Source organism: Lontra canadensis, unplaced genomic scaffold (genome assembly GCF_010015895.1).
Source record: "Lontra canadensis isolate GAN:19392208 unplaced genomic scaffold, GSC_riverotter_1.0 scaffold35, whole genome shotgun sequence".
Taxonomy (NCBI): Eukaryota; Metazoa; Chordata; class Mammalia; order Carnivora; family Mustelidae; genus Lontra; species Lontra canadensis.
In genome coordinates, this window is record NW_022631029.1 from 9,596,872 (window position 1) to 9,720,858 (window position 123,987).

The following is a 123,987-nucleotide window of genomic DNA, read 5'->3' on the forward strand; positions in this document are numbered from 1 at the left end:
CCTCTGAGAGGCCCCAGCTGCTCCTGCCCCGAGCCCACCGTTATGGACACTTAGGCTGTTCAGACTGTGGGCAGTCAGTCCCCTGGGCTCCTCCCAACCAGCCCCAGAATTCAGCAAGCCCTACGGCCTCTTTGGTCACTCTCAACTTGGGCCCTCAGGAACCTCTCCTTGTTGCTCAGAATTGGCATATGGCCGAACAAGCCCCTAGAAGAATGGGAAGAACCAGCTGTGGCAAAGTGAACTTCCCCAGAGACCATTCTCTCCAGGGGAGCCCCGGGTCCTCTGAGTCCAGTCCTCCTGTAGCCACTTGGGCTGGCGGCTGCTGTGAGTCCATCTTCTCCATTGTGAGCCCATCAGCGTGGGCATGAGACTAGGCAGTTAGAACAGAGGCTGCTTGGCTCATGGATTCGACCCAGTGTTCTGCCACAGCACGCCGCTGCAAGCAGCAGGCTCGGGCCCAAAGGCCCTGGCCCAAAGGCCCGCAGATGGGGATCAGAGTGCAGTTTAACACAGGGCAATACCTATCCGAGGACTGTGCTACCCCACCTGCCCCCCAGCCCCGGCCCCATCCTGGCCCTCCTCCCTGTAGCGTCCCCTCCCTCACCTCCCTCTGTTGGGCTTCAGGACACACTCAGTCCCTGGAAGTACAACCTGCTGTCCCATCAGAACTGGTCCCTCCAAAGCCGTCATCATGTTGTCATTGCACCTCCTCACCAACTGCTGTCTGCTGTCCCCACCGTCATTGTTCCTCTGTCACTCACCACAGAGGACAGGCCTCTGTGTCTTCATTAAGGAGACCAGACATGGGGTCCACAGCCTCAGTGGCTGGTGGGCATCAGCACCAGGTGCTCAACCACAAAGGCCATGGAGATTTCCGGCTGAAGATGCCTCCCCAGCCTCAAGGCAGCGTGTCCCTGAAACATGCAGCCCCTTGGACCCTGCCCCTGTTACAGAGGCCTCTGGGGCCAAAATCCACTGTGCCTTTTCTTCCCCTGAGATGTGGAGCCATCTGACAGCTAGCCGAGAGCATAGACGGGCTCAGAACTCAAATGGGTGCTGGGGGCAGAGCTGGGCCCTATGCCAGCTGGACACAGAAGAGCATCAGGCGTCAGACCAGGCTGCGGCAGGAAGCTGGGCACGCCCACCCCCAGGTGTGGGAAGGAAAGGGGCTGAGCCCCCCTCGGGCACACCCATCCACAACGCCAGCGCTTCGAGGCAGCAACTGAGACATCCACCTAGTAGGAGCACACAGGCCAGAGCGACGACTCCCGTAGCCTCTGCCAGGATCCTCCAGGGCAGGAGTGGCACGCACTTGTCACCATTCTCTTGTCATCGGGATCCTGAGTCCCACAAGGACTCCACCTCTCTCACTCGTGGTCATCTCTCTTTGCCAGCCACTTTCAGCCCAGACAAGCTTGCCCTCAGGGCTATCGGCTGTGCAGCGGGGACCTCAGGCCAGCCCTGGACCTCTGTTAACAGGACAGAGAGAGGAATGGCCAGGCCACAGCAGGGGTTGCCCCCTCCTCCTAGGCTGAGTCACTCCAGCTTCGATTTTCCACCAGCCCCGGCGCACCTGGGCCACGCAGCTCCCAGACATCAGGCTGCAGGGTGAACTGGATGGCTTCTCAGTCGCATGGATGGGCTCAGGCAGGCGTGCTTTGTAAAGCCCTGCAGCCTCTCCAGCTTTCTTCCCCCAGAGCCTCCCTGCCCGCAGCTTACTTCAGGCTCTTGGGTGAACTTCTGCAACCCCGCAGTTCTTCTAGGGCCTTGATGTGCACAGAGAGCTTGGGCTGTCAGCACCCTTTTGGGGAAGCTACCCAGACCCACCTCCAAGCTTCTTAATTTCTAAGATTCGGTGGCTCTTTTCAGTGCTGAGGACTCAGGAGCTCCTGCCCCATCTTGCAGAGAGCCTGTGGGAGAATGGGCCTGTCCTGTTCTTCAGGAGCCTTGGGCTCCCTGAGGAGGACTTCTGGTAGAATCCACCTGGTGCTGTTCATCAGATTCAGAATTCTTTCCTCCTTTTAGGCAACAGCTGAGTGCCCATCCTCCCCGTCACTGCCTCGCCCCTCCTGCCACCAGCCGTCCACCATCCCACGGGACTGTGCAGTCCTGAGAACTGAATCTGTTCAGACGGTGGAGTTCTGCCTTGTGTTCTGCTGCAGGCCCCCACTCCAGTTCCAGACCAGTGGGGAGGAAGAGGAAGGACATCACCACTTTATCTCAGGAGGGGCCGGGCCCCTCCTGACCACATCCTTCTTGAAGGCTGGATTCCAGCTTCTTCCCTTCCAGAGCCTCTCAGGCCCTAGCTTTCCCTGCTCAGTACCTGGAGCAAGGAGAGCCCAGACCCCAGACTCCTGAGGCCCAGTTTAGCTACAACTGCCTGAGTACAAAGCCAGCAGCCAGGTGCGCAGGTTCTGAGCTGCTGCCCGGCCCGACAGCCCAAAAGGGAGATTATGCTTCCGGGCTCCGCTGGAGTAGAGGCACATTTCTTGGTGGTGGTATCGGGTCTCCAGGAGGAGCTGGCTAACAGGATTCACATGTCCTCTGCTGCTCTGCTCTGGTAGAGGGCCCCTCGGAGCCTGAGGTCTAGCCATTCCTCATTTCATCTCCTTCCTGCAAAGTTAGTCATCCCAGCCATGGCTGGGGGTCGGGGAGCAAGTATTCTGGCACTGAACGCCTTCCTTAGCACAGGTGGACACTCTTTGTTTCCCTTTGTCCAAGGCCACTCTACCTTGCGTCTGTGGCATGTGGGTGCCAGGAACGGGATCTTTCTCTAAGGCCTCAAAGCACCATTGGTTCCACAGTCCTTCCCCTTCTTAGGGAAGCCACCGGTCCAGCCAGACCTGAGCTACAACTCTTGGGCTGTATACTCTTTCCTCCAGCAGGCACACTGAACACCGGTCCCTGCCTGAAAAGCCCTGGTGCTTTCCAAACCCAGTCAGTGGGCAGAGCTTGCTTGCTACCACAGGCCCTCTGGGACCCAGCCCCTGCCCAGCCCCCCAGCCGGGCACTAGCTCTAGGAGGAAGCGGTGTCTGCCTCCTGCCCTCGGTGCTCCCTGGTTTTCCCACTGGGCCAGAGCAGTCAGAGAGCCCTGACATGGCTCTGGGGAGGAGCTCTGTGGCTGCCCTCTTCTACATTCTGTCTCCTCAGCCCATTCCACTCCGCTCTGCTCATTTCTTCTGTTCTCTATCCTCTTCCTGGCAAGTCCCACAGGCTGCAGACATTCATTCCTTGCTATCCTCTCAGCTTGCCTCCCCCTAAGTATTCTTCAGATGCCCACTCCCTCTGGTGCCATCCTCGTAAGCAGCTTCTGTCCCTCTCCTCTGGGCCACAGCATCTCACTTGGCCAGCTTTTGGGGGGGCTGGCGTGTCACTCCTACACGTGCTGAGTACATAGTGCACACCTGGAGAAGCCAGAGGCCATAGAATGGGCTTCTCCCCGAGGATGGCTCAAGAAGTAACCTCCCTTCCTGCCATCTGTTTCCACCCTTCAGCGGTGCCAGCAGCCCCCAGCAGCTGGAGCCTGGATAGTGGAGCCCAAGAGGCCCAGCCCTTCCTGTCTGCCCACATGGGGCACATCCTGGCCCCCCCAGTGCCTCCCCGAAGCCTGCTGCATGGTAAGAAGACCTCCAGCGGGTCCCCCAGATAGTCCCTGGTTTCAGACTCTACTCAGGGGCAAGGACAGCAGCCCTCCAAACTAAGAAGCTGGCCCATTCTCTGGGCTAACTCAGCCAAGGAAAAACCATCCCCACCACGGGAAGGATCCTGCTGGGCTTTGGGGTCTGTGAGGTTTCCAAGTACAGCAGGTGAGCTCAGTCAGGCCTTCCCAGCCAGGGGGGCCGAAGACAATGGAACCGACTGTGCCAAGCCTGCTACCCACCAGCTTGCCGGAGGGCTGCCAGTTGGCGGCGGCCTGTCATCCTGTGGGCTCTGATGTACTCGACCTTCTTGACTTTGTGTGGCACAGGTGTCTTTTACTCCAGCAGCCTGTTTTGAAGAACTCCAGTGAAAAGAGAGGTTTTCCTGTGGCCTTCAACACTGAGAGGTCCCCAGGAGCCTCTTCCCACGGCTGCCCAGTTGGCCCAGCAAGATGTGCCCACACAGCCCCAGAGGGGTCCCAGCTGAGGCTCTGGTTCTATTCCCTTTGCAGGTCATTACTCCCTACACTTTGACGCCTTCCACCACCCCCTGGGTGACACCCCCCCGGCCCTGCCTGCCCGGACTCTGCGCAAGGTAATGTACTGAAGCAACAGTCCCAGCGGGGGTGGGGGTGGTGAGCAGAACCTTCTGGTCTGCTCTGGAATCAGCTCTATGAAATGAGCCACAGCCCTTCCTGCTCCCTCCCGGAGTGCCCAGCCCGATGGAAGTTAGGGGTGCCCAGGGCCACGCTTGAGATGCAGATTACTGATGTGTCCTGGAACCAGTGTGAGGGGGCCAGGGAGGTCAGGGGGACGGCAACACGTGGTGCCCAGGGTGCACGGGCAAGGGGCAGTGAGGGGCTGGGGGGCTCCTGCTGGTGTTACCAGGTAACGGCACACAATTCAAGAAGGCAAGAAATACTCCCATGGTAGATGGTAGATTATTTTAAACTGGAGTCCAGTCAAAAGCAAGAGGCAGGAGGCAGCAAAGTCTCATGAAAATCACTCGTTTTTCTGCACATTGGAAAAGATGGACTCAGTCACAGGTTTTAGCAGCAGAGCCCATTCATCTGGCCCATGGTCCTGGGGGTTCTTTCTGTTCTGCCCACTGGCCTGCTGACCCAGCCTCTCTGTCAGCACCCCAGAGCCACAGGGTACAAGTGCCTAGTGCTCAGGGCAGAGCCATTTCTGCCCACAGAGATGGTGCTGATTCTGGGGCTCCCCTGGCTTGCTGGGAGGTGGCTGCCGAAGAGACCAGTGGGCAGCCAATGAGTACAAGCACCTGGCCCTTTCTCCACGCAGCAAGCCGCCAGCCCGTCCGCAGGAGAAGTTCTAACATGCCCACCCTTTGCTTTGCAGTCTCCTCTCCACCCTATCCCGGCCTCCCCCACGAGCCCCCAGTCGGGTCTGGATGGCAGCAACTCTACCCTGTCCGGCAGCGCCAGCAGCGGCGTGTCCTCCCTGAGCGAGAGTAACTTTGGGCACTCCTCGGAGGCCCCACCTCGGACCGACACCATGGACTCCATGCCGAGCCAGGCCTGGAACGCCGACGAAGATCTCGAGCCACCCTACCTCCCTGTCCACTACAGCCTCTCCGAGTCCGCAGTCCTGGACTCCATCAAGGCCCAGCCATGCCGAAGCCACTCAGCCCCCGGGTGCGTCGTCCCTCAGGACCCCATGGACCCACCCGCGCTGCCACCCAAGCCCTACCACAGCCGCCTGCCAGCCCTGGAGCACGAGGAGGGCGTGCTGCTTCGCGAAGACGCTGACCGGCCCCGGGGCCTGCACCGCAAGGCCTCGCTGCCCCCTGGGAGCGCCAAGGAAGAGCAGGCCCGTCTGGCCTGGGAGCACAGCCGCGGGGAACAGTGAGGGGCAGGGAGGCGGTGGGGACACCGCCCCGCAGTGAGCAGCTTGCCCAGCCACTCCAGGTCTGAGAAGCAAGTCCCCCCTACCCCAGGGAGCCGAGAGGCCCGGCACTCAGGAGAGAGCCACCCCGAGTCTACGTTCTACTGCCGTGAACTCGTGTGTTGCCATGTACAGAGGCCACAGCAGCATGAAGGGTTGTGGCTTCTCTTTTGAGTTCATTTTCTACGTTTCCATTTCTATGGGTTTTCCTTTCTTTCCTTTGTGCAGTAGATGCTTTCTTCCTCCTGCAGTTCCAGACCACGTGGAGCTATACGGAGATATTGCACAGACAGAATTGCTTTGCAGCTTTGCAGGGCCCCAGGGTCAGAGCCCAGGCCCTCCCTCCAGGGCAGAGAGGCACAGAGAATGGAAATTGCACTAGGGACTTCTTCCGCTGCTGCATGGACAGAAGAGCTCATGGTTGTATTCAGGGATTGCAAGGACCACGTGGACTACACGTCACAGGTGGACAAGGGAGCTACAAGCCGTTTTGCACAAAAGCCTACCCACCCGCCCACTCTTCCATCCAGGAGTGTGCACCTGAGGGGCTGCTTGGGCCAACCTGCCAGCTCAGGCATGTGACCTGGCCTAAGGCATGCCCAGGGCACACTGCCAGGCTTCCGTGGGCCAGCCCTGCCTTCCACTCTACCTTGGATTTTTCCCTCCATCGCTTTTATTTCTGACCATTTGCTCACTTCCACTCTCAATACACCTCATGCCCTGCAGGAGCCCCCCTGCTGGTGAATGTATCTGCAGAAGTTATCTCCCACCCTCTTGGGGGTATGGAGCCAGAGGAACTGCCCTAGGCACCTTCCTCCCCGGGGTCCAGGAGGCCAAGTGTTGAGAGAAGAGCTGGCATGGGAGTGAGGCTGGGGTGTGGCAGGGGCCGGAAATCCTCTGAGCTTTCAGAAGTGGCCAGAATGCCTGTCGTCCAGCTCCTGAATCAGGGATTTTCAGCACTACCTCTGAGCAGTGGGGCTGGCTGCCCAGCCAGGCTTCCAGCCCTGAGGACTCGCGGTCAGGTTCAGCAAGCTCCTGGGTAAAGAGGGTGGGAGGGAGCTCCCCCTTTTGGAAGCAGAGAGCCAAGCAGGTTGAATTATCCTCTTCCAAGTGGCCAAGTGCAGTTGTTGTATCAGCCCCTGCCCCTTGTCCCACCGCGCCTCCCTCCCCCACCCCCAACATACTCCAGGCCCACGGGGACCACCACTCAGGGTTCGGGGCGGGCATGAGGCTACTTTCTCCAGCCTCCCCAGTCTGTTGGGCAGAGGGCAGTGGTGTCTTTATAGGAAACTCTTTCAGGTCAGGGCATTGATTTTCCTCTTGGTTCATTATTTGGGGGGATAGGGTGGGACGGGAATAGTATCTTACCAGGGTGCTTCTAAGTTACTTTAAAAAAGTCTACAGTATTTTTCTTTCATTTGCCTGAGTTCACAACTTTGATGGTCACAAGGCGGCCTTCTCCTTGTTGAGCAGGTGTGTTCTCCTGTAGTTCTCTTTCCGTGGCCAGGCCCCAGGCCCTAGACCCCCACCCCTTCCCTACAGTCCCTCTTTCCAAACACACAAGGCTGGCCAGGGTGTTCTTCTCTTGTACACGAATGCCAGCTTACTGAACAGTAATGCCAGCAAGTAACCTATTGGGAAAGATGGAGGGGCGCATTACCCTCAGGGCATCTGGGGGGTGCTTCTCACCAGTGTGGGTCCTTCCGGATACTGTAAGGATGGCTCCAAGCAGAGTGGATCAGTCATCGCAGCCCCAACCTCAGAGGGCAGGCCTGGAGCATCTGGTGTTCACAAGTGTTAGAGGGTCAGGGGCTAGCTCTGGGTGTGAGACTTCGGTGGGAGGGCAACTTTAGAGTTTAGGGCACTTCTGAACATCAATCCCTGGACAAGGCAGTCATTGCATAAGAACATCGACCTTCTCCACCTGGTGGCACAGGATGGTAGGGCGGGGAGTGTGGGTTGGTTTGGCCTTGCGTTTTCATGCAAGGTGAGGAGGTTTGTTTTCCCTTTCCATTTTCCCCAACTGGATGAAAAGGACATAATCCAAATCCCTTTTGTTGGAGAACGCCAGTCTGAGGGGAAGTGGGAGGCCAGAAATGAGAATCCTCCGAAAAGATTGTGAAACACTGATTTTCATTCTTTCAAGCTTATTTGTAAATACTTATTTGAATGCTGTGTATTTGTACAGGAATTTGAGCAAAAAATGTATAGAGTGTGATGTCCAATTGGTATTCAGCCCTATAAATGTGTTTTTAACCTCCAGCATTCTGTGCTTATTTAAAATAAGACTTCTAACCATTTCTTTTATGTATTTATGTTTAAAAAAGTGATTTAAAAATGATCTTACCTGTACCAGAAAGCAAAGTTAAAAGAAAAAAAAAATTTGTACTAGTGTCCCAAGAGGTATTTTACTGTATATATTGTGGTAGCATGTTCTAAATCCAACAAGTAATGTGAATTTTAGATGTAAATATCTGCCACTTGATTTTTTCCCCTTTCCCCACTCCCTTGACTGCTGTGATGTGAATTAAAGATGAATACCTGATACTGACCCACTGAATTCACTGAATGGGAGCAGCCCAAGTGCCCCCTCTCCAATCCTCGTCGCTGGGCTCCAAGCCCTTTAGCCCCATAGGGATCTCTCTGCCCAGAGCACAGAGCCAGCCTTTCCAAAGTCCTGCCTTGAGACAGAACCTGAATGGACGACAGGCAAAGAAGAAACCCTCTCCAGTGCCTGTCCGCTGACTGGTGGGCCCCTACCTACTCAAGAGGCGCTCCCGGCAACCAGGGATCCCCCGGAGCGTCGCCGCCAGCCGCGGCAGTCCAGCCCTTTAGCTCCCCACCAACGCGGGCCAGCTCGGATCGCATACCGACAGCGCCTAACCAGGCCAGGCGCTTTCCTGGGGCCTGGGACGGCAGCTTGGGGAGGGGGGTTGCTTCCTATGGGAAATCCTCCAGCCCAGCGTCTGTCCACCCGAGCTGGTGTCCGGTCAGCCCGAAAAAGGCGGCCTCCAGCCTAACGCGCACCTTCGGGCCTGGTCGGCAGGACTCGCGGGCGCTCCCCGAAGCCTAGGGCCCCCACTCGGGATCGTTTTTAAAAAATGGAAAGGACTGTCACCCGAAGCCTGCCCTTTGGGCAGCGATTGACGCCAGAGATGCTGGCCTGCGCCACAAGTCGGGACCCCGGAAGAAGTCCTCGGGGGCTTCTCGGGCCAGCGTAGGGCCCAGAGCAGAGGGTACTTGGGATAATTCCAGGGCGCGGACCTGCGGCCGAATCCCACTCCAGCCCGAGACTTCCGGCTTCAGGCACCGCCGCTGCCCCTACTCAAGATGGCGTCCCGGGCCGCTTCCGCCGCCCCCGCGGCCGCTTCCGGCCGAACGCCCTGGTTCAATCAGCGGCCGACAACTGTCTAGGGCTAAGGGCGGGTGACGCTACCAGCCAATAGGAAAGGGCAGCGTGGAGCCGCCGGTCTGGGCTCCCAGGCGCGTGGACCAATAGGAGCGCGGCGTGTGGGAGGGCGCGGGGGCCGCCCGCCAATGGGGAACTACGGCGCGCGGGCGGGACCTGGAGGTAGCGCCTCACGGCGGGCGCGGTTCAGTCGGGCGGCGGCGGCGGCGGCGGCGGCGGAGGAGGAGGAGGAGGTGGAGGATGTGGGCCACGCACGGGCTGGCGGTGGCGCTTGCTTTGAGCGTGTTGCCGGGCGGCCGGACGTTGCGGCCGGGCGACTGCGAAGGTGCGGCGGGGCCGGGGTCCGCGCGCCAAGGCTGGCTTGGCGGCGCTGAACACCACCGAACGGCCGAGAGGCCGGGGCTGGAACGGGAGGGGGCGGCGGCCGGTCCCAGCGGGGTCCGCCCGAGATGGAGCAGACGCCGGCCTAGGAAACAGCTCTCGGGCATAGGAAGCTAGTCCGACAAGAAAAAGTTGGGACCAGATCGTGCAGAAAACTTGGCTTGACATTGCGATAACGCCGGAGTTTTTGTCCTTTCCCATCACTGGGGCAGAGGCTCTCCCTGGCTCAGGTCCGGAGCCCCTAGTGCCAGCCTTAAGCACCGCTCCGGGTCCGGTGGGCTTGCGGAGCCGCACCTCGGGGTTCGGTGTTGTGTTTGGAAATGAGAAGCATTTGGATCGTTTTTGTCTTCGCTCTCCGGTTTGGCCTCTTATGAGGTCACAGGGAGCCCATCTCAAGGACACGTGTTCAGTCTCGGCATAAACTTTGTGGAAGGAGCAGGGAGGAGCCGTGTGTGGGTCATTTGGTGATGCTCGTTCCCCGCGTGCCCTGGGTGTACCAGGGGAACCCAGCAACCCGGAGCCGGGTTCTATCGGCCTGTGGGCACTTGAGAAACCCCGGTGATGGAAAAAACTCACCTCCGTGTCTCCTATTAAAATTGCTGACCGTGTTCCCTTCTGGTGGATTGGGATGCAACTTGGTGGTTGCTGAGCATCTCCCTTTCCCCTCTTTTCCAGTCTGTATCTCCTATCTGGGAAGATTTTATCAGGACCTCAAAGACAGAGATGTCACATTCTCACCGTCCTCTATTGAAAAAGAACTTATAAAATTCTGCCGGGAAGCAAGAGGCAAAGAGAATCGGTTGGTGAGTAGCTGGTTCCCCTCCCTGGCTGGCCCCGCCCACTTGTGCTCAGGAGGTGTGCTGTTGTGTCAGTGTGCTGGTGTGGGACTTGAGTGCTTTCATGCATTCTGGAGTTGGGCTATTTTTTATCACGTTAGTATTGACTAAGCACCTACTGTGTGCCGGGCACTGGGGGGATCAGTGGGGAGAAATGACAGTTGGGCAAATGATGCCATGGGATGAGTGTACTGGAGAAAATGACCAGGGTGCTGTGGCAGAGAGGGGAGATGTAGATGCAGGTAGAATAGTCAAGACTCTGAGGAAGAGCATCTCTGGCAGAGGGAACAGCCATTGTGAGCAGGAGAGGCCATGAGCAAGGACACAAGAAGATAACAAACTGGGCACGGGCAGGGGCTAGGGCTGAATTGAGGACAAGAGCCTTACTAATGAACTAAGGACTTTTGTAGCTTTAATTTCCCTGGCAGTCGCTGGTTTGTCTGTCTCTGTGTAAAGGTCTGAATCCTGGTGACTCATAAACTTATTTGGAGGCTGTCAACTCTGGAACTGGGCATGTATTAAGAGCCCAGGGTTTACACTGACCGAACCTGACTGCCAGTACAGGCAGGGCATGGGAGCATGAGGCCCTGCCAGAGAGAGAGGTTTTGAGCGGTCAGTGTGTTGCGGAGGAGAAGGCCCTCCGGTGGAACCGCCTGAAGGCCACTGTCCTCTCTTGCTGCAGTGCTACTACATCGGGGCCACAGATGACGCTGCCACTAAGATCATCAATGAGGTGTCCAAGCCCCTGGCTCACCACATCCCTGTGGAGAAGGTGTGTGAGAAGCTCAAGAAGAAGGACAGCCAGATCTGTGAGCTCAAGTATGGTGAGTGTGGCCAGTCCTTACTGAATCAGCACAGAGCCTTCATGCTCAGGCTTCACGGAGCTGGCTTTCTAGCTGGCACAGGCTGGTGAGAGACAAGAGCGCGGCCAGTGAGCTGTGTAGTGGACCGGTGGTGCCAAGTGAGGGGTCGGTAGTACGGATCTGGCAGGAGAGGCCTCATGGAGGAGATGACACTCAGCAGACTTCAAAGGCGGCAGATCAGCTGAGAGGAGCTGACGGAAGAGCATTGCAGGCAGAGGACACGGTGTAGGACGGGTGGGCAGGGCACAGGGCCTCGCAGGCTGGTGAACATTTGGCTTTAGGTCTTTAATCTGAGTGAAGTTGGGAACGTGGTTTTGTTTGGTTTGGGTTTGCAGGGGCACAGAGAGGTTTTTTCCCCCCACAAGACTGATTTATTTTAGAGAAGGTGGGAGCAGGGGGAGAATCTCAAGCTGGCTCCCCGCTGAGTGTAGAGCCCTATGTGGGGCTTGGTCCCACGATCCCCGATAACATGACCTGAGCCGAAATCGAGAGATGCTCAACCAGCTGAGCCACCCAGGCCCTGGCAACACGGGTGTTTGAGCGGAGAAGGGATGTGGCCTGACCTCGGTTTAATTGGCTCATCCTGCTGAAGGCCCAGTGATCTTTATTATTTTGAAGAGAAATGCTGTGTGCAGACAGGCAGGACCAAGAGTTCTGGGCGCTGCGGCACCCCTCTTGTCGAACAGATCTCTGGTGGAAAAAAGCAGGCCAGGTCCTCAGAGTCAGGACCGGGAATAGTTATCCTTCTCTATAAAACCAACATATTTTATTGTGACTCGAGTGTCCAAGGGCCTGTGTTTGCCCACTTGTGTCAAGGATGCCTAGTCTCCTGAGAGGGACCTGGGGCAGGAGCAGTTGGCTCACAGTCTCTCTGTGCTCACAAGTCATGGGGAGTAAGCTCCTAACCAGGGCCTGTGTGGGGAAATTGGAACTAGGGGATCTGTCTGCTCGGTCACCCTGGAGCTGTCACTCTGCAGTGACTTCATCTCTACTGTGACTAGTTGTCAAGGCACTTGGGCGGGGCGGGGGGTGCGGAGCAACACCACATTTCTTCTGTAAGGTTCGTCCTATAAGGACCACGTGGCCTCTGTCCCAGTCCTGGGCAGCACTGCATGTCCGGGTGGACGCTGCCAGGGTGAAACCGGCCTTCTGGTGAAAGGGCCTCGAGCCAGTTCCCCCAGGTCGGGACGGTGAGCACGGACACGCAACTGCAGGTGTCTGAAATGTTTGTCCCCCTCCAGCCAGTAGGGCTGCTTGTTTTAAGGGCTTGGGGGGCTGTACAGGGGTGACCTTTCCTGGCACTGCGGCTGGGGGTGGGTGGGGGTATCTGCGGCCACTCCCACCAGCTCTCCCTGCTTTCTCCTCCAGACAAGCAGATCGACCTGAGCACGGTGGACCTGAAGAAGCTCCGGGTCAAAGAGCTGAAGAAGATCCTGGACGACTGGGGGGAGACGTGCAAAGGCTGCGCGGAGAAATCGGACTACATCCGGAAGATTAACGAACTGATGCCTAAATATGCCCCCAAGGCAGCCAGTTCACGGACTGATTTGTAGTCGGCCTGGTCCCTGCTGCACCTGAGGGGAAAGCAGCTCACCTGCGTCTTCCCCACAGCCTTTTTGTAATTTATTTTTTAGGCGGGCTCCTGACAATGTCAGGTGTGAAGCCTGGAGCTTTCCTGATGAAGCTGGCTCTCCAGCGCCCCCCTGGGGGGATTCACTTTGTTCTGTTGCTGGTTTACTCTAGGACTTCAAAGTGTGTCTGGGAATTTTTTTATTAAAGGAAGAAAATTTCTAGCTGTCCTCGGAGAATTAAAGTGAATCTGAAATGGGATTTCAACCCTATCGAAGATCCCACCAGTTTATGCTTTCCGGTTCACAAAGAATTGTCCGATATTGTCACATTCATCCCGCAGCAACCAGGGCTGCAGACGCCAGGGCAGGACGCTGGCTGAGGTGTCAGGGGCAGGGGGGGTGAGCCCGGGAGGAGGCTGTGCCTGATGCGCCACCCCGAGGTGACTTCAAGTGGGAGTCCCAGAAGAGGAGTCAGAAGCTGTGGGGCTTCGTGCAGAGCACAGAGGGTTGAAGCTGGTGTACAAGGGAGGGGCTTCCGTGGGGCCTTCTCAGAGGATGACCTCGGTAACTGCCAGTGTTCAGGACCCTCACGTTTCTAGACATGCTCTTGGCCTGGCTACCTCTGCCCACCACCATCCAATCCAGCTGTCTACTTGGTTTGTGGTCTGGTGCCCCAAGCTTCTGATGCCTAATTGGGGTTCTGCAAGACTTACAGGGGTTGTATATAAACCTATACAAAGTCAGTGAGAGGGTGCCTTTTGCCTTGTTGATCAAGAGAAGTCCAACCAATGAAGTCTTGTCCCCAGAGTCTGCTTTTTCAGTTCCTCTCCAGGGCTGGCTTTGGGAAACTCAGTTATCAGCATGAGCTCTGACTTGGTGGAGACCCCTCTGCTTCTTGGGTTGCCAAGACCACCTGAAGGGAAGGACTAAAGCAGTGCTTCCCCAGAAGATCTCAGATCACATCGTTTATGCTGTTAAGTTCAGTCTGCCTCCATAGGCCTTCTTAATCACCTGCTGTGGCGTCCACTAAGGAGAGCCAGCAGCAGTCCCACATTTCATCAACACCAGGTTTCTAGGAGGGAGGCAAGAAGGTTGAGCTACTTCTCGGGCCAAGACTTCCTTCTTTGGAGGAATTACGTGGGCTATTAAGATCTGACAAGTGCAGTGCCCTGAGGCCCCGCCAGGTACTGGGAAAATCCACACCTCAAGACAGAAGTCTTAGGAGGCAGACAGCCGTGGCCTACAGGCCACACTGAACGCAGGCACAGGGAAAACCACCCAACCGGTACTGCTCTAGGGCTGACCCCCAAGGCAAGCTACAAAGGGTTAACTCATTCTGGAAGTGTTCAGATCAGGCAATTGTTAACAGGTGTTTCTTATAAGAGCTTTCCCCTTGCATCTGCCTCAGCTGCTCCAGGAGCAGCTTTATTTATGACCGCGGGAGGAGAAAGAACTGGTAGGCTCTTCCCCACCCCTAAGGTTTCCTTGCAGAAGTTGGGTCAGTTCTGCGATGCGCCCAGCAGCTCTCTGGAGATGACACGTTCCCAACGGGGCTTGGGCAACTGGGCAGGATTCTCCCCGCCGCTGCACCTCACCTCTGGAGAAGAGGTCCTGGCCCTGGAGGTGGATAGAAAGGCACTAGCCAGTGAGAGGTAAGCGTGCAAGCTGTGGTAACTAATGGATTGGCCTCCGCCCTTGGCTCCGTTGGCGCTGCCCTTACAGCTCTGGAGGCCGCAGCAGAGGGTGGCCCCTTGTGGCACCAAGGAGACTATTCCCATTCGGTAAACGGCAGGTTTGCTGGCTCGGGTTTCTCTGTCTGAACCCAGACGGGCCTCGCCTTTTGCACTCATAGCCCGTGGTCGTCGCGGCCTTTCCGGGGGCTGCTGCGTGATACGTAAACGCGGAGGATGTCTGCTTTGCGGGATGTGGGTCCTGGACGGGGCCTAGGAAGAGGCGTGCTTAGGTCCTCTCGCCTGCCTATCCCCGACCACAGTCGGGAGATGCTGTGGAGATGCCGGGTTGGGGAGATGCCACGTAAAGAGGCCGCGCTGGGTCAAGACGAGGGAACCCGGCGCCCAAAGACGCTGCCACTCCCATTCCACGCAGCGTGGACCCCCGAGCCGGAAGCGGGAGGCCTAGGGCCTGCAGCCCGCCGGGGTCGGAGACAGGGCGAACCAGCCGGGTTCTCGCGAAGTCCCGGATCTCCGCGTAGCCCGGCCCCTTAGCCGCGCGGTGGCGCCAGAGCTCGCTGTCGGGCAGCTCTCGCTCGCACGCCCCGGGGTCACGTGACACGGGGCGGCGCATTCCGATGACGCCAGCCCGGCGCAGCTCCGCTCCGCCCGCTGCGGGGTCACGTGACAGTCCGGCGCAGCCTGATAACGCGACGCCCAGCCCCTGGGCTCCCCTCCCGCCCCGCCCCGCCGCCACCGCCGCCACCGCCGCGCCGAGTCCTTTTGTCCAAGATGGCGGCGCCGGGGGCGCTACCTCCTCGGCCGCCGCCGCCGCCGCTGTGAGGGGCCTGCGGGCCGCCCGCCCGCCCGCCGCGCCGGCGCCATGAAGAGGCAGAGCGAGCGAGACTCGAGCCCGAGCGGGCGCGGCTCGTCATCGTCGGCCAAGCGGCCGCGGGAGCGCGAACGGGAGGCGGAGGCGGGCGGGCGGCGGGCGGCGCACAAGGCCTCGGGCGGCGCCAAGCATCCCGTTCCAGCGAGGGCCCGAGACAAACCCCGCGGTAGCGGGGGCGGCGGGGGTGGGCATCGTGACGGCCGCGGCGCCGGGGACGCAAATCACCGTGCGAGCAGCGGCCGCTCCTCGGGCTCGGGCGCCGGCGGCGGAGGACGCGGCGGCAAGGCCTCCGGGGACCCAGGCGCTTCAGGTGCTTCACCCCGCGCGTCTCCACTGCCACCACCTCCGCCACCACCCGGGGCTGAGCCCGCGGGTCCCGGCTCTTCGGCAGCCGCGCCCGAGTACAAGACGCTACTCATCAGCAGCCTCAGCCCCGCGCTGCCCGCCGAGCACCTCGAGGACCGGCTCTTCCACCAGTTCAAGCGCTTCGGCGAGATCAGCCTGCGCCTGTCGCACACACCGGAGCTGGGCCGCGTGGCCTACGTGAACTTCCGGCACCCGCAGGACGCACGCGAGGCCCGCCAGCACGCCCTGGCCCGCCAGCTGCTGCTCTACGACCGGCCGCTCAAGGTGGAGCCCGTGTACCTGCGTGGCGGCGGCGGCGGCGGCGGCGGGAGCAGCAGGCGAAGCAGCAGCAGCAGCGCTGCCGCCTCCACGCCGCCCCCGGGGCCGCCCACGCCCGCCGACCCGCTAGGCTACTTACCCCTGCACGGCGGCTACCAGTACAAGCAGCGCTCGCTGTCCCCAGTAGCCGCCCCGCCGCTGCGAGAGCCCCGCGCCCGCCACGCTGCAGCAGCCTTTGCCCTGGATGCTGCCGCTGCCGCCGCAGTGGGACTATCCCGGGAGCGGGCCCTGGACTACTACGGGCTGTATGACGACCGCGGGCGCCCCTACGGCTACCCTGCTGTGTGTGAGGAGGACCTGATGCCTGAAGATGACCAGCGGGCCACGCGCAACCTCTTCATCGGGAACCTGGACCACAGCGTGTCTGAGGTGGAGTTGCGGCGGGCCTTTGAGAAGTACGGCATCATTGAGGAAGTGGTCATTAAGAGACCTGCCCGTGGCCAGGGTGGTGCGTATGCCTTCCTCAAGTTCCAGAACCTAGACATGGCCCACAGGGCTAAGGTGGCCATGTCGGGCCGGGTGATTGGCCGAAACCCCATTAAGATAGGCTATGGCAAGGCCAACCCTACCACTCGCCTCTGGGTGGGCGGCCTGGGACCTAACACCTCACTGGCCGCTCTGGCCCGGGAGTTTGACCGCTTTGGGAGCATTCGGACCATTGATCACGTCAAGGGAGATAGCTTTGCTTACATCCAGTACGAGAGCTTGGATGCAGCTCAGGCTGCCTGTGCAAAAATGAGGGGCTTTCCCTTGGGTGGTCCAGACCGGAGGCTGCGTGTGGATTTTGCCAAAGCAGAGGAGACTCGGTATCCCCAGCAGTACCAGCCCTCACCCCTCCCTGTGCATTATGAGCTGCTGCCCGACGGATATACCCGGCACCGAAACCTGGATGCAGACCTACGGGTGCGGGATAGGACCCCCCCCCACCTCCTGTACTCGGACCGAGACCGGACCTTTTTGGAAGGGGACTGGACCAGCCCTAGTAAAAGCTCTGACCGCCGGAACAGCCTGGAGGGCTACAGCCGGTCAGTGCGCAGCCGGAGTGGGGAGCGCTGGGGAGATGGGGACCGGGGCCTGCCCAAGCCCTGGGAGGAGAGGCGGAAGCGGAGGAGCCTTTCCAGTGACCGAGGGAGGACAACCCACTCCCCTTATGAGGAACGGAGCAGGACCAAGGGTGGTGGGCCGCAGGTGGACCGGGGCTCTGACCGCACTCCTGAGCGTAGCCGTAAGGAGAACCACTCCAGTGACGGGACCAAGGAGTGCAGCAGCAACTCCCTCAGCAACAGCAGACATGGGGCTGAGGAGCGCAGCCACCACCACCACCATGAGGCTCCAGACTCTTCTCATGGGAAGAAGACACGAGAGAGCGAGCGCAATCATCGGACCGCTGAGGCTGAGGCCAAGCCTCTGGAAGAGCCAAAACATGAGACCAAAAAGCTCAAGAATCTTTCCGAGTATGCCCAGACCCTGCAGCTGGGCTGGAATGGGCTCCTGGTGTTGAAAAACAGCTGCTTCCCGACATCTATGCACATCCTGGAGGGGGACCAGGGGGTCATCACTGGCCTCCTCAAAGACCACACTTCCGGGAGCAAGCTGACCCAGCTGAAGATCGCGCAGCGTCTGCGCCTGGACCAGCCCAAGCTCGATGAGGTCACGCGTCGGATCAAGCAGGGGAGCCCCAACGGCTATGCGGTGCTCCTCGCCACCCAGGCGACCCCCAGCGGGCCTGGCACGGAGGGGATGCCCGCGGTGGAGCCAGGCCTACAGAGGCGGCTTCTCAGGAACCTGGTCTCCTACTTGAAACAGAAGCAGGCGGCGGGGGTGATCAGCCTGCCGGTGGGTGGGTCCAAGGGCAGAGACAGCACGGGCATGCTCTATGCCTTCCCACCCTGCGACTTTTCACAGCAGTACCTCCAGTCAGCACTGAGGACATTGGGCAAGCTAGAAGAAGAACACATGGTGATAGTTATAGTAAGAGACACTGCCTAGCCCAGACCTATTTGCAGCTCCGCATTTGTGTCACAAAAAGCAATTATTTTAAAAATCTGATCACCACTCCCTCCCCACATCCTATCCCCTTGGTTTGAATTCTCTGCTGGGTTATTTTGGTTCATTGGATGGGGGACCAGAGTCCTGATCCCCACCAAAACTAAGTTCTTAGTTTTCGGGGGGGGGGGTTGTTTGTTTTTGTTTTGTTTTTTTTTACAGCAATGAGAAAGGGACTCCTGTCACGTTGATTTCTAGTGTACAAGATACTGTCTGCTGTGTTCTGTATTTTTTTTATTTTTTGACTAACTGTATGGAAAGTTGTCAGTAAAGCCTTTGTCAGAGGATGGATTTTTAATCCTGTTCAGAGTCCTGGTTTAATCAAGTTTTTCCTCTCTGAATGGAAGACTTTTCCCCACTGCATGCACACAAATGCCCTACGTCAGCTTTGCAGCCCAGGTATAGCCCCGAGTCCTGCTCTGTTGGTGGCTCAGTCCCTCAGCTCTTTGGGCCCAGTCAGGACTACGTTCACATTTGTTTTTAGCCTTGGCTGAGAGCAGGTTCACTTTGCCTCTGGACGCTGCCCTGCCTGCCTGAGCAGAGCCTGTGAGCCTAAGCTCTATAGCCTTTGGTGGTTTCAGAGTTTTTGTTTCCTGCGCTGTCCATTCATTTTGAGCTGTGACTGTCCCACCACGCCCAATCTTGAGGCCTTTTGCAAGCAGGTAGTGTTGAGCAGTCGTGTGGTCTTGTAGCGGGGGGGGGGGGGGGGCAGTACAGTACTGATGCCACAGGGTCACAGATCAGACTCAGGCTTCCCCTCTTGTTCAGCCTTAACATGGCTGTTGTGGCAGCGCAGGAACACCCAGCTGGAGGCAGAGCTGCCTCGGACTCCCGGAACACTGGAGGCCAGATGCGAGAACAGAGGGTGGGAAGAAGCTGCTTTTGGCTAATTTTTGAAATTTACCCAGTGTTTGTGAATTCTGGTTCTTCCTTTCTTGTTTGGGGGCTAGGCTTTTTAGGGGACACTGAACCCCTGCACTGAGGAATTTTTGCAACACTGTAAGGGAGCATAGGAGGTTAGGAAGATGCTCTTAGCTGATGTACCTATTTCCCAGGCATAAGGTGAGAGCGTGCGCCTTGGCCTCTTGCCCTGATGCTGAGGTGGGACCACTGGGAGGTGTTTCTGTGGGGAAATGAAGTCACAGGTGCCAAGGTGTTGGGGGCAGTGCTAGTCAGCGCCAATCAAGCCAAGCTGGGGAGGAATACGGAGGCATCCTCCAGCTGGGAGGGAAAGATGGCGGGAAAGAGTAAAATACGGTCATCCCTGGTCCCTAATGAGGTCAGAGGGCAAATGAAGCCAGCACCATTGGGGACCAGGGAGGGAACCCAGTCAGTCATAAACAGTTGTCACATAGAACAGAGTCCAGACACACTGTTCAGAGTGTTCGTGAGGATTGCTGTCAGAGCTGGGGGCCAACAGCAGCCTCAGTAAGAGAAATGAGGCAACTGGCCAGGAACTCCAGGTTCTGCTGGGCACACCACTCTCTGGGCCTGGTCCCCGGCCCAGCCCATGCAAAAGAACACGGGTGACAGCTGGGATGCTTTGAGAGAAACTGTCCTGAGGTAGAGGTTGAAGCTGTGTGGACTGCCTGGAGGAAACCTGCCTCTACAGGGAAAGGGGTGGCTTTTTGAGACTTTGGAGATTTAAAATCAACAGGGGAAGGTGCCTGGGGAGGTACTGCTCACTGGGCCACAGCTGGTGCTGAGAGAACAGGCACGTTCACAAGAGAAACCATGAACGAAGGAAGTGTTAAGCGCGTTTGAGTTCGTGCCTGCGCTGTGGCCACAACTGCTAGGGGTCTGAGCAAGTCCGTGGGGGACTCAGCCGAGCACAGCTCCGCCATCCCAGGGAAGCCCGTACTGCCAGAGGCTGGAGCAGGCCTCGCTCAGAGCAAACGAGGCAGGGCTGGCTTGAAGGCACGTTGCAGGGCTCCCTGCGTTCTTCGAGAAGTGCCTGGGTCCCACACAGGCAAGAGTCACCTTGCCTGTGCAGTCCAAGACTTCTCTGGGCTGTTCAGAGTGGGTGCTCAGAACCCAGAATCCTACACCGCCCAGCAACATCCCCAGATGTAAACCTGCTAGGAAACCTGGTTGGAGAAGACATTTCAAACCTTGCCTTGTCTACTCCTCAGGGATCGGTATTCTCTGGCCCCCAGAAGAATTAGTTGTGGTAAAGAACCAGGGCCCGTGTGACCTTCCTCCTGCTCCTCTTCCTTGGACCCTCTTCTCAACCACTTCCTTCTTCTGGCTCTTAAGACACAGCAGAATCTGTGAACTCTGACAGACTAGCAGGGCGGGTGGTCAAGGCTCTGATTGGTTTCCGCCTGCCCCAGAGAGAGAGCAGTTGCACTGCAGGCGTCCAGGGCTTCCAACTGGGGGTTCGGGTCCTGTCTGACGTGTCCCTTAAAGGCAAAAACACAATCTGCAGCAAATTTTGCCTCAATGTTTGCTGGTATTGTACATGTTTCTCCTAAGTCACTCCGATCTTAATTAAGCCCTGGAATAGTAAGAAAGAGGGCTGATGTCTCCTGAGCCTCTCAGGGCGTGTTGTCAAGCCAACCAGAACTCAGCTTCCCTGTCGGAGGTCCCCATCTCCACCCCAGAGACCTACTGCACTCCCAAGAGCTGCTGGTAGAGTCGAGGGAGCCCGCCAGCGGCTCAGTGGAGTTCACGACTAGAATAGTGTTCTCACTTCGTGACTTTTAACCGGCTTCCTTTTGATGCATCCAGCACCAGCAGCCCAGGCTACTCCACGCTGGGTATCGGCGGCCCATTTAAGCTGAGGCACAAAGCAGCATTAAGGGCTGAGCCCTCTGCTCTCTAAAGGACCGAGAGCTACCTGTGTGACACAAGCCCACTTCAGTATGTGACCAACTGTATGGTGCTCCGAGCCCAGCAGGGCTTTGCCAGCCCCTGGTGAGTTTCAGCCGCCTTGTCTTGCTTGTTTACTTCACAACCAGATTTGTCCCCTCTTCTCTCGCCAAAGGGAGAAAAGTCTCTAGCTATTTGATGACTACACAACAGAAACCAAGAAGCTGTTATTAGGGCAACTCAAAGGAGGAGACTATCGTCTCCTCTTCATTGTGGGAGGAAAGCAGGGCAAGGTGGGTTAAGTGAAAAGGTCAGAGCACGTGGCACTCCCCCGGCAGTACCCCAGTTCCACGACCGCAGGCTGATTTTGGAGGCCAGAGCCCAGTCTCTACGTGCAGCCTGCCTGAGCCCCCGCTGCCCCAAACTGCCCAGCAGGAAGGACAGCTCTCGTGCGCTGTTAACTCTCCCTTGAGGAAACAGTAATGATGGTCACCCAACCAACTATAGCGGTGGCCACTCCTCAGCTTTGCCAGCATGTTCCTCCACAACTCCCCAGCTCTGCCAAATCTGTACTGCAGAGCCGCCTTCTTAAGTCAGAACCCGGGACAGACAGATGTGTCCACAGGGGACCATGCCCGAACACCACCTCCACTACCCCAGCGTGCTTCTTGGGCACTGACCCGATACTCCCTCGGGGTAGGGCAGCAGACCAGGGTTAGACACTGTGACTAAGCTACTTTTCTCCCCAGAGTGCTTTATTTGGGCAGAATGAGTTCCCACCATCCTGGACTCCTCTCTCAGAAGGCCTCTTCACCAGCTGGCTAGAGCTGCAGGGAAAGGGACCACCACTCCTTGGTAAAAGAGAACAGGGAAAGGCCATAAACAAACAAAGACAGACTTGTAGTTTATTTTGTATTTTTTTTAAATAAATACACTTTACATTAAAGAAAAAGGCCTTTGATTTGTAATTTCCACATTGGGGAGAAAGGGAAGAAAAAAATTTTTGAAAAACTGAATCACAAAGAAAAAGAGAGGGAGTGAACTTATATCCTCAACTCCACAAAACCAGTATCCACAACGACCTTGCTGCCCCCAAATCGTGAAGGTGGGTGCATCTAGGCAGTTACTCAGCAAATAAGCACTGCCTTCCTCCCCACCTCCGGCATGAAGGAAAACCACTTAACCTGACAGCATGTGAGGCAACAGAACAGGTTAAAAAATCATATATTATATTTATAATAAAATATTCTTAATCCTTATCAATTTAAGAAACCACGATTTTCCTTTTCATTTAAATACGTATGTAAAAATGCCTCTATATTGTTCTTTAGACATCATTTTCTTCCATAGAAAATGAAGTGCAGGGACAAGAGACCTGGTGGATATAAGTTCACACCCTCAGTTATAAATGCCTGGTGTTTTGTTTTTTTTTGTTTTTTTTTTTCTTTTCAAATTTTATAAAAAACTATTTCTTGTTCTTTAAGTAAAGAACCTTATACAAAGAAAATATATTGTGAAATAACCCCAGAGACATGTTTTTTTTTTTTCCCTTGAGGAAAGAGCTGTCCATCCTAGGAGAAGGGGGAAGCAGAATAGGGCCTAACCCCTGTTGTCTTTTTTGTGGTTGTTATTGTTTTAGAAGGACCCTCAGATTCCAGTGAGGCTCTCTAAGCCATAATCCTCTGAATGCAGGGCATGCAGTTCCTTAAAAGCCAGCCCTGGGAGATAAAGGGAAAGGAAGGTGTTCTCAATTCATCTCAGTTTCTCGCCTGTCAAGAATGTCTTCCACATGGTGATGGCTCCTCACTCATTCAGAGATAAGATGATGTCATCTTCCAAATCAGAGTTGTCAGAGCTGTCCGCTGAAAGGTAAGAGAGAGAGACTAGATTATGCACCAGGCCTAGAGGAAGCTTTCAGGAAGGAAGCCCCTACATATATATACATTTAGACCTGAGCAAAGTTAATCAACATTTCCAGGAGAAAGAAAACACACCAATTAACTCCTTGGAGCTGGCTCTGGAGAATATACTTGTTGGCAACAGTGGCCATGCCTGGGACCTGTTGCCCCTGCACCTTTCACAGGGCCTGGATGCAATGCCCTCTGCCTTCTAGAGGTTCTTCCTAATCGGGGGGCGCTGAAGGGGCAGGGCTGAGGGAGGAACGAGTGAACCTCTGCAGCCCTTCGGCCTCACGCCCTTCACATTCTTCCGGGACGGGCGCACAGGCCAGCCTGGGCCCCGCATGCACGCATGCGCGCACACACCCCCCACCACACACACACACCCCAGGGCCACTAAAAAGGCAGGCTGAGCCCAAGCAAGAATGAGATTTCTTTTAAACTCCTCAACAACACTCTTATCAGAAGACCTCATAAAGGCAGAGGCTGTCAACCCAGGATTTATGCCTCTGAATATCATCCGTGGGGAACAAGTTCCCAAAAAGGAAGAGACCAGCGTGTGGCAGTAACAGAGGACAAGTACCTAGAAACTTGAGGCCGGAGGCCAGCAGGGAGCAGCCAGGACATCCTAGAAGGTGGCACCATGTCTCCTGCACAGGAGAAGCCCTCTGCTGGACCATCTGCCTTCTCAGGCAGTGAACAGACCACATTAAGAACACCCCTGGAAGGATCCATTGAGGAATGAAACTAGGCAAAGGAACCTTCAAAATGAGGTATACTATGTCTGGCTGATCAAAACTGGAGAGCAACATAGTTACCTAGCTCCTAAGGATGCTGGTATTTGCCAAGCGAAGATAAGGGAAAGGTCTTGGTGCCCCCTTTTGATGACAGCTCAGGAAGCTGCGAAACCATTTTAACAAGGTCTCCAAGGAAGTGCCCCCAGGCTGTGTGTGGGCCTCCCATCAGAGAGGGACACCAGTGGTTCCACAGCACTCCCCATCAGCCTCTCCGAGGCACTCGAGAATCGACTCTCAGGAAAGCTGAGGCAAGAACCACCTATGTTCCCAAGCCGCCTTTCGTTCACTATAATCCCCTTCACGAAGAAAACTGAAGTGGATAAAGGAAAATCAACGACCACATGGCTGTGATAAAGGAAAGTCTTGAACGTAAACAAAAGACAGGTCTGGAAAAAGTGCTTCTGGGTGTAAAAGGGCGCAAGCACAGCCTGACTACTGGTGAGGAGTAGGGAGAAGGAACCCCTGATGAGCTGAGCTGAACAGCGTTGTCAATGTCCTTGCTGCAAGACCACCAGAAGGAACTGCCAACAAGGAAAGGTAGGGTCTGGCCCCGCCAAAGCCAAGCCCAGCGCGGTGTCCTGGGCCGTGGCAGACCTCCAGAGACTCCCCCAGTGCTCCTGCAATCTGAGATTCACAATGCACACCACTGGCCTGAGACCTGGCCACCAGCTGTGCAGCTAAGAGTCTTAACAACTCTGCATCACACGTACAGAGTATAAATGCCGCTGGAAGAGGACAGGGACACAATCTTTACATAAGCAACTGTCGGGTGCAGTGTTTGAGAAAACTTTCAGGGCCTGGGCACAGACTCCCACTCGGTGGTCACAGGGCTCCTCTCTCTCTACCTTCCTCAGCCTTTCCGCATCCTCAAGTGTTGAAGAGACCGGATCCCAGACGCTGGTCAGGACCTCTCCTGAAAGGCCCTTTGAGGCAAAGGCAACCACCAATCCCTACAATGTTTAACCTGCTGCTCTGTAACATCCAGGCTTTGGGGACGGTAGAACTGACTGGAACAGAGAACACACAAAAGACCTCAGGGTCAAGGTGTTTTCTCTTCCTAGGGCTGGGATTCTGCATCTGCAACCAATCACTGGGTCTCTATGGGAACCGGGGCCTTGCACAGTTTACGGGGTGGCACAGAGGTGTGGTTTTCTATAGTCTCAGGGACTCTCATCACATCCTACAAGGCTCCATAAGCTCAGAAAGGTTAAGAGCTAATGGCCTAGATGATTACTGAAGCAAAATATCAGTAAACCAAGGGTACAGAGAACTTCCCTCTGCCTGCTCTGATGTAAGCTCCTGGAGGCCGCTCTCAAACAGCAGTGCAGGACACACTATTCGTGCCACCTCTGCCATCGCCACCTCAGTTCTAGAGCCCAAGCTGAAAAGTCCTCAAGTTGTCAACTATTAGGGCATTTTCACATCATAAATATTCCTACCACAATAAAGGCATATCCTCATTGCTAATGAATTATGGTTTTTCCAGTACCTCTTTGGCCTAAAAGAAGGAATTTCCTGAACAGTTAAAGGAGGCAGTGATTTTACAGGCCAAATACAAATTTAGTCGCTTGATATTCAAATTAAGAATAAAAAAGTTGGTGCTACTCTCATACCAGGCAAACCAGCACCAGTAGCTCTCCCAGCCTACCTTGCTACTTGGAAGGAAACAGAACTTGTACCCCACATGGCCCTATTTACAGATGACAAAAAGGGTCAGTAAAAACTGCCCCTTTACTCTTGATACTGTCATATGTGGCCTTGCCCTTAATCCCTCTGCCCTGGCTCTCTGACCACGGCTAGGACAAGGCAAGTCCTCCCCCACTGAATCACCTCAACCCCAAGTGTGGAAGCCGGTAAGCAGCGGATGAACAGACAGAAGGCACAGCCTGCACAGAGCTTCCTCAGTACACAACTTTGGCAAAAGGACTTATTTAAGAAAAGTCTCCCCTAAGATATCCTGCCTTCAGGACAAGGGCTACAAGCACATACACGATTTATCCCAAAGAAAATGCATTTGGGTCACTATGGAACAGAATGTTTTACACAAAGGCTTAAAGAAGTAATGTCGCCCACCCTCTGATACCACACGCATGTGCGTGCACACTCCTCCTCCTACCACCAAACACCAGTGATTATAAAAACCAAGCTCTACAATGAAGAGGCTTGGCATAAGGTGGGGCCTAGGCCAGCACAAAGAAATCCTGTAAATGAATTGCATTTAAATGTTCTTTACCAAATGTTCTATATCAATATTCTATATCAAATGTGCTGTTCAATATGGTAACCACACACGGCTACCAAATATGTCAAATGTAGACATGAAATAAGGACATGAATTTTTAATGTAAATAATAATGGCCACATGCAGTTACTGGCTACCATGTTAGGCATCATACCTGCCACAGCTGTGAGCACACTGGCCTGGTTAGCTATATGGCAGTGGCTGGGGATCACAAGGATTACTCCCCAGTTAGGTCAGCACAAGAACCAGGACCACAGCAAGCACACGTCTGTCAACAGTGACATACATCTGTGATGCTGCCAGACAGATGCTCTTGAAGTGGGCAGAATGTAACTGCAGAGCCAGAAGACTCTTAGAACTTGTAGCTGGCTTATTCAGGATTCGTTAGCACAGTCAGGAGAAAACCTGACCTCAGAAACCTGTCCTAAAGGGAAATTACTAGAAAAATTAGAGCTTGTACTTCATAATTTAGAGGAAGCAAGGATGACAAAACAAGCCAAAGAGAAACGTTTGTCACCTGGCCTTTAAGAGGCCTCAGACAAAAACACAGGAAAAGACTCCTCCACAAGAGGGCTTTTACTTTGTAACTTTAGAAAGGAGCAGGCACAGCACCCCGTAAGCAGCTGCCCATTCCAGCTCTGCCCCTCAGGAAGAACTACCTTTGGCCTTCCATTCTAAGGCTAATCCTCTAAAACAGGAGTCAACAAACTGCGGCCCACGGGCCAAACCAACCCTACGCATTCTTGTAAGTAAAGTTTTACTTCTAAGGCACAGCCATGATCACTAACTTACACCTGGTCTCTGGCTGCTTTGACATCGTAACAGTAGAGCTGAAGCGTTACAAGAGACACATATGGCCCACAAAGTGTAAAATATTTAACTGTCCAACCTTTACAGAAAAAGTTTGCCAACCTCTATTTTAAAGATGATAACAGCCTTTAACACAGTCTGGTGAGAGAGCAGAGGATCAGAGATGTGAAACTGCTTTTTCTCAAGGGGCCAGAGTGGTGAACCTACAGATATGGGGCACAGAACCCTGGTGGGGCTTGCCTGCTGGGAGGGTATAGGGAAGGGACCTTCCCCTGGGTGCCAAGGCTCAGCCTCAGGGTCGGCCCTAGACTTACTGTCCCCCAGGATCAGTTCCACTTCCTCGTCTGCATCAGAGTCTTCATCCTCCCCATCCTCTCCCTCCTCTAGAAGGTTTGCTAGCTCCTCATCAGAGGGAGAAAAGTCATTGTCCCCATCCTCCCCTGCGTTCTCGTTGTTGTCATCCTCCTCCAACTCCGCCTCCAGCAACTGGTCAGTGTCAAGCTCATCTAGGTCATCAGTGTCGTCATCATCTTCATCATCATCTTCTTCCTCCTGTTCTTCCTCTTCCTGGTAAGAGAGCATGAGGTCCATTAGGAAAAACACAGAGACCTAACCCATGTGGGCCACACGGGAAGTCTTTCCCTTCTTCCCAAAGGACTGGGGAGAACCTGTCAGTAAAGAGTGATAACCTAGGTAATCTAATGAAGATCGAGACAGACACAAGTTCCTCAAGATACTCAAAGCACATCTCAGACAAGGATTACTGGTCACGCCACAAAGGCATTACTGGTCACACAATCCTTATCCAAGAAAACACAAAATTCATTCAATATTTTAGATTCCTAAATAACTAATAAAACCAAGGGAGCTCTTCTCTCTTCTCCTTCATCAACCAAGCCAAGTGAAATCAATTGGGCCACTGGAACAAAAAAGCAATGCTTTAAAAAGACAGAGGAAGAACACAGCTGCTGAGTCAGCTCCAAAGCCCTTCAAGGTCTTGCCCTTCATCTTATAACCAAGGAAGTGAGTAAACCTCTAACAGCCCTATCATAAGTATCCAATGATCTAAATGTCCAACAAACTGTGTAATACAGAACATAACAGATATCTACAATTTCTGTTACAAGCCACACACACGAAAACACACACAAAGTATGCTAGAGAAACCGTCCTTCCCTCCATTCTTAAGAGATCTTTCCAAAATCAGGAAAACTACCAAAAAAACTAATGAAATATATTACTGGCTCTGGGTACCCTGGGCTTTGAAAGGGTACATTCTAGCCTCTGCCACAAATTTCAACTTTGCACTAGAATCCAAATTATGTTCTTTCCTGCTTGAAAGGAAATAAAGAACCCTCTATTTCGATAAGGATAACAGGTGTTCCCAAGTAAATGTGACCATCATTCACTTTTCCTTGTGCTTGAACACCACGTGTCAACCTTGCGAGTAGCAAAAGGATTCTAATTCCTGCAACAACAAAATATAAAATTCATTTAAAACATCAGCCTAATGAAAGTCAAGAAAGAACAAGCCCAACGTATACAAAAAAAAAAAGCGTAAAATAAATTTTTAAGTGTTGCTGCACGCCAATCATATAAAACCTAAAATTTTGTCCTTATTTGACCACGAGTGTTCATCAGCTATAATATAAAGTACACTCATGTTTATTAGAGTAGCCATGCCTTTATGGACTTTTGATAATTTTGGAACCAGCCTTTAGAGACTTTTTGATATGCTGTTTGACTTAAGACTTTTTAACAATTTCCAGCAGCTATATGGGAAAGACTAACCCCTTTACTCAGTAAACCTAAGACTTGTACAAATGTGTCTATGGTCTAGACCAGAGCCTGCACATGCTTGAATATGAGAACACATATAACACCTGAGACCACTGTTCTACAGCCTAGGCCACATTATCTCCTCCATACAGATGGCTACTAAGCATTCACCTACTGGAAAGGCATTAACAGTGCTTGGAGGCAGTAATGACAAACTGAGACACAGTTTGTCTTAACTCCTACAAGCTTATCAGCTCATACAAATATTGGAAAAAGGGAGAAGGGTCAAGATTCAGGAAAAAATCCAAAGTGCTTACCACATTACAATTTTTGCCTCTTTTTTCCAGGCATATTTTCATGGCCTTGACCAAAATTAGTTCTAATTCATTAATAAAGTACCACAGTTAAAAACGAGTACATTAAAGAAAAAAGTATACAAAGCCCTGTGTTTCTTAAGCCTCTATGGGACAATATAATTATTCATTTAGAATTTAAGATGACATAACTTTTTTTATTTTTAGTTTTGATCCTGAAATTAATACATAGTTACTGTTTGCACATATGGCATTATTTAAAGAATGGGACAGGAGAAAATGCCCAGGCTTTGGGATCAAACACGCCTGGGTTCGAATCCTAGCTCTGCCAATTACATGGCATGAGAACCTGTGCAATTAACATAAATTTTCAATGTCCCATAACTTTTAAAGGTCCACAGTTGAGTAGGTATATAACAGGTTACATGGTCCAAACAGACATCTCTTAGCCAACAGATTTAGGAAAACCATTCTTTTTCATTTCTAAAAACATCAAAGCCTACCGGATGCAGGAGAAATGCAAAGAAGGTCCTAAATCAAAAGCAATCCTAGAAAAATAGGTCAATCAGGGTCTGAGCTCTGAACTACAGATAACGTTCCAAATTCTTCCAGAAGACTACAAATTCAAAACCTTTACTTAATTTTGTAGTAGAAGAAACAGTTTATATATATTCGTCCTAGAAGACCATGAGCATTTATGTGACCATGACAAGGTAAGGGAAATGAGTAGGAAGGGGAGGCTCTACCTGAATCTCAAGTAAAATATATCACTCCATCATTTAAACTCTCTGGTTAATGATCAATACTGGTTTAACATGTATTTTGTTACACATGGATATGACCATAAACTTACTTTCTAAATTTTAAATCTGAAGCCTGAATCATAAAACGCGCTCACAACATCTGTCCAAAATACTGTACAATCTGGGGCGCCTGGGTGGCTCAGTTGGTTGGGCATCTGCCCTCAGCTCAGGTCATGATCTCAGGGTCCTGGGACTAAGCTCCCCATTGGGCTCCCTGCTCAGTGGGGATTCTGCTTCTCCCTCTCCCTCTATCCCTCCCTCCAGTAGTGCTCTCTCTCTCAGATTTAAAGAAAAAAAGAAAAAAAAAATACTTTAAAGAAAGAAAAAAGGAGGAGGGAGGGAGGGAAAACAAAATACTGTAGGGTCTAATTCTGTAGCTGAACTCAGAAGAGAGTCTAGGAAGTAACTTTAGGAGGATTCTTTGCTGGTTTAAGTACCTGATTGGCAACATGAACCCCTTCCTTTCATATCTAAAGATTTAAGGAGTAGTCAAACAGTGGTTTAAAAAAAAAAAAAAAAAACTAGAAATGATTACTTAATGAAAAAAAAATCTTGCTAAAATCCAGAATCACCTCCAACAACATTTAAATAAGGTTTTAGATCTAGGAATATTATGGGGTTTTAAAAAATTATCTAAGACTTTAAGGCCTTGGAAACAGAATTAGAGGAACTCAGGGTCAGGGTGTTTTGAACTTCTAATAAATTCTCCTACAGGAAGAATACCAAAACTCTTCCCAATTCCACTGCTAAGTCAATTTCATGGTTGTCCAAAGCCCCAAAGCCCTGATTTGGGGTTAACCAACCCACTCTCCTCCTATACAGACAAGTCAACTGGCATGAGCTCCCTCAGCTGCCCTCTGGTCCCATCTCCACATCTAAACCTTACTTAACCCTGGTCTGAGTAGGAAGCCAACCTTCCACTCGTGCTCTGAGCCACAGTCCTCTCCGGATATAATTACCTCAGCCACCCACCACACCTCCCACACACCCACCTTCACGCTTCTCCCCACCGGCTCCTCCTCTTCTCTGAGGAGGGCCAGGCTGCCCAAACCTAAGCACTTCCCATCCAACTCTCAGATGGCTCCACCCATTTGTACCACAGAAACTTAAAATCTCTTAATTCTAAAACTGAACTCAAAGCACCACTAAATCCAGTAACTTTTCTATACTTCTCCCAGTTACCAAGTGAAAATCTCACATATCTTTCACTTCTCCCACTCCAGTGGCTTCATAGCCAGTTCACTACTGTTTCCCACAAATGTAAGGTCCCCAGGACTCCCTCCTGTCCACTCCCATTACACTCACTGAATGCTCCCTCCTCACACACATTCTCCCTTCTCTTCCTCGTCTCCAGTCTCTCCAGCTCTCTATGGTCTTATCCATTTCCAGATCCAAAACCCCAGGAGCTCCATCAACATGGCCCATATTCCAGAAATACAGCAGAAGCACTATTTACTGATCTAATGCCAACTTCCGTGAAACTCAATTTCTTGTTAAAGAGGTGATTTAATTCAATCAGTGGCTCCTACTCAGATGTGATCATCAGAAGCACCTGGGAAAAAGTTTTCCAAAATATTCCTAAACCACACCCAGGGTCCAGGCTGACAGAACCAACCTTTCTATGAAGCTCACCCAGGTGAATTTCAGAAAGTTTGCCCAGGAACTGTGAAGGCAACCCTAATGAAGATGTCCTCTGACTAGGGCGCCTGGGTGGCTCAGTGGGTTAAAGCCTCTGCCTTCAGCTCAGGTCATGATTTCAAGGTCCTAGGATCAAGCCCCACATCGGGCTCCTCTGCGCAGCGGGGAGCCTGCTTCCCCTTCTCTTTCTCTCTGCCTGCCTCTCTGCCTACTTGTGATCTCTGTCAAATAAATAAATAAAATATTTAAAAAAAAAAAAAGAAAGATGTCCTCTGAGTACCTTCTGGTTCTAAAGTTCTCCTTTTCTGTAATATACCCTAGCCACAGACTCCCAGTGACAGAACCAAAAAGCTGATTCCAGGTACTCCACTGACCTTCTCTGCTACATCCAACTGTCTTGTTCTCTAGGACTTAAATAATTTGATTTTTTTTAATTAGTGCATTTGTTTCTAGACCATTCAAAAGTCTTCTTGAATACATGTCTCATTTTCAAGAGAAATAGCTTCTAGCTTATATTACCTTCAAAAATACAACCAACCTCTTAGAAAAACAAACCTCTGGTGATGCTTTAAGAACTGTTAATCTAATAAATAAAATCTTTAAAAAAAAAAAAAACTCTTAATCTAAAAACTATGATAGCTTTATAAAAATGTAATTAAAACCTGAGCCTAAGGGCACCTGGATGGCTCAATCAGTTGAGCGTCTGCCTTCAGCTCAGGTCATGATCCCAGGGTCCTGAGTTCAAGCCCCACACAGGGCTCCCTGCTCGGTTGGAGGGCCTGCTTCTCCCTCTTCCTCTGCCTGCTACCCCCCCTGTTTGTGCTCTCTCTCTCAATAAATATTTTAAATAAATAATAAAACCTAAGCATACTCTCTTGACAATTCATTCAACATGTCATATTTTATAAAAGGTAAACTCCTGCTTCTCCTTCTGACACTTGTTTCTGGTGTTAACAATCATTAAAAGGCTCATTTCAGAGTCATAAACACTTGTGTTTTTCTCCTCACAGAATCTAACTCAGAGATACTTTAAAAATTTACAGGGGGCGGGAAGGGAGCACCTGGATGGCTCAGTGGGTTAAGCCTCTGCCTTATATCTCAGGGTCCTGGGATCAAGCTCTGCGTCAGGCTCTCTGCTCAGCAGGGAGCCTGTTTTTCCTCTCTCTCTGCCTGCCTCTCTGCCTACTTGTGATCTCTCTCTCTCCTCTATCAAATAAATAAATAAAATCTTTTTTTTTTTAAAGTTAAAAAAAAAATTTAGGGGGGAGAAAAAGACCTTTCAGGAATCAATGTCCAGGCTTACAGCAGGTGTGTAATCAGTAAAGATTCTTACCATCCGCTTCTAGGCAGTGGAGAACACACAGGAAGCACAGCACAGTGTGTCCCAGATTCCAAAATGGAGTGAAGAAAAGAGAGCATTATTCCCTTGTTTTTGCTTTTTAAATTTAAGGTTAACTATAATTAGCTGAAATGTACTGCCTTTTCAAAATCTATGAATAATGATCAAATTAACTAATCTTTGGTTTTATAATTTTCCTACAGATACCAAAATTCCAATGGATAATATGAGCTTTGATAAGTGACTGGCTTAATCTCTGCCTTCATCAAACACCTGAAGGCTGGAGAACTAGCAACCTTAGGAACCAAATATTTATGGATGTCAAATACATCATATATATCTTCATTCGACAATATGTTGATTCCATTCATCCCTTCTTATTAATCTCCAAACTTACTGAAACATAAGGGTAAAAGACAACCATTTTTGGGGTATGTAAATTATATCTCAATAAAGCTTTCTAAATAAATATATATTTATATAGGCACTTTATACTGGACCATTTCATCAGGTGGCAGCTGACCATTCATACTTCTAATTTTATTTTGCTAAGGTGAAAAGGCAAATTCAAAGGTGTCAATCACAGGTGCTGGCATCCCTGAGCCGTATGTCATACCTGGGACATCTGAGAAGACCTGAGAGCAGACATCTAGACTAGGACAAAACTTTGAATGGCAAATGACTTATAAGAAAATTAAATCTCCAATTTTAAAATTAGGTGAAGCACACAAAGGAAAGTAAGTTAAAAATAAAATCAAGCTGGCACAGGGAAGAGAGAAATCTAATGGAGATAGTAAACATTGCAAACACTACTGCAAGGTTCCAGGAGGATGTGTGAATCAACAAAAATCAGAATATGAAGGAAATGTGCTTAGACAGGTACGGTATATCCCACTAAAACACCTCTAAATCAAAATCAAAATGCCAAGGGCTTAAGAGTAAAACCAGTTCTCTAAGGAGATCCTTTAAATATGAAATGCACCAGATAATCCCTAAGTACCGTGGTGTCAGTATGTAATGAAAAAAGCCTTGAAATCCAGAAGCAACGCTAACTTACCTACATTGCCTACAAAGACACCTAGTTCCCTCCCAGCTAGAAGCTTTTAGGCTCTTCCATGGACTGGGTCCTAGGACCACTCATTAGGGCTCTCTTGAGTCCGCGCCTCTCGACTTCAGCTGTCCATGACAAGAAAGTTTCTATTTTTCCTTCCTGCACCACAAATATAGAAGTCCTAACAAATACTATACCCACGCCCCTTTCTAATCTCTGTTTAACCTCTCCAAAAGGAAAGTTAAACAGAAGCACAGGAGAAGAATCAAGAAGTCCTTTCTCTTAAGTTGTTTCTTTACAGTTGTCTCTTGCTTCCATAGCCAGTCATGAGAAAATTCACCTCTCATCACTTCATGTCTGCAAGAAGAATGAGGCTGACCCCAAGAACAGCAGCCCTCCAGATCCCAAGGTGTCTAGGGCAATGCCAGATTCTCTTTTCCTGATCTCCTCCTCAAAGACAATGGGTACCACATGGACTGGACCACAGATCACAGTCTCAAGACTATTATTTCCACTCCCTCATAAACTGCAAGGATATAGGAGGGTAGGAATAATGGTGCTGATAAATAAACCCAATTCTTGCTTCAGATTTACATGTTACAACATGTAACATCCAAGAAGCCTAAGACAACTGATAGGTGGTAATGATCTACAAGTGACAAGGGCAGCGATGAATGAAGCCAGAGGACAAGATGGTCTGTACCACTGTAATATACTGACAAACAGTTCAACAACATCATCTTCTCTATCTGTTCAAGGATAAAGTACATCATGTTTCATGACAGCTATAGTGGAAAAGAGTGTGCATTAAGGGAGTGGAGTGACTAAGGTAACAAAAGGCCACAAGAATAAAAGAACAGACACTATTAAGAAACCAAACCAGGGCAACCACATGACATTTGGAGGATCTAATACCACTTACAAGCTCTGCTACCAAGAAACACTACCAACATGTACAAGTTAAACAGTACAGCACTCAAGAAAATATGAAGATCCATGTCACGAATAAACCAAAGATCTCAAAGAGCACCTGGGTGGCTCAGTTGGTTAAGTGTCCAACTCTTGATCTCAGCTCAGGACTTGAACTCAGGGTTGTGAGTTTAAGCCCCACACTGGGCTCCATGCTAGGTGTGGAGCCTAGTTAAAAAAAAAAATTCTCAAGTATCCTTCTGCAGAACTCTCCCTTTTACCTGTATCTCAGAACTCACATGAGCTTTAAACAATACAAGCTCCTCCCACCCATGAACCAAAGAGATCACTGAGGACCCTCTAAGCCATGCACTGGAAAGCATTAACAACCCCCTTCCACACTAGGGAACACCTAGAAACACTGGGTGAAGTGTTCTGTTGGGTTTTTTTTGGGGGGGGTGTTAAGATTTTATTTATTTATTTGACAGAGAGAATATAAGCAGGCGGAGCAGCAGGCAGAGGGAGAGGGAGAAGCAAGGTCCCCATGGAGTGGGGAGCCTAATGTGGGGCTCAATCCCAGGATGCTGCAATCATGACCTGAGCCGAAGGCAGACACTTAACTGACTGAGCCACCCAGGCGCCCCAGGTGAAGTGGTTTTGAACTCTAGAGCCTAACTGTCCTTTTGAATAAATACAGCATTCAAAAAACCATGGTACTGCTTCTGGTTTCCAGTGTGGCATGTGAGCTGAAAGTCACCACCCTTAAAACACTGAACAAACTGAAAAGTCAACAGCTCTTTTTAGATTTGACAGAGAGGTGGGGTCACTGGGACACCAGTGCCCCCCAAACTGGAGACACCAACAAGAAAATGCAGAAAATTGTAACTAGTCAGAGCATAAACCCAAAAGGATAAACCTCCATAGGTACCAGTGCCAAGGTTGGGAAACCTAAACTATGAACTCACAAATTGCTAGACACAATTCTGAGGATAAATCTTGAGAGAGACAAACTCCTTGGTGACCCAGTCATCACTTTTGTGAGTTTGACCTCTAGGAACTTTTGTGAGTTTGACCTCTAGGAACTTGACCAGGATCTCACAGTGAATATCTGAGAAAAATCCCCTTGGGCTTCCAGCAGAAGGTCGGTGGAGGGGGGATCATTTTGAAATACATTAGAGCATTCTGTTCTTCTTAACAAGGCCTCCTCTCAGGAGAAACTATTTACCCAGACCCTAACCTGCTGGGACATTATCAGAGCCTAACTGACCTGGGGGAAGGAAAACACACAACTCCAGTCCACTCTAGCCACCCTGTCCCTCTAAAAGGGGATGGAAAAAACTCAGAACCATGTGGGAAGTTCATAGTACAGAGGTACAGACTCACTAAAACACTTCCCTTCTCCCACACCTTGCCACCACATTACTAAAGGCTAACTGACAGTTCTTTTTATCCAGCACATCATATCCAGCTATCAAGAAAAAAATTACAGGGCGCCTGGGTGGCTCAGTGGGTTAAGCCACTGCCTTCAGCTCAGGTCATGATCTCGGGGTCCTGGGATCGAGTCCCGCATCGGGCTCTCTGCTCAGCAGGGAGCCTGCTTCCCTCTCTCTCTCTGCCTGCCTCTCTACTTGTGATCTCTCTCTGTCAAATAAATAAATAAAATCTTTAAAAAAAATAAAAATAAATAAAAATAAATAAAAATTACAGGTACCTGCCTGGCTTAGTCATAGGAGCACATGACTCTTGATCTCTGGGTTGTGAGTTTGAACCCCAGTCATCATACACACACTGGGTGCAGAGATTGCTTAAAAATAAAATCTTCAGGAAAAAAATTATAAGACCTACTAAAAGGGAAAAACACACAGTCTGAAGAGACAGAGCAAGCACTGGACCCAGCCCTAGATATGGCAAGAGTTATTAGACCAGGAATTTAAGACAACCATGGTCAAGACGCTAAGGGAGCTCTCTAATGAATAAACTGGACAGCATGCAAGAAGAGAAAGGCAACAGGAACAGAGACATGGAAATCTGAAGAAAGAACCAAAAAGAAATACCATCAACTAAAAACACTGTGACAGGGGTGCCTGGGTGGCTCAGTGGGTTCAAGCCTCTGCCTTCAGCTCAGGTCATGATCCCAGGGTCCTGGGATCGAGTCTCGCATCGGGCTCTCTGCTCAGCAGGGAGCCTGCTTCCCACCCGCTCCAACCCGCCGCCCCTGCCTGTCTCTCTGTGATCTCTGTCAAATAAATAAATAAAATCTTAAAAAAAAAGAAAAAACCACTGTGACAGAAATGAAGAATGGCTTTGATGGGCTTTATTAGTAGACTGTACGTAGCTAAGAAAAGAATCTCAGAGTGTGAGGATATCTCAAAAGACACCACCAGAACTGAAAAGCAGAGAGAACAAAGACTGAAAAACAGAACAAATATCCAAGAATTGTGGGATGAGTACAAAAGGTATAACACACTCATAACAGGAATTCTAGAAGGAAGAGAAAAAAAGAATGGAAGACATATTTGGGGGCAACTTGGTGGCTCAGTCAGTTAAGCCTCAGAGTCCTGATACTAGCTAGGTCATCATCTCAGGGTTGTTGGATCAAGCCTCATGTTGAGCTCCACTGGGCCATGAAGCCTGGTTAAGATTCTCTCTGTCTGGGGCACCTGGTTGGCTCAGTGGGTTAAGCCTCTGCCTTCAGCTCAGGTCATGATCTCAGGGTCCTGGGATCGAGCCCCACATCGGGCTCTCTGCTCAGCAGGGAGCCTTCTTCCCCACTCCCCGCCTGCCTGCCTCTCTGCCTACTTGTGACCTCTCTCTCTGTCAAATAAATAAAAAAATCTAAAAAAAAAAAAAAAAAAAGATTCTTTCTCCCTCTCTCTTTCCCCCGCCCTCTCTAAAAGAAGAAAAAGAAGGAGGAGGAGGAGGAGGAGAAGAAGAAGAAATATTTGAATCAATGATGACTGAAAATTTTGCCAAAATTAAAGTCAGACACCACACCACAGATCCAGGAAGCTCTAAGAACACTGAGTAAGTTAAATGCCCCCCAAAATAACCTACACATAGGTACATCATTTTCAAACTACAGAAAATCAAAGATTAAAAAAAAAATCCTTATGCAGCCAGAGGGGGAAAAGACCTTACCTACAGAGGTAAAAAAGATAAAACAAATTGTACCACACATCTCCTCAGAAACCATGCAAGCAAGGAGAGAGGGAAGTGAAATACTTAAAATGTTGAGAGACAAAAACCACCAACCTAGAATTTCATAATCTTGTCCCGTGAAAGTATCCTTCAAAAGTGGAGAAATCAACTCTTCTTCAGACAAACAAGAATTGAGGGCATTTGTTGCCAATGGACCTATCTTGCAAGAAGTGTTAAAAGAAATTCTTCAGAGGGAAGAATAATGATCAAGGTCAGAAACTCCAATCTACATAAAAGAAGAACAGTGGAGAAGGAAAAAGTAAAGGTCGAATAAACGTTTTATTTTTCTTCTTTTTTAGGAATGTATTTATTTATTTATTTATTTAGAGAGGAAAGAGCGAGTGTGGGTGTAAGCAGGAGCAGAAGGGAGGGGCAAAAGGGAAAGGGAGAAGCAGACTCCTGCTGAGCAGGGAGCCGGACTCAGGCTCAATCCCAGGACCCTAAGATCAGGACCTGAGCCAAAGGCAGATGCTTAACCAACTGAGCCACCCAGGCGCCCCTATTTTTCTTAATGGATTTTTGTACAAGATAATAATAGTTTATCCAAAATAACACCAATAACGTGTGACTATATAAGATTATGTGTGTGTGTGTGTGTATATATATATATACACACACATATATATATACACACACACATATGCTTATGTATGCTTATACATAAATATAATGAAGGACAGCAATAAAACAAGGGAAAGAAGAGAAAAATTAGGATTATTCTATATTAAGGTACTTGTACTACCGAAAGAGGGAGTGTCATCTGAAAGTAGACTTGGATTACATGTAAAGGTATATATACAGCAACCTCTAGGAGAACCACTAAAAAAAGTATAACTAATATGCCAACAAAGAAGAGAGTCGAAACTTAGAAAAATGCTCAATTAAAACCACAAAACACTTATAAAGAGTAGCAGACAAAAACAGGAACAAAAAACGAGGGCAACAAAGAGAAATCAGTTACAAGTACAGAAATGAAGCCAACTATACAAATAATCACTGGGAATGTCAATACTCCAAACACATCAATTAAAAGACATTATCCATGTGGATCAAGAAGCAAGACCCAGGGGCACTTGGGTGGCTCAGTGGGTTAAAGCCTCTGTCTTCGGCTCAGGTCATGATCTCAGGGTCCTGAGATCGAGCCCCACATCGGGCTCTCTGCTCAGCAAGGAGCCTGCTTCCTCCTCTCTCTCTCTCTGCCTGCCTCTCTGCCTACTTGTGATCTCTGTCAAATAAATAAATAAATAGTTTAAAAAAAAAAAAAAGAAAAAGAAAGGAAAAAGACCCAACCAACTACATGTTGTGCACTAGAAACCCAGTTTAAATAAAAACACACATACAGGAGCGCCTGGGTGGCTCAGAGGGTTAAGCCTCTGCCTTCGGCTCAGGTCATGATCTCAGGGTCTTGGGATCGAGCCCCACATCGGGTTCTCTGCTCAGTAGGGAGCCTGCTTCCTCCTCTCTCTGCCTGCCTCTCTGCCTACTTGTGATCTCTGTCTGTCAAATAAATAAATAAAATCTTTAAAAAAAAAAAAAAACACATACATTTCAAAAATAAATGCATGGAGAAAGAGATACCATGCTAACATGAATTTAAAAAGCCAAGATAACTATATTATTTTCAGACAAAGCACACTTCAGACCAAGGAAAGTTATCAGGAATAAAGAAGGACATTATATGATGAAAAAGGAATCAATTTTCCAAGGAAACGTAACAATCCTTAACATATACATGCCTAATACAGAGCATCAAAATACAGGAGGGGGGAAAAAAAAAAAAAAACAGGAGGCAAAAACTGACAGAACAGATGAATCCATTTACTCTAACTAGAGACTTTAATACCCCTCTATCAGAAAAGAAAAGATACAGGGGCTGCCTAAGTGGCTCAGTGGCTTAAGCATCTGACTCTTGATTTCAGCTCAGGTCATGATCTTGGGGGTCCTAGGATTGAGCCCCACATCAGGCTCCAAGCTTAGCACAGTGTCTGCTTGTCCTTCTCCCTCTGCTCCTCCCCCAAGCTTGAGCTCTTGAGCTCTCTTTCTCTCAAATAAATAAATAAAATCTTAAAAAAAAAGAGAGAGAGAGAGAGAACTGGAAAGATACAGCAGGCATAAAATCAGTAAGGAGATGGCTGAAGTGATCAAACCATCTATCTACTGAATATAATGGACATCTATTGACTACTTTGTCCAACAACTCAATACACATTCTTCTCAAACTCACATGAAATATTCACCAAGATAGACACATTCTGGGCCATGAAGCACACCTTAACAAATTTAAAATAGAAATCATATAATATTTGCTCTCAGACCACAATGGCATTAAACTAAAAATTAGTAACAGAAGTATAGTTAGCAAACCCCAAATACTTGGGAGATTAAAAAACACACTTCTGAATAGCATGAGTCAAAGAAATCTCAAAAAATGCTTTGAACTAAATGAAAATGAACACACACTTATAAAATCTGTGGGGTGCAGTGCAACTAGTGCATAGAAGGAAAATTACAGTACTGAATGCATATTATTAGACAAGAATAGCTTGTCTAAGCTAAGCTTCCACCTTAGAAAACTAGAAATAGAAGAGCAAATCAAATCCAAAGCAAGCAGAAGAGAAGAACAGAAATCAAGAGTAGATATCAATGAAATTGAAAACAGGAAATTAATAGAGAAATCAATGCAGTCAAAGCTGGTTCTTTAAAAAGATTGATAAAATTAGGGACAACTGGGGGGCTCAGGTCGTGATCCCAGGGTCCTGGGATGGAGCCCGTGTCAGGTTCCCTGCTCAGTGCAGATCCTGCTTCTCCCTCTCCCTCTGCCCCTCCCCTGCTCAAGCTCTCTGTTGCTCTCTCTCAAATAAATAAATAAAATGTTTAAAAAAAAAAAAAGACGATAAAATTGATAAGCCTCTAACCAGGCTAAGAAAAAAAGAGGACACAAATTACTAACATCAGAAATGAAAGAGAGGACACATCAGTATAGACCCCATGGACAATAAAAAGGTAAAAGAATTCTGGGGCACCTGGTAGCTCAGTCAGTTGAGCTGAGCTTGGCCTCTCAGCTCAGGTCAGGATCTCAGGGTCATGGAACCAAGCTCCACATTGGGCTCCACATTCCACTACCCTTCTCTCTGCTCGCACATGAGCACTCTCCCTCTCTCTCAAAAAAACTAATTAAGGGGCGCCTGGGTGGCTCAGTGGGTTAAGCCTCTGCCTTCGGCTCAGGTCATGACCCCAGGGTCCTGGGATCGAGCCCCGCATCGGGCTCTCTGCTCAGCGGGAGGCCTGCTTCCTCCTCTCTCTCTCTGCCTGCCTCTCTGCCTACTTATGATCTCTCTCTCTGTCAAGTAAATAAATAAAATCTTAAAAAAAAAAACCTAATTAATTAAATCTTTAATTTAAAAAATGACAAAAGAATTCTGAGGGGTGCCTCGGTGGCTCAGTAGGTTAAAGCCTCTGCCTTCGGCTCAGGTCATGGTCCCAGGGTCCTGGGATTGAGCCCCGCATTGGGCTCTCTGCTTAGCAGGGAGTCTGCTTCCCTTCCTCTCTCTCTGCCTGCCTCTCTGCCTACTTGTGATCTCTGTCAAATAAATAAATAAAATCTTTAAAAAAAAAAAAAGAATTCTATGAACAACTGTATGCCCACAAATTTGATAACCTAGATGAAACAGACCACTCCTTGAAAGACAGACACCATTTTTCAAAAAGCACAGATGATCTGAATAGGCGTTTAGCTATTAAAGAAATTTAATCAATAATTAATAACCTTCCAAAACAGAAAGCACCAGGCTCACATGGGTTCACTGATGAATTCTACTAAACATAAAAAAGTATAACAATTGTCTAAAATCTCTTCTAGAAGACAGAAGCAGATAAAATACTTTCTGATTCATCATATGAGTCCAGCATTATCCTAATACCAACCCCAAAGACATTATAGTAGTACCCCCCTCCTTATCCAACAGGGATATGTTCCAAGACACCCACCCCCAGTGGATGCCTGAAAATAAGGATAGTACCAAATCCAACATATATGTTGTTTTTGCTAAACATGCGTGCCTATGATAAAGTTTAGTTTATAAATTAGGCACAGTAAGTAATTAGTAACTTATGTGAATATGGTCTTTCAAAATCTGATTGTATTCTTGTGACGATGTGAGACGATAAAATGCCTACATGGTAAGACACAGTGAGGTGAATGAGGCACTGTGATGCAGGCTATTACTGACCTTCTGACCATACATCAGAAAGAGGGTCACCTGTTTCCAAACTGGAGTTGACTGCAGGTAACTGCAACAATGGAAAGTGAAACCACAGAAAGTGAAACTACAAATGGGGGGCTGGAAGGGAGGGAGGGAGGACTACTGCACAAGAAATGAAAACTACAGTCCAACCTCTTTCATGAACACAGATGTAAAAATCCTCAATGAAATATTAGCAAATCATATTGCACAGTGTATAGAAAGAATTATACACCACAACCAAATAGGATGTATTATAGCTACGCAAGGATGGTTCACATTTTAAAATCAATTAATGTAATTCATTACTTCAACAGGCTATAGAAAAAAGATCGCATCAACAGATTCAGAAAAAACTAACAAAACCCAACACCCATAACTGAAAACTCTGAGTAAAACTGGAATGGAGGGGAGCTTTCTTCAACCAGATAAAGGACTGTTAAGAAACCCAGCTAATATCATACTTAATGGTGAGAAACTGAGAACTTCCCTGCTAAGATCAGAATCAAGATCACTACTTTTCAACATCATACTGAAAGTCCTAGTTAATACAATAGGTAAGAAGAGTGGGGGAAAGGGTACAGACTAGGAAAGAAGAAATAAAACTGTCAATGTTTGCAGATGATAGGACTATGCAGAAAATCCCAAAGAACTGATACTGAAAACTGAATTAAACAATTACAGCAAGTGCTGCAGGACACAAAAGTAATTCACAATCTTTCCTATTTAACAGCTTTCCTGCACCCGAGCAATGAACAAGTGGAAACTAAAATTAAAAACACAGTATCACTTACATTAGCCCCACCTCTCAAAATTTAATACTTAGGTATAAATGTAACAAAATATGTAAAAGATCTGTAGGAGGAAAACTGTATTACTCTGATGAAAGAGTAATGGACAGGAAGACTCAATACTGTCAAGATGTCAGATCTTCCTAAACTGATCTATAAATAAATATAAGGCACTCCCATTCAAAATCCCAGCAGCTATGTTGCAGATATCAACAAACTGATTCAAAAGTTTATATGGGGGGCGCCTAGGTGGCTCAGTGGGTTAAGCCACTGCCTTCGGCTCAGGTCATGATCCCAGGGTCCTGGGATCGAGCCCTGCATCGGGCTCTCTGCTCAGCGGGAAGCCTGCTTCTCCCTCTCCCACTCCACCTGCTTGTGTTCCCTTTCTCACTGTGTCTCTTCTACCAAATAAATAAATAAATAATCTTTAAAAAAAAAAAAAAGTTTATATGGAGAAGAAAACAACCCAGAACAGTCAACACAATAGTGAAGGAGAACAAAGTTGGAGGACTGGCATCACACAACTTCAAAACTTACTATAAAGTGACAGTAACCGAGTCAGTGAGGTATTTTAGAATACAGACAGATCAACAGAACAGTAGAGAGCCTAGAAATAAATCCACATAAAAATAGTCATTTGAGGGTACCTGAGTGGCTCAGTCAGTCAAGCCTCCAACTCTTGATTTCAGCTCAAGTCATCTCAGGGTTGTGGGATAGAGCCCTCTATTAGGCTCTACGTGGGGCATGGAGCCTGCTTAAGATTCTCTCCCTCTCCTCCTGCCCTCCTCCACCACCCCAAATAGTCAAATGATCCTCAACAAAAGAGCAGGGGCAATACAATGGGAAAAAAGTCTTCAACAAATGGTATTTAAACTGGACTTTTTTTTTAAAGATTTTATTTATTTATTTGACAGACAGAGATCACAAGTAGGCAGAGAAGCAGGCAGAGAGACAGGGGGAGGGAGGCAGGCTCCCCGCTAAGCAGAGAGCCCGATGCGTGGCTCAATCCCAGAACTCTGGGATCATTACCTGAGCCAAAGGCAGAGGCTTTAACCCACTGAGCCACGCAGGCACCCCTAAACTGGACATTTATAAGCAAAAAAAAAGAATAAATAAATCTAGACACAGACCTTACACCCTTCAGAAAAATTAACTCCATAAGAATCACAGACCTAAGTGTGAAATGCAAAGTACAAAACTCCTAAATAACAGGAGAAAATCTAGATGACCCTGAGTTTGAAGACTTTATAGATGCAACCTCAAAGGTACAATCATGAAAGAAATAATTGATTAGCTGGACTTCATAAAGACAAAAACTTCTGCTCTGTGAAAGACACAGTCAAGAGAATGAGAAGATAAGCCACAAACTAAGAGGAAATATTTGAAAATAACATATCATATAAAATACTATTAGCCAAAGTATTCAAAGAATTCTTAAAGGTTAACAAAAACACAAGCAACCTAATTTAAAAAGAAGCCAATGGCTTTGACACCTCACCAAAGAAGACCTATAAATGGCAAATAAGCATGTGGAAAGATGCTCCACAAGATAAGCCAGCGGGGAGATGCAAATTAAAGTAACAACAGAGCCTTCCACTTAGAAAGAAGCTTCCTGAAATGGGGGAGGAGCCCAGAAGGAATGTGGAGAAAGTCTCCTTCCTTTTGGTCTTGTACCAGCCATCAGGAAGGGTGTCAACAGGTTCAGTTAAATCATTTTCAGAAAACATTTGTAGCAGGCTCATAAAACTGAAAGACCTTAGTTCTTGCCTACTCCAAAAAAATCAAATGACACATTTTGGTCATGTGTAGAGACTGTTCAACTAAAGGAATGTCTATTAATTTTTAAATTTAATTAAATAGTGATATATACTACTATATATACCTATTAGAATGTCCAAAATCCAAAACACTGACAACACCAAATGCTGGTAAGGATGTGAAACAACAAGAATTCTTATTTACTGATGGTAAAAATTCAAAACGTTATATAGCCTCTTTGGCAGAAAGCTTGTCATTTTCTTAAGAAATTGAATATAACTCATCCCATACAATCTAGCAACAGCACTCCTTAGTATTTACCCAAAGGAGTTGAAATTTATGTCCACAGAAAAGCCTATACATGGATGTTTATAGGAGCTTTATGCATAGAGAATGTGGTGTGACCCCAGTTGACAGGAAAGATCTGCTCAAAGTCAGAAGTTTAAGGAACTCCTCAGAACGGATACTGACACACCACATAGGCAAGCACCTAGAATATGACCGTAACTTAAAATCCTCTATGAAAAAGAGACTAAGATTCTGTGAGACATACTAACTACCCACAATTAATAAATGTTTAATTTCCAAAAGTGTCAAAATCTTTACTTACAAATCCATTACTGTGAAAAGAGACTACACCATAAAACTGAGAAAACGCAAACCAGACCTTTATAAAGCTTAAGCCATTTCTAGGACCCATCTCAGCAGGCTGACTTTTCGGTTTTGTACTGACCCTGAGAATATGGGGGCTCCTCATCTGAAACCACACAGGGCACTGGTCCCAAAAGTGAGTTCAAGGAAACCTCCAAAACAATTTCTGTGATTGCTAATTAATCTACAAATGGAACTCACAGGACCATCAGGTACTGGGGTTAAAGGTTTATAGTAACAAACATCCGCCTTCTCCTGAGTTTTAGTTATTTTGGTAATTTTATGGATGATACGCCTGCACAATATGCCAACAGGGAACAAAGGCTAATATTAAAAAATCTTTACAGCAAAAAAAGAAAAGCATAAGATATTGTTCTATAAAGCATTGTTCAGCAACAAGATATCGCCAAGACTACTGACCTGGTCCTCCTCTTCATCCTCATCCTCTGCCAAACGTTGCCTGCCCACTTCATACAGCCTGCACACTGTGTCCATATTCAGAGCATCCATGCTGCCTTGGTTCTGAAAGAGAATACTCAATGCATGAAGAGCAGTTAGTTTTCAGAAGGCGCACATCCACATCTCAGTTAGGACTGGCATCCATGCACCTTGACTCTTCTGATACCCAAAATTCTTGAACTAACTCTGAAAATGTTATGCCTGGGACACAGAAAGGGAAAGAAAGCAAGATGAGAAGGCTGATCCCAAAGCAAGGGATACAGGCAAAAGAGATACGACCATCCTTGGAATGAATAATCTTGCTCTGGCAAGATTCAGACTCCTCTAAGAAAGGGATGACGGTGAACCCGAGATAATAGAAAATGTGACAGACTGTCCACATTGGTTTTTTTTTTTTTTTAAGATTTTATTTATTTATTTGACAGGCAGAGATCACAAGTAGGCAGAGAGGCAGGCAAATAGAGAGAGAGGTGGAAGCAGGCTCCCTGCTGAGCAGAGAGCTCGATGCGGGGCTCGATCCAGGACCCTGGGAACATGATCTGAGCTGAAGGCAGAGGCTTTAACCCACTGAGCCACCCAGGCGCCCCAGTGTCCATGTTGTTTTATACTGGGAGTTTATTATTTCTCTTATAATACATATCTCCCCATCACATGAGTAGCCTATCAATAACTACCTTCAGAAATGCATCAACTTTAGAACGTATCTTAGATCAAAAAAAATGCCTGTTGTATGACTTGAAAATGATCCTAAAGATCAGAACAAAACAGCAGGGCTTCTGCCAGCTCCCTTTACCTCAATGACAGCAAGATAGCAGTCTTTGGTGTCTGTACACAGGTCAAAGATGTTCCGTTTCACATCAATAGTTGCTGGAAAACAGAATGTGACAAGATTCAGGACTGGACTCTTGCTATGACCTTAAAACTAGCTTTTCCTCTAAAGGAATTTCAAGGTGATTGTTCACATATATTTCCATAACTTCTCAGCCTTTCAGTGAAAAATTACAGAAAAGGGAGGATCTTAAATAAGGAAAACCAAAACAGGACAAAATGAACAATGTCTGCTCTTTCATGCATACCTATAGGTTTGTAGTCAGTTGCATTAAATGTTCGAAAGGATGATCCAAAAGGGCTTTTCATCCTCTCTTCCATTAAGTCATCTTCATCATCTGCCTGCAGCATAGCTAATGGGGAGGAAAGGGGAAAGGTAGCCAAGGAGCAAAACACTATTAGAAATCAGAAACATCCCCTATTCACAAGTGCAGAAATATTAATGGACAATCAAGACTTCAGTTTCTTTGCAGTAAATCCACTCTGCCTAGTTCATTCCTCTCAGCGCATCCTCCTTGCATACCCCAAACAGTATCCTCAACCTCTCCTCTAGCTCTTAATAAGTGTTACAGCTACAGGCTTATAATATCACAAGACCACAAAAGCAAAGATTCTTCAAGTTCATAATGATACTGGGAGGATGATGACAGAGATGGGAAATTAATGCAAGAAATTTCTTTCTATACAAGATTTACTTGTTATCTTCAAAGTCAGTGGCCTTTCACCCCAAATCAACATTATTTTCATTAACAAACTTTGTCACCATTTGTGCTCTCATTTTGTCTTTTATGTTACAACCTTCAAATGTTTTTCAATTCACATTTCAGAGACATTTCCAAACCAAAAGTATCAAATTAATGAGGGGAAAAAGGAGGAGGAAAAAGAATGTAGAAAAGTAAAAAGTTTATTACCTCCATACATCACTGTCCCCGTGTGGTTAAACACCACACGACACTGATCCAGAGCAGGAACTGTGTGTAAAAGATGGAAAGTACGAAGATCCCACTAGGAGGACAGCAGTCAAGGAAAATTATTTTATACAAAATTTCTTAAGGAACCTCACGGGAAATTCTGAAATATTAGTTTTTTCCCCTCTGTGTGAGATATGAATGTTTTGAAGGTAAGTTTTTTTTTTTAAAGAAGTAAAATAAAAATGCTTTCAAAGTAAAACAAAAGCATGTAGAATGTATATTATAGAATCATGTCCCTGAAAATCTCCTATGGTATCCTCTTATACATGAAAGCAACACGAATTCCCATCCTCTCAATAGCAACACTTCATCTTGCTCTTATGTCTAGCAATTGATTTCTGTAGTGCCAAAGGAAAATCCTCAAGACATAAAAGCCAGTTTGATACTTGAAAGAAGCACAAGGCAGGAATCTGCTCACTCTTCTCAGTACAAAGAAAAACATGCTAGTCAAAGTCATTGGTAATTATCAACCACTGGAGATTAACTAACACGTCAAAGGAGAGGCACCAAATTATTACCTGTGTGGATACTTTGACAGGATGTTGGTAGAAAGATAATTTCTGCATCAAAAACCAGCTAACAAATTGAAAATAAGACACAGGTGTAAAGGATACAATCTCAGTATTAATGATGACCTCCAGTCCATTCGGATGGAAAACGCCACTGATATTCATGTTGAACTTGTCAAACTTGTGGATGGCCTGTGCAGAGCGGACATCCCAGAGGACGCCATCATTTAAGACAAGATCATCTGTAGGATTAAAGGTGGCACAGTTCCTCTTGTAGTTGTTGGCAAGATCTGGGTTAAACAGAGTCAACAGCTTGTTGCCAGTCTGAATATCATAAATCTTTAGAGAAGAAGGGGTGGGAAGAGAAAAATCAGACCAGTCCATCCACTGATAATTCACAGAGAAGTTGTGTAAAATATCTCTCCATGTTTTCCAAATCCCACCAAAATCATGAAAGCCCTAATATTGTAAAATATCTGAAAAGTAGGAAGACTATACCAATCCAAGCAAAGTTTAAGTGCTTTGGTTCCCATTCAAGGTTTGAAAAGTCTCTTTCCCACAAGAAAATGAAAAGAGAGAATGCAATAGATACGAAAACCCTCTTCTACCCCTACCCCTTTCAATAAACAGAAAATGTTTCTACAACTGAAATGGAGAAATTCATATGGATTGACCAATAATTACTCATGGAATACTATTAAAAGGGCCACTTTTTGGAAAAAGGCATCAATGAAATACCCTTTCTCCTTAAAATCTCCCAATATTTTTAGCCCTGAAATACCAGAAGTTCCAAAGTCTATAATGTGCAACCCATGCAGAGACCAGATCTTTCCCATCAGTTTATACATATGCTGTAATATTCCCAATCTTTTAAAATAAAATCCTCCTTTAATGTAGGAACAAATAAGGAGACACCACAAGAAAACAAACAAATCGAGATCATGGGACAAGACAACTAGCCTGGTCTCTTCAAAAGTCAGTGTCATGAAAACTGGAGAAATGGTTCTTGGCTTTAAAACATTAGTGAGACATAACAACCAAATGCAATATGTGAATCTTGGCTGGATCCTGGTTCAAAAAAACAAAAAGCATTTGAAACCAAACATATCAGGAACAATGGGGAAAACTGATGAAATGGATATCAGATGATATTTGGGAATTAGTATAATTTTCTTATATTTGGTAATAGAGTGTGATTATACAGTAAAATGTCCTTATTGCTAGAATATGCATTCTGTAAGACTCAAAGATAAAACGTCATGATATCTGCAACTTACTCTCAAATGATTCAGAAACACAAACATACGTATTTAGACAGAAAATGGCAAAACATTACACTGCTGAATCTAGGTGGTAGGTATATACACTACTCTTTCAACTTTATTTCACTATTTTCAAATGAAAAGTTTGAGAGAAACCCTCCCTTCACACTCCCATATTCCCCACACCCCACTTTCCAAGCTACTATACCCCAATTCTGCTTTTCAGCAAACACACTTATAAAATTTGTCTCTACTCACTGTCTCCACTTTCCTGTTCTCACATGAACCTACTCTAATCAGACTGTCACCCTGGTGCACAGAACTAGCTCCTCATGTAGTTAACAGTAAGCTCCATATTATTCAATCAACAGTACCTCTCAATTCTCATCTTACATACCCATCAATAGTTTCTGACTCAGCTGATCAAGTATTCCTCAAAAGAATCTTCCCTCGCCTTCTGTGGCACATCTTTTTCCTAAGGTCTTCTCCCTTACTGGCCATTCCCCCTGGTATCCTTCCCAAGTCCCTCCTCATGTGGCAAATCTGAAATATTGGCACATGCCAGGACTGTCCCCACAGTTCTCTTCCCTAGCCTCCTTAATGATCTCATCCAGGTTCATGGCTCTAAAGACTACCGGCATGTAGATAACTCCTGTATTTGTATCTCCTATCCCAGAACTCTCTCCTGAACTCCCATTTTGTATAGCCAACTGCCCATTCCCAACTTGAATGTCTAATAGAATAACAAACTGCACGTGTCTAGAATCCCAGGGCCCAAATGTATCACTTCTCCTCACCTGTGCCATGACCACCTGTGCCCAGCCCTCCTGCAGCCCTCACATGTGTGCTGACACGACATCCTAACTGGAAGGCCTGCTCTTGCTTCTCTCACAGAAGCCAGAATCACACTTCAGGAACTTTACATCTAATCATGTGTCCTCTGCTCACCCTCCAGTATCTGCATCTCAGAGGAAAAGTCAGAGGTCCTAACAACACCCTGTAAGATACTACTATGATATGTGTTGCCCCCATTCCCGACACTGACCTGTTCTCCCCTCCTCTCTCTCCCACCTCCCAAGTAAGGGCTTTTCCCTTGACATTCCCTATATCTTAAAACATTTTCCTCCCAGACTGCTACATGACACCCACACTTCCTTCAAATCACCCAATTAGTGATACTGATTATCCTAGATAAAACACACAAGTCCTCCACACCACCACCGCCACTTCCTACCTCCTACCCTGCTTCTTTTGCTTGGCAGCACCGACATCTAACATACCATATATTTGCTCCTCTATTAACTGTCTCCCCGGTGAGGCTTCATAGAGGCACGGACTTACATTTCACCTAAAACTAAGTATTTGAAAGTAACTGCTATGCTAATGACATCTCTCCCGAGTTGCCAGATTAGTTCATGTTTGGTCCCATGTAGCTTAGAACTACTTTATTACACTGCTAGATTCTATTTAAAAAGAATATCACTAGGCAATTTGTTGTTGCCCTTAGGAGCCTCCTTCAGTCCAGAAGCTTTGAGTACAAACAAATGGGCATAATTAGCTTGAAAGCAGTGGATTCTTAAGTACTTACGTGGGCAATGTCTCCTTTTGTACCTATGACCCGATCCTGAGAATGCTTACTGAACTCAACATAGTGATCTTCTGTGAAGGAATGCCTATGGACAAACAACAGAAGTACCTAAGTGATGGACCCTTAGAACATACTCACTCAACTGACTGAAAATAAACATGATTCTCACCCTGCTGCCTGACCATACACATCTGAGGATTCCCAACAACCAAAGAGGAAAAATTGTACACTTAGGATTAAAAAAAAAAAAAATTTCCTCCATGTTTGACCAAGAAGATCCAAAATAATTAATTATAAGTAATTAACAGGAGTTACTTGGTTTAAAAAAAAAAATGGCTAATAGGCCACACATGTCTTTGAAACATGCCCCAGCAAAAAGTGCCACTATCATATGTGAACATGAGAAAATACACAGATGTGCCATTTTGGATTAGTGAAGGGTCAGTTGTGTGATGGGAGTGGTAAGAATACTTGTTAAGAATATCCCGGAACTAAAAAGGATACAGTCTTATTAAACATAAGTCACAGATGAGGAAGAGAGAAATTAGCATAACTCACAGCATTCATCTTTTCCCAAAAGGCTTCAAGTTGAAGAATTGGATGAAGAGAATATAAATTAGGTAAATTGCAGAACAGAAAGACTAAAGTTATAAAAGTAGTTACATACTTCATATCAAATACTGATTTCATTCCCCAAAGTGCAGACAGAGGCTGGCTCCAAGTAGCAGATGTCAGGAGTAAGGACCCATCCTAAAAGAAGGAGGAGGCCCACAGTGGGTAATCACATATTTATATAAAAGCTATTTGCCCTTAGCATTTTAAAATACAAGCTTAAAAAATATTGTCGTATCATATAGAAAATAGAAAAGCTCCAAAGAACCAAGAAATGGTTGAAGCTGCTAGAATTTAAGTATGTGCACATGCAGTGTCCTAAAAATACCTGAATTTAAGAAAATACTAAATTCTCCTGACCTAGTAACAAAAAATACAATAGTTCCAAGGGTAGGGGAAGAAAAAACTTGGAAAGATATCAAAGGTGGTTCCTCCTTTCTTAATATTTGGCCATATTCTTCAGTCTCCCCTCACCTGAAGTATCAGTCAACTGAAAACATTTGCTAGACTTTCTTAGCTTAAAACGCTTAAAATTAAAAAACAAAAAGAACAACAAAACTGAGTCTTCTTTACTCAAAAATCAGGAAAATTATCCTTGTCATCTTAATAGTCCTGACTTTTAGAAATAACAAAGGTATCAATTCCAACCACAAAATAATACTAATAAACCATGACCCACTAGAATCCTATAATGCTTTTTTCTTAAAAACTCACAGCACTTTGAAATCTATTCCTGACACAAAAGGAAAACTTCTGTGATCATAGTTGATAGACTCTGTTTCCATCTGAGGCAAATTAAAAAAAAAAAAAATTACACCCACACACACCTCCCCTTCTTAGAAGAGAATTGGTAAACTTTTACTTGAAGGTCCAAACGGTAAATACATTAGGCTTTGTAAGCCATATGGTCTGTGTCACAACTACTCAGCTCTGCCACTGTAGCACAGAAGCAGCCACAGACCATGCGGATAAGCATGGCTATGTTCCAGTAGAAGTTTATATACAAATAAACAGCCAACCCACAAGCTGATAGTTCACCAACCCATCTAAGAATAAGTGAAAACAACCTGGGGACCCTTACCCTGGAAGGTTCAAGATGTGTGATAGCCGAGTTGTGACAGTTATAGCTGGCCTCCTCCTGTCCACTAAACACATTATAGAGCTTCAACTGCCCAGTGCAGGTGCCAAGCATCAGGAACCGCTCCCGTGCTGAGAATGCACAACAAGTGAAGCCACTCTCATCCTCATTGGCTTCCCTGAACACTGAAATAGGACGGAACCTAAGCAAAAGACAATCAGAGACAAAGAATGCACAAGGACTCTGAAAAAAAAGAAAACTTTGCTAGAAGGATGAAAGAAAAAAACCCAAAGCATTTATATTTCAAACAGGTTCTTCCGAAGTATCACAGTGACCTTCAGTGGTTCATTTCCGTTTTAAGCGAGCGAAAAGGACCTCTACTCCCAAATTTAAACAGTAACAAAAATCCCCATGTTTAACACCTGCAATTCCATCATCTTTATACGAGATTTGTGAAGAATCAGAATAGGAGACAACTTGGACCCCCAAAAAAACAAGTTTGGGAGTCTAGTTAGGCACAGCATGGTGCATGGGTTCTAAAAAAAATACTAGTTGTAACAAGAACACAGAGTGTCTTAACAATATACAACAATCACACACGGACCCCATGGTTGGCAAAAGGGGGTACAGCCACATTACTCGTGTTCACACAAAGTGACAATCATTGGTATTTCAGACCAACAAATAGTCTGGCTTTCTGGATTCATCACTCTATACGGGTATCACCCACACACTTTGATTTAAATAGAAGAATCATTCCAGTTCCCAGGGAGGTGGCCTCTCCTTACCTGCTAAAGATAAGGTGCCTATCAAAGCATCCGCCATCTACCCCTCCATACTTTGGAAATGATGCCCTGCGGTTTAGCCTTGAGGTAAAGTTTATTGGCGCTTGCCGCCTCTGTTTTGGCTCAGGACACTGATGAGGAGTAAAGAGAGAGAAAGGTGGGCAGGTGGCAACTGGGTTCTTGCAGCGAGCATGCTGCTCTCTAAGATACTCTGTGATGATACTGTCCAGCGTAGGTGGGGAAGGAAGATGTCTGTCCAACTGCTTTTTTATGGCTGGGCTTTGGCTGTAGGCGCCATGGTCCGACTTCTGCCGCAACACTCTGATTTTCCTGCCATTGCAGGGTGATGGCCTCTCTCTGATAAAACTGATCCTACCAATCAAGGGGGAATTGCCTGCATAAGATGGGCCAGGCAAAGCTAGTGAACCCTGGGGGGGCCGTGGCTGAGGATGGGCAGGGGCAGGAGGGGCGGAGGCACCCACAGCGGCATGGCTGCCCAGTCGAGTTGCAATGCCATTGGCGATGCGAGGGGTTCGGGGAAGAGAGACAGGAGAAGCAGCAGCAGTGACTGGGGTGAAGGCAGATGAATGAGAGGCAGCAGTCATGGGCAAGTCAGCCTCTTTCGTCAGCACAGTTGCTGTCTCCCCAAGCCCTTTAGAAATGAGATGGTTTCGTATCAACAGAAGCAGCTCTTTCTCAGGGAAGGAAATCCTTGATTGGGCAACAACATCTGCTTTTTGCAGTCGTGCCAGAGACACGTCAGTGCCAATGAGAAGTGGCTTTCCTGACACTCGTTCAATGAGCTCAGCGGCATACTTGCAGAACTTGACATGGTCACTGCGCTTGTCCTGCAGGACAGGCTCCTTCATCAGCTGCTGGATCTGGCAGCTGCTGAAAAGAGGCAGTTTGCTGATGATCTGCCGGACAGTGCTACTGCGTGACAGGCCCACTAGGGCCTTGCAGGCCAGAGCCCTTATCTGGTCTGCATCGGTGATGGGCATCTTGATGGACAGTAAGGACAGGAGCACCTTGATGCCATTGTTGGACTGGACCACATTCCACATCTTGGCCAGGGTGTGCTCACTGCTTTTGGGAGTCTGAGGCAGCTTTCTCCGAGGAGTTCCAGAGATAAATTTGCCAATACTGGATATTCTGTTATCTGGGCCACACACACAATTGATGATAATCTGAAGTGCTGACTTCTGAATTTCAGCATCATGGATAAAGAACTCACCCTCAGCCACTCCCAAAATAATGCTGATACCTACAGAGGAGAAATGCAAAACATTTTATATTACTCCTCATAAAACTAACAGCCAACTTCAATGATTGTTCCAGAGTCAAAATGCAGACTTCTATTCATTTTGTTCCACTTAAAACTACTATACCTTTTTATTTATTAGAGAACAAGGAATTATTTGAATAAAATATAATCAATTCTATTACACTATATCTTCATGATGTAATACCTCATATGCAGTTGTTAAATAGGGGAATGATGTCAGTATTATGTGGAAGTCACCAAGGGTCATGTGCAATTTTTCCTGGTAAGGGGAGCAAAAATAGCAGGAATAAATTAAAACCTTTAGCAGAAAAGGGAAAAGCCCTCAGCCTGATTGCCACAATGGCATCAGGAACGCTTTCTGCTATATGAAGAAAGTTTAAAAAAAGTGGCTGCACACATCAGGCTTTCTCCCCCAAAGTGCTGGTGCACCCCAAAACCCACAGCCAGTCACACCACTTTGCATGCTCACCTTAGCAGGAGCTGTTACCAGTCCTGTTCTTAATAAAGTATATTTTCAAACAAAACATACTTTCCTTTTGTTCTTGTGTATGATAGCTTTTGTCCATTCTGAGTGGTTTGCCAATTACTGATTTTGTTAGAGCTTAGATTACAAATCTGCTTTAAGTTTTTTATTGTCTGCCCCAACCCATTTTTCCCATAAACTTTATTTTAACACAAGACCCTGCAGAGTACAAGGTTTTCAAGAATGACTATGTCCCATCATAGCACATGTACCATTCAGAAAATCTGAGTTCACTAACACAACTCCTTTATATAAAAGTGTGCAGAACACAACTTAGATGGGACAAGGCACCCTCCATCACTACTTTCTGTACTAATATTGCAAATTAAGTAAACAGACGTGGCCAGAATAGCAAATAAAAACAAATCCAGACAAAGCAATCACAAAAACGAAAAGGTACAACCTACCTACAGTGGAGACAGTGGAGCCAGCCTCATCCAGCACATCCACTGATTCTGCCAACTGGAGCTGGATTTTTGGCACAACAGTGAGAATAGCCAGGACATCCAAGGCAAAGCGCACAGTGTCATTCCTAGACAGGAGAAATAATTACTCAAATGGAAACTAGGATACAGCCAAAAAAAAACAACAGTTAAAAGAGAGAGAGAGACATAAAGGATCAGAACTACCTGTGTAGCTCTGTCCCTAGCCATGACATCAAGAAAGGATTTGTAAGTTACCATGATATTACTTCCAAAACAATTGGGATGGGATTTTCACCACACAAACTACTAAGATTAAAAACAAAGGATAATCCTCAATGCTGGTAAGGATGTATAAAAACAAACACTCTCGGGGCACCTGGGTGGCTCAGTGGGTTAAGCTTTCTGCCTTCGGTTCAGGTCATGATCCCAGGGCCCTGGGATCGAGCCTCACATTGGGCTCTCTGCCCAAAAGGGAGCCTGCTTCCTCCTCTCTCTCTGCCTGCCTCTCTGCCTACTTGTGATCTCTGTCAAATAAATAAATAAAATCTTTTAAAAAAAGAAAAAAAAACAACTTTTGGTGGGAACAAAAATAGGACTCTCTTTTGAGAAAATAATCTAAAAATAGGAAACAAGATTATTTAAATATGCATAAGCTTTAGCCCAGGAATTTCACCTGGAGGAATCTGTCCTAATTAAAAAGTACAAACAAGGGGCACCTGGGTGGCTCAGTGGGTTAAGCCTCTGCCTTCAGCTCAGGCCATGATGTCAGGATCCTGGGATCGAGCCCCGCATCAGGCTCTCTGCTCAGCAGGGAGCCTGCTTCCCCTCTCTCTCTCTCTCTGCCTACTTGTGATCTCTGTCAAATAAATAAAGTCTTTAAAAAATAAATAAATAAATAAATAAATGTACAAACAAGCATTTATGTGCTATGATATCCATTATCGCATCATTTAAAATAACAAAAGAAATTAGAAAATCTACAAAGACAATAGGAATACGTGTTTGTTAAATTATGTTAAAATTATGTTAAATTATGATATACTCTGCAGCTACAGACAGGTGTTTTCAAAAAACAGGTGTTTTCAAAGAACTCTAAAGGACAAAGGGAAAGGCTCAGAATACAACATTAATGAAACACAAAACATAAGATATAATTTTATGTTGGACAATACCAATTATTGGGAAAAAGGTAGAGAATGAAAACTCCCATACCCTCCTGAAAATGATATGCAACATCTACTAAATATGAAATGCAGGTGCCCTACAATCCAGATTATATACGTCATATCCTCAAAGAGACTTGAAAAAGAGGTCTGTGGTACCATTCACTTGATAGCAAAAAAAAAAAAAAAAAAAGAATTAACAAGCCCTAAACGTCTATCAATAGGATAATAAACTAGTACAGAAACACAAGAGTTCAAATAAATACCACATATAAATCTCAGAAACAGGGGCGCCTGGGTGGCTCAGTGGGTTAAAGCCTCTGCCTTCGGCTCAGGTCATGATCTCAGGGTCCTGGGATCGAGCCCAGCATCGGCTCTCTGCTCAGCACGGAGCCTGCTTCCCTTCCTCTCTCTCTCTCTCTGCCTGCCTCTCTGCCTACTTGTGATCTCTGTCAAATAAATAAATAAAATCTTTAAAAAAAAAAAAAAAAATCTCAGAAACATAAGGGTGAAAAAAGCAAGTTGCAAAAGATGCACATAGGATAATATTTATGTAAGTTAAAAACATAAAGAAGCACATTATTGTTTATATATACACATATGTATAAAATAAAACATGAAGAGAATGCACTTAGTAAGACTGGTCACTGTGGGGAGACAGGAAAAGGAACTGAGAAAGAAGAAATGCCACCACGTGCCAACCTTGAGTACTGAGTAGTCTCTGTACCTTTTTGTATTTTGAATTATTTCATAAAAAAGGTGAATTTGGTTAAATGCTATGATCTCAATTATGTATACTTACATACATTATGGAAAATAGACTGGAGAAATTAACAGCGGCTAAGAATAATTTTCTTTTCTAAGGTTCTGTATATTCTAAACAGAAACAAGTATTTATTTTTAAAAACAAACTTAGGAATGCCTGGGTGGCTCAGTCAATTAATCATCTGCCTTCAGCTCAGGTCATGATCCCAGGGTCCTGGGATCAAGTCCTGCATCAGGTTCCTTGCTTAGCAGGGAGACTGCTTCTCCCTTTGCCTCCTGCTCCCCCAGCTGTGTTTTTTTCTCTCCCTCTCTCTGGCATATAAATAAATAAAATCTTAAAAAAAAAAAAAAAAAAAAACTTTTGAAGGATATATTCCAAACATATTTATATTTTCTTAGTAATCCAAATATTGATTTACCACTCAAAAAATGTATTTATAATTTTCCTAGTTCTCTATTTAGAGCTTTTATCATTTTCAGCAAAGTTCAAGTAAATATAATAACCTACTTTAATACTCTAATAAAACAGTGGTTCACAAAAAAAAAAAAATTAAAAAAACAGTGGTTCACAAAGTGTGCTTAGGGAACCCCAGGGATCTCTGAGGCCCTTTCAAAAGGTCCTGTGATGTAAAAACTATTTTCATATTAACACTAAAATGTTATTTTCCTTTCTCACTCTCATTCTCTCACGAGTAGATACTAGAGCTTTCTAGAGGATGGGTCATGTGTGAAGTCACAAAAGAATGAATACAAAAGCAGATATGAGATATTCAGCAGACATTTAAAAACCCTGCTGAAATTATCTGGTTTTATTCTGGAAATTTTTCATAAAAAAATGCTAAATATGCAATGAGTTGAAATTAAGTAAATTCATAAATAATTTTATATTTTCTCAGTTTTATTTTCTGTTAAATGTCAACAGATTTAACACAAAGTTCTTTGAGGTTCTCAATAATTTTTAATACAGTAAAGATGTCCTGAGACCAAAAAGTTTGAAAATGGCTCCTCTACTGAGACCAAAAAGTTTGAAAATGGCTGCTCTAAAATATCTCCCTAGATTTAATATCCTGACATTTCTCAAACAAGCCATATGCACTCTAAATAAGCCCGTCTTGGCTTTAATGGCAATGGCTAGATAGAGAAAAAAGGTAAAGAACCACTCTTTGTAAACTTTGTTGCTATGCTGTCTCCAGAATCTATCATTTCCAAAATACAATTTTCATTCTTGTACATCATCCTCAAATAGAACCCACCCAACCTCTTGATTCTATCAACTGTCCTTTTCTGAGCCTCATCCTGCTCTGCCTTAACAGCTCTTAACTGAATTGTGAAAATCATAACAAAAGCACAAAATAGGTATTTTTTCCTATTTAAAAAAACAGCTTTATTGAGCTATAATTCACATACTACACAATTCACCTATTTAAAGTGTACGATGTGATGGTCTTTAGGATATTCACAGAACAAAATACAGTTTTATGTGAGAGGAAGATAAACATCACATGCGGCTGTTAAGCAGTAGAGAGCTATTTAAAGTCTAAATACCAAAAAATATTGGACTGTAGTCTCAAGACAGGACTTCAACCCCACCTCTGCAGCTATGTAACTCATACAACTTCTGAGAGTACAGATGTTGATCCCTGCCTATTATGTAGTATTCATCATCAACCATAAACAAGTACTCTATAAATTAAAAATATTATGCTCCTGGGTCACCTGGGTGGCTTAGTCAGTTAAGCGTCTGCCTTCTGCTCAGGTCATGATCCCAGGATCCTGGGGTCAAGCTCCGCACTGGGCTCTCTCTCCCAGATCGAGCCTGCTACTCCCTCTCCCCACCCCCCACTTGTGTTCACTGCTCTCTCTCTCTCTCTCTCTCTCGAATAAATGAAATCTTAAAAAACAAAAGAAAAAAAAATCCTTCTTAATCTAGTTTCTCAGATTCATGCCCAAACTTTCAATTCAGTTCAACAAATGCTTGCTAAGCATATGCTATATACAAACCAACATCAACTTTACCAAAAAGCAAAATCTAATTTCATTTAAAACAGTTCTCTGATCCCACCTTGCATAATAGGTCTTCCAATTACAGGCAATAGAAATAAGCTGCAACAAGAGTTGAACACAAGAAAGCTTGAGGAAGACTTCAGCTGGTTCCCAATACAGTTGCGCTGGGCCATACTCTATCAAAAATTCCATCATTTCCACAATCTGTTCATGAGTATATGAACACGCCTGTAAGGAGAGATACATATTATTAAAGAACTCTATCACCTGCCTGCTTCTTCTCCATCACAGCTCAATGGCCAACAGGTTTTAATAAAGCTAAGTAATAATAGCTTTCAAATTCCACAATTGAGTCAACAACCCACATGTGAAATAATGAACATACATGTAACCTTTTATTTATAATCATACTTATAATACATTTTGCCCAAAATAGGTAAAAGAACGTTTGATTTGTTGGTGTACATGTTTCACAGCTAAAGAAAGAAGCATCACATAAAACTGTTTTCTTTTCAATTTGTGATTTTTAAAATCACAATGGAGTATAGATATTAATCTACACTCCAAAACACAGGAAGTAAGTTCAAACATGATAGAGAAGTGGAGTAACAGATGTATCCTTTCAGAAAAAAAATTCCACATAGGAGGAGGTAAAATATCTAGTACTTTTCATAAAAGAAAACCCTTTTATACATACTCCACTTCATCTTTTAGTTCTAATACCCCAGAGAAGTAGCAACTTACAACAGGGAGCAGAACAAGTCTCTGGTACACCCATTTTCAGGTATTCTGCCTCCGCACAGGGCAAGTATAATCAAACACTGGACATCCACATTGGACACTGGACATACCACTGATCGAACAAGTTTCAGGCCTAAGAAACTTAGCTATGGAGAGCTAACAACTTTCCCTTTTGAGACAAGGTCCTCTCACCTTGTATGGGGGTTGAGGATGGACAAGAATGCCACCCTCAGTCCTCTGAAGTGACTGCTTCACTTGTTCCAATTTAATGGCCAGGTGGGCCTCAAAGTACTTGCGCAAGGCCATGCAGGTGTGTTTCCCAGTTTGGCGGCTGGCAAATATTTCATCATCGCTCAGAAGTGCACCCTGGTCTTCCAAATTTAGAATCTCCAAAGTACTGATCTATTAAGAAAGAGATAAAATGGGGCAAAAGGGAAGCAAGGGAAAAACAAAAAGAGAAAAGTAAAAGGAAGAAAAAGATTACAGTAAACATTTATGCTCAACAACACTGACCAGTATCGAAGCTTATCTGTCTATACAACATGCTAAGAGTAGCCATATAAAAGCAAACCAGTTATTGGAAATAAATAATTACTGAAATAATACACAGCTTGGGACGCATGGGCCGCTCAGTTGGTTAAGCATCTGACTCTTAGTTTCAGCTCAGGTCATAATCTCTTGAGTCGGGAGACTGAGCCCCATGTTGGGCTCTGTGCTCAGCAGAGTCCTGTTGGGAGTCTCTCTCTCTCCCTCTGTCCCTCCCCCTACTGCGCACACACACACACACACACACACACACTCTCTCTCTCTAAATTAAATAAATAAATAAATCTTGAAAGAAAGAAAGAGAGAGCGAGAAAGAAAGATTACATAGTTTTTAAACATGTTGAAAGACATTCAGTCACAAAACCGTTGATTTTAGGAAGATCAAGATTATCAACACAACTCCCCTATGAGAGAGATTACTATATTCAAAACAAGTCTACAAAGGCACAGAGTTCTCTAACCACTTAAGAGGAAGAGAAACTTGTGAAAACAGGGAGAAAAAAACCTTCATTCACAAAGAATAACAGGGATGCCTGGGTGGCTCAGACGGTTAAGCATCTGCTTTCGGCTCAGGTCATAATCTCAGGGTCCTGGGATCAAGTCCCACATCCGGCTCCTTGCTCAGCAACAAAGCCTGCTTCTCCCTCTGCCTGCTGCTCCCCCTGCTTCTGCTCTCTCTCCCTCTCTCTCTGACAAATAAATAAATAAAATCTTAAAAAACAAACAAACAAACAATGACAGCAAAATTCCTCCAGTCAGAAGCTTCCTCTCAGGGTACCTGGCTGGCTCAGTTGGTGGAGCATATGATCAAGTCCCACAATGTGTACAGAGATTACTTACAAATGAAATCTTTTAAAAAAGAGAGAAGGAAAAAAAGCTTCCTCCCACGACACTACTGAAAGGCAGCAAAGAGAAGCAGGACCCCTATTCCTCACAAGCAGAAGCCACTGAGAACCTCACCAAATTCACCAGACGACGAAGACCATCATAGCGGTCAAAGAGCTCCAACACAGCCCGGAAGGAGAAGCAAATTGAGAAAAACATGGTAGCGTGGCAGCACCCTGAGGCATGAGAACATTCCATTAACCATAGGGTATAGTTCACCACATCAGACAGAACATTGTGGGGATGCATACAAACCTGCAAAAAAAATAAATCATAATTTTTTAAAAATTTCAGGTAAAGAAACCTTCAAAGGGCATAAAATATTCACCAGTATAACTAGGTATCTTTGCAGAATTCAACGATCATTACTGATTAGGTCATTCTGAGTTTAAAGCTTAAATTTTAACAAATGAAATTCTGTAACAATCTATTCCAAACCTGAAAACCTAAACTTAGATACATACTCAAATCTGAGCTATATTTACTGAGTGCCAAATTCTGCAAATATTTACATCCTTTAATGCTCTCAGTGCTTGGTTCCATAGGTATTAAGTTCTCCCCCTTAAAAGATGAGAAAGAGGAACACCTGGGTGGCTCAGTCAGTTAAGCGTCCAACTCTTGATTTCAGCTTAGGTCATGATCTCAGGGTCCTGGGACTGAGCCCCGCAGCAGGCTCCAAGCTCACCAGGAAGTCTGCTTGAGGATTCTCTCTCCCTTTACCTCAGTCCCTCCTCCCCCTCGCATATATTCTCTAATATAAATGGATAACTCTTTAAAAAAATAAAAACAAAATAAAATTTACTCCAACTACTCATTTCCTTCTTACCCAAAAGTCATTCAGTGAATGAACTAGAGTGTCTCCCCACCCAATTCCATTCCCATACTCTAAATGCACTGGACTTACTCTTTCCATGGCATCTTGGTTGTAGGACAGGTAATACAAGCACATGGATACACCAGTTGCAGCCATAGAAGGACGAGGAATTTCCAGTAATTTCTGTACTCCACCATGTGCAACAAATTCTGTGGCAAACTTGTTGTGGAGCAGGAGAGATGCAAGGTGCTAAGCAAAAAGGACACATGTCATTGTGAAACGATCTAAAATAATCACAAAATCTCTTCAAAAACATTAAATCAAGCTGCTAAATAAAAGGAATCCTCTGAAGTAGACAACCACTCCCTCAAAACAGAAGTAAAACTAGTACTGCTTAAGGGAAACAAAAAACCCAAAGAACTCTTAAGATTTCTTAACATTCCCTTCTAATACCAAAAGTTTTTATAAAGGTGAAAAATAAGAAATGAAAAATACTGCTATAAATAATAACATAATTCCATTACCACTTTATTAGTACATAGCTTCCCTAAAGAATTTTTAACCTTTCTATTCAATTCTTTTGAACATAATCAGCTCTATGTTCTAGTTTTGGCTAAGTCACTGACTCATCATCTAATATAATGACAAACTTTGCCTTCTTTTATACTGATCCCTAAATATGTATGACTCCATCTTCAGCAAATTACCAAAACTAGTAAATTTTTGAACTTTATCAGAAGACACCTTAAATTGACCTTTAAAAGTTTGTTGTCTTTAGGGATGTCTGGATGGCTCAGTAGGTTAAGGGTCAACTCTTGATTTTGGCTCAGGTCATGATCTCAGGCTCTCATGGGATGGAGCCCCCATGTCTTGCTCCCTGCTCAGCAGGGAGTTTCCTTTCTCCCTCTCTCTGCCCCTCCCCCTGCTTGCCCTCTCTTGCACTCTCGTTGTTTCTCTCTCTCAAATAAACAAATCTTAAAAAAAAAAAAAAGTTTGTTATCTTTAAAGCTTTGTTAACTTCCCGTTTAAGTCCCACTAGCCTCCCCAGGTGGACCTGATCTTCTGGATGGCCCTGATCTTCTGGGCAATTTGAAAGGCAGGAAGTACAAATGTGAGCAGCAAGGCTATATTTGATGACTCTGAACCCAGTCTAATGTGGACAGAGCCTCAGAAGAACTAGAGCTCCCCCTCCTGTTTCTCTTACCAAGGTGTCTTCTGGGTGGTGACAAAAGCACAAAGTATAGACAACACAGAGTTGTCTAGTTGTACAGAAGTACAACTAGACAAGTATGGAATTTGATACAAACCTTGCCAAGGTCAATGGCAAAAACAAAAGGCATGTACCTTCTTCAGAAGTTTTCTCAACACCCATACTCAGACTAATCCTTATATGTAATTTCAAATCCCTTCCCTCTTTACTCTTGTCTGTTACACAAGTCAATCCCCCAAGAAGTAGCTAAACCACATATGGTTTCCCTCCAACCCTTAGGCCACTGCATGTAGTTTTTCACATGTCACTACCATTAAGTGGCAGTTCCACTGCCAGGATAGGCAAGTGGGAAAACAGAGTAAGCAGGTTCAACCTTTACCAATACAAAGCCTATGACCTAGATCACTTCACTAGTGTAAGCAAAGATTCTATTTTCTTTCATTATGTTGTATCTCCATTTAAGAGCGGGTTCTTCAAATTACTATTTTAATGCATTTTGTTTCTACTACTTCAGCACCTGTCCCTCTTTGTATACAACTGAGTCTTCCTTTTGAATAAGAGTACACATCTTTCTACATTATTTTTTTAAGATTTTATTTATTTACTTACTTATTTGAGAAAAAGAGTGTCCAAGCAGGGAGAGGAGTGGGAGCAGGGGGAGAGAATCTCCAACAGATGATACACTGAGCATAGAACCAACACAAGGCTGGATCTCACAACCCTGAGATCACGACCTGAGCTGAAATAGAGTCTTCAGCCACCCAGATGCCCCATCTACATTATTATTTCCCCATAAGAAAGATCTCTTTTGTCATTTTTCCCTGTTCACCCTTATTTCATTTTCTTTAATCCCTTATTAAGACTCTGCATGGAGGGGTGCCTGGATGGCTCAGGGGGTTAAAGCCTCTGCCTTCAGCTCAGGTCATGATCCCGGGGTCCTGGGATCGAGTCCCGCATCGGGCTCTCTGCTTCAGCAGGAAGCCTGCTTCCTCCTCTCTCTCTCTGCCTGCATCTCTCCTACTTGTGATCTCTGTCAAATAAATAAATAAAATCTTTAAAAAAAAAAAAAAGACTCTGCATGGAAACAGTTGAATAATGAATGACACCCATTATAATTCCTCACACATAACCTATAGATATAGCAACTGTCCAAATCCTTTCTTCCACTATATCCTATTTAGAACAGGATGCTGCACTGAAAAGCAAAACCTTTGGACTGGAGAGAATTCTGACCTCCAGCTTCATTTCATTGTTCAAAATATAATGAATTTACGGGGCGCCTGGGTGGCTCAGTGGGTTAAGACCTCTGCTTTCGGCTCGGGTCATGATCCCAGGGTCCTGGGATCAAGCCCCGAGTCGGACTCTCTCCTCAGCGGGGAGCCTGCTTCCCCTTCTCTCTCTGCCTGCCTCTCTGCCTGCTCATGATCTCTCTCTGTCAAATAAATAAATAAAATCTTTTAAAAAAATATATATATATAATGAATTTACTCTCTCTCTCTCTCTCTCTCTCTCACACACACACAAACACACACACACACACACACACTGCATCCACACAAAGAAATATATGTTACTCCACTATATACCGGACCTCCTCCAAATTTAAAATTTCTAGGATCTGAAAGGCAATTTTTCTCGTTTCTATTTCATTTCAAAATACTCTGGAACTGTGCTGTCCAGTGCAATAGCCACTGGCCACATTGTGGCTAATTAAATTAAGATAAAAATTCAATACCTCAGTGGCACTAGCTACATTGTAAGTGGTTACACAGCCAGTTGCCACTGTATTAAACAGCAAAGACAGAGAAAATTTCCATTATTACTAAAACTTTTTTTTTTTTTAAGATTTTATTTATTTATTTGACAGACAGAGATTACAGGTAGAGGCCGGCAGAGAAAGAGGAAGGGAAGCAGGCTCCCTGCTGAGCAGAGAGCCCAATGCGGGGCTCAATCCCAGGACCCTGGGATCACGACCTGAGCCAAAGGCAGAGGCCTTAACCCACTGAGCCACCCAGGCGCCCCATTACCAAAACTTCTATTGGACAGCACAGCTCTGGAATATCAAGAATAAAGCTATAGCTTTTTTTTCCCCCCTTAAAGTTGTAACTTTTTAAAGAGCCAGAAGGAGCATCACTTCTTTTTCAGAGGTGTTTTCCGGAAACATTTCTCAGTAAGAAGAAACCACCCCTTCCTTTGTACCCCACACATTTTTCCACAACATCTACAATATCTAAAAGAAATCATAGACGGTATCTCTTAACCAAACGATAGAGACTTAATTTATCTTAATATTGTAAACAGCAGGGCGCCTGGGTGGCTCAGTGGGTTAAGCCGCTGCCTTCGGCTCGGGTCGTGATCTCAGGGTCCTGGGATCGAGTCCCGCATCGGGCTCTCTGCTCAGCGGGGAGCCTGCTTCCCTCTCTCTCTCTCTCTCTGCCTGCCTCCCTGTCTACTTGTGATATCTCTCTGTCAAATCAATAAATAAAATCTTTAAAAAAAAAAATATTGTAAACAGCACAGAAAGGTACTCTGTTCATGAAGTTACCTGCTTGGTAGAAATGTATGACAGCCACAATGTTATTCATTCAACTTCTATCTTTCCAGTCAGATTCCCTTTGACTAGACTAACCTGCCCTCCCACATTTAGTGCCTCTACAACCTAGAAAATCACTTACCTCTACTGAACTGGGGTCTGCCTCTATTTCTTTTTTTTTTTTTTCATTTTTAAGATTTTATTTATTTATTTGATGGGCAAAGATCACAAGTAGGCAGAGAAGCAGGCAGAGAGAGAGGAGGAAGCAGGCTCCCTGCTGAGCAGAGACCCACCCCCCCCACCCATGTAGGGCTCAATCCCAGGACCCTGGGATCATGCCCTGAGCTGAAAACAGAGGCTTAACCCACCGAGCCACCCAGGCGCCCTGCCTCTATTTCTTTACTCATTTTCTGATTTGTATTTTGTTCACGCTAGATGATCTAACATCACACAGGTGTGTGTATATATATATATACATATACATATACATATACACACATGTGTATATATATGCATATGTACATATATATATAAATAAGAATTCAGAAAAAGTGGTGTTGGCTCAGAGGGGGAATATTTACAAAGTATTTGGATATAAGGTAAAGCGATTCCCACATTTAGATCCAGGTTCTATATTAATATTCAATTATTTAATTAATTAAATATTCAATTAATATTCAATCCCCTAGGACTGACCCCTGAATTTCTGTGAAAGAATTTGGTAAGCCTCATTTTTTTTTTAACCTAAATAAGAAATTTTCATTTGTTACTATTTTGACAAATCTGGCAACAGAAATGCCCTGAGCAATAAAACCCAGAGATGTTACATACGGAAACACATGGGTGAGTCCATGTCAATAAAACAGTCAGTACATAATATTTTTAAGAATTTTACCCCAAGCGGGGCACTTGGTTGACTCAGTCAGTGAAGCACGCAACACTTGACCTCAGGGCTATGGGTTTAAGCCCCACACTGAGTTGCGGAAATTATGTAAAAATAAAATCTTAAAAAAAAAAAAGAATTTTACCTTAAGGGCCTCAAACGTAAGCAGGACATCATTAGTCTGTTTCAGGTCAATATAGAACATCATCAACTCCCGTGATCCAAGTTGCATGAATATGGGAAGTAACTGAAATGAAGACAAAAATAAATCTTAACACTGGCTTTATTTTTGCATATTTCCTATTCCATTATGAGGACAAAAGATTTTTAAAAATGAGGTACCTCTCCCTCCTTTAGAAAACATACACACTTTTATCAAAAAAGACCTGCATCACAAGTGACCTAAGACTTTATCAATGGCATAAGACTTCACCAGTTTGGGGCAAAGACTCTTCCGTGTTACAGTTAAAGCACATCAAAATGTAAAATGCTACCATAAAATATCTCAGAAGTAAGCACAACAGTCCCAAAGTGTGAATGGTATTCTTTCCAATAAGCTCACCTCCTGATATTCTCCTAGGGGGGTCAGATACTGGAGAATAAGCCGCTGCTCAATAGCAGAAGTCATGGGATAAAGGGTATAATTGGTGCCAATCACCCAAGGTGACATTTCTGACCAGCTGCTATTAGACAGCTCAACAAACATGCGATCTGGATCAGATGTTGAGAAACCTAACTTCTGCTTGGCTTTCCTAAAATTCTCTCTGTCACCCTGTTTTACTGCCTTATTTTTCCTCAATCCTCCTTCTTCGGGTTTGGCTGCTGAGTTCACTCTACTACTGGTCTTGTGGCCTGAATCAAGATGAAAGGAGATCTCCATGTCTCCAGAGGCTTCCTCTTGTTCACCATCCACTACATCTACAGCCATGTCACCATAGTCCATATCCACAGCTTCTTCATCCAGAGGCAAAAGAGGTTCAGAAGAGAGTTTTCGTGGGCTGGGACGCTTGCTTTCTTGCCGCAAAGCCACTTCCTGAAGCTGTAGCTCCCTCAGTCTGCGAAGTACTATTGCCACCTATCAACAGATATTGGAATAAAAGGCTTTATTTCTTCTGCACCTTAATTTAAATGATTCTTAATAAATAAATCTTATTTTCATTTTAAGGACAACTAAATCCTCATGCAGTTACCCCAATATCTGGAAATGGTAAAGATCTGATCAATATTTTTATCTGACTTCTATAGCTTTATAAAATAAGGAATAGCTAAAGGTCTCATTCCTCATAAAATATCCCAAAAACCCAAACCACATTTGCACATCACACATCATTCACAACTGATCTATCTGGATCAAGCTACGCTGGACCATCAACACCTGAAGAGGCAGACACCAGACATATCCATGATTTTTTTAAAGTGTCTTTGAAGTGTCTTTGAAAATAAAACATGAAGTATGTGGGATTTAAGAAACAAAACAGATAATCATAGGGGAAGAGAGGAAAAAATAAAACAAGATGAAATCAGAGAGGGAACAGACCATAAGTGACTCTTAATCATAGGAAACAAACTGAGAGTTCCTGGAGGGGAGAGAGGTGGGGGAATGGGGTAACTGAGTGATGGACATTAAGGAAGGGGGGAAAAAAAGAGTTTATTTTACTTTATGTAAATTATACCCCAATAAACGTGACTAAAAAAAAAAAAAAAAAAAAAAGTTTCTCAAACTTGCACCTGTTGTAAACTATATTGTTAGACACTGCCACCTTATAGTTACATAATCTATTTTTCAAATTCACTGCTTTTTCGTTTTTTAAGTACTTATGTAGTACTTAGTATGTAGTATTATGCTTAGTTTAAAAAAAAAAAAAAACAGAGAGAGAAGTTATCTGTAATTTACTTTGAACTACATAAAAAAAAAACCGGAATGGTGGATGAATAAGAGGAAAAGTGGATGGATGGATGGATGGATGGGTGGGTATACAGTAAGTATAGTAAAATGCCCACAAATAATTTAAGTGGTACGTATATAGCTGTTCTCTGTAAAATTCTGTTTTGCTGTATGTTTGAAAATTTTCATAATCCAAATGTTGGGAAAAGAAAGGGAATGGTACTTATTCTTTACCAAGTATAAACTATCATGATCCTCGACAAGATGAAAAATGGTTATTTTCAAGTTAAAAAAAGTAAAATCAAAACTTGTAAAAAGTAATCTTGAAATGTCAAAATTATAGCTACACTCCAATACAAGGTAATGAATAAGATCTACCTATTTGAGTTCAGGTATAAAGAAAGAACTTGCAAATACTCTCCCATCTTACACAGAAACTAATTCTAACATAGTCCTTACCAGCTGTGAATTCTCATCCCTATAGTTGGCAGCAATATCTTGATTCTCCATAGCACCTCCTAACAGTCCAGTAGAATATGTCCTCAATGGCTGATCAGCCTCTCGGGCCCATTTGAAAAGATTCTCAACAATTCCCTCCTATAGTAAAGGAAATGAAATAGTACAATTCAACAAAGACCATTTTCATATTTAAAGATAAAGCAAAGATTCCAGTCTTATGAAAAAATTTAATAAAATATTTCAGTGTTGCTCATAAGATTAAAAAATGCAAGTAAGCTAAGTGTCCAAGTGGTTTAGTTAAAATAGCTATGCATCTGTGAAAAAGAATCCTATTTAGCCATCAATAATCACATAATATAGTCCCACTTTAGATGTTTAAGACCCAAAATGTTCAATAATCAAGTAGGGAGCACTAAAACGTCTATGTCCTTCTTTGAAGTTCATAATGCACAATTAACATTATTAATGAGAAGTCATCCACCAAAAAGTACTTAATTCCACATATCCCAAAATTTTTAATTAGTTGAGAAATAATACATACAAACAAGTACAGTCCAAAGAAAATGAAAAGCACCCACAATCTACCCCTGAACTTGACAGAGACCTTCCATGTGTTCCTCCTTGTACCATCTGCATCCTCCCTCTCCAAAAGGTACCTACAGTTACTTAATTTTAACAATTTTCCTGTTAAACTTCTGTTAAATGTTACATACTCTGAACTGTATAAACCACATGGTACCATAAGTATTTTTCTGCAACTTATTACTCAACATTATGCTTTTTACACTCACCTATAGTTACATGTAACTGTCACAAATAGCATTCAACATAAAATAGCCTTTACACATAACTTATAATTTCTCATAACAATCTAATATGATTGTGTAACTATTTGCAGAAGAGAAAACCAAATCACAGTAAGGTTAGGCAACATGAGTTGCAGAGCTGGGGTCTGATTGCTGGCAGTGTACCTCCAGATGTTCTTACTACTATTTTGTTAGTTTAAGCAACTACAACTACTTTTGTACAAGCATGTCCCTAGGGTGGACATGTAGGATCAGAACTGCTAAATCACAGGATATGTGCATACTCAACTTTACCAGAGGGTGCTAGGCTATTTTCCAAAGTAACTGCAACAATTCACAATTCCACCAACAGTGAATAGTTCTTTTTTTCTACATCTTTACCAAAACTTGGCCACTGTCACAATTTTTATTTTCCATAATCTGGTGGGTATAAAAATAACATTGCAGAGGTACCTGGGTGGCTCAGTCAGTGAGTGTCTGACTCTTGATTTCAGCTCAAGCCACAGTCTCGGGGTCATGAGATGAAGCCTCATGTTGGGTTCCACACGTAGTGTGGATTCTCTCTCTCCCTCACTCCCTCCCCCTATCCACCCCCATTCCCACTCATATGCTCTCTTAAAAAAGGGGGGGGCACTGCATTTACTTGAATTTCCTCATTAATTAATAAGGTTAGGCATATTTTTTATGCCTGCTGACCATTCAGGCTTCCACTGCTATGAAATACACATCTTTTACCAGTGTTTTATGATAAACACAAGTTCTTAATTTTTATGTAATCAGACTTAACAATATATTTTTTTTAAACTTTGTGCATTTTGTATCTTACTCTTCTCTAAGGTCATGGAGTCATTATCCCATACATTTCTAAACATTTAATCTCTTTTCAAAAAAATTAACACTGTAAAGTACATTTTGAGAAATTTGTTTTGAAATATTTGACATGAAGGGCACCTCGGTGGCTCAGTGGGTTAAGCCTCTGCCTTCAGCTCGGGTCATGATCTCAGGGTCCTGGGATTGAGACCCACATCGGGCTCTCTGCTCAGCAGGGAGCCTGCTTCCCCTCCTCTCTGCCTGCTTCTCTGCCTACTTGAGATCTCGCTGTCTAATAAAATATTTGACATGAAAATATATTTAATATATATAGTATTATATGTTATATTCTATATTACTATATATTTTATATTATATTATTATATATATTAAAATATATTTAATAGCCTTTTATTTCGCCTCTTCCCAGTCTAAGAACCTTAAAATATGAACTCCAATGAGCTCCTATCTATATGTTGCCCAGAATTTTTGTCCCCACTTTTGTTTATTTGGTCAATACTTCTATGTTTACAAAGGTACTCTGAAGATATTTTCTTCTATTACCTGGCCTCTATTACTGTTGTATCAGAGTTTGCTCTGTTTGATTATTTGTAGGAATTTTTTTTACTCTGGTTGCTTTCAAGATCTCCTCCATCTTTGGTATTTCTTTTGGCCTTCCTGAATCTTGAGTGGACATGTGTTTCATTAATTTGTAAAATTCTAGCCTCATCTCCCTGAATACTGCCTTTCCCTTTTCTTTTCTATTCTCTCCTCCTAAAACTCCTTTTAGATACACTTTGAACTTTCTAATTCTAATCTCTATATTTCAACTTCTTTCCTATTCTTCAGCTCTTATTTCTAGGGGCTTTATTATTGGCTATCCTATCAGATCTCCCAGTTCACTAATTCTATCTTTAGCTGTGTCTAAACTTAACTCTAACTTATCTACTAAGTTTTTAAATTCAGGAACTCTAATTTTTATATCCAGTAGTTCTCTGGTTCCTTTCCCAAATGGCCATTCTTCCCCATAGTCTTGGACTTTAAGAGTTCTGATACTTGGGGCATCTGGGTAGCTCAGTTGGTTAAGTATCTGCCTTCAGGAAAGGTCATGATACCAGAGTCCTGGAATCAAGCCTGCTCAGCAGGGAGCCTGCTTCCCCCTCGCCCCTTGCCCCCAACTTGTGCTTGCTCTCTCTCTCTCAAATAAATAAATAAAATCTTTTTTTTAATATTTTTATTTATTTATTTGACAGAGAGAGATCACAAGTAGACAGAGAGGCAGGCAGAGAGAGAGAGAGAGAGAGAGAGAGAGGGAAGCAGGCTCCCTGCTGAGCAGAGAGCCTGATGCGGGACTTGATCCCAGGACCCTGAGATCATGACCTGAGCCGAAGGCAGCGGCTTAACCCACTGAGTCACCCAGGCGCCCTAAATAAATAAAATCTTTTTTTAAAAAGTTTTGATTCTTTTACATCCAATAATTTTAAACCTTACCAAACCATTCTTAAGTGTACAATTCACTGGGATTAAGTACATTCACAATGTTGCATAACCATCACCACTATATATTTCCACAACTTATTATCCCAAACAGAAACTCTGTACCCCCACTTTCAATAATGGACAGAGCAAGCAAACAAAAGATCAGTACAGAAACAGAAGAGTTAAACACTATAAACCAATTAGACCAAATAGACATATGGAGAATCCTCAATCCAACAAGACCAAATATACATTCTTAAGTAAACATGGAACATTTTCCAGGATAGACCATGTTAGGCAATACCATGGTTAATAAATTAAAAAAGAATAAACTCTTATAAAGAATTTTCTCAGGGCACCTGGATAGCTCAGTTGTTTGGGCGTCTACCTTTGGCTCAGGTCATGATCTCAAGAGTCCCAGGATCAAACCCCACGCTGGGCTCCCAGACAACACAGAGCCTGCTTCTCTCTCTGCCCTTCACCCCACTCATGCTCTCTTTCTCTCAAATAAATGAAGTAAAAAAATCTTAAAAAATATTTTTTCTCCAATCATAATGGAATGAAATAAGAAATCAACAACCCAAGGGAAAATGGACAATTCATATATGGAAATTAACAAACTTTTAAACAACCAAGGGGTCAAAGAAGAAATCACACAGAAATTAGAAAATTCCTTGCAATAAATGAAAAGAAAAACACAACATACCAAAATTTATGCCATGTAGCAAAAGCAGTGTTTTTAAGGAACTAGAAAAAGAGCAAACGAAACTCAAAGCTAGTAAGTAAGGCAATAATAAAGATTAGAGTGGAGACAAGTAAAACAGCAAATAGGAAAAAAAAAAAAGAAAGAAAGAAAATGAAACCAAATGTTATTTTTTTGAAAAGATCAAAAAAACCTTTAACTAGAAAAAAAAAAAAAAAAAAGACTGAAACGGGACATTATTACCAATTTAGCATAAATAAAAAAGATTATAAAATACTATTAACTACTGTACACCAACAAAATGAGCAATATAGATAAAATAATAAAGTGAACAAATTCGTAGGAACACAACCAACCGGAACTGATTCATAAAGAAATAGAAAAATTGAATAGACCTATGAGTAGTAAGGAGATTGAATCAGTCATCAAAAACCTCCTAAGACAGAAAAACTCAGGACCAGATGGATTCACTGGTGAATTCTACACAAAAAATAATATCATTGTCAAATGAATTTAATATTTTTATTAATAATTAATTTTATTAATAATTAATAATTAATATTTTCTCAAACTCTTCCAAAAAATTAGGAAGGGAACACTTCAAACTCATTCTATGAAGCCAAAACATTATCCTGATACCACAACCCTACAAGGTAACTACAGATCAATATCCCCTATAAATAGTGATGCAAAAAACCTCTATAAAATACCAGCAAACTGAATTCAGCAGCGTAGTCAAAGGATTATACACCATGACCAATGGATTTATCCAAGAATGGAATATGGTTCAACATAAAAAAATCAACGTAGTACACTAATAAAATTAGTGTGAAATCACTGTGAATAGAAAACCATCTGACCATATCAAATGATAACAACAACAACAAAAAGAATCTCTAAAAATCAACACACTCTCATTAAAAAATACTTAATAAATTAGGAATAGAAGGAAACTTTCTAAGCATCATAAAAGTCAGGTAAGAAAAACCCATCCACACCCATCATCATACTCAACAGTCAAAGACTGACAGGCTTTTTCCCCTAAGACCACGAACAAGACAAAGATGTCTGCTTTCACCACTTCTATTCAACACAGTACTGTAAGTTCTAGCCAGAGGAGGCCAAGAAAAAGAAATTAAAGGCATTAATGTTGGAAAAGAAGAAATAAAATTATCTCTGTTAACAGACGACATAATCTTATACATAGAAAACTTTAAGATTCCACAATGTTAGAGCTAATAAATGAATTCAGCAAAAAGTTACAGCATACAAAATCAGTTTCATTCCTATACACTAGTGATGAAAAAGCCAAAAAGGAAATACATCCAATCATTTAAAAAATACTTGCTTTCTAATATCTTTCAGATAGCTATTCTATTTAATTCTCCTCTTTACTGTATTGTTAACTCCTAATCATGGAGAACTAATTCCTGGTGTGTTTTGTAATGTTTTTGTGAACTCATTTCACCTGGAAATTGCTTTTTCTATGAGAATCCCTGGTAACATGGATTATGAAAGCTTCCCCCCAGAGTGATTTTACATTTGCTTTTGCCACTCAAGGAATATCACAAAGTATTTTGCTGTTCATTTTTTGGCTTTGGGGTTCCTAATCATATGGTAGAAATTTCAAACATGCACCAAAAAAAAGTTATGCCACAGTTTCTCAGAGATTTATCCACCCCTACCCCTTAGTGTGGGGTCAGAAACTGAGAAACCTGTCATTTCCCCAAGGCGGTAAGCAGGTATTTCTCTTTTGCTCTGTTTCAGTGAGGGTCCTTTGGGCTACCAGTTTTATGCAGGGATCAAGGATCCCAGTTCCAACTCTTCAGCCAAGGTTTTGTCTCCTGTCCTCAATTAACACTTTGTTTTTACAACTACTTCTTCATTTCTGGTGCACAGGGATTTCTAAGAGTTTATTCAAAATACCCAGAATTCATATGTGCATGCCACAGGAAAGCTGACCAGTTATCCTGGCTAGTCAGTAAGATAAATCTGGGTCTCCTCCTCCCATCTCTCTTGAAACCACTTTTTTCTCTCTGCCTCTGAAAAACCTATATTCACAGTTTTCTTCCCACCTCTCATGGAATACTGTGAGGATTAGTATCCGATACAAAACAAATGCTGAGCACAGGGCTCACACTCAATAAACGGTAGGCATTCACCTAAATGACTTTTTTCATAAAGCACCTATTAACATTTTAAAGGAGGGTGCCTGGGTGGCTCAGTCATTAAGTGTCTCCCTTCAGCTCAGGTCCTGATCCCAGGGTCCTAGGATGGAGGCCCAAATGGGGCTCCCTGCTCAGTGGGAAGCCTATTTCTTCCTCTCCCACTCCCCCTGCTTGTGTTCCCTCTCTCTCTGTGTGTCTCTCTTTGTCAAATAAATAAATAAATAATCTTTTTAAAAATGTTTAGAGGAATCAATGTTGCAGAGTTAAAATCTGGGAAACACTCACTTAGAGATGATAATTTGAGACCTTGTTCTCTCTGATTTTATCCCTCCCACCACCAGTATTTTAAGACAACCTCAAAGAGGAAAATGTTAAAGCAATACTCAAAAATAACCCCAAAGGTCCTGATCTGACTGGATTAGTAGCATACACTGACAAACTTAAAAATATGAAAAATCTAGTACACAAACAATACTAAAGTACCCAGTTCTGAAGAAAACTACAAAAATAATTGTAAACAAACAAAAAAAAAATTTAAAGCTATTTGATTATTTCTATTGCTTTAAAAAGCTAAAAAATCAACTTTTTAAAATAGTGGCTAGGGGTGCCTGGGTGGCTCAGTTGGTTAAGCGACTGCCTTTGGTTCAGGTCATGATTCTGGAGTCCTGGGATCGAGTCCCACATCAGGCTCACCGCTCAGCAGGGAGTCTCCTTCTCCCTCTGATCCTCCCCTTCTCATGCTCTTCCTCTCATTCTCTCTTTCTCAAATGAATAAATAAAATCTTTTAAAAAATAAATAAAGTAAGTGGCTAGAAGTAATAAAATCAATTTAATAACTTGCAACCACCTCTAAAATAAAAAGGAAATGAAACAGAAAATGTAAAAAGGAAATGAAATAGAAAATACCAGAATGCACTGCATAAAGAGTAAGCAATGCTCAAGAAACTTCTTTTTCATACATATATATAATGGGTTGCATGTAAAAACATTATGTTTCACAAAGTTTGAGAAACACTATATAATTAGATGTTTTTTAAAGAAGTAAAATATTGATTCACACCAAAAATTTGCATAGGATACTTATGAAGAATAAAGATCATCATGTAATCCAACAGGAAAGTCTCAAAATGTCAAAGAAGATTGTAATCTGTGTTCTAGGACACTGGATTCAAGGTTATGTTATTTCCTATCTAATTTTTCTTAATAATTCACTTCTCCCAAAAGAAATTAGTTATTAATAAAACTGCTGGGGTGCCTGGGTGGCTCATTCGGTTGGGCTCTTGATTTCAGCTCAGGTAATGATCTCAGGGTTATGAGATCAAGCCCTGCATCAGGCTCCATGCCCAGCGTGGAGCCTGCCTGGGATTCTTTCTCTCCATCCTCCCCTTTCCTCTTCCTCCCCGTCTCTAAGAAAAAAAAAAAAAAGAAAGAAAGAAACAAAGCTGTTCTTAAACTGCAGAAAGCTTTATTATTCAAAACATCCGTTAGTGTTTCTGACATCCAAAGGGTATTCACTTAATTCTAAATATACAATGATGAAACTATAAAGAACCAGAGTTGATTTTCCTACAATGACAACCAGGAAACTTTTACAAAGCAGAGTAAAATCATCTGTAATAGTCTACAAATCTTGTATATACAAATACACTGCTACAAATGCTTCACTTTCATCCCGGTTTTCAAAAGAATTCATATTAAAATATTTCTCACAAGCATATAGATATTTTTGGTCTCCCACAATGGTAAACTAACTGGAGATTTTTTAATTTAGTCTGTATACAATACTGCAAATTATATATACTGTATACAATACTGCAAATTATAGCATTAATTACACAATGTTATTTTCTAAAAGACTTTTTGTGATACAATGCTGTAATAAAGCTTTAAAAGTTAAACGAAAATCTATTTCTAGATCTTTCATTTGGCTTATATATTTAACTATATTAAGACTTCCAGACTGTTTCAGAAAATTAAGTTTTAGTATCTTTGAAAAAAAAAAAAGAAAGCCATGTACAAATTCTTAATGCTGAATACAAAACACTCATATTACTTCTAAAAATAGATCAACTAATCTTTGACGTTTAAAGTATACACACACACAGTCACTATCAAATTATCACTTTCTGGTCTTCATAGTAGTTATCCTTATTTGAAACTATCAGTTTATTTGTGTCTGCCTTCCCAAATATATTATGTGAATGTAAGCTCCCATCTTGCTGACAAAATATTACCAACACCTAGCATAAAACACAGCACAAAACACGTCTTCAAATATTAACTAAATATAAAATACCAACCAAAAGAAAAGAAAATGAAAAATAAATACCATCAAGACAATGGGCTTCCTCAGGGCAGAAATTCCTTCCTCACTAAGGAAGACAACTCATCAAGAATACGAGTTTGAGTAAGATCAGAAAACCATTCTAAAAACATATGATCTTAAGATTTTAAGATATACTATAGCACCTAAGCAGCACAAAAAGTTATTCTTAAATTTTTCTTATTGCTTATCTTTATTTCTTACATTTCTACAACATATTACTATTATAAAAATCTATAATTACCTTAACAAAGACAAATCAAACAGATCAACCTTCAATTTAAAAATAAAATGATGACTTTTCTTTTTATTAAATACCTTTTCTTGAAAGACAACAGCAGTTTCCAGCCCTGGCATGATGTCAAGTAGGAGTCTGCAAGCTGCAGTATTTAAAGGGGGCTCTCGGCTTGTCATCACATATGCGTTCACCAGCTATAAAAAAACGGAGGAATACTTCTATTCATCTGAAATTCAACCCAGTCAAGTTAATGAAGTCTAATAAGCCCTTAATAAATTCCCATCACTCACCTCAGGGGTATTAAGAACCAATGATTACTAATTAAACCTTTATTATAAACCATTACAATCCTTCTGAGCCATGATGGGATCATATATTATTTCTTCTGTATCTTTAAAATCAAATCCCCCCAAAACAACAAATCAGCAACAACAGAATTAAAGCTTAAAGAGTATCAAGAAATCACTCCCTATTTTTTTTTTTTTACCCTTTATTCTTACATACACTTTTTCAGAAGGATAAGGCAAGATTCTTGGCAATGGTTAATGTAAACTTGAATTTCGTACTTACACTATAAGTACATTTAATATTACATGTAAATTGTAAGTAAACATATTAATAAAACTTTCATTTTAGCATTCAAATACTACTCAGTCTCCACTACTAAGTGGCACTGTGTTCTGTGCTGGGTATACATCAGTGAATAAGATGCAGTCCCACCATCAAAGGGTTCATAATCCAACAGAGGTGATAGCTGGAAAAACAGATATCATTGAGTAAAAGATGCTATAGAAGCCTGTAGGAGGCCACACAACTCCTGCAGAAGAATCAGAGAAGACTTTAGAATGGAAGGGATTCTAAGCCAGAATGTAAATGACAAGTAGGAGTAGCCGAGGTGTAGTAGGGACAAGAGGAGAGCCAAAGGGCAAGAACTTAAAATTGAGAGGACAAAGGCCAGAGAGATTGGGTTTATATTTCAAACCTAGGAATTTTTTTTTTTTAATTCATTTGACAGAGATCACAAGTAGGCAGAGAAGCAGGCAGAGAGAGAGAGAGAAGGAAGCAGGCTCCCTGCTGAGCAGAGAGCCCGATGCAGGGCTCGATCCCAGGACCCTGGGATCACGACCTGAGCCGAAAGCAGAGGCTTTAACCCACTAAGTCACCCAGGTGCCCCTCAAACCTAGGAATTTAAAATTTATCTTGAGAGAAATAGAAAATCACTAATGGACTATAACAAAAAGGGTGCCATCACTTTTTGCATTTTAGAAATATTTCTGGGCTATAGAGTGAATAGGTTGGAGGAGAACAAGACAAGATGATAAATCAGTTAAGAGGCAACTATAATAGCCAAAAGAGAGATGGCAGTGGCTAAACTAAGGTCTGGCAAAAAGGGTGAAAAGAAGTGGAGGGATTTGTAAAGGTTAATGGAATGGGAATAAGACCTGTAAGTTCACTGAATAAGAGAGCTTGGAAAAATAAAGGATAACTTCTAGCTAGGTAGACAAGGACATCACTACTGAGCTAGAGAACAAGAGAAACAGATAATAGAGCAAACAATTAGTTCAAGGTGACTGTGGAGGATATCCAGGTGGAAATACCTAGAAGGCAGTTGGAAATGATCTGAGGTACAAAAGAGACAACAGTAACTGAGAAATAAATCCAGGAGTTAATATAATACAGACAATAACAGCTAATACTTACTGAACCCTCATCTACCAGGTTCTGTGTTAAGCACTTTTCATGATTAATTTCAAAGATTACAAAAACATTTTACAGATAAGAACTATCATCCCTATTTTATAAAGAAAATAAAGCTTGGAGAAAATGAAGGTTGTTAGAGGCTTAAGTTGCCTCAAGATCAGTGGAGCTACATTTAAACCCAAAACATGGACCCCAAAACCTACATTCTCAAGCATCATGCACTCCGGCCTCCAAAAACAAACCTAACAGCTACAACTTACTGAATAATTACTATGTTAAAGGAGCTGTGTACACTGGGTGTATTTTTCCCGCTCATTTACTTCTCAACAGCCCAGAGTTAGGGAAGGTATCCTTCTCTCCCTTCACATACTCAATGCACACACCACAGTGTTGATGCAGAATCGTGCCTCATATATCACTCTTAGTTTTCTATTCAGAAGCCCAAGAAAATGTCTATATTCCCAAACTTAAAAATCATTCTTGCCCAGGGATGAGCACAGATGCCTTGTGAGTCCTTGTCAATATTCAACTGAACAAAGTAGGCACCAAAAAGAAAACATCTTGGCTAAAACCAGAACTTTGGTAAGAAAGAAATCCAGGATGCATATCTCACTAAAGTAATACCAAACCAAAAAAAATCTACGCAATCTATTCCCAATTCTCTTAAGACCTTAGGAGAAAATAAACTATTTACAAACAATAAAGGTATAGCATCTGCTAATGATAATCTCTGGAGAAAAGTAAGAAGCAAACCTACTGCATTCATGAAATCATCATTCTTGAAGAGTATTCTCAGCAAGTGGCCCAGCATACACTCTGGATCAGCTCGACCTACCAAAAAGAAAAGGGAAGGAACAAACAAGGAATAAGTAAGTCATCCCAGTCAAGCAAGTTAAACCTCTGGAAAGGCACCTGGGTTGTTACAAGTACTATTAAAATGCTACAAAAATAAATGGAAACAAAGAAAAGATTCTTTTGATGAATTAGATTTCATAAGAAACATGCTATAAAATTAAAAGTGACAATATAAAAACTCGAGACACTGCTCTCTAACTTCCCCATCACCCAGCACATTGCCTACACAGCAATGCTAAATTAAATAAATGTGTGCTAGACCCACCCCAGCATCACTAAGAGTACACAAGATCTAAAAAAGAATCATAAAGGAGACTTAAGAGAAAGAACAACCCTGATATCCAAGCCAGAAATAAGGTAGGAAGCAAAACTTCTTTTGATGGGTGGTCTGGAGGAGAAGACTCCAAGTCCAACCTTCCTTTCAACTATAATGCCAACAATACCAGAGATGCATCCTCAAACCTGTAATGATACCTGAGGTTGTAGGGGCAGGGCTCAGGAGGGGAATTCCACTAAAATCAATCACCAACTCTAAAGATACAGTACCCTTGGACATCTTAACTTTTCGAGTTCCTGGGGAAAGAAAGTCCGGAAACCTAGAATCTACTCAACACACAGCCTACAGGTAAAGGAATTACTTAATGATTGGGACAATTATTGGTTTTTAAAACAGATACCATCTACTTTAATCTTCCTGTAAGTTCATTAGAGTGGCAAATTTAGTCAAAGGATACAATTTAGGATGAAGAAAAGATGTGAGCTACTGATTCGAAGTTTCTACCAAGCTGTAATTAATATTCCAAAGTAAATCACAAAAAGAAAAGTTGCAGAATGGTATCATAAAAACTAGATGAGGACCTCAGATAACCTAACTTTCTCTGTTTATAAATGATGAAACTGACACCCTCATTTTTATTTAAAGAAATTATGCCTAATGACAAACATTGCTTAACATAAGAGGTAGGGAGGAAAAAACAGTCTTTAAATTTCCTGTTGAAAAAAAGTGTATCATTCTGTTTCTCCCTTTTTCCTCATTACCATTTCATCCCTTCCAAGGCTTTTCCAAGGTCATTAAGCATGATCATCTCTCTTTTAATTCTAACCCCATACATTAACCTAATTTCTTATTTCACATTCACATTTGTACTTCTTCATGCTCTGATTGCTTTACTGAAGAATTAAATAGGTGAATAATACTCTAACGTCACAAGTGGGGATGTCTAGAGCAAGAGCAACAGGTATCCCATAAATAATTGCACACTCAATCTGAAATGCCTAGCTTACCTACACTTGAGAACAAAAGTCTAAGACAGAAATTAATCCTGTACCATTCAGGTGGGTATACAATGTTCTTTTTTTTGTAAGTCCCACTCATTCTCATATCGCTCTACATACAGTATCTCTTTTTTCCACAAAGGACCGCTTCTGACCTTACACAGAGGAAGTTTATATGCAGCAATGGGCCCACATATGATTTAAGCTTCGTCCACCTTAGAGACAACATAAAATGGCAAAGTCTCAAGTCTCATATAACTCTGTATCATACCAAATTCCATGCCAAAGCAGACTGCATTGTCATGGCTCTAATTAGCCTAAAACAAAGCCAAATTATTATGAGATGGCATACTTTAGCTGCTGAAATACTAAAGTAGACATCAAGAAACCTGTTTGTTATTCAAGGTTCCAAGTATCAATTTCATAACTAAAAACAAGGCACTGAATGCTTTTCAACTACATTTCCTCATTAGTAAAAGGATAATTATCCCTTTTTCTCCTTTAAACAATCCAAGTTCGTAATTGTTTCAAACTGTTGTTTGAAAGATGAAGGCACAAAGGATAATCTCTTTGGGGTTAAAAGTCAGAAAGGCAGGGGTGCCTGGGTGGCTCAGGGGGTTAAAGCCTCTGCCTTCAGCTCAGGTCATGATCCCAGGGTCCTGGGATCAAGCCTCACATCAGGCTCTCTGCTCAGCAGGGAGCCTGCTTCCTCCTCTCTCTCTCTCTGCCTGCCTCTCTGCCTACTTGTGATCTCTGTCAAATAAATAAATAAAATCTTTTTTTAAAAAAAAGTCAGAAAGGCAGAACATTTTCCCTTTTTAGGTAACATACCAATGGTGTCAGTAAGATATACCTACATAATTTAGCTCCTTGAAGTTAGTTACTTCTCTTTGATATGTAAATATTACAAATATTTCCACTTTTCCAGGATTTTTCCTCACTACCTCCACCTTGAGCAATATTTTAACAATAAGATGATCTTACAACTTAGCAGGAAAGATGCTCTTTCAATTGTAAATTTTCCTATAAGCTACTTTCTTTTGTAAGAAAATTAGAGCCAGGCTTAAGAGAACACAGGTCTCACCAGGATGTCGGTCATCAAATGGGTCTGGATCTCCCTTACGATATTCTTCAGTTTCTTTTTCAATCAATTCAGACATCCTAGCACAAAGGGAAGACAGGGTCAACTCTAAACAAGCATACAAAAAAATGTACCGCCACCTACAAAAGTCAATTCAACAATCAAGGTGTAAAATAAAAACAAAAAGTTAGAAAAGATATTTTCCCAATGAACACAGAGATCTAAACAACCATCTCATTAATGAGTGTCCACTCCTAAACACATTCTTCTCTCCACTTTCCTGTCCCAAAAGATAGCACTACCATCCCCTCAGGTACCTAGGAGTCATCATTAAAAACTATTCTCCTCACCCCCCACAACAATAATTCCTGTTAGCTCTACCTACAAAGTATTTCCTGACTTCAATCATTTCTTTCAATCTTGACCATTCTTATCCTAGCCCAGAACACCATCAACTGCCTGAACTTAGAGTAGCCTTTTCTCCAACTTCTTGCTTCAATGTTTGACACAAAATTCATTATCCAACTTCCAAAGATTTATCACACTAACTTCAATTATACCCAAGTACTACCATGGCTTACACTAACTCAGCTTCTGTCTACATCTCTGACTTCTCTCCATTCTCCCTTCATAAAGCTTCAGGCATATGGCCTTCTCTGCTCTTCGAACAGTCCAAGTTCATAACTGTTTCAGGGCCTAAGTACTATTATTTCAACCTACAATAGTCTTCCCCCCCACCTAAGTTCCTACCCCTACCCCAAGCAACCAATTATCTGCTTTCTCTCACCAAAGATTAGTTTTGCCTGTTCTAAAATGTCACACAAATGGAATCATATATGCTCTTTTCATAACTGGCTTCTTTAGTTCAGCATATTTTGAGTGACCCATGTTGTTTGTTGCGTGTACCAACTCTTTTTTTATTCACGTTTTTGAAACAAGAAAAATCACATTTTGAATACCCTAAGCAAGAATGACAACTTAACCTATTATATGACAATCAAATGCAAGGCTATTATACTCTCCAACATCTACCATGCTCTGTCCTGACTCAAACTCTCCTATATGCTTTATGTCCACAAAACCATACTTCCTATGGTGGCTCAGTGGGTTAAGCAACTGCCTTCAGCTCAGATCATGATCTCAGGGTCCTGGGATTGAGCCCCACACTGGGCTCTCTGCTCTGCAGGGAGTCTTCTTCTCCCTCTCATACTCCCTCTGTGCTCTCCCTCTCTCAAATAAATAAATAAAATCTTTAAAAAACAAAAAACAAAATGATACGTCCTAGTCTTAAAAGCTAAGCTCCCTGAAAAAACTCTTGCCCACTCAGGCATATTTTTCCCCCTTAAGGCTCAAAAATATTTCTGCTTGGAGCACCTGGGTGGCTCAGTGGGCCAAGCCTCTGCTTTCAGCTTAGGTCATGATCCCAGAATCCTGGGATCGAGCCCCACATCGGGCTCTCTGCTCAGTGGGGAGCCTGCTTCCCCCTCTCTCTGCCTACTGCTCTGCCTGCTGATTTCTCTGTCAAATAAATAAATAATTTATTATTTATTTTATTTTATTAATAAATAAAAAAAATTTATTTTAAAAAAATATTTCTACTTTTCTATCCTTCCCTTTAAACTCTGAAAATTCACTTTGCCACAAAGAGCTACCACATATGTTTAAAATTACATATTATAAAAAAAAATTATACATTATAAGATCTACTAATATCTTCTGTTGAAACTAAGTAATGTTCCACAGTGGAAGTTAATGGATTCCGGAGCCAGCTGGCCAGGGTTCAAATCATACTTCTTCCACTATGTGTAACTCTGGTCAAGTTACTTAACCTTTCTATGCCTCATCTGTAAAATAAGGGTAATAGTCCCTATCTTATAGAGCTCCCTTGAGGTTTAAGGTAATACATGTTCTCTGCTTAAAACAAAACCTGACATGTAAGAGCTAGATAAGTATTGCTACAATGAAAACTGAGAATCAAAAACAAATAGAAAAACAATTTAAGGTAGATTTGACTGGGACAGAATAGGAAGGAGCCTTCTGGAGGCAGAACTCAAAAGTTCTTTAACTTGATGTAGTTGATAGTTTTCCAAGTAAAGAATCCAACAAGCAGAGTATTGTACAATATACATCTCAATAATATAAAAAAACAAACCGCAGAACCTGGGTAATGCTCAAATAGCTTGGCCCAATGCCAGTTCCTTTTCACAGAATCAAGTCAAAGTCTTGATTATAATAAATAAATAACAATATGAATAATAAATAAAAAGTCAAAATTATAAGAAGACACACATATTTTTCTTAGGAAAACTGCCAAAAAATCATGAAAGTTGCAGCCAATAAAGGAAGAGGCAAGCCTGAAATTCAAGGCTTTTCACGGGATATACCAAAACACTTATACCTGCAGCCAGTGCGGGAGTGGGTAAGGGAGAGACTACAGACATGTGAGAGAATTTTAGGAAATACTCAGTGAACTAACACACCCACAATCTGGATGATAGGAATTGCCCCTTTCTAAAATAAACTATACTTTTAATTCATTTTACTGTCTCTTAACACTTCCTGTCTAACCTTGAAGATCTTTTAAAGATCTTGCTCCATGTAAGTTTATTTTCCATTCCTACCTTATATTCACCCTCCACTCTGGTGAGGTCCATTTCTTCACTGCCACAAAAACATGTCCCAGTTCCTTCTCCAGTCATTGCTTTTTTTCGGTCACATTTTTCACTTTTCCTAGAAAACCCTGACTCTCTGCTTTTCACCAAAGCTACATTCTACCATCTTTCAAGTCCCTATTCCAAAAACCTTTACCACATCCTGTATTCTAAGCTTAGCTTTCCACTATCTCGCTATGTTGTTTTTTGCAAATAGCTCCAAGGATAGTTATCATTTAACAATGTAGCTCTCAGTGATACTTTTACTGACAAATGAGGAAATTAGTTTCACGGAAGTACATAACAGTTCCCACATACAAAAGGTCCTCATATATTTGCTGAGTGAATAAAAGAAACTGACTCATTCAAGTTCTTTTCATTCTCATAACTCATGCAATATTTTGGAATCATACTGCCCAATTTAGCACCTCATTATATACTAATTTATACTATTCTGCATTGTTTCATATCTGTTAGTTGCCTCCCAGATGGTTAACTCCTTGAAGACAGAACCCCTCTAGTTTAGGCTTTACATTACTAAATACCAAAGCACAGGGACAAAGCTGAGGGTCAAATATGATTATGGATGTGAAATAATCTTGAAAATAAAACACTCTCTTTGGTATATGTACTCAATAAATATTTTTTCCAATTAAGTGAATCTATCATTAATGTTATCATCCCCATTTATGACTCTCTCCTCTCAGAGTTATACCAATAATCCACATTTTAACTGCACAATACTTAGATTCTTTAAATTCATTGTGGCTGCATTCAAGTATCTTGTGATTACTAGTTCTTAATCTCTAATGACTCTACAAATTAAAATCCACTTTCCACCAGTCAGCAATAATACTGTTCCTTAAAAAAACTGTGCTTTTCACATGCTCCCAATATACTGAGAGCAACAAACCATTTATCCCCACTTAAACTTTCATAAGATTATAGTTCTCTTTATTTCTACAGAATACATCATTGCACAAACAAAAGGCTTTTTTCTTTGCTATATCAAAGATTAAATGTTAAAGATCCTCATGTTCCAGTGACCTCCTCCTTAGAAAAACTATAGGCATCCCTCTTCAGCCTTTATTTTTCACTCTCCTATTTCACACATCATTCAGTAAAATTACGTTCCGTACAGTTACTATGTACCAGGCATGCACAAGTCACCGTCTGAGGAAACAACAATAAAAAGGTGTAGTACATGTCTTTAAAAAACTTTTTAATTTAAAAAACAAAACAAAGAAAAAAAAAAGCCTTACAATTTAGTGAAGTAACATATGCAAAAAAAAAAAAAATTATAGCACAATGTGGTTAAGAGTTAAAATGGGGGGAATTAAAATTATATCACATTTGATATATACATGTGCATGTATACACACACACACACACACACACACACACACACACGAGAATGACTGGAGTATTAAAAAAGAAATAAAATTAGTGCCCAAACCTACCTGCGGATGTCAAAGTCAGAGAGTTTTATAGACATGATTCTCAAACTGCTCTTTGAAAGGATGTGAGTTTGCCAGGCAGACAGACATACCAAGGAAAGGCATTTCAGGCCAAAGGAACAGCCAAGTGTAAAGACACACAGACATTAGAAAATATGGTACTATTCCTTACTGAAGGAGACTAATACTATGAGGCAGAAAAAGGAGGTAGAGGCCAAATCATAAATGGCTTCATAAGTCACTCTAAAAAGTTTACATTTTATTCTGTAGGGAAAATAGAGCCAGAGAAGAAGTATGATTAAAGGTATAACAATCAGATTTGTGTGTCAGGAAGAAGACTCTTTCAGCAAAGAGGCGGATGTATTAGAGGAGGGTAAACTGGAGATGGAGAGAAAATTTACACTGCCTAAGAGGCTAGTCAAAACATGATCAATATCTAATGAAGGAAGTGGGAAGAGGGAATGGGGAAAAAAGAGAAAGCAGAAATCCTCAGGGCATGGGGACTAAACTGTCAGAAGACACTGTACACCAAAGTGGAGAGCACAAAAGCACAAACTGTGAATGAGAAAGGAGGCAGGATGAAGATGGTAAGCTCTGCTGTAGATAGGGTATGTATAGGTGTCTGCAAACAGCCAGGTAAAGATGTATACATCAAGCAGCTGAGAAAAGGGTCTGAAATTTTTTAAAAGAGAGATCTGAAGTAGAAATAGTGATCTGAAAGTTAACCTAAGAATAATGTTTTAAATCATGGATAGAAATGAAACTATCTAGGTGGACTATCTAGGGTGAAGAGAAAAAAGAACCACCAACAAAACCCTAAGGGTGAAACACAGACAAGAGAAGAACCTACAAAGGAGAATAAGGACCAACAGCCTGAGAAGAAACGTAGAGTTTCAAGAAGTAGTGAGATAAAGACTAGTTCTGAAAAAAAAAATGGATTCAGAATTCGCAGTTAAGATGAAAATGTTCCCATACTTGCCTCCAATTTGTCCCTTTTTTTCAAACGAATTTATAAAAAAACATAATTGTTCCTACCTGGTAAGAATAGGTACCATGTCCTGCCCACTGCCATGCTCCTTTTCCCACTGCTCCAGCAGGGTAGTGAGCTCAGCTTTGGAGTCCACATGCACCGCTACTGTAGTCATGGCTTGGCCTAAGGAATCAAAAATATACAGAAATAGCACATGAACACAGGCAAATAAACCTGACATACTTCCTACAAAAAGTGAAAAGGGGAGAGAAAAGGGATAAGCAAGCAACAAAAACTTAACTCCCAGACCCTTCATTCAGATAATTTTATTTGTGGTACAATGGGAAACCTAGCATTGGGAGCCAGGATACTCTTCAAGTCCTTTCACCCCCTCCCAACCTCGGTTTGCTCAACTGTCAAATGAGACAAGCAACTGGATCAAAATTGTGATTCTCACCACTTCTAGGACCAGGAACCCCTCTAAGAAACAGACAAAAAAGCTAGGGTCCCTTTATCTCCTCAAAAATGCATACGACTGGGGCATCTGGGTGGCTCAGTGCATTAAGCATCTGACTCTTGGTTTCAGCTCAGGTCATGGTCTCAGGGTCATGGGATCAAGCCCCACATTGGGCTCATTGAGGAGTTGGCTTCAGAGTCTCTCTCCCTCTCCCTTTCCTTCCCCCTCTGGCCCTCCCCCTCCCTCTAAAAATAAATAAATCTTTTTTAAAGAAATGCATACACCTACATATCACACACACACAAATCCCTACTCTAGCTCTCTGAGGTCTAAAACTTTGAAGCTATGTTTTTTAACAGGAAAGGTGGTAAAAATCACTCCCAAAATATTTTTCTCTTCTAAGTCTTCAGGGGAAAATTCTATGAAAGATAAATAATGTGTCCCTGACAATTCTCTTTTTATTTTATTTTTTTAATTTATTTGACAGAGATCACAAGTAGGCAGAGAGGCAGGCAGAGAGAGGGGAGGAAGCAGGCTCCCCACTGAGCAGAGAGCCCAATGTGGGGCTCGATCCCAGGACCCTGAGATCATGACCTGAGCAGAAAGCAGAGGCTTTAACCCACTGAGCCACCCAGGCAGCACCCTCTTTTTTTTTTTTTTTTTTCAAGAATTTATTTATTTATTTGAGGAGTACCTGGGTGGCTTAGTCATTAAGTGTCTGCTTTCGGCTCAGTGTTCGCTCTCTCACTGTGTCTCTCTCTGTCAAATAAGTAAATAAAAAATGTTTTAATTAATTTATTTATTTAAAAGAGAGAGAGCAAGCACAAGAGAGCATAAGCAGGGGGAGCGGTAGAGGGAGAGGGAGAAGCAGGATCCCCACTGAGCAGAGAGTCTAATGCAGGGCTCCATCCCAGGATCCTGGGATCATGACCTGAGCTAAAAGCAGACATTTAACCGACTGAGCCACCCAGGTGCTCCTGTCCCTGTCAATTGTTAACAAAAACCCAAGAACTAAAGCGGATATCATTACCAACATGAAAGTTTGGAAGGAGCATTATAATAAGCCCATCTGTCCCTCAGACTCCCTAACATCTCTCATCGCTGACTTCCTAGGAGCATGAGAGGCTGGAGACAGACAGAGAAGTTGCTGGGTTGAGTGGTCAGCCCAGGGATACAGAACAGGGAGCTGAGACAAGCTTTGCAGCAGCTACATGAGAACTCTGTATGAAGAAGAGAGGCCTATTTATAAGGGGCTCCAAAAGGGATAAACGAGACCCCAATGTTTAGATGGTTTACAGATCAACTTCTTTGCCAAAGTAGTCTTAGGATCAAAATGTCAGACATTCCATCCAAAATCTGTATTTTCACAGAAATAGCAACAATTCTATAAAAACAGTCTAACACTAAAAAGAGATTACTGACTGATCTAGGATTATTATTGACTCTTCTAAAGATACCTACCATAAGACCAAAGGAAATACTTGTGAAAGATACCATCAACTCTCTAAAATGTAAACATCTGTGTTTTAATAAAGTAGAGGCAATACTAATAGTGAATAGTGATTCATGTCACCAAAGGAGAACAAATTTTTCAAAAAAAATGTTTTTAATTTAAAGCCTTTTGTTTTCCTAAAGATTTTTTATTTATTTGACAGACAGAGATCACAAGTAAGCAAAGAGGCAGGCAGAGAGCGAGAGGGGGAAGCAGGCTCCCTGCGGAATGGAGAGCCCAATGTGGGGCTCGGTCCCAGGACCCTGGGATCATGACCTAAGCCAAAGTCAGAGGCTTTAACCCACTGAGCCACCCAGGTGCCCCTAAAGCCTACTTTTCTACAGAGAAGAATCCACATTTTCAGTCTTTCTAGCCAGAGTCATAAAAAGGAAATGCTGCAGGTGTGACTAATATGGACCTCTGACTTTAACTTAAAAACCGAGGCTGTATTTTTTACTGCAACTGACTATGCATTTTTTTAAAAATAACCTTATTTGGAATAATTTTAGATTTACAAAAAAAGTTGCAAAGATATTGGAAAGAATTCACATATACCCCTCACCCAGTTCAGTTTCCCCTAATGCCAGCATATTATTTTAAAATGGAATAATGTCAAAATTAAGAAACCCAACATTGATATATTAATTAACTAAACTCAACTTGATTTAGATTTCACCAGTTTTTCCATTCACGTCCTTTTTCTGTTCCAAGATCTCATCCAGGATACCACACTGCATTTAGGTGTCATGTCTCCCTCACGTACTCTGGTCTGAGTTTTTGAGTTGTTCCTTGTTTTTCATGACCTTCACAATCTTGAGGAATAATGGGCGGGGGGAGTGGGGGCATTTTATGATAAAGATCTAGAAACCATGCAAAGCAGTTAACAGCAAAATTAAGCTCTGAAGACGCATCCTAAAAGTGTAAGAGAGATGGCTTTACTGGTGAACTCTAATGTTTAAAGAAAATTAACATCAATCTCAAATTCTTCCACAAAATAGAAGAAGGTCACTTCCTAATCTATTCCACGAAGCCAGCACTGCCCTGATGCCTAAGCCAAATAAAGCCGTCACAAGAAAACTACAAATATTCTTTATCAATACAGATGCAAAAATCTCAACAAAATGCTAGTAAGCTGAATACAGCAGCACATTAACAGAAATATGTATCATGACCAAGTGGGATTTACCCTAAAAATGCAAAGGTAGTTTGACATACAAAAATCAACTAATGAGGGTGCCTGGGTGGCTCAGTGGGTTAAGTGTCTGCCTTCGGCTCAGGTCATGATCTCAGGGTCCTGGGATCGGGCAGCATCAGGCTCTCTGCTCAGGCGGGAGCCTGCTTCCCCCCTCTCTCTGCCTGCTGCTCTGCCTACCTGTGATCTCTTTCTCTCTCTCTGTCAAATAAAAAATTAAATAAAATGTTTTTTTAAAAGTCAACTAATGTAATGTAATAGGATGAAGGAAAAAAATACATGTTCATCTGACTGATATAGAAAAAGCATCTGATAAAATCCATTACCCCTTTAGGGGGAGGGGGGTAACACTCAAACTGGGAATAGAAGAGAACTTCCTCAATGTGGTAGAGGGCATTAAAAAAAAAAACCCACAGCTAACATTATACTCAATGGTGAGACTGAAAGCTTTCTCCCCCAAAATCACAAAAAAGACAAGGATACCTGCTTTCACACTTGTATTAAACATTGTACTAGAGTTCTAGCCGTAGGAATCAGGCAAGAAAAAGGAAGAAAAAGCATCCAAGTTGGAAAAAAAGAAGTAAAATTAACCTTATTTACACGTGACATGATTCTATACAGAGAGAAATTGCAAAAAAAAAAAAATGCTAATTAAGAAATTTTAGCAAAATTACAGACTACAGATCAATACACAGAAATCAGGTATATTGCTATATACCAGCAACGAACACTCCAAATGTGAAATTAAGGAAACAATTTCATTGGGGCAGCTAGCTGACTCAGAAGAGCATGCAACTCTTGATCTCAGGGTTGTGAATTTGAACCCCACACTGAATGCAGAGATTACTAAGAAATAATAATAATAATAAAATAAATTTTAAAAAGAAAACAATATCATTTATAATAGCAGCAAAAATAACAAAATATTAAGGAATAAATTTAACCCCAAAAAGCACAAGACTTACATACACTGAAAACTACAATACACTGCTGGGAAAAAATAGAGTAACACTAAATAAATATATGGAAAGACAACCTATGTTCATGGATTAGAAGACTTAATATTGTTAAAATGGCAATACTCTCTAAAGTTGTCAATAGTCAATGCAATCCCTATCAAAATCTTAATGACATTTTTTTGCAAAAATGAAAACAGTGAAAACCAAAACTATCTTCTTTAAAAAGAACAAAGTTGAAGAATTCACACTTCTGATTTCAAAACTTAGTACAAGTCTACAGTGATTAAAACACTATGGTATGGGTGTTAGAAGAGAAGACACATACACCACGGCAAATGTGACACCAAAAGAATAAGCAACATAACAACAGATAAATTGGACTTCAACCTTTAAAAACTTTTGTGCATCAAATGACATTATCAAGAAAATGAAAAGACAAACCATGAAATGGGAGAAAGTATTTGCAAATCATATATCTGATAAGGATTCTGGACAGGATATATAAAGAACTCCTACAATTCCATAACAACGACAACAACAACAAACCTCATTTTAAAATAGGAAGACGGGCGCCTGGGTAGCTCAGTGGGTTAAGCCTCTGCCTTTGGCTCAGGTCATGATCCCAGGGATCGAGTCCCGGATCAGGTTCCCTACTCAGAGAAGAGTCAGCTTCTCCCTCTGCCCCTCCCCGTAGCTAGTGCTCACTCATTTGTGTGCACTCTCTCTTGCAATAATTAATTAATCAGTCAATCAATCAATTAAAATGGGCAGAAATCCTGAATGGGCACTTCTCCAAAGATACCCAAATGGCTAACGAGTACATGAAAATATGCTCAACATCATAAGCCACCAGAGAAATGAAAATCAAAACCACAATGAGATACCACTGACACCTACTAGAATGACTAGAACCAAAAAACCAGAAAATAGCAAGCACTGGCAGGATGTGGAGAAACTGGAATGCACACTACTGGTGGGAACATAAAATGGCACAACTATGGAAACAGTCTGGCCCCTTCTCAAAAAGTTTTAAGAAAAAGTTAAATACAGAATTACCATATAACCCAGCAATTCCACACCAAGATATATAAATCCAAAAGAATTGAAAACAGACATTCAAAGAAATATTTACACACAAATGTTCAAAGTAGCATATTTGCAATAGCCAAAAGATGGAAACAACGACCAAAAGATGTTCATCAAAGGATGAATGCATAAACAAAACAGTTACATTCATACAATGCCCTATTATTCAGCCACAGTAAGAAATGAAGTACTGATACATGTTAACACAAATGAAAACTTAAAATATGCTAAGTGAAAGCAGGCAGGCACAAAAGGTTATATGTTGTAGGATTCTACTTATGTGAAACATCCAGAATAAGTAAATCCATCAGAAAGCTGGCTCCTGGTTGCCCAGGGCTTGGGAAAGGGGAAGATATGGAATGATGGAAATGGGGTGATGAAAATGTCTTGAAACTAAAAGAGGTAATGGTTGCACAACATCATTAGTCTACTAAATGCCACTGAAATGAACATTTTAAAATGGTTAGTGGTCAATTTATGGTATGCGAATTTTACCACAAATTTTTTTAAAGATTTTATTTATTTATTTGACATAGAGTGAGAGACAGTGAGAGAGGGAACACAACCAGGAGGAGTAGGAGAGGGAGAAGCAGGCTGCCCGCCAATCAGGGAACCCAATGTGGGGCTCAATCCCAGGACCCTGGGATCATGACCTGAGCTGAAGGCAGACGCCCAACCACTGAGCCACCCAGGCGCCCCACCACAATTTTTTTTTTTTAATGGAGAAAAATAAGGGTGCCGAGGTGGCTCAGTCAGCTAAGCATCCAACTCTTGATCTCAGCTCAGGTCTTGATCTCAGAGTTGTGAGTTCAAGCCCCACACTGGGGCAGCACAGAGCCTACTTTAGTGCATCAAATGACATTGCAGCACAGAGCCTACTTTAAAAAGCTAAAAATAAAAATAAAAAAATAAAGGGGTGCCTGGGTGGCCCAGTCGTGTATCTGCCTTCTGCTCAGGTCACGATCCCAGGGTCCTGGGATCGAGCCCCACATCAGGCTCCCTTCTCGGTGAGGAGTCTACTTCTCCCTCTGCTGTTCCCCCTGCTTGTGCTTGCTCTCTTTCTCTAATAAAAAAATAAAATCTTTTAAAAAATAAAAATATAAAGTGTAAAAAAGAGGAGGGTGGGACGCCTGGGTGGCTCAGTCGGTTAAGCCGCTGCCTTATGCTCAGGTCAGGATCCCAGGGCCCGGGGATCGAGTCCACATCAGGCTCCTTGCTCATCAGGGAGCCTGCTTCTCTCTCTGCCTCTGCCAGCTTGAGCGTGCATGCACTCGCTTTCTCTCTCTCATAAATAAATAAATAATCTTAAAAAAAAAAAAAAAAAAAAGAAGACCAGGAGGAAATGCCTCTTGGACAACTTAAGTGATCAACATAATAGGGCACATAACACCGAAGTTAAAGGAAAATATTAGGTTTAATAAAGGTCAACTCAAGAGCATTTAAATAATAGAATTTTAGAATTCAATTTAGAAACATATTCTTTTGGCATCATTTTCAAAACCTGCAACGAGGGTGCCTGGGTGGCTCAGTTGGTTAAGAAACTGCCTTCAGCTCAGGTCATGATCCTGGAGTCCTGGGATCGAGTCCTGCATCAGGCTCCCAGCTCCACAGGGAGTCTGCTTCTCCCTCTGACCTTCTCCCCTCTCATGCCCTCTCTCTCTCTCTCAAATAAATAAATAAAATCTTAAAAATAAATAGATAAATAAAGAAAATCTTAAAATAAATTAAAACAAAAAAACAAAACCTGCAATGAATTACACTTAAGAATAATTATAACTTTGGGAATGATCACTCGCCCAGGGAAAATATAAACTCAGACTAAAATAATATCGATGATAATTCATTTCATTATCAATGAAAGACAATTTATATAAAATGTTAAAGGTTCAGTCATCCCTGCGCATTGAACAGTGAAAGTACACTACTCAATTCACCATGTTTTAAAGTGAGCTCTTTAAGTGGCACACAGAATTTATGGCCTATCCAATAATGACACAATAGTTACCAATTATTGAATATTAATATGTGACAGATTTTGGCTAATTTCTTATGTTACTCTGAATTTTCACAACCACCCTGACCTTTTTTGCAGATGACAGAACAGGCTGAGAGAAGTCCCAAAGACCGATCAACTGGTACTTGGTAGAAAAGGGTTTCAAGCATTCATATGCCAACTCTGCAAATGGTAATACCTGTGAGATCAGGGTCAAGTTATTTAACTTCTCCAAATCTCAACTGCCTTATCTGTAAAATGGAAATGGCTATTGTGAGGGTTGCGAGGGTTAAATGCAATGAAATAATATAAAGCCCTACAAAAAATATGGGGAACGTCTTTATCCTTAAGGTTGCCTGCCAATATGTAAGGGTGAAGTGTATGCAACTGAGTTCCAATGATTCCACAAAATAAGAAATACACACCACACCTATAGAGAAAATATAACAAAATATCAATAATCATCAAATCTGGACAGATGAACAAGTGTTCATTTCACTATTCTTTGAACCGTTTGAAAATTTCCATAATTAAGAAGTTGAAAAAATTAAGACACATTTCCTTGCTAATTTGAACCAGCTCTTAAATATATGTCAAATGAGAAAAGCCAAACGTGTGTGTTGGCACATGCATGCACCTGTCCCTGGAATAAAATAACTCTGGAAGAACACACAAGAAACATAATACCTACTACTTTTGCACAGGTAACAGCTTTCTGAGGGGTAACGGTAGGATAAAGATTTTCCAGGACAGGTTATTAACCCAGCGCTATCATTTTTCTGCTATTTTTTGTTGTTACTTTAAACTTTTTTTTTTTTAAAGATTTTATTTATTTGACAGAAATCACAAGTAGGCAGAGAGGCAGGCAGAGAGAGAGGGGAAAGCAGGCTCCCTGTCGAGCAAAGAACCCAATGCGGGTCTCAATTGCAGGACCCTGGGACCATGACCTGAGCCGAAGGCAGAGGCTTTAACCCACTGAGCCACACAGGCACCCCTTGTTGTTACTTTAAATCATAAAGTCTGTACTCCCCAAATACATAATACTTAATGGCCTATTCAGCATAAACTACACCAAAGCCTAAAATCAAGTCCACGTTAAGGACAGACCTCATAAGGTTAAAATCATGAAACAAATGTCTGAAAGCATTCTTCTTTATTAAAAAAAAAAAAAAAAAGCGGGGGAGGGTGTGAGAAATCCAAGTTTGGAACTTCAAGTAAAACTTACCCAATAATTAATATGACATTTAAATCACATATAACAATTTTCTATTAGTGTCTGTGACAATAACAAAATAATAATAATAATAAAACTGATATAAACCCAATTTCATTCACTTCAAACCATGTTGTGGTTCATTCTACCAGATTCCTCCCCTATTAAGTTTAATAACTGTACAACAGGTAGAACAGTAAAACACTGTGCTCAACTACTCAAGAGATTTTGAGGACTTCCTTTATAGTCTCCACTTTCTGTATCTATTAACATCCAAAATATATTACGACTCGAAAATAGATAATACTGTTAGATACTAAAATCTTGACAGCATCAAGCAAAAAAATACCAAATCAATTCCTAAAGCGTCTACATATACAAGCTTATATAAACCTTAAAGGTAAACTCCAGTACACAGGAAAAAGAAAATTACAGGACGACACTGCCAATGAACCCCTCACTCTGTACATTAACAAAGCGTGTAGAACAGGAAGATGATGCTAATAATTAAATGTGTATAGTAATTAAAAGGCTTCGCAGAAAAGGCAAAGAAAAACTGAAGACAATGTGACGTATGCAAAGACGATTCATTTTGGACTCAAAAACAACCATTACACACTCCAAAATTATTCATCAACAAATGCGAAACCCAAACGCTAACACTTGTGTAAGAGGAAGTGAGACGGAAACCGTCTAGGAAGAGAAGAGTTAAGCAAATGCCTGTCACCCCAGATGAAAACGACTATAATCCCCGGAAATAGGCTCCCGGGAAGCTTGGCGGGCACTCTGAGGTTTGGTTCCACGCTGCAAGCCCCACACACCTCTCTCTCCACCCCTCCCCTCCACCGGGGGGGGGGGGGGGGGAGGAGTACCCGGAAAGCTCCGCCCCCCTCGCCCGGCCAGAAAGCCGGACGGGTGCAAAAGGAGGTGGCACGAGGCCGAGGGAGGGGAGAGCCCGCCCAGGTGACTGGAGCTGGAGGCGGAGACACAGCCCGGGAAGGGGGCCGCCGTACGGCAGGGAAGATGGAACCCCCCATCCCGTACGGAACGGAAAATGGAAAGAGTGAAAGGAGAAAGGTTAACGAGGGGAATGGGAAGCATCCCTCCTCCAGGCAGGGGCAAGCACACCCGTGCCCCCCAATCCGGGCGGAAGAGTTACTCTCGGGAAGCTTCTTTTGCGGACTGGAAGACCGTGGAGGCCCCGCCCCCGAACCAAGAATCTGGAGAAGGAAAAGTCCTGTCAGGCCCCGTACCCAGCCTCCCCGCCGGCCCGGCCCGCCCCCTCCCCGCCGGCGGCCCAGGCAGGTGCCGCCCCTCCCCCAGTCCGGCGCCCACTCTCTCTCCCGCCCGGCCACACGCCCTGTCCTCTCTTGGCCTTCCCAGAGAGCCGTCTGTCTCCTTCCCCCACTCACCTTCCCGGGCGGCTCCGCCGCTCCCCCCTGACCCCGCCAGCGGCCACAGTTCACACACCGCCTCAGGTCCCGCACTCACTCTCCCTCTCACACACAGCGCGACCACAGATGCAGAGCGGCCCACATATTATGCGTCACTCGCGTGCTACGTGCCCCGCGCGCGAGCGCGCGCGCACCCCTACTTGGCGCGAGGCTCGGGGCAGTGGGCGGAAGGAGAAATCGAAGAGCCCCGGGGCCTCCTGGGAAATGAAGTTCGGCTTGTAGGGGCGGGGCCTACCAGTCTAGATTGGTGCTTGTGTACTAGCTCCCCGCGCATTGACTTCTGGGCTTTATAGTTTTTCCGTATAGACTCGAACTGCTCTGTACTCATTGGCACCTTCGGCAGGCGGAAGCGAATAGGGGCGGACCCGATCCATCCAAATCAGCGCTACAGCCACTTGACGCGTTCTCAGTACCTTATTCAGCCCTCTGTGACAAGGATGAGCCTCTGTTCTATTCTATCATTTGCCCCATTATACCTAGGGTATACCAGTATTTCGGAAAATATCTCCCACAAGCATATTAGAAATCACAACATTCACTAAAGAGAAGACACTGCTTTTCCTTTGTCTTTATGTTCAAGGGATAACCTGAAGGATCAATAAATATTTATCCTAGGTCTCATGTGGGGCAGAGAAAAGGGAAAAAACTAGAAGACCATAGATTAAGGCAGGGCTTAGAGGTCAGCTAACTTAAATCCTTTATTTTGCAGCTGGGAAAAAGAAGACCAATGACTTGCCTAACATCCCAAAACCAAGTAGCAGTGGAATCAGAACGACTCCTGACTCTGACTCAGGGATCCCTTTTTACAGACATGAAAAATAAATGTGATTCTACAGCTGACAGAATCTCTACCTGACAAGATCCTACCTAGCTTTTCTTTCTCTGGGAGTACTGAGCAAGTTTCTATGCATTGCTATGGAGTCCTTACAAACAACATTTTCACAGGGGTGGGAACACAGAACACAGCAAGCCTGCTGCTGTGCTCAGGTTCCGCGCAACTAGTAAGAAGCTATTAGAGCCTGGATGTGGGTCTCTTGATTCCATTCCTCTCTTTCCAGAAAAGAGACCTCCCTCCTCATTTGAGTGTGTAACTTGGAGTAGCTGCTCAGGCACAAAATTCTAGAATGGGAGCTGAAAGTGCCACAGACCTGTCACGTCTCTGCAACCCCTTCACCTGCCATGACACACAGCTCACTTCTCTGTGCTTCTGGAACTTTGCCTGTATTAGTAATGGGTACTACCATTTCCTTTGAATTTGCAGCAGGCTCAGCTCTAAGCCAAGTGTTTAACCCAAACTTTTTCATACAACCTTCACAACCACCACAGGGTAGATATGGGTAGCCACCTCTACACATGAGAAATCTGAGCTCAGAGAGGGGGCCCAAGGAACAGGGCCCAGGTTTGTGGACTCAGAGACTGCACTCACAACTGTCCTACACCTATCCTCCAGCACTCTTTCAGCTGACTTTCCTGCTATGCCTGCCTGAGCCATGAACCCAAAATGCATGAAGTTGGAACATTTAAGCCTCAGATACCCTCCCTCCTTCCATGGTCTAGCTAGCACAGCAGTAACTTCCCTACTAACTGGGATCCTGAAAGAGCTCTTGTGCGAACCCAGGGTCCTGCTCACCAGCTCCTGGTGCAGCCTCAGTCTGCCACCAGATGGCACTGCTCCCCTTCAGAAACGCAGGCTGGGTCTCTGGGTTAGTGATGGGATTGAAGAGCAACGCAGAGGAGCTTTGGAGAAGCTGGGACCCAGGAGGCTGGGCTATACAGAGCCTCTAGAGCTGTTCTCTCCAGAATCTTTGCTCCATAATGCCTGCAGCCTCCTTACCCCTGCCAACACACACACACACACACACACACAGCCACACAACTGTTGGCACACCCAGTCTACCACTCTGAGAAATGTAAGGGACAGCACCCTGGTTTCCAGGCTCCATACACATTCCGAGCAGGCGCACTGACACATTCCACAGGACAGGAACGTGTGCCCAATGCACAGACATGCACACCTATGCATTGGCACCAGTCTTCACAGACAACACTTTCACATCTTAGTACCTACAAGCACAAACCCACACACCTGGCTCGCTCTGACACATGGCTCCTGAATCACTGGAAAGAGATTCCTTGGCCTCTTTGGGATATCTCTGGACTGTCTTCCCCTGCTCTGCCTGTGTCCAGCCCCTCCCTGTGGTGTGCCTCAGAAAGCAGCAGCCACCATCCTAAAGGGCACTAAGTCACATTTACAGGGCTGCCTTGTGGCAGAGAAAGAGAGAGAGCTGCCCATCCCTGGCCCCAACACTAAGGGCTACAGACTTGCATATGCTCCACCTGCCCTCACCCCTAAGCATTCCCATGCACTGGAGCACGAAAAACAATAACATCAAGTGTTCTGGGCCTCAGGATGCTCCACCCTGGTCTACCACCCCTTCTCTGCAGTCACCTACTTCCAGGCCCACTGAACCCAGGTGTTCTCACCAGCCCACCCCCACCCTGGTGACACACAGTTGCTGTGCCTCCTCCTACAACTTCTTGGAGCCAGAAAACAAAGCCAGCAATCCCACATCCACCCCTGCTCCACTGTTGGCTGTGTCCAAGGGTCCCAGGAGCCAGCGTGGAGAGGCTTAAGGCTACGAGGCTCTGAGGACCCTCCCCCCAGCTGGACAAAGAGGGAATTCCAAGTCATTCACTTGGTGCCCTCCCCTTGCCTGGGAACCCTGGCAGCCACCTAGAAAAGTGGAACACACTGCCCCCACTGCCCATGCGGTGTGCACAAAAGCCACTGTGTGACAGCATCCACATCCACCACCCTCATCTTGCAGAGGGAGAAACTGAGGCTCTACAAAGACAAGTTCAAACCCACCTTGTCTGGTGGCCACAGCAGCAGCCGTCTCTAGAACCCAGTCCCTGCCTCCTGTTCCCACAAGTACAACTTCATAGAGGGCCCTGAGGCTCAGATGCAAAATGAAGCAGGAATCCTCCCCAGAGACCCACCCCAGCTCCTCCCCACCAGCGTTCCAGCAAGACTGCGGAACCTCCAGAAAAACCCCGTGCAATCTTTAGAACATACTTGAATTTTTTTTAATAGTTTATCTGAAATTTATCTGAAAGATAACTGATCATCTTATATTTTATCTGGCAACCCCCCTGCAGAATCACTGCTCAGCCACGGACCCCAAGGACTCCCCACCAGTGGCCCCTAGAGCCTCTCTTAAATCAACTGCAAAATAGTTAGAAGGACATCAGAACAGCTGTCTCCCAGTGGGTCTCATTAAAGATTAGACAGTCCAAGCAGTCAAGGCTCCTTTAGCCACAAGCTGATGGTATGGGTGATATCAGGCTCAAATTCTTCCCTTCCACCCTTCTCTCTTTAACCCTATCACCTATGGTCAGGAATGAGAACATAGTTTTCTTCTTTACTGGAAAGAGTTTGCAGAAGGAGATGGGTCAGCAGTTGGGTCCAGCTTTGGAAGAAAACAGACCTGAATCTTAATACTGGTGCTCCCCTTTACCAACTGTGGGACCCTGGCCCAAACCTTCACCTCTTTGGTGTCAGCTTCCTTGGCTGGAAGGTGGGAATAAGATCTTCTTTCTAACATTGAGGAGTAAATGTGAGAATGCATGTAAAATGCTTAGCTTGAGGCCTGGCACACAGTAAATGTTAGGGAAGGGATGACTACTTCTATCTTGATTATTCTTGGTCTAATGCTGTCCCCATTGGCAATTCTTTAGCTGGTTTCTCTCTGCCCCCTAGGACTGCCTGCTGGAAGAGCTTAGGTTTTTCTCATGTAAATGAGAAATGAGCTCCCCACCAGAAAAATTCTAAGGAATATTTTCGGAAGCTCTGGAAAGTAGAGGAGCAACCAACCTGGGAGATTGCCTGTCCAATCTCTGTCCCAGCCCAGAACGGAAAATTGCATGGATCAGAGGGTGGCTTAAGAAGATCTCCTCCTAGGGGCACCTGGGTGGCTCAGTGGGTTAAGCCTCTGCCTTTGGCTCAGGTCATGATCTCAGGGTCCTGGGCTGGAGCCCCACATCGGGCTCTCCGCTCAGCGGGAGGCCTGCTTCCCCCTCTGCCTGCCTCTCTTGAGATCTGCTTACTGCCTGCCTACTTGAGATCTCTCTCTGTCAAATAAATAAATAAAATCTTAAAAAAAAAACAACAAAAAAAAAAAAAGAAGAAGAAGAAGAAAAAGATCTCCTCCTAGGCCTCTTTATGCCTCCAAGGGCTACCACTGATAAAGGGTGAAGATAGTGGACCAAGAAGCCCCTTGGATGTGAAACCAGACATGTCACCTTCCCCAAACCAGCCTGTCCGCACTGCCTCCCTGTTGGGACAAAGCCTGAATCTGGAACCCTTGGCCAGAACACTCTTGCTTCTTTACCCTGCATCCTCTTGCAGGATGGTGATGTCACAATCAAGGTAGAGGGCAGAGGGGGTGGTCAGAGATGATAAACCCCGGGCTACCTTCACAAGGAACCCACCTAGCACAAACAAGGGCTATAGCATGAAGAGGGTCAACTTCTGCCCACCAGTTTCCCCCCAGGACTTGTTGGATGCCCCAGCCCAGTTGCCAGTCAACATCCCTGCTGACTCCTGGGGCCTGCCCTTTCCAGAAGCTATGCTCCAGCATAGAGGTTGGGGAACAGGTGCAAAGAAGGTAAAGAGAAAACACCCCAACCTCTTTTGCCTCAGGCTCCTGGAAACAAATTCTTCCAGGAGAAAGAATGGTGGAGTCAGCACTGGAGAGAAAAGACCTTGGATTTTTGGCAATACCTGCTTGTGGCTACGAGACCTTTCTGTGGAATTCAGGGATCTCAGTCCTGACTCATTTGAAGGTACACTGGAGACTGCTGGGGCAGACCCTGATGAAGACTACAGGTCACATAAAGCTTCCATCAGTTCTTTCACTTTGAGAAGCCTGGAGAAGAATGGCTTTGTCTAATGAGAGGAGGCTGGTCTGACTTCCAATTCAGAGGCCAGAGGCCCACCACTACCATCTGAAGTAGCCACCAGCTTCTGGCCCTCCCTAAAACTTGCTGCAGTGGGCCTGGACCTCTGAAAAATATTGCCAGTGCAGCCGGGAACATCCAGTTAGGCCTGGGAGCTGAAGTCATCAAGGGAAGGAGTCTCTAAAGGTAGAAGATGTCTTGGGCTCTCACCATGAGCCAGTTCCTCTTCATTCCCTCAGAGGTGGGGATGTCTCTCCATGAAAAGTCACATGATGTTTCTGGGGGGAGCCCCTCAGCCCAGCTCCTGCTTCGTCTGGTCCAAACTTGTCACAGGATAGCTTTTTGTGAAGTCACAAAACTGTCTGCCTCCCCACAGGATCAGGGACCAGGACAAGCAGGGATTAGCAGGCATGACCTGGGGTACAGAGGGCTTCAGAAGTGACCTTTGGACTCCGGAGGGAGGTGTGGGGTCTGGAGCAGTTCAGCCTGTAAAGCACGAGGGGGTCAGGCAGAGACCTGAGAATGAGGACCGTTTCTCAGATCTTAGTCATGGCCAAGAGGTGAGAACAATATGAGCCTAGGTATGTGGTCTTTGGCCATCATCCTGTCCGTTGAGACCCTGGAGAAGAGGGGGAACAGAGGGTCCCACACAAACTCAGTATGTATAAAAGTTCTGATCACTGATGTTCTGGATGTTCCTTGGCAAAGAAAGATTAAGACCTCCGAGCTGGGCACCTGATCTTCCCCTCAGTGCAATACAGTCATGGTCATTGACTTGCGGTTGAACCTGTTTCCTGGGCAAGCATATGCTCTCAAATTCTGCTGCATCGATAAGCAGCCCTGATAGCCTTAGGATGCCCTCACCCATTGGACTGCTCTGAGGAAGAAGAAGGTTAGGAGAAGAAATGGGAGTCCTTAGAGCCTACTGTCTCCAGAGTCTAGAGACTCACCACCAGAGAAGCCAACCCAGGAAAGAAGACAGGAGGGAGAAGAAAGTTTCACTACATCTAGGGTGAAAAGTCACCACTGTTGTGAAAGGGCTGCAGTTTGTATGTGGGGGATGGGGAGAGCCAGATCATTGAAGCTTTGTTTGAAGAACAAATCAACAAAAAGATATTTTCAGTGAAGTTCAGGATTCCTGAGTTCTGGCTCTAGGCCTAGCCTCATATCCTGTGCCTCTTGGGCTGAGGAGGATGCAGCACAAGGTAGAGATGACATGTCCCTGGCCTCAAAGGCCCACAGTCTAGGAATTGAACTGTCTCCCTTAAAGAGAATGCTCACGTCCCAGGAGTTGATAGAGCAGCCAGGAACCACAGAGCCCTGCCTCTGAGGCCAGGTCCCTACATTTCCTTCAGGGTAAGAACAGACTAGAATCTTGAGGGCTTTTGACATTAGAGCCAAAGCAGCTTCACCCTCCTCTCAGGAACTGCAGGTCTAGTTCTTGGGTTGCTCATTCTGTTGAGAGTGGCCCTCCCTCATGTGGCTCCTCTCTCGGCCATTTTTGTCATAGCATGGAAGCCATGCCTCCACAGAGGGCCATCTGCTGTCTACCCTGTGGAGCCCGTGAGTGAGCTGTGGGGACAGGCCTGGCCTAAGTAAAAGACTAGAGGGTGACCCAGGGCAAGTTTCCCCTCAGAAGCTTACTGGATCTGTGGTTTTCAAATTTTGTTAGTATTAGTTTACTGTAGAATCATTTTGTTTTGTTTTGTTTTGTTTTCCCTGTGAAATCTTGTACAGTGGTTCATTAATTAGATAAAAGGAGCCATGTTGGGAGTTGCAGGACACAGTGTGGCAGAGCTCCTAACAGTTCTGAGGAATTCCCTAGGGTTCTCAGGAACTCACTTTGAAAACTATCCTTCATGTGGTTTCCAGACCCTTCCAGGCTTGACCTGCCGTGAATCCGTGACTTCAAAGCCCAGGCTTTACGAAGAAAGAGAACAAGCTGAGGGATACCACTTGTAGGGACCACCTCAGAGACCTGCCCTGAGTATCTTCCCCCACCACTACTTCTAGTTCCTAGTTCTGGTTCAGCTTTGAACTAGTTCTTCTTTTCAGCTTTTTTTCGCCGATACATCCCCAACTCACATCTCCCCTGGCCATCTGCCTCCAACTTTGACTCTCTCTTACGGATTTTGAAATCAGCATCACAGAGCCCACCTAGGAGTCCTAGGTCAGGAGTACCTCAGGCCCCTTTCTGTACCTGAGTTCAGTAGGCAGGAGGTAAGAGACTCTCAATCCCTGGGTAGCATCCAAATTTGCCTGACTCTCTTCTGAGATCCTCATAACCTCCAGAATTGTCCTCATACTTTTTTGACAGCAGGACCTATTTGATTCCGTAGGGGCTGCAAGCCTTAGCTGGGAGCCTGAAGATACCCAGAACAGCCCAGATGGAGAGCAAACCCTGCCCTTCCCATTTCTTTCCCCCAGAGATGCAAAGCAGAGGGGACTCGAGTAGGGTGAGCTTCTCGCCCCCAGACCAGGCTAAGACTGGATTCCAGGGGCCTTTGTTTGTAAGAATCCATAAAAAAACCATCATGGCCTTGGCTATTCTACAGAAGACAGCAAAGTCGCGGGATGGTACTGTGGACCTTGTTACAGGGAAATTTAGTTGTATTACCTGAGAGCAAAGGCTGCTGTGCCCTTCTGGCTAGGGAGGCAGGGCAAAGAAGAGCAGACATTCCCTAGGGCCAGGCATGCTAAAGCAGCAAACAAGGCTCTTCAGGGAGCAGGCAGGCTAGTCCAAGGCTGTCAAGCTTGGCTGCACATTGGAATCATCTGTGAAGTTTTTATGACCTCCCAGTGCCAGGACCCAATTCCATATAAATTAAATCAGTATCTCTAAAGATGGGCCATAGGCATCATTGTTTCCCAAAGTTCCGCAAGTGATTCATCTACAGCCCAGGCTTCGAACTACTCCTGGTCTGGGAGGAGAGGCCGGCATCACACAGGATGTCGATGTGATATTCTTCACCCTGGGCTGGGGCCCAGAGACCTGAAATCCTGGGGTGGAGTAAGCGGGCCCCCGCTGCTATTGGAAGCCATGGGAACCTGTCTTCCACCTACCTACACACCCACTCACCTGCCACACACACACACCAGAGCACCTATTCCAGTGAAAGCCAGACAGAAGGGTCAGTGATCCAGTCCCGGGGAAGAAGAATGTGCACCATGGTTTAGAATCCTGCCCCCACGCCTCTCTAGCCATGTGGCCCTGACAACCCTTTTGGGTGTCAATTCCTCATCTGTGAAATGGGGCAATAGCGCCTGCTTTGAGGGTGGTTACAAGGAAGTCCCCAAGTCACAGGAAAAGGACCAGAGACTGGGCTGATAAGCAGCCAAAGCCCAGACTCCCTCTGTCAGCAGAGGTGAGGTCCCACTGATCGGCCATCCAGTCTTCTGGTTTTTCACTTGAAGACCTCAAAGTCCAGAGGGGAGAAATTTTCCCAGGATACACAACCAGCCAGAAACCAGTCTTCCTCCAGCCCAGCAGCTTCACATCAAAGCAGCCTTCCTTTGCTGGACTTTAGCTCTCCTCATCCAGCAGAAGTCCAAACATGCTTTCTATGGCTTCTAAAGAAGTCAGCTGGGGGTGCCTGGATGGCTTAGTCGGTTAAGTGTCTGCCTTCGGCTCAGGTCAGGATCCCAGGAATTGAGTCCCACATCAGGCTCCCTGCTCAGTGGGGAACGTGCTTCTCCCTCTGCCTGCTGCTCTCTCTCTCTCTCTCACTGACAGATAAAATCTTACAAAAAAAATAGAAGAAGAAGAAGAAGAAGAAGAAGAAGAAGAAGAAGAAGAAGAAGAAGAAGAAGAAGAAGAAGAAGAAGAAGAAGAAGAAGAAGAAGAAGGAGAAAAAGTCAGCTGGGATTTTAGAGTCTTATTGGAGACCCCTGGCTGACCTTGGGGTGGAGGGTGTTTTCAGCCAATCTGGCTATTTGGTCCCATTTTGGCCTGGGCCCAGGTTAGAAAGGAGAGTGGGCAGGACAGGATTGGTTTTTCATAGAAGCCTTTTTTATACTCTTAGCTTTGAAACCACTAAGCATGCACTGCTTGAGTAAAAATAAATTGTATTAAAAACTAAAACTATACTTGTCACCATACATTTTCCAAACCCATAGGATGTACAAACACGAAGAGTGAACCCTAATATAAACTATACAGACTTTGGGAGGTGATGATACTTCCCTACAGTTCACTGACTGTGACAAATATACCACTTAGGAGGAGGATGTTGATAGTTGGGGAGGCTGCGGGGGGGCAGAGGGTTTTGGGGATCTGTATACTTTCTGCTCAGGTTTGCTGTGAACCTAAAACTGCTCTAAAAATGGACAGAAATAAAACTGATAGATGTAGAGAATAGTACCCTTCCTACGGTGTTTGCGAGGATTATATGAGCTAATGGACATAAAGGACTTAGCCTGACCCAGGTAATTGCTCAATATGAGTTGGCTTTTGTGTTTTTTTCTAAAGCTGTCTCTGTCCCGTGGTTTCCTCTCAGCTGCCACTCATGGGAGGGAGATGGCAGGAACAGATCTGTCCCACCCTTTATCTCAGGATGCTGAGGCACCAGAGGCTTTGTCACTAGCTCAGTCACAGGGTTCAACTGGTGATGCTACAGCCAGGCCTCTGGTGGTAGTTACTGACCTCTGTGCAGCTTGAGTTCTGTGCTAAGTCCAGGCAGGCACTGAGCACCTCCTTTGAGCAAGGTTCTAGGCTCAGACCCTCAAAGTGTTCTTTCAACAGTCCTATAAGGTAGGGGCACCTGGGTAGCTCAGTGGATTAAAGCATCTGCCTTCGGCTCAGGTCATGATCCCAGGGTCCTGGGATGGAGACCAGAAGCAGGCTCTCTGCTCAGTGGGGAGTCTGCTTCTTCCAGTCCCTCTGGTTACTGCTCTGCCTACTTATGCTCTCTCTGTGTCAAATAAAATCTTGGGGGGAAAAAAACAAAAAACTGTCCTACAAGGTAGGCAACATTGCTTCATTTTTTAAAAAGATTTTATTTATTTGATAGAGATCACAAGTAGGCCGAGAGGCAGGCAGAGAGAGAGAGGGGAAGCAGGCTCCCCGCTGAGCAGAGAGCCCGATGCCCTGGGACCCTGGGATCATGACCTGAGCCAAAGGCAGAGGCTTTAACCCACTGAGCTACCCAGGTGCCCCAACATTGCTTCATTTTAACAGATGAGTAAGCTGTGGCTCAGAGAAGTTAACTAACTTGTCCAAGCCTGTTCAGCTATAAGGATGAAGTCTAGAGCTCCTGCTCTCTCCTCTATCAGGAAAGGAGGAGCAGGAGGTGAGCATTCAGCCAGCCCCCAAGACTGCTTGGCCTGTGGTACATACCCCCTCATCCAGCAGCCTATTGAAGATGCCACCCTGGAGGACATCATCTTCTTCCCTGAGGGGCTTGGGTAGCCCCCTGGTCTCTACCAGGTTTATTGGGACTCCTGCCCTGGGGAAGGATGAGCAAACATCTCAGCACCTTTCCTTTGGGGTCTGGAGCAGGGAGCCTGGTTCCCCATCCTCCCTCCCCAGGCCTACCTTACTGCCTAAAAAGGCAGTTCATGGCTCCTTGTGTAGACCCCCTTGCCTACCTCCTCTCCAGGTATGGGGAGATGGTAAAGATGAGCTATCCTTCAACATGGTAGCTGGGCATAGTCTGGGAAGGCTTCCTGCAAGTGGCAAGTGGCAGGGGCAGGCTGTAAAGAATGGAAAGAAACAAATGGAGAGAACCATGGGAAGAGTCCAAACTGCAATTTCCCTCATCCTGCGTAGAACTGTAGGAACATCTCCCTCCTGATGGTCATTCATTTGCTCATTCTTTCATTCATTCTTGGAGTACCATGTGGTGGGCAGGAAACAGGGTCCTGCCTCACATTCACAGCTCCTAGTGTTGAGAGCCACACAAACAGCCATAGGATGTGACAAAGGTGGTAATGAGCATGTTTTGGGATCCCCAAAGGCTGCTTAAGAGAGAGCATTCAGGACAGTTGATATGCAGCTCTTTAAGGATGGAATCAGAGTCTCCTCAACCTCTGATATGCTTATGTAGGAAATGCTTTTTGTAGAAGCAAAAAGTTGACCTTGCTCTTAAACAATATTGAGTGTTCCATTGTGTTTGTAACCCCACATCCAACTGTGGACACATTACTCTGGATCTCAACAGTTCTCAACTCTTCTTCTTTGGTTTTTAAAATTATTCCTATTGAACTAAAGTACATATAACATTAAGTTTATCTTCTTAACCTTTTTTTAAAGATTTTATTTATTTGACAGAGAGAGAGATTGCAAGTAGGCAGAGAGGCAGGGAGAGAGAGGGCGGCAGTAGGCTCCCAGCTGAGCAGAGAGCCCGACGTGGGGCTTGATCCCAGGACCCGGAGATCTTGACCTGAGCTGAAGACAGAGGCTTAACCCACTGAGCCACCCAGGCACCCCGCTTCTTAATCTTTTTTAGTGTACAGTTCAGTGGCATTAAATGTATTGATAATGTGCAACCATGAGCACCATCCACAGTCTCCAGAACTCTTTTTATTTTTTTTTAAACTGAAACTCTACACCCATTAACATTCACTTCCCATTCTCTGTTCTCCCCAGCCCCTGGCAACTACCATCCTACTTTCTGTTCTATGAATTTGACTGCTTTAGATACTTCATAAAACTGGAATCATAAAATATTAGTCTTCCAAATGACTGACCTCAAGTTACCTCCCTGTTGTAGCATGTGACAGGATTTCCTTCCTTTTAGAGGCTGAATAATATTCCATTATGTATATATATCACATTTCATTTATCCATTTATCCATCACTGGACAGGTGGGTTCCTTCCACATTTTAGCTGTTGCAAATAATGCTGCTAGGAATATGGGTATACAAATATATCTTTGAGGGGCTCCTGGGTAGCGCAGTCCATTAAGTATCTGACTCTTGGTTTCTGCTCAGGTCATGATCTCAAGATTGTGAGGTCAAGCCCTACAACAGATTCTGTGCTCAGTGTGGGGTCTGCTTGAGATTCTCTCTCCCTCTCCCTTTCCCCCTCCAGCTCATGCTCTTTCTCTCTCTCCAGTAAATAAATCTTTAAAAATAAATTTGGGGCACCTGGGTGGCTCAGTCGGTTAAGTGGCTGCCTTCAGCTCAGGTTATAATCCTAGAGTCCTGGGATAGAGCCCCACATCAGGCTCCCTGCTCCATGGGGACCCTGCTTCTCCCTCTCCCTCAGCCTGCTGCTCTGTCTACTTGTGCTCTCTCTGTATCTCTCTGTCAAATAAATAAAAATATTTAATTAATAAATAAATAAATCTCTTTGTGAGACTCTGCTTTCAATTTTTTGGGGTCCATACTTAGGAGTGGAATTGCTAGATTATATAGTAATTCTATTTTTAATCTTTTGAAGAACCACCGTACAGTTTCCACAGTGGTTGTAACATTTTACATTCCCACCAACAGTGCAGAAACTGCAGAAAGGTTCCGATTTCTCCATGTCCTTGCCAACACTTGTTATTTCTGTTTATTTCATTTCTGATGTATAGAAATCAACTGATTTTGTATACCTTGTATCCTTCTACTTTGCTGAATTCATTTATTCTAACAGTTTTTGTGTGTGGAATTTTTAGAGGTTTCTGCATGTAAAATCCTATTATCTTCCAACAGGAATTATTTTACTTCTTCCTTTCTGATAAGGATGCTTCTAATTTCTTTTTCTTGCCTAATTGCTCCATCTAGAAATTCCAGTACTCTGTTGAATAGAAGTGGCAAAAGGGGGCATTGTTACCTTGTTCCTGATGTTAGAGGAAAAGTTTTTGGATTTTCATCGTGATTTCTGCTGCAGGTTTTTTTGTTTGCTTATTTGTTTGCTTTTTGCTGTGGGATTTTTATATATGTCTTTTATCATATTGAAGTAGTTTCCTTCTGTTACTAGTTTTTTTTAGTGATTTTAACATGAAAAGGTGTTGAATTTTGTCAATTTTTTTCCTGTATCAGATGAGATTATGTGTATTTCCCTCCCTTCAGTTTGTTAATGTAGTATATTACTGTATTACCTTGATTGATTGCAGTATGATGAACTATTCTTGCATTCCAGGAATAAATCACAATTGGATGTAGTGTATATTCCTTTAATATGCTGCTGAATTGGGTTTGCTAATATTTTGTTGAGGATTTTTGCATCAGTGTTCATAAGGAATATTGGTCCAAAATTTCCTAGTATTGTCTTTATCTGGCTTTGGTATCAGGGTAATGTTCACCTCATAAGATAAGTTAGCAAGGGTTCCTTCCTTTCCATTTATTTGGAAAAGTTTGAGAAGGATTGGTATTTGTACTTCAAATGTTGGGTAGAATTCACCAGTGATGCTATTAAGTTCAGGGCTTTTATTTGTTGGGAGATTTTAGATTACTGATTCAATCTCTTTACCAGCTATGGGTCTACTCAAAATTTCTGTTTCTTCATGACTTAGTCCCTGTAGGTTTTGTGTTTCTAGGAATTTGCCCATTTCATGTAGCTGATTGAATTTGTTGGCATACAATTGTTCACAGTAATCTCTCACAATCTTTTTCTTTTCTGAGGATCATTAGTAATGTCCCCACTTCCATTTTTTTATTTTAGCAATTTGAATCAGATTTTGTAATCTTTTATTCTTGGCCAGTCTAGCTAAAGGTTTGTTGACTTCATTGATCTTTTCAAAGGAACAACTTTTGGTTTCATGAATTTACTCCAGTTTTTTGTTCTTTATTTTACTTGTCTTATAGGTCCTTACCTTGCTATGGATCCTCTACCCCAGAAAACTGCCATATACCTCAAAATCTACATACATAGTTAGGGTCTTCACAGATCCCTGAAATCCAGGGATCACCACTTACTAAATTCTGATGCCAAAGAGTTTGAAATTCTCAGTGATTCCTGACAGATTAAACTGGGTAGAGAGCAAGCCAAGGGCAAAGGACTGGGGCTGACACTGATGACTCTCCAGTGCTGAATCAGTGAGAGCCTTGAACTTTATTATGGTGGTTTGGGTTGGGTCCTTAGCAACTGCATTTCTAACAAGCTCTCAAGGAAGGCCAGAGCTGTTTGTTCTGGTTCCTGCTTTGAGCAACGAGACTCAAAACAACCATACCTTTTCTAGCTCTGCTTCTCTGCCTCTCAGGTGAGCTCCCCTCTCCACAAAAGACATCTCTGGGTAAGCAGGTGTCACCCTGACTCCTCCTTTTCCATGACCCCCACTTTCAGTTAGCAAGACCTAGCCATGTTGTTTCCTAAACAGCTCTGACTCCATTTGTCCATTTGTGTTCTCCCCTCCCCTCCAGTTTAGGCCAGAGACATCTCCTGCTCAGGCCATCAAAGAGTTCTCACTCCCCCTAGTATGATCCCCTAACCTCCACTCTTAGTGCAATTTAAATGGCAAGCTGTCTTAGACTTTCAGTTGTGGCTTACAAGGGCTTTTGTGACCCTAGGCTTGTTCACAACTCCTGTCTTGTTTCTATCTTAACTCACGCTGTTCCCACCTCTTAGTCTTTGCCTCTTCTGTTTCCCCTGCTGGGAATTCTTCCCTGTCTTTCACTCAACTCTCACTCCTTCTCCTGCCCTGGCCTGCCCTGTGTCTCCTCCCCTTCTTTTACCATCTAGGTTGGGAGTCTGCCTGGTCATTCTCACCTCAGTTGGGGCCATTGTGATGATGTCTAAAAATGCTGAAACTCCTTCAAGCCAAAAAAGGTACTGATTGTAAGAAGAGAAGGGGGTACTTTTTGGACTCCTCAGGCAGGAGGAGCTCAGTGCTTCCTTTCCTCCCCCTCTTCTGAGACCCTCAGCCCAGTTCCCTCTGACTGGCTGCTTCATAGCTGTTTGTATCATTGAAACTTGACTCCAGACTCTGAGTATAGAGCTCCATTGGCCCATCTGTAATTAGGTTTTCTCCCTGGGCCAATCAGCTACTCCTGGAGAACTGAGACACATAACATAAACATAATCTTTAGACCTCACTCCTGAGGGGGTAGGGAGTTTTGGAAAGGGTAGTACTGGCTAAGTAGTCCCCAAACGTGTCTCCTGGAACTCCAATGGTATTTAACATGTGCTTCCCTCTTGGAGTGGTTTAACTGCCTTCTACTGGTCTGCCTTCCCCAGTGGACAGAAGCTCTTAGGACAGAGTCCAAGTTGTAGAACTGTCCTCAGGGTTGAAACAGAATGTGACCAATAAATATTTGTGGGTGACAAGAAAGCCCAGAGAAAGGACTGAGATGAGATGACATTTGGATCAGGCATTCAAGCAGAGTAAGTTTACTAACTGGGAGTAGAGGTTTCGCAAGAGGCATGGTGGCCCTGTGGCCTGAATTGGTCCAGCCACACACTACTGAGCACTGAATGATTAACAGCACTTTGGGTGACTGCTACGGGAGCAGGGTAAGGCCTGGAAAGGGGCAAGGAATAGCCAAAGGGGAGATTAGATTCCTAGAGTTTCTGTACCAAGTACTTCCTCCTCTGAACCCCTACTGAAAGTTTGCTGTCACAGGAATTGGCTGTATTACAATTATGTTTGTGTGCCTGTTTCCCCCAGGAGCCTCAGGAACTGTGTGTTTTTCATCTTTGTATAACAAATCTCCAGGGTTTTTTCAATGTAACTGAATCCCCTTATGGCAAATGGAGACCCCTAATATTCTGTCCAATACATGTTTATGGAACCCGATACTGTACTAGGCTTTGGGACTACTGGGATGGACCAACCTGGTCCCATCTGGAGGTGTCAGATATAATTTCCAATTAGAATGAAATACGTGCCCAGGATAATTGTAAAAGTACAGCTGAGTCTGGGAATCCCAGCCAATCTCTTGTTGAGGTAAGTGAGAGCCTCTAATTCTAGAAGAAGATAGTGGGATTGACTTTATAGTGAAGATGTTAGCCTAATTTTTTTCTTTGAAGTAAATAAAACTGCACATTCATTTAGCACTTTGAAAGAATGTTTATAGCCATTTTCTTGTTTCTTTCTCACCATTGCAAGCATGTTTTTTCCATTTTACAGATGAAGAACTCATTTCAGAGAGGTTAAGTGATTTGCCCAAGTTCACACGCCTGTGGGAGGAATTGGTTCCTCCCTGCCCCCATCCTTGAGGAAGAGCCCCACCCTCCACCCCCAGCAGCTTGGAGGGAGTTACAGTTTCTTCCAGAGAATGTCAAGTTCTCTCCAGACCTTGAAGCTTCCTCCCCCTCTCAGAAAAAGAGCTATTGAATACCCATGGTACTGAAGGCATCATGCCTTCTCCCTTAAAAGTAATGAATCTACTCTCAGAAAAAGACCAGTGCTAAGTCACTTACCCCCTACCCCGAAGCAAATAAATTCTCCTACTTTCTCATTTTTTAAATATTTGTTTATTTATATTTGAGTTCTTGGAACTGGGCTCAAATTCTGGCTCCACCAGTTGCTGGCTGTGAGATCTCACACAATTCAAACTCTCTGAGCTTCAGTTTCTTTCTTTTTTAAAAGTGGAGGTAAAATTCACCTAACATAAAATTAAACACTTTAAGTGAACAGTTCGATATCATTTAGAACATTCACAGCGTTATACAATCACCGCTTCTATTTACTTTCGAAATATTTTCATCACCCCAAAATAAAACCCTGTACCCATTAAGCAGTTACTCTCCATTCTACTCACTGCCCCCTACTCCAACCCCCCCCCCCCCCAAGCCATAGCAACTATCAATGTGTTTTCTGTCTCTACAGATTTACCTATTCTGGATATTTCATATAAATGAAATGTACAATATGTGAACTTTGGTGTCTAGATTAGTTTACTTAGCATATTTTCAATATGGTATTATATGTTGTAGCATGTAGCAGAACCTTTTTCCTCTTGTGGCTAAATTACATTCCATTGTATGGATATACTACTTTTGTTTACCCATTCATCTGCAGATAAACAGTTGGGTTGTTTCTACCTTTTGGATACTGAGAATAATATTGCAATGAACAGTGGCATACAAGTATATGTTTAAGTCCCTGTTCTCAGTTCTTTGGGATATGTACCAAGTGATGAAATTGTTGGGTTATATCATAATTCCATGTTTAGCTTTTTAAGGAACTGCCAAAGAGTTTTCCACAGTGATTACACCATTTGACATTGCTATCAGCAACACACAAGCATTCCAATTTCTCTACATCCTCACTAACACTTGTTATTTTCTGTTTTCTTTTTACATTATTTTATAATATGGGTATGAAGTGGTATCTCTTTGTGGTTTTTATTTGCATTTCCCTAATGATTAGTGATTTTAAGCATCTTTTCATATCCTTACTAGCAATTTTTTATCTTTTTTAGAGGAATGTCTGTTCAAATCCTTTGCCATTTTTGAATCTGGTTACTTGTCTTTTGTTGTTGTTGAATTGTAGGAGTTCTTTTTATATTCTGGATATCAATCCTTTATCAGATATATGATTTGAAATATTTCTTCCACACCATGGTTTGTGTTTTTCACTCTGTTGATGGTGTCTTTTGATACATACTGGTATTTGACTTTCAAGAAGCCAAATTTGTCTGTTTTTCTTTTGTTGCTTGTGCCTTTGTTGTCATATCCAAGAAATAGTTGCCAAATTTAATGTCATAAAGCTATTGTCCTATGTTTTATAATAATTTTATAGCTTTTTTAAGAGTTTTTATAGGGGCACCTGGATGGCTCAGTCGTTAAGCGTCTGCCTTTGGCTCAGGTCATGATCCCAGGGTCCTGGGATTGAGCCCATGTCGGACGCCCTGCTTGGTGGGAAGCCTGCTCGCCTGCTCTCTGCAGCAGCATATTGTCCTCATCTGTGAAATGGAAAAAGAACAGATGACTTCTCAAGGTTATGTTCCTGCTCTCACTGTTTCTCTCTCTCTCTCTGTCACATAAATAAATAAAATCTTTAAAAAAAAAGAGTTTTTATAGCTTTAGGTTTTACATTTAGGTATTTGATCCATTTTGAGTTAACTTTTTTGTATGGTGTAAGGTAAGGGTCCAATTTCCCTCTTGCATGTAGATATCCAGTTTTCCCCGCACCATTTGTTGAAAAGACTCTCCTTTCCCCCACTAAATGGTCTTGGCATCCTTTTAGAAAACCATTTGACCATATAATGTAAGGGTTTATTTCTGGGTTCTATGCTATTCCGTTGGTCTACGTGCCTGTCTCTATGCCAGTTCCATACTGTTGTGTTTTTTTTAAAGATTTTATTTATTTATTTGACAGAGAGAGATCACAAGTAGGCAGAGAGGCAGGCAAAGAGAGAGGAAGGGAAGCAGGCTCCCTGCTGAGCAGAGAGCCCGATGCGAGGCTCGATCCCAGGACCCTGAGATCATGACCTGAGCCGAAGGCAGCGGCTTAACCCACTGAGCCACCCAGGCGCCCCAGTACCATACTGTTTTGATTCCTGTAGCTTTGTAGTAAGTCTTCAGGATAATCTTCAGCTTTGCTCTTTTTCAAGATTGTTTTGGCCCTTTGGGGTCCTGTGGGACTCCACATGAATTTTAGGATGGATTTTTCTATTTCTGCGAAAAACAAAAACAGAAACAAAACCATTGCAATTTGATAGGGATTGCATGAACTGTGTAGATTGCTTTAGGTGGCATTGACATTTTAACATTATTAGGTCTTCAGTTCACGAACACGGAATGTCTCTCCATTTCTTTGTATATTCTTTAATTTCTTTTTTTTTTTAAGATTTTATTTATTTATTTAATTGAGAGAGAGAGCGTGAGAGACAGCATGAGAGGGAAGAAGTTCAGAGGGAGAAGCAGACTCCCCACGGAGTAGGGACCCCGATGTGGGACTCCATCCCGGGACTCGAGGATCATGACCCGAGCCTAAGGCAGTCACTTAACCAACTGAGCCACCCAGGCGCCCCTTTTCTTTAATTTCTTATACCAATGTTTTATAGTTTTCAGAGTACAAATGTTTTGTCTTCAGTTTATTACTGAGTATTTTATTCTTTTTTTTTCTTTTTCTTTAATCATTTTTTTAAATTTATTTTCAGCATAACACTATTCATTGTTTTTGTATTTGTATTTTATTCTTTTTGATGCTAATGTAAATGGAATTGTGTTCTTAGTTTCCTTTCCAGGTTGTTCAGTGTTCATGTACAGAAATGTAACTGATTTTCATATGCTGGTTTTGTATCCTGCAACTTTGCTGAATATTTATTAGTCCTTTTTGGGGGGTGCAGAATCTTTAGCATTTTCTACGTATAAGGTCCTGTCATGTGTGAACAGAGAATTTTACTTCTTTTCTAATTTGGATGCCTTTTATTTGTGTTTCTTGCCTACTTGTTCTGGTTAGGGCTGCCAGTACTGTGTTGAATAGAAGTGGTGAGAGTGCACAGCCTTGTCTTGTTCCTGATCGTAGAGGGAAAGGTTTTAGTTTTTCACCATTGACTATATGATGTGGGCTTTTCAAATAAAGCCTTTACTATGTTGAGTTTTTGGTTTTTTGGTGTGCGTGTGTTTTTTTTTTAAATCATGAAAGGACCAATTTGGATGCTTTTCATCTTTTTCTCTCCTAATTGCTCTGGTTAGAACTTCCCGTACAATAGCAGCGGTGAAACAGACATCCTGATCTTGTTCCTGGTCTGGAGGAGAAAGCGTTCAGTTTTCAGTACTTCACCTTTGAGTATGATATTAGCTGTAGGTTTGCGGCTGTTGTTGTTGTTTTAAAGATTTTACTTATTTATTTGACAGACAGAGACACAGCTAGAGAAGGAACACAAGCAGGGGGAGTGGGAGCGGGAGAAGCAGGCTTCCCGATGAATGGGGGTGGGGGTGGGGGCTTGGGGCTCCATCCCAGGAGCCTGCCAAGGAGACCGGAGCAGAAGGCAGATGCTTAATGAATGCACCACTCAGGTGCCCCTAGCTGTGGTTTTGTTGTAAGTGCCCTTTATCATGTTAAGGAAGTTCCTTTCTTTCTTGGTTTTCTGAGTGTTTTTATTGTGAAAAGGAACCCTGCCTCTGGGAGTATCCAGAGATAGTGAAGTTACTGAAGTCCAGAGTCCCTCACATTTCCCACTCAGTCCTAACCCAGGACAAGTTAAATGGAACCTCAGCCACCAAGGCTTTGGCTCTAAAGTGATATGGGAGTGGCCACTGACAGAACTATTGGGAGTTATACTGAGAAGCCAGGAACGACCCATTCCAACCATAGAACAAACTCTGAAGTCCAGCTGGAATGATCTCTTTTATTTTTATTTTTGTTATGCCCCAATAATGGGTCCATGATTAAAGGAGCGAGACTGATACAAAGCGAAGGTCAAGCAAAGCTTTATTTCGTGCCAAGCATCAAGAATCTCACCGAACGGGGCGCCTGGGTGGCTCAGTGGGTTAAGCCGCTGCCTTCGGCTCAGGTCATGATCTCGGGGTCCTGGGATCGAGTCCCGCATCGGGCTCTCTGCTCAGCAGGGAGCCTGCTTCCCTCTCTCTCTCTCTGCCTGCCTCTCTGTCTACTTGTGATCTCTGTCTGTCAAATAAATAAATAAAATCTTTAAAAAAAAAAAAAAAAAAAAGAATCTCACCGAACGTTCGGGGACGCACCTCTTACAAGAGAGGGCGACCCTTCTCTGTTTCACAGACTAGCTTTTAAGGGCGAAGGCCATGTGGTTGGGCCTGGCCACGCACAGGTGGCCAATGAGATTGTAACACACACAGGAAACTCCACAGTGATGCTAGGTGACCAACTGAGTTACAATTGACCCTAGTAGACATTTGAACCAGCCTATTACACCTTGATTGGGATTGGCGCCCAAAGGGCGGGGCCCATACTCCTTGGTAACCAGGGAGACAGTATGCATTCCCCCACTGATCGGATGTCTCCACCTGGCCTGACCCACCGTTGTATCTGGGCTTTGTTACCTGAAGCTGGTTTCCGGGACTGGGGGAAGGGGAGCAGGGACAGTTTCTAAATAGGTCCCTACAATTTTCTTAAAATCATTATTTATTTATTTTAGAGAGAGAGGGAGAGCGCAAGGGGGAGGGGCAGAGGGAGAGCGAGAGAGAAAACCTCAAGCAGATTCTCTGCTGATCGTTTAGCCTGATGCAGGGTTCAATCCCATGGCCCCAAGATCATGACCTGAGCCCAAATCAAGAGTTTGATACTCAACTGATTGACCCACACAGGTGCCCTTCTTAGTTTTACTTTTTAAAGTTTCTATTTTTTTTTAAAGATCTTATTTATTTATTTGACAGAAAGAGATCACAAGTAGGCAGAGAGGCAGGCAGAGAGAGAGAGGAGGAAGCAGGCTCCCCGCTGAGCAGAGAGCCCGATGTGGGGCTTGATCCCAGAACCCTGAGATCATGACCTGGGCCAAAGGCAGAGGCTTAACCTACTGAGCCACCTAGGCACCCCTAAAGTTTCTATTTTAATCACCTGGTGCTCATCAGGATGAGTCCACTCCTTAATCTCTACCACTGCTTTCACCCATCCACCCACCGACCTCCCCTCTGGTACCCATCAGTTGGTTCTCTATAGTTATGAGGTAGGATGACTTCTTTCTTATCTTTCTATAGCTCTGATTTTCCCTACGCTATTCTGCTATCCAAGGCCTTATCCTTAAAGTTCTTCTTCGGCAAGTCTTCCATTGCATTACACTCCCACCTGGTGCAAGGGAGCTCTTTCCTTCCCCTTTATTTTCCCATGGCCCATAATATGGAGAAATGACCTTATTCTGTAGAGTATCATAATTCAGGTAAGCTCTACCCAGAAGGTCCAAGGGACCCTCCATCCCTCCCCTTTCATCTCCAGGGCCTCACAGACCTGCTTCAAGGATGGGCCCAACACATATTCATATTTGGTAGGCATATTTATTGAGCTTTCCTGTACCTGTTCTAGGTCTTGGGGATCTTGGTAAGATTGACAAAGTTTCTAATTTCATGGACCTCACAGTCTAATTAGGGGAAAGAGATGATAAACCAATGAAGAAAAATATCAGCACTAAATTCTCTGCAGGCTGAGAAAATAGGGTGGTGTAATGGTGATAGGGCAACTACTTAGACTGGGTATGTAGTCGTGGAGGGTTTCTCTGAGGAAGCTGATGAAGACGATGGAACTGAATGGGATTCTTCTTTTTTTTTAATTATTTTTTTAAAAGATTTTATTTATTTAATTGACAGACAGAGATCACAAGTAGGCAGAGAGGCAGGCAGAGAGAGGAGGAAGCAGGCTCCCCGCTGAGCAGAGAGCCCAATGCGGGGATTGATCCCAGGACCCTGGGATCATGACCCGAGCCGAAGGCAGAGGCCTCAACCCACTGAGCCACCCAGGTGCTCCAGGATTATTCTTTTTTTTTTTTTTTTTAAAGATTTATTTATTTATTTATTTGACAGAGAGATCACAAGTAGGCAGAGAGGAAGGCAGAGAGAGAGGGGGAAGCAGGCTCTCCGCTGAACAGAGAGCCCCATGTGGGGCTCGATACCAGGATCCTCGGATCATGACCCGAGCCGAAGGCAGAGGCCTCAACCCACTGAGCCACCCAGGTGCCCCAGGATTATTCTTTTTTAAAAGCAACTGTTCATGACAGCAAATGTACATGGTCATTTATCAGGTACAGTAATCTGGGCAGCTTCCCTAGGACAGTTGAGCAACAGCATCCTTCACGCCCTTTCCAGGGCCAGCCCTTAAAGTGATCCCTCAACACCATGCAGTCTGGGAGCAGAGTTACAGGCCACTCTTCTACTCTCCAAGATAGTCATCTGGAGTTCTCACTACACACCATGCTGCCCCTGAGTTCTGGTCCTTCTGCCTAGAATTCTCCTTCCCTGAGCCTTCACGTGCTTCTCTCTGGCATTGTTGGCATTCAGGTGTCAGCTTACCTCATTAGGTTCTTATCCAATTCCTCCCCTTTACTGACTGCCTTTTCGATACAGGTGTCTCTTTATGTTCTTTTCAGCACTCGTTAGAATTTGAAATTGTCTTGTACTGCTTGTCTCTCCTGTTTAGAAGGTAAGCTACTTCAGGGTAGAGACATGTTTTCTCTTGTTCAGTACTGTCCTCCCCAGGGCCTAGGTCAGCCTCTGAAATACAGTTTGGGGACAATAAATGTCTGCTGAATGAACATCCACATGGAACAGGATTTTATTAGTTAACATTCGACTAATGAGAACCCTCTAAGTTCAATTTTAAGCATAGTTCTTCATTCATTTTAGTGTGTGGTTCTAAGAGGGGACTCTGGACCTGGATGTTCTGTACTCAAAGCCCAGCCTTCTTCTTACTTCTCAGATTCAGTTTTTCCAACTTTGAAGGGATGCTAATTGTATATATCTCACAATGTCAATATAAGGATTAAATGAGTTAATACCTGTAAAATGCTTACAGTTATGCTTGGCATATCTTTTTTTTTTTTTTAAAGAAATCTTTTTTTTTTTTTTTTAGATTGTATTTATTTATTTGTCAGACAGAGATTACAAGTAGGCAGAGAGAGAGGAGGAAGCCAGCTTCCCACTGACGAGAGAGCCCGATGCGGGGCTCGATCCCAGGACCCTGGGATCATGACCTGAGCTGAAGGCAGAGGCTTTAACCTACTGAGCCACCCAGGCGCCCCATGCTTGGCATATCTTATTACTATTCCTTAGCACCCAGCACAGTGCCTTGTACTCAAAGAACTGCCAAACATGGAATTTTATAGTATAGCAATTTTGCCTGGCTTTCAGTAGCCACTGGGGTGGATTTCTTTAGAGGGGGCACCTGGGTGGCTCAGTCAGTTAAGTGTCTGCCTCCAGCTCAGGTCATGATCCTGGGGGCCTAGGACTGAGCCCCTGCTTCTTCCTCTCCCTCTGCTCCTCTGCTCCTGCTCTCTTGCTTGTTATCTATCTCAAATAAATAAAATCTTTTACAAAATAGAAAAAATTATAATCTAGTATGAAGGAAGAGATTATAATCTAGTATGAAGGAAGTGGTGTGTGAGTAGAAAGTTTAAAAAAAATCCCAAGAATAAGATGGCTACTAAAGAAAGAAATGCAATTATCTGCCACTTTGGAACCTGGTTAAGAGTGATCATGGCTTCTGGGGTCTTTGGCATCCAGAAGTGAGGATGGGATGGAAGTTTGGTTGGTGGAGGAAGGATTAAGTTGGCTTCTATGGAATGTGGAGGTGGTGAAACAGTGGAAAGTAAGAGGGTGTTTTTCCCAGGTGTGAGTCCAAGTGATGGAGAAGGCTTAGTTCTATCTTCTTTTTTTTTTTTTTTAATTTAATAAATTTTATTTTTTTAAACATATAATATATTTTATCCCCAGGGGTACAGGTCTGTGAATCGCCAGGTTTACACATTTCACAGCACTCACCATAGCACATACCCTCCCCAATGTCCATAACCCCACCCCCCCTCTCCCAACCCCCCTCCCCGCATCAACCCTCAGTTTGTTTTGTGAGATTAAGAGTCACTTATGGTTTGTCTCCCTCCCAATCCCATCTTGTTTCATTTACTCTTCTCCTACCCCCTTAACCCCCCATGTTGCATCTCCTCTCCCTCATATCAGGGAGATCATATGATAATTGTCTTTCTCCGATTGACTTACTTCGCTCTATTTCCATTAGTTTTATCTTCTGATTAATTAGCAAGTTGCTGGTGAATTTTGTCTAATTCTAGTAGGAAGATTCCAGATTTTTTTTTAAGATTTTATTTATTTATTTGACACAGAGAGAGGGATCATAAGTAGGTAGAGAGGCAGGCAGAGAGAGAGGAGGAAGCAGGCTCCTTGCTGATCAGAGAGCTCGATGTGGGGCTTGATCCCAGGACCCTGAGATCATGACCTGAGCCGAAGGCAGAGGCTTTAACCCACTGAGCCACTCAGGTATCCCAAGATTCCAGATTTTTAAACCTCACTTGAATGTAGGGCCATCAATAGGCAGGTATGCATGTAACTCACTCTAGGGACTCCATCTAACAGAACCCATTTTCCTACAGGTGAATTGAGGATAATTCTACAAAGGTGGTAGTGAGGGTATAACATCATCCAAGTAGTCAGGGAAGCTCCTGGAAGGCAAGGAAACAGTGATGTCACAGAAGGGCAATGGCATCTTGGGAGGAGGGAATAGAAGGGGCTTCCATCACCAAGGGAGCAAGCCCTGGCCCTTGTTGCTCCAATATCATTAACAAAGGAGGAAGGTAAGCATGGGTGTCTTTTTTTTTTTTTTTTAACTGAAAAAATTTTTTTTTTTTTTTAAGATTTTATTTATTTATTTGATAGACAAATCACAAGTAGGCAAGGAGGCAGGCAAAGAGAGAGAGGAGGAAGCAGGCTCCCTGCTGAGCAGAAAGCCGATGTAGGGCTTGATCCCAGGACCCTGGGATCATGACCTGAACCAAAGGCAGAGGCTTTAACCCACTGAGCCACCCAGGCGCCCCAGCATGGGTGTCTTTGATGGTTGTGTTTTTGGTCCTTTAAGGGGAGATAAACAATGAAATTTCTTTTTCAAGCCTCTGCCCAACTTCACTGGTCTCTTTCTTCTCCCTCTGGTCATCTTTAGGGTTCTTATCTAAACCTGCTTCCATCCTTGAGACCAAATTTTTTTTTTTAAGATTTTATTTATTTACTTGAGAGAGAGGTAGCTAGAGAGACAGAGCATGAGCAGAGAAAGAGGCAGCTATAGAGGGAGAGACAGACTCCCTGTTGAGCAGGGAGCTGGATATGGGGCTTGATCCCAGGACACTGGTATCATGACCTGAGCCCAAGGCAGATGCTTAACCAATTGAGCCACCTAGTATGCCCCACCTTGAGGCCAAATATGCTTTTTATGTCACAGAGGGAGTCCAAACTAAGAGGCCAATTGGGAAAACTTAAGACCTGGAGCAAGGAGACATCAGAGTGTTGATTTGACCTCAGGATGCTGAGAGAAGTGAATGAAATTTTGAGGGATCCTTTGTCCTATAGGAATATAGGATGAAGTCCTCTCACTTGAGGGAGCAGAGGCTTTGAGTGAGCTGCTTTCTCACCCACGAGCCCGCTGTTTCCAGATGGTTATCAGAATGCCTTTTAGACAGGCAGAGTCCTTTTCCTTATTCCCAGAGGATAATCTAAAAGGAAATATATATGTATATGTGTGTGACACAATGACAAAATTTCACTCAGGTGCAAGAGACTGATATCAGAGCCATCCTGAAAAGTCCCTTCAGACAAGAGAGAGGGGCATCGAGGCAAAATTTCTTCAGTTTTAGTAGCCACAGGACCGAGAATGGGGCATTTGAGAACATATGAAAGCTATAATACTTTTTGGAGCACCTCTGCAGATCTAAATTGCCATCAATAGTTTGGAACACACACACTTGTATTTTTATAACCTAATTTGTTCCGAAAATAACTGTGTCTGATATCTAGAGGTGTGAAGGCCCAGAAGAAAAGGGAAGGGGGAAGAGAAAAAGATTTTTTTATCCTCTTGATTTTATGAAGAAAAGAAAACAAACCTTCCAAAAAAAAAATCCGTTTTTAGAATTTTTTTCATCATCTTGCCAATGTTCACTTCCTTGGAGGAGGAAGAGGAGGAGGAGGAGAACCTGTGGCTGGGGAGGAGGAGGAGGAGGAGGAGGAGGAGGAGGAGGAGGAGGAGG

General features: G+C 44.0%; 5 protein-coding genes across 15 annotated transcripts in view; 4 read left to right on the top strand and 1 right to left on the bottom strand.

Moving 5' to 3' along the window:
- DOCK3 (dedicator of cytokinesis 3) overlaps positions 1–6,293 on the top strand; it is a 581,779-nt gene extending 575,486 nt beyond the window's left edge. For 5 of the 6 annotated variants that reach the window (XM_032868163.1, XM_032868164.1, XM_032868166.1 and 2 more), the window contains exons 52-53: positions 4,152–4,234; positions 4,999–6,293. In XM_032868163.1, the coding sequence (XP_032724054.1) occupies positions 4,152–4,234; positions 4,999–5,508 (593 nt within the window). In that variant the 3' untranslated portion in view covers positions 5,509–6,293. Of the gene's footprint in view, positions 1–3,495; positions 4,124–4,151; positions 4,235–4,998 lie in introns of those variants that run through there. The other variant, XM_032868169.1, reaches the window with a different exon arrangement.
- Positions 6,294–8,874: 2,581 nt separating this feature from the next.
- MANF (mesencephalic astrocyte derived neurotrophic factor) lies at positions 8,875–12,874 on the top strand. The gene is made up of 5 exons (XM_032868495.1): positions 8,875–8,952; positions 9,044–9,278; positions 10,010–10,137; positions 10,853–10,994; positions 12,402–12,874. Exons 1-5 carry the CDS (start codon positions 8,875–8,877, stop codon positions 12,584–12,586), a joined length of 768 nt encoding a protein of 255 aa, XP_032724386.1. The 3' UTR covers positions 12,587–12,874.
- A 2,170-nt stretch (positions 12,875–15,044) lies between these two features.
- Positions 15,045–18,197, top strand: RBM15B (RNA binding motif protein 15B). The gene has a single exon (XM_032868170.1). The coding sequence runs from the start codon at positions 15,158–15,160 to the stop codon at positions 17,837–17,839; it is 2,682 nt and encodes an 893-aa protein (XP_032724061.1). The 5' UTR covers positions 15,045–15,157; the 3' UTR covers positions 17,840–18,197.
- Positions 18,198–21,598: 3,401 nt separating this feature from the next.
- On the bottom strand, positions 21,599–102,757 carry DCAF1 (DDB1 and CUL4 associated factor 1). Of its 5 annotated transcripts, none has more exons than XM_032868172.1 (24): positions 102,672–102,757; positions 87,722–87,839; positions 82,582–82,658; positions 80,125–80,198; positions 77,747–77,860; positions 69,140–69,277; positions 67,358–67,870; positions 66,941–67,042; positions 62,260–62,418; positions 61,431–61,610; positions 60,117–60,326; positions 59,242–59,411; positions 55,234–55,358; positions 53,022–54,282; positions 52,237–52,435; positions 51,211–51,293; positions 50,544–50,628; positions 47,799–48,032; positions 47,125–47,218; positions 46,462–46,566; positions 46,179–46,252; positions 45,347–45,448; positions 26,769–27,021; positions 21,599–22,569 (listed from the first exon to the last, which is right to left on the bottom strand). In XM_032868172.1, exons 2-24 carry the CDS (start codon positions 87,829–87,831, stop codon positions 22,511–22,513), a joined length of 4,521 nt encoding a protein of 1,506 aa, XP_032724063.1. In that variant the 5' UTR covers positions 87,832–87,839; positions 102,672–102,757; the 3' UTR covers positions 21,599–22,510. The 5 variants fall into 5 exon arrangements, with proteins under 5 accessions (XP_032724063.1, XP_032724062.1, XP_032724064.1 ...); XM_032868171.1 differs by lacking the exon at positions 102,672–102,757 and adding an exon at positions 97,461–97,601; XM_032868173.1 differs by lacking the exon at positions 102,672–102,757 and adding an exon at positions 88,808–88,827.
- Positions 102,758–122,444: 19,687 nt separating this feature from the next.
- Positions 122,445–123,987, top strand: part of RAD54L2 (RAD54 like 2) — a 110,982-nt gene continuing 109,439 nt past the window's right edge. For both annotated transcript variants that reach the window (XM_032868177.1, XM_032868180.1), the window contains exon 1: positions 122,445–122,547. The gene's annotated coding sequence lies outside the window, so the exon portion shown is untranslated. The remainder of the gene's footprint in view (positions 122,548–123,987) is intronic.

Excerpts from the sequence above, each read along its gene's own strand:
- MANF (XM_032868495.1), top strand. The coding sequence starts at position 8,875 with ATGGCGTCCCGGGCCGCTTCCGCCGCCCCCGCGGCCGCTTCCGGCCGA. Across the intron at positions 9,279-10,009 it reads GCGGCCGGGCGACTGCGAAG|TCTGTATCTCCTATCTGGGA; the intron begins GTGCGGCGGGGC and ends CCTCTTTTCCAG. Across the intron at positions 10,138-10,852 it reads GAGGCAAAGAGAATCGGTTG|TGCTACTACATCGGGGCCAC; the intron begins GTGAGTAGCTGG and ends CTCTTGCTGCAG.
- RBM15B (XM_032868170.1), top strand. The coding sequence starts at position 15,158 with ATGAAGAGGCAGAGCGAGCGAGACTCGAGCCCGAGCGGGCGCGGCTCG.
- DCAF1 (XM_032868172.1), bottom strand. The coding sequence starts at position 87,831 with ATGACTACAGTAGCGGTGCATGTGGACTCCAAAGCTGAGCTCACTACC. Across the intron at positions 54,283-55,233 it reads CTCCACTGTCTCCACTGTAG|GTATCAGCATTATTTTGGGA; the intron begins GTAGGTTGTACC and ends TCTCCTCTGTAG. Across the intron at positions 22,570-26,768 it reads GGAACTGATCCTGGGGGACA|CGGACAGCTCTGACAACTCT; the intron begins GTAAGTCTAGGG and ends CTTACCTTTCAG.